Raw genomic sequence first — 143,430 nt, 5'->3', positions numbered from 1 at the left:
GCTTGCTGCAAGGAGGTAAATTGCTGGGAGCAGATTTTTTTTTCTCCTTGTGCTAATCAAGCTACGCTGAAAACGAAAATGAAAGTAAAGCATGCTGTTTGCTGCAATGAGGCAAAATTGCTGGGAGGCAGAGGCAGATTTCTTTTTCTCGTTTTCCTCACCAAAAAAGGTAGGTGCGTCTTATAGTCCGGAGCGTCTTATACTCCGAAAAATACGGTATATATTTATTCATCCATCCATTCAATTTCTATAGCGAGTGCTCAAGTCATCTAAGGGACTCTAACTCTAGTTAACCAAACCGCCTCAGTTCACCCAGCATGGCCAGCCCACAAATGTCTAACCGAGATTAGACTCGGCCATCTTAACGCATGGCTCAAATGGAGCTTTGGATGCAACAGAAAACTTTGTTTTAATTTGCAGGGCCCCCCCCTGGCCTGTTCGATTTCCTTTTCTAGCGGGGAAAAAAAAGGCTATTTCTCAAAGCTTTAAAGGGAGGGAGGGAGGTATTAGAGAAAACAGTTCTCTCCAATTTTATTATTTCTCCGGAGCTTTTCAACTATTAGCCCACTGTGAAAAATTGGACTCGGTGGACAGCCTTCCATTTGCAATAATGCAATTATTCAAGAAATGACTCATGATCCAAGCTTTTTTTCTCTCTTTCTGTGTGTATAAAAAGGACAGACTCGGATGGAGTAAGAAAGAAGTCTGTTTATTTTCCAACAGTTGGCCCTGATCCAACATGTCTTGCTTTCCATTGAATTTCATTTCATTCTCTTGGGAGAAAAAATTGTGGGGAAGGATAAGAACCTATCAGAATATAGAATAACAGAGTTCAAAGGGATCTTGGAGGTCTTCTAGTCCAGCCCCCTGCTGAAGCAGGAGATCCTATAATATACCCGACAATATACTCTTCTTGCAAACCTTCAGTTGTGGAGCATCCATAACTTCTGGACACAAGTCAATTGTTCTGTCAGGAAATTTCTCCTTAATTCTAGATTGAAACTCACCTTGATAAGTTTCCAACAGGGGTGAAATCCAGCAGGTTCTGACAGGTTCTGGAGAACCACTAGCAGAAATGTTGAGTAGTTTGGAGAACCAGTAGCGGAGATTTTGAGTAATTCGGAGAATGCCACCTTTGGCTGGCCTCAGAGTGGGGTGGGAATGGAGATTTTTCAATATTCTTCCCCCAGGAGTGGGGTGGGAATGGAGTTTTTACAGTATCCTTCCCAAGCCATGCCCACCAAGCCACGCCCACAGAACCGGTAGTAAAAAAATTTGGATTTCACCACTGGTTTCCATCCATTACTTCTTGTCCTGCCTTCAGGTGCTTTGGAGAATAGGTGGACCCCCTCTTCTTTGGGGCAGCTCCTCAAATACTGAAATACTGCTATCATGTCATCCCTAGTCCTTCTTTTCATTAAATTATCTACCCAGTTCCTGCAACTCTCCAATTCTCAGCGTAGTCCAAACTAAATTAAAGCAAATTCTTCAAAACACCATTCCTCAGTTTATCACCGACCTTGGTATAATTAGGCAAACTGCCAAAGGCTTCTCTTGGCAATAGTTCAGAAGCAGAAGACGCTGACCAGAGATAAGTGCAGCAAGACTATCAACGTTGTTTTCCGGCAAAGAGCCCGAGAGCCGTTGCTGGTCTTTTAAGCCTTCTGGGAGGGGCCAATCATCTCTTGGCTTTACTCCTGAGTCGTCCTCTTTGCTTTAGCTGCTCCTGCCTTCTGGCAGCTCTTCTTATACGTGCACTAGGAACAGGCTCCTCCTGTTCCTCTGCCTCTCTACTGTCAGCCTCTGGAGGCTCCGGAGTCCGCACCTCACTCCCTGGCCCTGGCCCCATCTCTGCCTCTGCCTCTGACACAGAGCCCACATCCAGGCCTTCCCCAGCCTCCAGGACTGGCCCATGCTCTTCCTCAGCCTCATCGCTGTCCGACTCCGCTGCCAGCTCCTCAGGCTGCTGGCAGAATACAACGCAGTCATCCAGGTCACGGTTGTCCCAAAGGTGCTTTTTAAAAGAGGCAACTGGACTTTCTCGGTGTTTTTCCTTGAAGACGTTTCGCTTCTCATCCAAGAAGCTTCTTCAGTTCAGTCAGAAGGTTCTTGGATGAGAAGCGAAACGTCTTCAAGGAAAAAAACCACGAAAGTCCAGTGGGGGGGGGGGACAGGGGAACCTGCAAAAAGCACCTTGGAGACTATCATCTTTCTCATCTCCAGAAAAAAAGTAGCGGAGTTTTATTTACATGCAGCAAACTGAACATTTTCCCATAGCTCTGTCCTTTCTAAACCTATTCGGTTTGCCCAGTCTCGATGCTGAGAAAATGCACCTGTTGTATTCTTGCAGCTGCTGATAGCCTATATACCGTTTCACTTTGTCGAGGGCAAAACAAGCTATGTATACAAGTTCCAATTATTAATTGGGCATGTACCACGTTGGCCTTCATGTGAGGAAGGGAGGACATTTTATGTGTTACTGATATCCAAAAATAGTCCCATGATTTGCAAGGACTGGGTTGCATTCAACTGACAGCTGCCAGATTGTATGAATGCTGTAAGTTTTTGTGTGTGGCGGGGGGAAACAGTACAGTAAGAAATCTGAACCACAGACAAAACAGCCGAATTTAACCGTAGACATAAAGAACTTCTTTTCCTCGTTTTCCCCTCATCCAGCATTTTTCAACAAGAAACATCTTATTCTGGAATATTCAATGCAAGGCCTGTCTGCCGAGTTCCTGCTTCCTCCAGTGATGGTTATTTGATAGTGTTTTTATAGTTTGTATCGTGGCACAGGAAATGAAAAGCCAGAGGTCATGGCCAATGTTGGCTTCTTGGGTCTGCTTTGTCCACAGATGTTGGTCCCACTCCAGCTTTTTCCTGCTCGTGTTAAATAGAAATGGCAGCTTGGCACATTGACTTGACTCCAGGTGTGGGTTCTACTTACCTTTACTACCGGTTTGCAACGGGACCGCATGCGCAGATCGCCGATGATGACATCCGGGGCGATGCGCAGGGCCTCTCGCCAGTTTTACTACCTGTGTCAGCGTTTCAACGCTGGCATGGAGAGCAGAGGAGAGCGAGAGATAAACTCTGGAACTTTTGCCTGTTAAATCCCTTTGAAGTTGGGTTGTCGTGGAAATGAGGGGAGCGGGCACATTCCTGGGGAATGACGTGAAAAGAAGTCTGAAGAATGACTTGGAAGATAGCCAATGAAAAGCAGAGATTTGGGGATCGGAAAGGGAGGGATTGGGGGGGCAAAAGGTCAGTCTTGTCCGCACGGAGTCATGATCCGGAGGCTGTGCTCAATTAAAGAAAGATTTCCTTAAAGATTGGCAGTTTGGAAATTCATTTAATTTTGAGATAGCATCGCAGTCTGATAACCGGTTCTTTCAAACTGGTCCGAAACAGGGGCAACCCACCACTGCCCGACTCCCTGAATGGCAAATCAGAAATTGTATTCAGAAATCCGCCTATATCGATGGAGGAATACCATGTTTCTCTGAAAATAAGACTGGGTCTTATCTTAATTTTTGGCTCCAAAACACGCATTAGGGCTTATTTTCTGGTTAGATCTTATTATGGGGGAAATACAATACTAAATGCATCCATCTGGCTGACAATCTTAACTGGGGCTTATTTTGGGGGTAGGGCTTATATTACAAGCATCCTGAAAAAAATCACGCTAGGGCTTATTTTCCGGTTGGGTCCTATTTTCATGGAAACAGGGTAGTATCAAAATCACGTAAAGCGTTAGTGCCGCTTTATACCGCATTGGTCAGACCACACTTGGAATATTGCATTCAATTCTGATCTCCATGATACCAAAAATATGTCGGAACTCTAGAAAGGGTGCAGAGAAGAGCAACAAAGATGATAAGAGGACTGGCGGCTAAAATGTACAATGAACAGTTGCAGGGACTGGATATGTGTAGTCTAACAAAGAGAAGGACTAAGGGTGACATGATAGCAGTCTTCCATACTGGAGGAGCTGCCACAAAGAAGAGGAGGTCAACGTGTTCTCCAAAGCACCTGAAGGCACAAGAAGAAGTAAGAGGTAGAAACTTATCAAGGAGAGACCCAGAGAGATCCTAGAACTAAGAAGAAATTTCCTGACAGTGAGAACAATTAACCAGAGGAATGACTTGCCTCCAGAAATTCTCGGTGCTCCATCACTGGAGGTTTTTAAGAAGATCGTACAGCCATTTGTCTAGAATAATATTCAGTCACCTGTTTAAGTAGGGAGTTGGACTAGAAGACCTCTAAGGTCCCTTCTAACTCTGGATTCTGTCTATGCTGAGAAAAAGCACCTGCAGGAAAATCCCAGTTTATAAATCCAGGCGGTGTAAGAAGCAGGTTTCTGGGTGCTTCGTGGCTCCAAGAGTCTTGGAGGAACCATGCAGAAAGAGAGCGAAGCGAGTCGCAAGCAGCAGCAGGCAATTCTTTCAGGAGAAATTAAAATTTGGCCGACCGCGCAGAGAAAGCGGTGCCAGACAACATTCCTTCTGCTTTCGCTGGTGGGGCGATCTCCCAGACTGCTGGCACTCACTGGCATGTGACGTAGCGGTGGTTGCTGGTTTGGAAAGATTTAGGAGTTCTGCCCGCATGACAATAGTACGGATTTGCTTAGACACAGAACCAAGAAGCCACAATTGGCTGGGTCCACACATCCCACTAAACCTTTGCAAACCACAAGGGCTGAAAACACACACACACACACACATACACACACAGAGAGAGAGAGAGCAGCTGCCAGAATCGCCCCAAAATCATTAGGGTTTGACACACTATATCTCAACCTCAGCCATCTTAAGACCCCCTCCCAGGGGTGAAATCTAAAATTTGTTACTACCGATTCTGTGGGCGTGGCTTGGTGGGAGGGAGGAGTAATGTGGCTGGGTGGGCGTGGCCAACTTTTTTTTTTAACTTTTAAAAGCATTTTTTTCTACAACCTCTTCGGGGCTGCAGAAAAAAATGCTTTTAAAAGCCTCTGACGATCAGGCAACTCAGCTGGGATCGTCAGAAGCTTTTAAAGGCATTTTTTTTCCCCTACAACCTCTTCGGCTGAAGAGGTTGCAGAAAAAAACGCTTTTAAAAGTAAAAAAAAACAGCCTCTGATGACCGTGTGGCTCAGCTAGGCATGGGAGCGGGGGGTGCAGGGATTTTTGCTACCGGTTCTCCAAACCACCCGCCACCATCGCTACCGGATCGGGCGATCCAGTCCGAACTGGGAGCATTTTACCCCTGGTTTGATCTTCCAGTCCCCTAATCATCTTCTCTGCACTCTTTCTAGAATCTCAATCTCTTTTTTTTTTCATATATATATATTGTGGTGACCAAAACTGGAAACAATACTCCACGCGCGGTCTTGCTAAGGCTTCATATAAAGCGGTACTAATTCTTCATGTGATCTCGATTCTATCCTTCTCTTAATGCAAATGCAAATCAATAAATGGGAGAAGCGAGTAGGCCACCCTGATTTAGAGCTCTCACAGCCCAATGTTGCCCCACAAGTGTTTCTACGAAACGATCCATTGACGTCTGGCTGTGCACGTGTTTGCGGTTTTAAACACTGTATCCCTGGCAAGGCTGCAACTCACCTGACCAGCATGAGAAATGATCCATATAATAATAATAATAATAATTATTATTATTATTATTTGCATTGCAACTCTACCCGCTCGTCCGTGGGCCTTCCGGTATGGCAGGCTGAAGGTTTCCAGCACATGGCAGTCTAGGGCAACAGACCTTTTTTGCCATCTAAATAGCAGCTGGGGAAGGACGTTTGCCCATCTGCAGAAAACTGCTTTTAACACCTAATCAGCAAAGAGCTACCAGAACTGGGTAGCTGACAACTCCTGTGGAGCTGGAAGCTGCCAGGTCACAGAAGCTGTTCAGGTAAATGGGATGTTTTTAAGGAGGTGACTCTATCAGTGGAAGTTTTCAAGAAGAGACTGGATATCCACTTGTCCAGGATGGAATTAAAGTAAAGGTAAAGGTTCCCCTTTAAAATAAAATAAAATAAAATAAAACCTATTTCAAAAGCTTCTGCAATTCTACAAGAATTGATGGTGTTTACAAGTCCTATTTGCAAAGCCTGCTTAAGTTAATCTTAACCAGCTCATTAGTAGTTAAAGGTAAAGGTAAAGATTCCCCTCGCGCATATGTGCTGGTCATTCCCGACTCTAGGGGGCGGTGCTCATCTCCGTTTCAAAGCGAAGAGCCAGCGCTGTCCGAAGACGTCTCCGTGGTCCTGTGGCCGGCATGACTCAACGCCAAAGGTGCACAGAACACTGTTCCCTTCCCACCAAAGGGGGTCCCTATTTTTCTACTTGCATTTTTTACCTGCTTTCGAACTGCTAGGTTGGCAGAAGCTGAGACAAGTCATGGGAGCTCACCCCGTTACGCGGCACTAGGGATTCGAACCGCTGAACTGCCGACCTTTCGATCGACAAGCTCAGCGTCTTAGCCACTGAGCCACTGCATCCCAGGGTGGAATAGGGTCTCCTATTTGAGCAGGGGGTTGGACTAGAAGACCTCGTGGGTCCCTTCCAACTCCTATTATTCTATGTTCTCAATTGGGAATTCTCCCTTGCACTTGAGAGAGGCTTAAAAACCCAGCAAAAAAAACAAAAAAAACAAAAACAAAAAAAAACCTTGAAACCTTTCTGCTTTTCAGCTCATCCTGTCCTGCATCCATCCATCCAGGGAAGGAATCCGTCAAGCACATTTCTGCATTCTGTTTAGTCAGGTTAGTAACACGTTTCTCCTTTTCCCCTTTGCTGGAAGAACGGGGTTGATGCAATTTAGGTTTACGGTGACTCATCCTGACCTCATTTCGACTCCCCCCAGGGTTTCGGAGTACCAGCCTCCTTCCCAACCTGCTTCCTGCGAACGCTTCCCTCGCTGGGTGTCTCATTCCATCTGTTCCACACGCTTCTGCACACACTGGCACTCGCCAGAGATCGCCCCTGCCCGCCCCCCCCCCATCTTGATCAAAAAAGGCTTTGGGCTGCTGGTTGTGCAAATGAGCGTGCAAGCAAGCTGCCAGGGACCCCAACTGAGAGCGAATGTCACCCCAAGCATGACCTGGTTTGAGTTCGGGGCTTAAGGGGCATCGCCTAAGATCATAGGGTCTTTGTTGCATCCAGTTTTGTTCCCTGCAATATTAAAAAAAGATGTTGAGACTCCAGGAAGAGTGCAGAGAAGAGCAAGAAAGACGATTGGGGGGGTGGGGCGGAGGATAAAACCTACGAAGAACTGGGTTGCAGGAATTGGATGGGTCTAGTTTAATGAGAATAAGGGCTAGGGGTGACAGGATAGCAGTCTTCCAATATATGAGGCGTTTAGGATGTAGAGGGGAGGCTATTAAGAAAATCTCAGGCCTGTAAACTAGATTAGAGTTGTGGTGGCACAGTGGTTAGAATGCGGAATTGCAGGCTGACTGCCCACAGCCTGGAGTTTGATCCTGACTGACTCAAGGTTGACTCAGTCATTCATCCTCATTCGGTAAAATGGGGACCCAGATTGTTGCGGGCAAGAGGCTGTCTCTGTAAACCGTTTAGAGTGGGCTGTAAAAGCACTGTGAAGCGGTATATAAGTCTAAGTGCCATTGCTACTGCTTTGCTCTTCCTTTTCCCCTTCCTTCCTTCCTTCCTTCCTTCCTTCCTTCTTTTCCTCCCTCCTCCCATCCATCCATCCATCCATGGTTAGAATGCAGGCTAACTCTGCCCACAGCCTGGAGTTCAATCTTGACCGGCTCAAGGTCGACTCAGCCTTCCATCCTTCCGAGGTCGGTAAAATGAGGACCCAGATTGTTGGGGGCAAGAGGGTGTCTCTGTAAACCGTTTAGAGAGAGCTGTAAAAGCATATATAAGCGTATATAAGTCTAAGTGCTATTGCTATTAAGAAGTCAAAAATTGCCTGATTGAGAGGTTAATGATAAACCATTTCTATGCTGCTATCAAGAAAACATGATCTGTCCATCAGGATTTAAAGGTAAAGGTAAAGGTTCCCCTTGCACCTATGTGCTAGTCGTTCCCGACTCTAGGGGGCGGTGCTCATCTCCGTTTCAAAGCCAAAGAGCCAGCACTGTCCGAAGACGTCTCTGTGGTCATGTGGCCGGCATGACTCAACGCCAAAGGCGCACGGAAACGCTATTCCCTTCCCACCAAAGGGGGTCCCTATTTTTCTACTTGCATTTTTTACGTGCTTTCGAACTGCTAGGTTGGCAGAAGCTGGGACAAGTCACGGGAGCTCACCCCATTGCCTGGTGCTAGGGATTCGAACCGGTGAACTTTCTGATCGACAAGCTCAGCGTCTTAGCCACTGAGCCACCGTGTCAGAATTTAGGCTTTCCTATAAAGAAGACCTCCCTTCGGCTTGTGTCTAGGTGTGTGATGGGCACACCCGGCAAGTCCGTTTACTTCATCTCAATGAGTGATGACGCAAATCCCGGGCGACTGATTCGATTGGATAAACCATGGCTTGGCTAACCCTGATTTCCCCTGTGGGTGCAAACATAGCCACCCCTGATCTTAATTTAAGGCTGACACGCAGCATTGGGTCTTTTGTGTTTCAAAAATCAGCAAGGAATTGAACTCTTGCTCTTTTGGCAGTCGCGGTTGGCAACAACTTGGGGAACAGCAGCCCAAAGAGAGGTTTTTTGGGGGGGCTATGTATGACCCACAGAGGCTCAGATAACCCACCCTTCTAGTTTAGCAAGATACGCCCACCCGTACTTTTTCTGACAGTACCACAGGGAAGGGGTTGCAAGCCACGTATGGCAGCTTGCAAAATGTTTTGAGCTTAACCAGACTTGCATAGATGGGCCAACCGAGAGCTGGGCCAAGCCTCCTCCGTTGTGTCCGCTCGCAACGGACAGCTACAATAACGCACAATTCGAGATCCCTAGATTAAAATGGACTCACTGGAGAAGAGCCTAATGCTGGGAAAGATGGAGGGCAAAAGAAGAAGGCAGAGAACGAGGTGTCTGGATGGAGTCACTTAAGCAGTCGGCCTGAGCTTCAATGGATTCCAGAGGATGGTAGAGGACAGGAAGGCCTGGAGGAATGTTGTCCATGGGGTCGTGATGGGTCGGACCTGACTTCGCAACTAACGACAAAAACGAAGATTAAAATGGACCGGCGACGGGACTCTCTTCAGAAGCCAGACCGAAAGAGAAGTCTCCATTTCACACGCCAAGGAAAGTGTTGGCGAGCGAACTATACAGCTCTCTGCAAAGCCCAGTCAAGGTGGAACAGACAGATATTTCCCAAACCTGCAAGCCGTGTTTTTTTTTTGTTTGTTTGTTTTATGTTTTTGCTTTCATGGGGTTAGAACAGAGTAATAGATCACAGGCGCCACTGCAGAGAGAGAGAGAGAGAGAGGGAGGGAGAGAGAGAGAGGGAGGGAGAGAGAGAAAGAGAGAGAGAGAGAGAGAGGGAGGGAGAGAGAGAGAGAGAGGGAGAGAGAGAGAGAGAGAGAGAGAGGGAGGGAGAGAGAGGAAAAAACAAAACAAGTTGAGCGTGTTCTTCTATTCGCAGATAATTTTTTTGGGTCAACCAGGAAGAACAAGAGAGTTCTTTAAAGTATGCGATGATGATATATGATTATTTTCAGGGGAAGAGTCAACAGTTGCAAATTTAAATGCAGTATCAGTTCGGCTGGTTTTCCAGGTTGCGAAAACTTGCAACCATATCTTGTGCATGCTTCATGCTTCTAAAGAAAGTGTGCAGGTTGCCCTCCATTGACAACCATTCATTTAGCGACCGTTTGAAGTTGCGATGGCACTGGGGAAAAAAGAGACTTAAAACCATGAGTTCCCAGCACTCATCCATGTCATGATCGCAACAATTTAGGGCTGCAAGACAATAGCCGTAACTTGAGGACTCTCTTTAATGCTCAGGGCAGGCAATTTTCACATCAGGGCACTGAGGCTGAGGAGTGGGTAGGTGGCAGCTGATGGCCAAAGGTCCCCGCCTTGTGGCCGAGGACAGGAGAACGGAGGGTCTCCTGCTCCTTAGTAAGACCACACCTAGAGTCCTGCATCCAGTTTTGGTCACCACACTGTAAAAAAGATGTTGAGATTCTAGAAAGAGTGCAGAGAAGAGCAACCAGGATGATTAGGGGACTGGAGGCTGAAACATTCGATGAACAGTTGCAGGAACTGGGCATGGTTAGTCTAGGGAAGAGAAGGACCAGGGGAGCAATGAGAGCAGTCTTCCAATATTTGAGGGGCTGCCACAGAGAGGAGGGAGCCAAGTTATTCTCCAAAGCACCTGAAGGCCAGACAAATGGAAACTGAACAAGGAGAGATTGAACCTGGAAATAGGGAGAAATTTTCTGACAGTGAGAACAATCAACCAGTTAGGCAGAAGTTCCCTTCGGAAGTTGTGGGAGCTTCATCACTTGGGACTTTCAAGAAGAGACTGGACTGCCATCTGTCAGAAATGGTGTAGGGTCTCCTGCTTGGGCGGCGGGGGGGTGGACTAGATGACCTCCAAGGTCCCTTCCAACTCTGTTAATCTGTTAAAGAAAGCCCGCAAACACGGGTGCATTGTTGAAAGATCCGCGAGGAGCGATCTTGACCCGTAGTGGAGGAAGCTGGCAATAAAAAGCTGGTGTCTATAAAAAGAAACATGTGGTCAGGAAATGGTTCTATATTCTGAGTCAAAGCAGAGTGTGTGGAGTCAGAAATTCCAACGCAGGCGGGGTCAGAAGGGGTTCCAAGATGACTGAAGCAGATGGCGAACAGAGCTGGCTTCCCTCTTCCCATCACCACCCTCCTAAGTGTGTGTGTGTGTGTGTGTGCGCGCGCGCGCACACACACACACACACACACACACACACACACACACACACACACACACACAGATTCTCCTTCTCTCTGGGACGGTGACCAAGACTGACACCCTATTCTTAGCAAAGAGCTTAGATTGAAGCTGGGTATTCCCATACCCATCTTCCTCGCGAGGTCGGTGGCTGTGGCTCCAGACTTGAGGAATTGCAGTGGAAGGGAAGAGGTCATTCATTCTGGAGTGGCCTTCTCAAAATTATGAACAAAATTTTAATTTTAACTCTAACTATAATTTTAATTTTAACTCTAACTTTAACTTTAATATTAACTCTAACTTTAACTTTAATATTTAACTTTAATTTTAACTCTAACTTTAACTTTTAATTTTAACTCTAACTTTAACTCTTAACTCTAACTTTATTTTTTAATTATTGTATTATATTTCTATTTTATTACTTTGCTGACTATTCATTTATATATTAGACTGTATGCTGCCCATCTCAACTCTAGGCAATTCTGGGTGGCTATCGAACATTAAAAAACAGTAGACATTAAAACAATACAATGACAGCTTGCCTCCAGAAGTTGTGGTCACTCCATCGCTGGAGGTTTTTAAAAAGAGATTAGATACCCACACTTTATTGGTTTTTTTTTACACAAATAAAATATAGTAACAATTCTGTTTGACATCGGATTCGCAGTGTTTATGCATATATACATGAAAAAATATCTGGTGTCATTTATACTATACAGTTCTAATTAATTTCTAATTAATTTCTGTACCTTTTACTCCTTCTTTAATTCTAATTGATTTCTACACCTTTTACTCCTTCTTTGATTCTATCATTTATCCATTCGTACCATCTTCCCCACACAGTATCATAATCTGAATTTTCATCATCATTTATCTCATGTGTTAATTTACTTATCTCTGCACACTCTAGTATTTTGCTGATTATAAGGTCGTCTGGTGGTAGGTCTTTCTTTTTCCAGTATTGAGCGTACGCCAGTCTGGCAGCTGTAGTTATGTGTATTAGGAGGTGGACCTTTTCCTTTCCATACCCTTTCTTTACCATTCCCAGGAGAAATATTTCTGGATTCAAATCGATTTCTTCTTTAATTATGTCTTTCAACCATCTCCGAATTTTGCTCCAGTACCTTTTTGCTTCGGGGCATGTCCACCACATATGAAAGAAGGTACCCTGACCATGGCCACATTTCCAACAATTTGGGTGCACATTGGGGAACATCTTTGCTGAAATGGTATTGGGTCTCCTGCTCGACTAGAAGACCTCCAAGGTCCAAGATAATGGTGGTAATAATCACAACAACAACAATCATCATCATCATTGAATACAGACAGATTGTCACTTGGAACACAATACACCAGATATCACAGTTGTCGAAAATCGAAACGTACAATTTATTAACATCGCGGTACCAGGAGATGCCAGAGTGGAAGAAAAAGAACTGAAAAAAATCATGAAATATCGTGACCTGGTCATCGAAACTACATGGCTATGGATGAAACATGTAACAGTGATACCCATTGTCATTGCGGCACTTGGTAGCATGTCTAAGAATTTTATAAGATATATCAACAAATTGCAGCTTCCTGCAATAACACCAGCGGAACTGCAAAAAACTGCGCTACTTGGAACATCGTACATCTTAAGAAGGTGCTTGGTTGATACCTAGGACGCTGGCAGCAACCCGTATCAACCATTAGCACCAGTTAATAGTATTTGTGATGCATTTTTAAATGTTCAGTTGACTGAGTTTCATGTTTAATGAATAAAAGAGATAATCATCATCATCATCATCATTGGCATTGACAAATTCACCATCAGTCAATTGCAAAAGGCAGCTCTCCTTGAAACAGTTTACATCCTGCAAGGGACATTCAATCCAGTGGAAATCCGTCTCTCTCTGACGTCTCCGAATTTCACTCTACTTGGCAAACATGCACCTTTATTTCAGTTTTCTTGATTAGCAAACTCGACAATTAGCTAAAACGGGGCAAGGAGGTTAATGAGTGAAAAACCATGGAATTGGCAGGTGACCTTCTGTTTGATTAACGTGTGAATATTATCAGTATTAATATCTCGGGCAGAATCAAGGCTGGGAAATCTCAACACCCAGGAATCTGCTATCTGAATTTAAGTTGACTTTAATGCACTTCAGCCTGGATGCAGACTGCCTGTACAGGGAATCCTCGTTTTACAACCATTCATGTAGTATAGTTACAACAGCACTGAAAAAAGTGACTTATGACCGTTTTCACACTTACAACCATTGCAGCATCCCTCTGGTCATGAGATCAGAATTCAGACCCTTGGCCACTGGCTCATATTTATGATGGTCGCAGTGTCCCGGAGGGTGTCACCTGCTCCCCTTTTGTGTCCTCCTGATGAGCAAAATCAGCGGGGAAACTCATATTCACTTAACAACCATGTTGCTAATTTTAAAAATGCAATGATTCGCTTCACCACTGTGGCAGGAAAAGTCGTAAAACGGGGGCAAAACTCAGTTAAAAGCCGCCTTGCTTAGCAAGAGAGATGTTGGGCTCAATTGTGGTCATAAGTCAAGGACTATCTGTATTCCCCATAAAAGCTGGACTGCAGTACAGCTGAGTTCAGGAATTAGAATAGAATAGAATAGAATAGAATAGAATAGAATAGAATAGAATAGAATAGAATAGAATAGAATGAAGGAAGAAAGGAAGAATAGAATAGAAGAATAGAATAGAATAGAATAGAATAGAATAGAATAGAATAGAATAGAATAGAATAGAATAGAATAGAATAGAATAAGAATTTAGAATAGAATAGAATAGAATAGAATAGAATAGAATAGAATAGAATAGAATAGAATAGAATAGAATAGAATAGAATAACAGAGTTGGAAGGGAACTTGGAGGTCTTCTAGTCCAACCCCCTGCTGATGCAGGAAACCCTACACCATTTCAGACAAATGGTTATCCAACCTCTTCTTAAAATCTTCCAGTGTTGGAGCATTCTCAACTTCTGGAGGCAAGTTGTTCCATTGATTAATTGTTCTTACCGTCAGGAAATTTCTCCTTAGTTCTAGGTTGCTTCTCTCCTTGATTAGTTTCTACCCATTGCTTCTTGTCCTGCCGTCAGGTGCTTTGGAGAAGAGCTTGACTCCTTCTTCTTTGGGGCAGCCCCTCAGATATTGGAATTTATGATTCTACAGGTTGCAGGAATCCTCAATTCCTTCTTGATCTTCAGCTTCCCAGCCCAGCCTTCAGTCGTCTGAGAGGAAGGCCCACCTTCACAAGGAGAAGCTTCATTGGGAAGATTCTTCCATTCTTCCACTCTTGGCTGTCAAATTTGCTCTCCACCAACAAATTGCTTGATGTTTTAGGGGATTAACCTGTAGATTAACATTTGCACCCCAAACCTCTGTCGCGTATCCCTGGCAACCTTCCCCGAATCCCCAGATGGCTTTGCGGAAGTCATAATTTAATTTCCTAGTTAGGAGCAGCAAATCTCTTGATAACTAGCAACGTCTCATCATGCCCTGCAAAGAAAGTGGAAGTATTAACTCCATCTGGTTTTTCCCCCAGCTCAAGGTGAACTTTTGACCTCCTAGTATGCTCTGATTCCTGGATCCACCAGGACTAAACCTTGGCACTTTTTCTACTTATTGGATACTGCTCAAACTTCACCCTGTTGGAGTATAGATTGGATGGAAGGGAAATATTTTTTTTTTTAAATTGTAATCAGGGGCGGGATTCAGGTGGTTCAGACCGGTTCGGGAAAACCAGATGCTAATTTTACATCTGGTTCGCCAAACCGGTAGTTGCAAGGACTGGCTGGCGCTGCCCACCCTTCTCCTCCCCACCTGTTGTGGCTTTGTTGCCTGAGCCTGGGCTATCGACAGATGCAGACTCTGAGAGTGAGGGGAAGGAGTTGCAAGGCCTCCCTCTCCAGGACCCTCCTCTCTGGCAGTGCCTCCGGAGGACACCAAAGGCCAAACGATAGGCTCAGAGCCAAGCACGTCCCCGCAGCCACAGGTGGACAGCGACGAAGGAGATAAGTGCTGGCTGGACCCTCGGCAGAGGCGCAGGGAGAAGCGTGTGCAGCAGAGGGGAAGGCGTGCCAGAGATTAGCTGAATCACTGGACCACACCCCACAGGGTATAAATGTGGGTGTGGTGGCCGGTTCAGTTTGTGATGAGCAAAAACTGGAAATACTCCATGATCTCTGCGTTACTGGACTTTGCCTGCTTTATCAGACTGCATTTGGACTAATCCTTGTATTATTGACACTCTCCCTGCTTTATCGGAATGCTGCAGTCTAATCTTTGTTTTGTGTGAGTAAAGTCTGAATTGGCAGCTAGCCACTGGGTTGCTGCCAGCTTTATCATCAAAGAGTTTTGTCGTGTGGCTTATTAACTCCGGCCATCTGTGTGTGTGTGTGTGTGTGGTACGGGGACAGAACATCACCCAGAAGTCTCCACATGGCCCATTTTGGATGCCAGGTAAGTGCAGGGCCCGTGCAGATGCTCTGGGAGGGCGAAAAATAGGCTACCCGGAAGTTCTGGAAGTCGGGAAATGGGCCCGTTTCTGGCCTCCGGAGGGCCTCCGGAGCCTGGGAGAGGCCATTTTCACCCTCCGGAAGGCTTGAGGAAAGCCTCCAGAGCTTGGGGAGGTTGAAAATTTCCCCCCACCATGGTTCAGGAGGCGGAATGGTTCAGGAGGTCGCTAAAATTTTTGATTGTAACGTGCGTTCCAACTGGAAGAGTCTTTCCATCCTGCTTTCAAAAAGATTGGCTTCTTTCTTGAAGGACTACAAACCAGCATGGGCATGCGAATGGAGCCCACATGTGACATCATCTGTCAGACCTGCTCCAAAAACCATCATTTAAGAAAGCAGACTCTTGACTCCATTGGACTGAACGGAAAGGAACTTTTTACTAAAGGTGTTGGTTGCAGGGAGGTGAGGTGGAATTTAAAGTTCTGATTTTTGCCTTCATAATCATTGTCCTCATAATAATAATTTTATAATTTCTCTATATAATTTATTATATAATAAAAGTATATAATATTATTGTCAAGTTTCGAGGTCGTCTCGAATAAATTGCATTTCAAACAAAGTCTTTGAAGAAAAAACTCCCATTTATTAAGCACGACATTCTAAATCCTGGCTCATCGTAGCCAACACTGACTTCCAGACCCAAAACCCTCCCTTTCTGTTCCCCACTCCCCTGCACTCATTGGCCATCTTCCAAGTCATTCTACCCCTAATCTACTCCAGCTCAAAGGAATTCCCCCCTCCCATCTCATCTCCTAGGGGATATTATCTCCAGAGAAAATAAGTAGGTGAAAAGTCAAACGTCCCTTTCCAGACGCCTTTGCTTCTCCTTCTTATGTCAGCACTAGGGTAAATGCAGGTTGAAGTGCTGACATCTATATAATATAAGTATATAATATTATATAATGTATATATTATAATTTGTCATTAATAATAATAATTGTCCTCATAATCATTGGTTATGGGTCACAGGAGTTCATCCACCCTTCTCCACATGTCTGATGGGATTTCTCTGGTTCTCAAACAGGCAAGGTCTGGCACCTGCTGGCATCTTACCGCTTTTGACTTGGAAATGTAACCAAGGAACGTGGCATTCACCCTCTATCATGGAGAGGGCCAGAGAACATGTTCCACTACTAGAACATAGACTAATAGGGTTGGAAGGGATGTTTGAAGACTTGTCCAACCCCATGGCAGGAGATCCTACACCATTTTGGACTTTCTTTGCTCTTGACGGAATGGATACACGTGATGATAGAAAGAATAATGAGAATAGAACGGAATAATAGAGATGGAAGGGACTCCAGAGGTCCTCCAGTCCAAGATTACCAGTGACCAATTACCAATGTCTAACTACTAATAAAGGGATGCGGTGGCTCAGTGGCTAAGATGCTGAGCTTGTCGATCGAAAGTTCGGCAGTTCAGCGGTTCGAATCCCTAGTGCCGCCTAATGGGGTGAGCTCCCGTGACTTGTCCCAGCTTCTGCCAACCTAGCAGTTCGAAAGCACGTAGAAAAATCGGGACCACCTTTGGTGGGCAGGTAACAGCGTTCTGTGCGCCTTTGGCGTTGAGTCATGCCGGCCACATGACCACGGAGACATCTTCGGACAGCACTGGCTCTTTGGCTTTGAAACGGAGATAAGCACCGCCCCTTAGAGTCAGGAACGACTAGCACATATGTGTGAGGGGAACCTTTAGCTTTACCTTTAACTACTAATGAGCTGGTTAAGATTAACTTAAGCAGGCTTTGCAAATAGGACTTGTAAACACCATCAGGATGGTCTTGTAGAATTGCAGAAGCTGTTGAAATAGGTTTTATTTTTATTTTGTTTCTTCTTACGGGTTAGTGCTAGAACTGGTCGCTGATAAGACGAAGGGGGTCCTCCTGGACAGGAAAACTGGATTTATCTTTATGCTTGCAGTCCTGTCTTGTAGCAATAATATTGATAACGTGTTGGGTGTAGGCCACCTGGTCAGTAATTAAAGCCAAAGCTGAGAACGAAATAAAAACTCTCTGATGGGCAGGCTGAAATCATGCCAAATAATTAAAGGTGATCCAGAACGTTGGGAGGGGGGGGCAATCATCCCCATCTAAATTTGCAGGAATGGGGGTATTCAGAATCCCTTTGGAGAACAAACGTAAGATCAGAAAGGATCCTGCTGCATTCTAATTTCTCAAAGCTGTACACCGGTGGAATCAAACTGGACTCTTGGCAGCCAAGAACGGTGGCGTACAATAACGTAGCCTTACTACTTTCGCTTAGTGACCGCTACGTTTGCTTTACGACCTCACTTTCCAACCACTGCAAAAAAAAAAAGTTGTAAGATAGGGTCAGTCCCGTCATGACCTGCTTTATGACCAGTGTGACCACAGGATTCCATTAGGGTCATAAATTGAGGGTTTACCTGCAGATGCGTGAATTGTAGCCGTGAGCCACCCGGAGTTGTTAAAGATGGGCCGGCCATATCAATCTAACAAGCAAATCAAGAGTTTTCTGAATCGGTGTCAAGAAAGGCCATAAAATGCGGCAAAACTCACTTTAACAAATGCTTTACTTGGCAACATAAATTTGGGGCTCAATTGTGCCCAGATTGTGGTCATAACTCGAGGACTAGCTGGATGAGGCTCGGGGAGGGCGAAAAACAGGCCTCCAGAGGGCCTCCGGAGTCTGGGGAGGCCGTTTTCGCCCTCCCGGGGGCTCAAGGAAAGCCTCTGGAGCCTGGGGAGGGCAAAAACGCTCCCCTCCCCGCTGTGGTGCAGGAGGCTGACTAGGCCACGCCCACCATGGCCACGCCCACCCAGCAACCAGGCAGAGAACCCCTTGCTAAATATTTTGAAGCCCACCCCTGGAAAACCTGAACCCAAAACGCGCCCTGTAATTCTCATCCTGACACCTCCAAATATTTCCTCGGCCGGACAAAATGAGATCCACGCATTAAATCAACCGCAGCGCTAGCTGATTAATCTACCGATTACATTACAGCCTGGGTCCCTTATTTATTTGAATTCTGTACTGCCCTATTAATTCCGGGATTATCTTGGCAGCCCGCAGCATCACTCCATAAAACTGGGAAGTCAGGAGACTAAAAGCAATCGTAAAAACCAGGTAATAACTAAAGAGCAATTGCAGCTGCTTCACACCCAAATTGTCTTGTCTCCCCGATGTTCCTTTACCATGCTTTTCGCTTCCGTTCCTTGCCAATTTCCCAGATACAGCCATTTTTAGGTAACGAAGAAATTGCTGAGGAAACAGTTCCATGAAAACAAGAGATTGAGAGAGAGGAGAAGCGAAACATAAATGAAAAGGAGGAGGAGACAGGCGAATAAACTTGAATATTCCATCTTCGGTGTTCATGCTGTTCTGAGATAAACACACTTTAGCAGGCAAAGTCCCATCCCAAAATCTGGAGTAAATCTAGAACTTCATCATATCTATCTATCTATCCATCCATCTATCCATTTATCCATCTATCCATCTATCCATCCATCTATCATCTATTGATCATCTATTTCGCCTATCCATCAGCTATAATGTATATCTCACTGCTATCTATCTATCTATCTATCTATCTATCTATCTATCTATCCATCCATCCATCCATCCATCCATCCATCCATCCATCATCTATCATCTATCTTGCCTATCCATCAGCTATAATATATCTCTGCTATCTATCTATCTATCTATCTATCTATCTATCTATCTATCTATCCATCCATCCATCCATCTATCATCTATCATCTATCTGGCCTATCCATCAGCTATCATATATCTCTCTCATCTATCTATCTATCCATCCATCCATCTATCATCTATCTCGCCTATCCATCAGCTATAATATGTATCTCTCTGCTATCTATCTATCTATCTATCTATCTATCTATCTATCTATCTATCTATCCTTCCATCTATCATCTATTATCTATCTTACCTATCAGCTTTAATATCTCTCTCTCTTTTATCTTTATTATCTATCTATCTATCATCAATCATATCTCTAGCTATCCACCTCTCCCATTTGCCCATCCATCTGTCCATCCGTCCGTTCTATCTATCTTTCTATCTATCTATCTATCTATCTATCTATCTATCTATCTATCTATCTATCTTTCTATCTGAATAGTACTACACTCTAACCACGGTGGCGCAGTGGTTAGAGTGCAGTACAGTTGCCTGCAATTTGGCAGTTCAAATCTCACCAGGCTCAAGGTTGACTCAGCCTGCCGTCCTTCCGAGGTGGGTAAAATGAGGACCCAAACAGTTGGGGGCAATAGGCTGTCTCTGTAAACTGCTTAAAGAGGGATGTAAAGCACTGTAAAGCAGTATATAAGTCTAAGTGCTATCACTATTGCTATCTGCCTGCTTGTCTGCCTGCCTATCTCTCTCTCTCTCTCTCTCTCTCTCTCTCTCTCTCTATCTATCTATCTATCTATCTATCTGTGGCCGACTACTTTTTTGAAGTAATCCAGGGGAGAAAAGTGTACTACAAAGCCAGTCAATTTGTCCTCAGAATCTCTCCAACTGGATGGTTTTCAAACTCCGTGCTCTTTGCATGTCTGGGTATTGGGAAAGGGGCTTTTGGGGGCCAAATGTGAGCCTTCAATCTTGCAAATGTCAAAGCATCTCTTTTTCCCCTTAAAAAAAAAAAAAACGCCTCCTGAAAAACCTCTCCAGAAATAACCTCTGATTTTATCCCCATTCAGAGTGTGGCCCTTTTCAATTCATTTTGTAAAAAATTTATTATGGCCTTTAAGCTGCCAAATAGCAACTGAAGGAAAAAGGAGAAGAACGAACCAAAACAGAGAAACAAATATAAGCATATATGACAATCCATCTTAAATCTAACAATGGATTTCCCTGGCAAGGAATCAATGCTTAGAAAACAAAACTTTTCAATCTGGCAGGTTGCATTAAAAAAAAATATACCCCTCTCAGCAAGCAGAACCAGGGGTGATCCATTCATCCCTCCATCCCTCCATCCCTCCATCCATCCATCCATCCATCCATCCGATTTAGCAATCCCATTCATCCATCCATCCCTCTCTCTCTCTCTCTCTCTCTCTCCCTCTCTCCCTCCCTCCCTCCCTCCCTCCCTCCCTCCCTCCCTCTCTCTCTCTCTCTCTCTCTCTCTCTCTCTCTCTCTCTCTCCCCCTCATGGCTCTCTCCATTCAATCATCCCTCCCTCCCTTTCTCCAGGATGGTAGCTGGAGAGAGGGAGGGAGGGATGGTTGAATGGGGAGCGTCATGAGGGATAGATAGATAGATAGATAGATAGATAGATAGATAGATAGATAGGAATAGATAGACATAGAGAGAGAGAGATGATTGATAGATAATAGATAGGTAACAGACAGAGAGATACAGTAGGTAATAGAGAGATAGCGATGATTGATAATAGATAGGTGATAGATAAAGATAATAAAGAGGTGATAGAGAGAAACAGAATAGATAATAGAGAGATAGAGATGATTGGTAGATAATACGTGATTATAGAGAGATAAATAGATAGATATAGATAGATGATACATAGATGATAGAAGAGAGAGGGAAAAATAGGTAGATATAGAGATTGATAGGTAGATAGATGACAGAGAGAGAAAGAGAGCTAGTGGGCACAAGAGAGAAATGATAGACAGACAGACAGATAGATATATATAGAGAAAATAAATAGGAAAAAGAGACTTCAGAAAGGCAAAGAGGGAATTGCTGGTAGAGCTCCTGTCTACTAGCAAGAGTAACACCTAAGCAGCGTAAAAGGAGCCTGGTGGTGCAGTGGACTAAACTACTGTTACAGTAGTATTTAGCTGCCAGCTGCCTGCAATTACTGAGAGTTCGAATCTCACCAGGCTCAAGGTTGACTCAGCCTTCCATCCTTTCAAAGGTAGGTGAAATGAGGACCCGGTTTGTGGGGGCAATAAGCTGACTTTGTATAAAATATACAAAAGTATGAAGGCTATTGCTTAAAAGCATTGTAAGCCGCCCTAAGTCTCTGGAGCAGGGCTGCATATAAATCAATCAATCAATCAATCAATTAAATAAATAAATAAAAATAAATAAATAAATAAATAAATAAATAAATAAATAAATAAATAAATAAAAAACAAGCAAGCAAGCAATTAAAGGAGCACAGATTTTACTCCCAGGAGCAAGAACAAAATCTACAAAGGAAATCCAATTGTAGGCAGAGAGTGAGACACCCCCCCACCCCCCAGGCAAAATCAGAGCATGGAGAGAAAGAAAAATATATATATATGCGGGCTCCTGTCCTGCCCGAACGCAAATCTATCGGCATTCGATCCGCCCCAGGCCAGACCCAGAGACTGTCCTTCCACTGTTTTTTTCCCTCCTCCCTCCAAGACATTTTGCTCCCTGCTTGCGAAACAAAAATTAATTATTAAAAAGCCCAACATGTCTCAGCCGCTATGAGAGAAGCCGCTCAGCCACAAAAGGTAGCCTCTAAATAATTCAGTGCCGCTATATTTAGAAGAAAGGAAGAGGCCCTAAAATCTAAATTAAACTCTGGTAAATAACGGTGGGGATATTTCCCCCCCTTCCTCGAAGGGGTGAGAGAGAAGAGGGGCTACAAGGGGGATCCATGGAATTGCAAAGAGTACATGAGTCTTTCTTTTTTTCCAAGTAACTTTTTTTCCCCAAGTAACACAGGTAATCCTCAATTTACGACCGGTTACTTAGTGACTGGTTAAAGTTACAATGGACCACTCCAAGGTTACTTAAAGGCAAAGGTAAAGATTCCCCTCGCACATATGTGCTAGTCATTCCCGACTCTAGGGAGCGGTGCTCATCTCTGTTTCAAAGCTGAAGAGCCAGCACTGTCCGAAGATGTCTCCGTGGTCATGTGGCCGGCATGACTCAACGCCAAAGGCGCATGGAACACTGTTGCCTTCCCACCAAAGATGGTCCCTATTTTTTCTACTTGCATTTTTTTTTTAACGTGCTTTCGAACTACTAGGTTGGCAGAAGCTGGGACAAGTCACGGGAGCTCACCCCGTTATATGGCGCTAGGGATTCGAACCGCTAAACTGCCGACCTTTCGAACGACAAGCTCAGCGTCTTAGCCACTGAGCCACCGCGTCCCATAAGGTTACTTATGACCCAGATTTGATATCCAACAGCTGCATCCCCATCAATCATGTGATCACATTTTGGGCATTTGGCAAAGAGCACTCATTTATTGCCGTTTGTAGTGTCCCACAATCGCACGAATGCAATTTATGATGGTTTTTTTTTTTTTTTTGCTGGAAGCCAACATTTATGTCTGGTTTCCAGCAACAAATGTTCATTGCGGGCAATGGATTTGCTTAACGACCGTCACAAAAGATTATAACATCAATCACAGTCACAGGATGATCCACTTAATCATCGACATGGCTTAAAGCATGCTGGCAGGGGAATTCTGGGAGTTGAAGTCATCCCAAAGCATGCTGGCAGGGGAATTCTGGGAGTTGAAGTCATCCCAAAGCATGCTGGCAGGGGAATTCTGGGAGTTGAAGTCATCCCAAAGCATGCTGGCAGGGGAATTCTGGGAGTTGAAGTCCGCTCATCCCAAAGCATGCTGGCAGAGGAATTCTGGGAGTTGAAGTCCGCTCATCCCAAAGCATGCTGGCAGAGGAATTCTGGGAGTTGAAGTCCACTCATCCCAAAGCATGCTGGCTGGGGAATTCTGGGAGTTGAAGTTCATTCATCCCAAAGCATGGTGGCAGGGGAATTCTGGGAGTTGAAGTCCACTCATCCCAAAGCATGGTGGCAGGGGAATTCTGGGAGTTGAAGTCCACTCATCCCAAAGCATGCTGGCAGGGGAATTCTGGGAGTTGAAGTCCGCTCATCCCAAAGCATGCTGGCAGAGGAATTCTGGGAGTTGAAGTCCACTCATCCCAAAGCATGCTGGCTGGGGAATTCTGGGAGTTGAAGTTCATTCATCCCAAAGCATGGTGGCAGGGGAATTCTGGGAGTTGAAGTCCACTCATCCCAAAGCATGGTGGCAGGGGAATTCTGGGAGTTGAAGTCCACTCATCCCAAAGCATGCTGGCAGGGGAATTCTGGGAGTTGAAGTCCACTCATCCCAAAGCATGCTGGCAGGGGAATTCTGGGAGTTGAAGTCCACTCATCCCAAAGCATGCTGGCTGGGGAATTCTGGTAGGTTGACAGCCATATGTCAACTACCAGACGGAGAAATGCTATTCCAGAACCACAAAAAAGTTTCTATCTTAAAACGTTTTAAGACTATCCTTTCTCCCTTCAAAAGCTCGGAAAGGAAGTTTCTTGGTGAACTTTAGGATCTTGCAAGGCGTGCATTTTCCACCTTTGTTTGATTTTTCCGTCCCTGCTTCTGGCTACAGGTCTGTTTGCCTGAAGCACCTGTGAATTTAGCGAAGACGATTTATCGCAGCGGAGAGTGCTAGGCGCTGCACAGAATAAAACAACAGTTTCCCTCCTGCATTCGGATTCCTGAACTGAGGGTTTCGGGTGGTGTTTTTTTTTTTGGTTTTTGGTTTTTTTCAAAAGAGCACAGCACAAGGGGAATTACAAGATAATTTGATTCCTGAAAAATAAATTAGAAACATTTGGGAAATAGGGTGTGTAAGTTATTACAGCCTTGGGGCAGCCGGAAATTATGAGAATAATCATGCAAGCGCAGTGGGTTTTTTTTTGTTTTTTTTTCATTATTTACCTTGGCACTCAACAAGCTGCCTAGAGTTACCAAAGCAGCTTTGCTATCCCAGCTCCGAATGGAGGAAAAGAGAGACATTCACAGTCATTCACACAGGCTGGAACAGTTTTGAGTGCAACAGACACTGTTTTGGTTACGCTGCGAGATTGCACAATTTTCCCCCTGCTAGCCTTCAGATCGGTTCCGGAGAGACAAACCAAACATCAGCAGATCTGCGTATGGATCGGATTCTATAAACACGGAGGAGGAACTTTCGTCCCGCTGATTTCCAGAAGTGAGGTTGGTTGGCTTGGCATCTTTGAACAGGAGAACGCCCAACGCTTAACGCATTGTAAGCCGCCCTAAGTCTCTGGAGAAGGGCAGCATATAAATCAAATTTAAAAAAAAGAAGAAGAAGAAGTGAAATTTTCAGGAAAAAGATTTAGAGCCATATCATAATATACAGTAGAAAATGAAATAAGGGCAGGGAATTTTGTCATGTTTTTATCTCTCTTCATCTCCCTCTCCCTCTCTTTCTCATCTATCTATCTATCTATCTATCTATCTATCTATCTATCTATCATCTCCTTTATTTATTATTTTTATTAATTTTGTCATATTTTATCTCTCCCTCCCTTTCTCTCTCAATAATTTATCTCTCTGTTATCTATTCTCTCTCTCATCTATCTATCTATCTATCTATCTATCTATCTATCTATCTATCCATCCATCCATCCATCCACCCATCCATCCATCCATCCATCCATCCATCCATCCATCCATCCCCTGATAATAAGCCCAATCGGGCTTTTGAGCACATGAAATAAGACTCCCTGAAAATAAGCCTTCCCGGAAAATATTTAAACACATGCACAGCCGGTCCCCACCATTTCCTCTGGTTTCCTCCATGCGCCCCAAAATAATAAGACCTCCCTGAAAATAAGATCAAGTGCTTATTTTGGGGTTCAAAAAAAATATAAGACGGGTCTTATTTTCTGGGAAACACGATAGATGATAGATAGATAGATAGATAGATAGATAGATAGATAGATAGATAGATACTAGATAGATAGATAGGTAGGCAGGTAGGTACAGAGGATAGATAGATAGATAGATAGATGATAGATAGATAGATAGATAGATAGATAGATAGATAGATAGATAGATAGATAGATACTAGATAGATAGGTAGGCAGGTAGGTACGGAGGATAGATAGATAGATAGATAGATGATAGATAGATAGATAGATAGATAGATAGATGATAGATAGATAGATAGATAGATAGATAGATAGATAATTAGATACATACCAGGTAGGTAGGTAGGTAGGTAGGTAGAAGAAAGAGAAAGAAAGAAAGATTTTCAGCAGTCTTGTGCAGTAGATAAAGTCCCCATAGTCTGCCATATTATTTTTCATCTGATTGATGATTGATTGATTGATTGATTGATTGATGGTGCTGCCCATCTCCTCCAGGAGTGACAAACATCTTGGCTTGTAAAATGCGAGGGGAGAGACTGGCAGGGGCTGGAGAAATCTTTTTGCTGTCTGCTCACACGTCCATCACTCTTCTGATCCTGTGCCGAAAGAAATCGCTTCCACAGCCCAGGGAAATTATGGAAACGTGCAGATATTTCCTTAGTTGGCATTCTGGTCTTGTTAGCCTCTGAAAAGGGCCATTGACACGAGATGTCCTCTCCCTGGAGATTTGCCAAGCTCCTTCTTTGTCTGATATTCCATTACAAGCAGCTACCTAATACCAATTAAGGGCACTTATAAAGTGATTAACAAATAGATCTGAAATCCTTGAAGCCAGGAAAGTTAAAAGATCTGCAGAGAGAGAGGGGGGGAGGGAGGGAGGGAGGGAAGGAAGGAGAGAGGAAGAAGAAAGAGAGGGAGGGAGAGAGGGGGGAAGGAAGGGAGGGAGGGAGAGTGGGGGAGGAAGGGAAGGAGAGGAAGAAGAAAGAGAGAGGGAGGGAGGGAAAGAGAGGAAGAAGAAAGAGTGAGAGAGAGGGGGGAGAGGGGGGAGAGGGAGGGAGTGAGAGAAGGAGAGAGGAAGAAAGGGAGGGAGAGAGGGAAGGAGAGAGAAAGAAGAAAGCAAGAGAGGGGGGAGGGAGGGAGAGAAGGAGAGAGGAAGAAGAAAGATAGAGAGAAAGGAAGGAAAGAAGGAAGGAAGGAAAAAAGGAAAAACAATATAGGGTGTCTTGATTAAGTTTATTTATGTTATTATTTATTTATTTATTTTTATTAAAAGTTAACCTTTTATTATCACTTAAGGCTTGCCGTTTCAGCATTGGGACAAGGTTAAGGCCATTCTGCCTCTTGTGTGGGTGTGTGGGTGAGGAGATACACCCACACACTTCCCAGTCTACATTAGAGACCCGGGATTTCATTGTTGTCTCTTGTTCAAGTTTGACCCCCATGTAACCATGTTTCTGGTAATAGCCGACATACCAACTGATGGACTGGGCTCTGTATCTCTCTCCACATTCACAAAGCGTGTTGTTATCCTCTCAGCCTCCTCTTGAGCATTGTGGTCTTTACATTTAGGCCTGCCAATCCTCCTCCAAGTAATATAAGGGAGGTCAGATCTTTCAGCCATATCCTCTTCAGTGGTGTGATTCAACATTTTTTTACTACCGGTTCTGTGGGTGTGGCTTGGTGGGCGTGGCAGGGGAAAGATCCTGTAAAATCTCCATTCCCTCCCCACTCCAGGTGAAGGATATTGCAAAATCCCCATTTCCTCCCGATCAGCTGGGACTCGGGAGGCAGAGAATAAATGGGGGTGGGGCCAGTCAGAATTTTTACTACCGGTTCTCCGAACTACTCAAAATTTCCACTACCGGTTCTCCAGAACTGGTCAGAACCTGCTGAATGCCACCTCTGATCCTCCTCCTTGAATGTTGTCCCTTGCTTGATGGTCTCCTTCCTCCATTTTTTAATTCCATTTTATTCTTGTGGGATGGTGGCTCGGTGGCTAAGATGCTTCTTGTCCTGCCTTCAGGTGCTTTGGAGAAGAGCTTGACTCCCTCTTCTTTGTGGTAGCCCCTGAGATATTGGAAGACTGCTATGATGTCTCCCCTAGTCCTCCTTTTCATCATACCCAGTTCCAACAACCGTTCTTCTTTATATGTTTTAGCCTCCAGTCCCCTAATCCTCTTTGTTGCTCTTCTCTGCACTCTTTCTAGAGTCTCAACATCTTTTTTACATCGTGGCGACCAAAACTGAATGCAATTTTCCAAGTGTGGCCTTACCAAGGCCTTATAAAGTGGTATTAACCCTTCACGTGGTCTTGATGCTATCCCTCTGTTGATGCAGCCTAGAACTGTGTTGGCTTTTTTGGCAACTGCTGCACACTTGCTGGCTCATATATAAATCTAAGTGCTATCGCTATAATTATTCCATCTTCCATCTTCTCCCTATTGGTGACCTGGAGGTAAGGAGATCATCCTTCTGAACATCGTTGGCTTGTTAAATCATCATCCCTTCCTTGCTTTCTCGCTAAAGATGAACAGTTGGGGAAAACGGCGGTCAGATACACAAATGGTCCATCCAGCCGTGACTTTTGAAACTGAATGGTGCTTTTGAGAGATTAGAAGGACACCCAGGGTGTTACTCCCATGTTTAAGAGATAATTGCCAGCCACGACCTAAGGCCACTATAAATACACATTGAAAGCTCCCACTGTTTAACAGGTTTGGGGTATACATTTCCAGCCCTTATATAACACAGGACGTTTGTCAACACCGCCAGGTTCATGAAGATTTTGTTCCACACCAGTTGCGAGATGTTTCTATAGTAACTGATGCATTTCCAAATGGGAAGAGACGGAAGCTTTTAAAGACAAATAAGAGAGTCGGGCGAGAAGTCAAAGGATGGGGAGAAGCTTCAGCTGCACTTCTTCAGGAATCCTCCAGTGCACAGATCTGAAGGCCAAAGGAGATCGCAGCGCACGGTGGAAAACAGCCTGGCCCAATCCAGGGTCTATAAAAGTTGGCCAATTTCCATCTTCACAATTCTCCTGGAATTATAAAACTGGGATATTGTATCCAGTTTTGGTCGCCACGATATATAAAAAGGAAGTTTAGACTCTAGAAAGAGTAGAGAGAAGAGTAACAATGATGATTAGGGGACTGGAGGCTAAAACATATGGAGAACGGTTGCAGGAATTGGGTAAGGTAAAGGGTAAAGGTTCCCCTCGCACATATGTGCTGGTCGTTCCCGACTCTAGGGGGCGGTGCTCATCTCTGTTTCAAAGCCGAAGAGCCAGCGCTGTCCGAAAACGTCTCCGTGGTCCTGTGGCTGGCATGACTCAACGCCAAAGGCGCACGGAACGCTGTTCCCTTCCCACCAAAGGTGGTCCCTATTTTTTCTACTTCCATTTTTTACCTGCTTTCGAACTGCTAGGTTGGCAGAAGCTGGGACAAGTCACGGGAGCTCACCCCATTACGCGGCGCTAGGGACTCGAACCACTGATCTGCCGACCTTTTGATCGACAAGCTGAGCGTCTTAGCCACTGAGCCACCACGTCCCTTATAGGAACTGGGTATATCTAGTTAAATGAAAAGAAGGATTGGGGATGACATGATAGCAGTCTTCCAATATTTGAGGGTCTGTCACAAAGAACAGAGGGGCAACCTATTCTCCAAAGCATCTGAAGGCAGGACAGGTAGCAATGAATGGAAGGTTATTAAAGAGAGAACAGTTGCAGGAATTTTTGATGAAAAGAAGGACCAGGGGAGACATGATAGCAGTCTTCCAATATCTCAGGGGCTGCCACAAAGAAGAGGGAGTCAAGCTATTCTCCAAAGCACCTGAAGGCAGGATAAGAAGCAATGGGTGGAAACTCATCAAGGAGAGAAGCAACTTAGAACTAAGGAGAAACTTCCTGACAGTGAGAACAATTAACCAGTGAAACAACTTGCCACCAGAAGTTGTGGGTACTTCATCACTGGAGGCTTTTAAGAAGAGACTGGACAGACCTTTGTCCAGACTAGGTTTGCCAACCTGGTCAACCAGTTGCATAAACCAAAATCAAAGCAAACCAGAGATGTGACAGCTCAGCTAAGCCGCCTATGGTTTGGAACGGGACAAGTGACGCTTTAAACCGTCATTATATTGTTACGATCTTTCCTCCCAACCAAGGGAAGAGAATAGGCAGGTTTAGCAGAAAGAAGAATTAACAGCCTCTTTTACACTTGCATATAACTTCTTTTGGTCTTGGCAGGTTTGCTATAACTTATCCAATGCCGCAACACGCGGAATAAATAAAATAAATGTGAAGAAATAAAAGTCACACTTCTTATTTTTTTTTTTTACACGGGCTCTAACTTAGACCAATGTTGGCAGCAAGATATATACTGTGTATTGGAGGGGCTCCCTCTGCTGGTTGTCACGCCATAAAACAATAAGACATCCGTTTATTTCAAGAGGGGCTGCAATATTTTCACTGATTAATTAATGACTTCTTTGAGGATTAATTACTTGGCAACTGACTCATATATATGACCGTTGCAGTGTCCCGGAGTCACATGATCCCCTTTTGCGACCTTCTGACAAGCAAAGTCAACAGGGAAGCCAGATTCGCTTAACGACCGGGTAACTAACTTATCAACTGCAGTGATTCACTTAACAACTGTGGCAAGAAAGGTCGTAAAATGGAGCAAAACTCACTTAACAAGTGTCTCAGTTAGCAACAGAAATTTTGGGCTCAATTGTGGTCATGCGTTGACGACTGCCTGTATTTCACGTCAGTTTTTCCATCTGTAAAATGGGAATAGTCCAGTTCTTTCTCATAGTTGCACTGAAACCATCAATTGCATTAAATAAGTTCCAGGTTTAAGTGGAGTCGCTTTCCTGTGAGATACAAATATGATAAATAAACAAATGAACAATAGAATAGAATAGAATAGAATAGAATAGAATAGAATAGAATAGAATAGAATAGAATAGAATTAGAAATAGAATAGAAATAGAAATAGAATAGGAATAGAAATAGAAATAGAAATAGAAATAGAAATAGAATTAGAATAGAATAGAATAGAATAGAATAGAATAGAATAGAATAGAACAGAACAGAACAGAACAGAACAGAACAGAACAGAACAGAACAGAATAGAAATAGAATAGAAATAGAAATAGAAATAGAAATAGAATAGAATTAGAATTGGAATTGGAATAGGAATAGGAATAGGAATAGGAATAGGAATAGGAATAGAAATAGAATAGAATAGAATAGAATAGAATAGAACAGAACAGAACAGAACAGAACAGAACAGAACAGAACAGAACAGAACAGAACAGAATAGAATAGAATAGAATAGAATAGAATAGAATAGAATAGAATAATATTCTTTATTGGCCAAGTGTGATTGGACACACAAGGAATTTGTCTTTGGTGCATAAGCTCTCAGTGTACATAAAAAGACACATTCATCAAGAATCATAAGGTACAATACTTAATGATAGTCATAGGGTACAAATAAGCAATCAAATCATGCTAGGAAACAATCAATATAAATCGTAAGGATACAGCAACAAGTTACAGTCATGCAGTCGTAAGTGGGAGGAGATGGGTGATAGGAACAATGAGAAGATTAATAGTAATAGTAATGCAGCCTTAGTGAATAGTTTGACAGTGTTGTGGGAATTAGTTGTTTAACAGAGTGATGGCATTCAGGAAAAAAATGTCCTTTTGTCTAGTAATTCTGGTGTGCAGTGCTCTATAGCGTCGTTTTGAGAGTAGGAGTTGAAACAGTTTATGTCCAGGATGCGAGGGGTCTGTAAATATTTTCACAGCCCTCTTTTTCACTCGTGCAGTGTACAGGTCCTCAATGGAAGGCAGGTTGGTAGCCATTGTTTTTTTCTGCAGTTCTAATCAGCATTCCATTCCTTTGCAAAGTTTCTTTTAAGACCTCCGTGTTTGGACGCATCTCCAAAACGCATTCCTTCCTTAAAATCAATGCCTTTGTATTTTGCACTCTTCAAAATGTTCATAGGCATCAGCCCTGGACTTGGATGGCCTGAAGAACTGAACAAAGATAGCTTCCCTGTCTCACCACAGTTTAATTCTCCAAGTCATCATGTAAACAGAGTAAAAAGCAGCTCAGGGAGAAGATAATCACCCCAGGGACCACTCCAGCTGCAAAAAAAATCTATCGCTCCCTCTAACAATACCATCCCTTCACAAAGCTCGAATCAAAATCCTTTTTTATCTGAAAACAAACGAGAGCAAAATACGTTCTACCTTTTCGGAAAAAAATTGCCACATCAGTTGACTCTGCTTTATTACTGTTTACTCAGAAATTCTTCCATTCCAATGCGAGAAGGGTTTTTTTTTTTTTTTTTTGCTCCCAACAGTGTCTGCGTGTGTGTAAAATTGCATCTTGTTCTTCTTTTTTTTATTTTTATTTTTTTTTTCTCCCTGCTTTTTAATCCTCTGTCGCTCATACCTCTTCGAACAAATCGTCTGCCGGAGCTGCAGCAAAACATTTTGAGACAAAAATGCACACATCACAATCACCGACGGTGGATGAATCATGTCGTTTCCTGGACAGTCCATTAGTCTGGCCCCATCCGAATTTCTACAGCCTTCAATTTAAACAAAGCCAAAAAAATAAAATAAAATAAAGAATCTAGGGGCAGGTCTTTCTATGCAGAAATGTGCACAGAAGAGCAACAGAGACGATTAAGGGACTGGAGGCTAAAACATATAAAGAATGATTGCTGAATGAAAAGAAGGACCAGGAGTGACATGGTAGCAGTCTTCCAATATCTCAGGGGCTGCCCCAAAGAAGAGGGAGTCAAGCTATTCTCCAAAGCACCTGAAGGCAGGACAAGAAGCAACGGATGGAAACTCATCAAGGAGAGAAGCAACTAGAACTAAGGGAGAAATTTCCTGACAGTGAGAACAATGAATCAGGAGAACTTCAGAAGTTGTGAATGCTCCAACACTGGAAGTTTTTAAGAAGAGATTGGACAACCATTTGTCTGAAGTGGTGTAGGGTTTCCTGCCTAAGCAGGGGGTTGGACTAGAAGACCTCCAAGGTCCCTTCCAACTCTCCTGTTATTCTGTTATAGATGTAATTTTCTCTATACAGTCTTCTTCCCCTTTTTTGAGTGCCTCTCTATGTTTATCCCATTTTAAAACTCCTCAACAAGAATTGGTGTTTTTTCTCAAGAGTCTGTCAAATGGAAGGTTTGGGGTTTTTTTCATTCCCCCCAAAAACCTTTGAAACGATATTGTTTCAAATCAACAGGATCTGTGTTTTTTTTTAAATTGACTTCTAAAGAAAGGAAGCACTCAATGTACAACCACAATTGAGCCCAAATTATCAGTTGCTAAGTGAGACAGTTAGGTGAGTTTTGCCCCCTTGTACGACTTTTCTTGCCACAGGTGTCAAGTGAATCACTGCAGCTGTGAACTTAGTAAGTGAATTTCCCTTTCCCGTTGCCTTTGCTTGTCGGAAGGTTGCAAAGGAGACCCCAGGTCACTGCAACCGTCATAAATACAAGTCAGTGGCCAAGCCTCTGAATTTTTGATCACGCGACCATGGGGATGGTGCTGCCGTGGGTCGTAAGCGTGAAAAAGGACACTTTTTTTTCAGTGCCATTGAACAGAATGTTGCAAGTCGAGGACTACCTGTATAGGATTCGGATTGGGAAGGTGCAAAGGTCTCCTGCTTTCTTGCAGAGGTTTCAGGTTAAGAAATAAATCAGTTAAGGGAGATTTTCTGCTTTCATTTCCCTGCAGCTCAAGAGACTTCTGAATAGCTGAACAGCCACTGAATATCACAGCAGGAAAAGCAGGTTCCTTTCCAAGGCCAGCGAGGAAAATCTATCACTTTGAGCTATTAGTAACTAGGTGTAATCTACAGATTTAGGTTTTAGTAGAGCAGCTGGGCTGTTGTGTTTGAAGGGCAGTTTGCTGGATTTGTCCCTTTGGCTCCTACTAAGCCTCCTGCCTTACAGGGACAGGTTGCTGTTTGCCCAGACAGGTTGCTCATGCCTTTGTGTACCACCACCAATTCACCCACCCACCCCCTTCCGAATTCCTTGTATCTGTGTCTTCTGCATGACAATTAGGCACTGATTTGATTCCTCTCCTAACGGCACGAACCCCATTAAAACCCAATTCAGCTGATTATCAACAGCTTTTCTTAAATGAAACCACGGGCTCCCTGGGGGAGTCAGCCAGAGCCAGAAAATGACAAGAGAGAGAGAAAGGGAGGGAGGAAAGGGAGAGAGAGAGAGAAGAAAGTGAGGGGAAGAGAGAAGAAAGAGAAGAGAGAAAGAGAGGAGAAAGAGAAGAGAGGAGAAAACGAAGGAAGAGAGGAGAAAGAGAAAGAGAGAAAGAGAGAAGAAAGTGAGAGAGTGAGAGAAGAAAGAGGAGAGAAGAAAGAGAGAGAGAAGAAAGTGATGGAAAGAGAGAAGAAAAAGGAGAGAAAGAGAGAAGAAAGAGACACAGAAGAAAGAGAAAGAAGAAAGTGAGGGAGAGAGAGAAGAAAGAGAGAGAAGAAATAGGAGAGAAAGAGAGAGAGAAAGAGAAAGAAGAAAGAGAGAAGAAAGAGAGAAAGAAGAAAGTGAGGGGGAGAGAGAAGAAAGAGAGAGAAAGAGAGGAGACATAGAGAGAGAAGAAAGAGAGAAAGAGAGAAGAAAGTGAGAGAGTGAGAGAAGAAAGAGAGAGAGAAGAAAGAGGAGAGAGAAGAAAGAGAGAGAGAGAAGAAAGTGAGGGAGAGAGAGAAGAAAAAGGAGAGAAAGAGAGAAAGAGAAGAAAGACAGAAGAAAGAGAAAGAAGAAAGTGAGGGAGAGAGAGAAGAAAGAGAGAAAGAAGAAAGTGAGGGGGAGAGAGAAGAAAGAGAGAGAAGAAAGAGAGAAAAGAAAGAGGAGAGAAGAAAGAGAGAGAAGAAAGAGGAGAGAAAGAGAGAGAGAAAAAAGAGAGGCGAGAAGAACGTCTGCAAGAAAACCAGTCAAGCTCAGAGAGCACCAAGGACCCCACAGTCTTCCTCCTCCACTCCACAACCCCCCACTCCCTTCTAGCACTGATGATGTTACCTACTTGGGTCACGAAACATCTGCAAGAAAAGAATCAAGTTCAGAGAGCACCAAGGACCTGAGCTACAAATATTCTCCTTTTACTGAATTTCTCTATTTTGTAGTTCTTTTACCGAGTCATTTGAGCCATATGAGTTTGAGTCCCACCTTAGGCATGAAAGCCAGCTGGGTGAATTTGGACCAGTCCTTCTTTTCTCAACCCAACCCACCTCAAAAGGGTTGTTGTTGTGGGGAGAAATGGGAAGATTTGTTGGACCTGTTTGACAGCTTTGGGGGTCTTGGATTTGTAGGGAAAGGGCGCCCTCTCCTGGCCAAAGATTGGAAATATTTCCACTGTCCAATACCCAGTGTATTTTCAGCAGCTTTTAATAGAATAAACGAGTTGGAAGGGACCTTGAAGCGCTCACCCTAAAACCTAACTGGATGTTCCCGCCAATGGGATTTTCCCATGTATTTTACCAAGAAATGTACTTTTCCAGGAAATGTCTGAATTCATAGAGGCCTAACCAGAAGTGAGTTTCAGCAGGTTCTGACCAGTTCTGGAGAACCGGTAGCAGAAATTTTGAGTCGTTCGGAGAACCGGTAGTAAAAATTCTGACTGACCCCACCACCATCTATTCTCTGCCTCCCGAGTCCCAGCTGATCGGGAGGAAATGGGGATTTTGCAGTAAGCTTCCCCTGGAGTGGGGAGAGAATGGAGATTTTGCAGTATCCTTCCCCTGGAGTGGGGTGGGAATGGAGATTTTGCAGTACCCTTCCCCTGGAGTGGGGAGAGAATGGAGATTTTGCAGTATCCTTCCCCTGGAGTGGGGTGGGAATGGAGATTTTGCAGTACCCTTCCCCTGGAGTGGGGTGGGAATGGAGATTTTGCAGTATCCTTCCCCTGCCACACCCACCAAGCCACACCCACAGAACCGGTAGTAAAAAAAATTTGAATCCTACCACTGGGCCTAATCCTAAATGGATTTTCCCACCAATGGGATTGTTCACGGGTGAAATCCAGCAGGTTCTGACAGGTTCTGGAGAACCGGGAGCGGAAATTTTGAGTAGTTCGGAGAACCGGCAGATACCACCTCTGGCTGGCCCCAAAGTGGGTGGGAATGGAGACTGTGCAATATCCTTCCCCCAGGAGTGGGGAGGGGATGGGGATTTTGCAGTATCCTTCCTCTGGAGTGGGGTGGAAATGGAGATTTTGAAGTATCCTTCCCCTGGAGTGGGGTGGGAATGGAGATTTTGCAATATCCTTCCCCCAGGAGTGGGAAGGGAATAGGGATTTTGCAGTATCCTTCCTATTCTCTGCCTCCCAAGTCCCAGCTGATCGGGAGAAAATGGGGATTTTGCAGTATCCTTCCTCTGGAGTGGGGTGGAAATGGAGATTTTGCAGTACCTTTCCTCTGCCACGCCCACCAAGCCACACCCACAGAACCGGTAATAAAAAATATTGGATTTCACCACTGGGATTTTTCCATGTGTTTTACCAAGAAATGCAGATAAGCCAGACTCGAAAAGGCAGTGCCCATCTAAACATACCCATGTGCTCCAAATTCGTTGGCGACGTCCATTTTTCTGTCCGAATTCATGGGGGCCTAACCCTAACCCTAAGTGGATTTTATTTATTTTATTTATTTATTAGTTTGATTTATATGCCGTCCTTCTACAGAGACTCAGGGCGGCTTACAATGCGTTAAGCAATAGCCTTCATTCTTTTGTATATTTATACAAAGTCAGCTTATTGCCCCCACAAACTGGGTCCTCAATTTACCTACCTTAGAAAGGATGGAAGGCTGAGTCAACCTTGAGCCTGGCGACATTCGCACTTGCAGTAATTGCAGACAGCTGGCAGCTAAGTACTACTTTAACAGCAGTAGTTTAGTCCACTGCGCCACCAAGGCTCTTTTCCCGCCAATGGGATTTTTCCACGTATGTGTTTTAACTGTCATGAAACATCTGCAAGAAAATCGCCAAGCTCAGAGGGCCCCCAAGGATCCCACGTTCCTCCCTCTTCCTCCTCCTCCACTCCGCAAACCTCACTGTCTTCTACCACGGAGGATGTTACCTAGTTTGGTAATGAAACGTTTGCAAAAAAAAAAAAAAAAAAAAATGGCCAAGGTCAGAGAGCACCAAGGATCCCACAAAAATAGAATATCCCCGAGTCATGTGATTAGTTCGATTTATATATGCCGCCCTTCTCCGGAGACTCAGGGCGGCTTACAATGCATTAAGCAATAGCCTTCATACTTTTGTATATACCTGCTTTAGTATGGCTTTTTGCCTACTTAGTAGGGCTTTTTGCCCAAAAGTATGATCTTTTGGCAAGCAAAGTCAATGGGGACTTCGCCAGATTCCGTTAACAACCATGTTAAAATTTTGATATTGATTTTAATTGAAATGTTTTAAATTATGGGCCAAACCTTATTTAATTATTTTAAACCTATTTTAACGTTTGTGTACAATGTTTTATTTTGGCTGTTCACCGCCCTGAGTCCGAAAGGAGAAGGGCGGTATAGAAATTTGAAAAATAAATAAATAAAATAAATGTTGCATGTCCCGGGTTAGCTGGTTTGAAAAATAAAAGTTTATTTCTGTACAGGACGGCGGCGAAATGTAAAAATTGTTGCTACCAGTTCTGTCGGCGTGGCTTGGTAGGCATGGCGGTCATGTGACTGGGTGTGGCCAACTCTTTTTTTTTTTTTTTTTTTTGTTGTTACTTTAAAACATTTTTTTTTAAACTACCAGTTTGGGCAAATAGGTAGTTTAAAAAAATGCTTTAAAAAAGTAAAAAAAAGAGGTCTGACGATCACAGCTGTGCCGCGCGATCGTCGGAACCTTTTTTTAAAAAAACTTTTTTAAAGCATTTTTTTTACTACCTATTTGCCAGAACCGGTAGTAAAAAAAATGCTTTAAAAAAGAAAAAAAAAAGATTCTGACAATTGCGCGGCACAGCTGATTGACAAGGTTCCGAGGATCTTACCTTTTAAAAGTATTTTTTACTACCGGTTCGCCAAAACCAGAGCGAATCGGTAGCATTTCACCCCAGTACGGGACCATTAATCTTTTGAGAAGGTGTTGTACAATATGTTTTCAGTTTTTAAAAAAGACCAAACATTATCTAGACTTCATCCCAACCAAAAGGCTTGCCTTTCAGAAGTATGGCTTCTAATCATATGTAAATGTATGCAAATTTGCTAGAGGATTATGTGCATTTGATTAATTAAGGTTTATTTAATCGGATGACAGCTCTTCTTACATGTAGAAACATTGGCTCCTCTTTCTCCTTACAAGCGAAATCATGAGTGATCTTTTTAAATTTACCTGGAGCCAAATTCGGAAGGTTTCTTGCAGGTTTGATTTGAAGCTGGCGGGATCGCCTGCCCCGAGGGAAAAAATGATGTTGAAAATTACAAACAAAACCTTTGCCGTTTCTCTTCATTTCTGCATACAGAGACAAGCACACTCGGAAAGGAAATACGTTTTAACACAAAACAGACTAATAGGGTGGAAAAGAACGTTAGAGATCTTCTAGTCCAGGGGTCAGCAACCTGCGGCTCTGGAGCCGCATGTGGCTCTTTCACCCCTCTGCTGCGGCTCCCTGTCACTCAAAATATGTGTCACAATCGCCAATGTGCGACACCTGTTGGCACGTGATTTATTGAGCTTTTCAACCCCCGGTAGGCCAACCATGGATAAATCCAAGAAAAGAAAAGTTTCAGAAGAAAACAGAACGTTTAATTCGACTACATATGCTAGTTTTGTGGCCGCTCAAGAAATAGTCAGGCACGGGAAGGGTTTTGTGGCTCCCGGTGTTTTCTTTTCTGTGGGAAACGGGTCCAAATGGCTCTTTGAGTGTTTAAGGTTGCAGACCCCTGTTCTAGTCCAACCCCTTGCTCAAGCAGGAGACCCTATACCCACGATGGTGAACCTATGGCACATGTGGCACACAGACCCTCTCTGTGGGCACAAGCACCGTCGCCACCTGGTCTTCCGGGCACCGGAAAATGGCCTGAAAACGGCCAAAAAAAACACCTAAAGAACAGGCCATTTTCCAGGCTGTTTTCAAGCCGGTTTTTGGGCTGTTTTCAGGCTGTTTTTGGACCATTTTCAGGCCACTTTTTGGGCTGTTTTGAGGCCATTTTTCAGGCCGTTTTGTGAGCCGAAAAAACAGCCTGAAAAATGGCCCAAAAACAGGCATGCGTGCACCAGCCAGCTGGTCTTCGGGTTTCCAGCGCTCCGACACGTGTACATGCACACACGCACGCACATACATGTGCGTTCCGGTTTGAGCACTCGGTGTCGAAAAAGCTCGCCGTCACTGCCCTATACCATTTTGGACAAACGGCTATCCAATCTCTTCTTGAAAACCTCCAGTGACGGAGCCCCCTACAACAGTGATGGCTAACCTTTTTGCCGTTGTGTGCCAAAAGCAGGGGGGAGCGCGGCGAGGTCACTCATGTGTATGCCCCTGCCCCTTGCATGCGCATGTGCCCCCCCCACACTTTTAGCACATGATGGCACAGTGGGCCTGGTTGGCCTGTTTTTCACCCTCCCCAGGCTCCAGAAGCTTTCTAGGAATCTGGGGAGGGTGAAAACGGCCTTCTCCACCCTCCTGGAGGCCCTCCGGAGGCCAGAAACAGCCCATTTCCCAACTTCTGGTAGGACCGAAAGGCCCAAAAATCAGCTGGCCGGTGCACACAATCACGCTGAAGCTGAGCTACGGCAATGCTCGCGTGCCCACTGATACGGCTCCATGTGCCATCTGTGCCACCTGTGCTATAGGTTCACCATTTATTTATTTATTTATTTATTTATTTATTTATTTATTTTATTTATTATTAAATTTATATCCCGCCCTTCTCCCCGAAGGGACTCAGGGTGGTGAACAGCCGAGAATTAAAATAACATACAATATAAAAGTTAAAAGAATTAAAAATAAATTAAATTAAACGGCCGCCCCAATTTAAAACCCCTAGCAATACAATTTAAAAAACCCCTAAAACCTATTCAGGCCAGGCCGGCTTGCTGAAATAAAAACATCTTCAGGGCCTTACGGAAAGTGCGGAGATCCGGAATCAGCCGTATTCCGGGAGGTAGCTCATTCCAGAGGGCGGGTGCTCCCACAGAGAAGGCCCTCCCCCTGGGGGCCGCCAGCCGACATTGCTTGACCGACGGCACCCTGAGGAGGCCCTCTCTGTGCGAGCGTATTGGCCGGTGGGAGGTTATCGGTAGCAGCAGGCGGTCTCGCAAATACCCTGGCCCTAAGCCATGGAGCGCTTTAAAGGTGAGAACCAATACCTTGAAGCGCACCCGGAAGACCACTGGGAGCCAGTGCAGCTCGCGCAGGAGAGGTGTTATATGGGAGCACCATGTCGCTTCCGTGATCACCCGCGCGGCCGCATTCTGCACCAGCTGGAGCCTCCGGGTGCTCCTCAAGGGGAGGAGCATCACGGCCCTACAATATAACTGGCATATCAAATGTGCCCCTGGCTAGAGGAAAAACACACATAAATCCTACGAAGAAGTAAGAATATATATTTTCTTACTTCTTCGTAGGATTTATGTGTGTTTTTCCTCTAGCCAGGTTTTTCCTACGTAACCAAGCCCTAGGCTGCAGAAAAACCTTGGTTACGTAGGAAAAACCTGGCTAGAGGAAAAACACACACACACACATACACACACACACACACACACACATATGTATGTATGTATGTATAAAAAGAATCCTGCAGGATGGGCTAGGAGAACCTCCAAAAGAACCAATGTTGTCAAAGGAGATTAAAATAATTCATCTCCTAAAACCTGATACTCCACTGTTGTTTTCTGGGCTTCGTTTCCTGGCCCTTTGACCCACCCAGGGGAAAACGTAGCTTGGCAGGCACTTCATCAAACGGAGATGTAGATTTTTCTCTGTCAGCCCCGCTGGAAGACGTCCCTCTGGGTGACAAATTGTCTTCCAGAATCCCTTGGGTTGCCCTCTCCTCCTCCCACCAGAGATCAGCAGGATTTGCTCGGGGAAAGAGATATAAAATTAAGGACGTATTTCATAACCCAGCGACGGATGCCAAATATCTGTCCATCTTTTTTTTTTTTTTAATTTGATTTATATGCCGCCCTTCTCCGGAGACTCAGGGCGGCTTACAATGCGTTAAGCAATAGCCTTCATCCTTTTGTATATTTATACAAAGTCAGCTTATTGTCCCCACAAACTGGGTCCTCATTTCACCTACCTTAGAAAGGATGGAAGGCTGAGTCAACCTTGAGCCTTGGAGAGATTCGAACCAGCAGAAATTGCAGGCAGCTGTGTTAATAACAGGGTGCGTAAACCACTGTACTATCAAGGCTTGGCCCTTCCTCAGCGGGCAATGTCCTTCAGAAGCGTCGGATGACACGTTAGTTATGGAAAGCGTCATCTAAGATTTCTGGAGGGCAACGTGTTGAGACGGTAGTGGGGGAGGGGCTTGCTGTCTTGAGTAATTTGTTTGAAGTTCTGGGAAGAGAGAGCTAAAAAAAAAAAGAATGCAACTTTCTCATTCTTTAGGCTTTGAGATTGGTTCTAGAACTTTGTTGACGGGCTACAGGTGGGCTTTTGAGGAAACGGTGACACCTTGTTTGAGGTCTCCCGTGCAGAAAAAAAGGCCCAGATCAGTGGTGAAATCCACATTTTTTTTACTACCGGTTCTGTGGGCGTGGTGTGGCTTGGTGGGCATGGCAGAGGAAGGATACTGCAAAATCTCCATTTATTAGTATTTATTTATTTAATTCAACTTATATACAGCCCTTCTCCCCAGGGGGACTCAGGGCGGTGGACAGCCAAACTTAAAACACATACAGTACAAAAGTTAAGAAAAAACTAAAATAAATTAAATCATCGGCATTTCCAATTTAAAATCCCAGATCTGCATTCCCTCCCCACTCCAGGGGAAGGATACTGCAAAATCCCCATTCCCACCCCACTCTGGGGCCAGCCAGAGATGGTATTTGCTGGTTCTCCGAACTGCTCAAAATTTCTGCTACCGGTTCTCCAGAACCTGTCAGAACCTGCTGGATTTCACCCCTGGCCCAGATCCTTCCTTTAACTAACAGGATGGCATTTCCACTATCTTTTAAGTGCATAGGTTCAGTTAGTGTATGTCCTCTCTTAGCTGGTAGAAGCTAACCTGCTTGAACGGCTGGCGTTTCACCTATCTTACTCGTAATCCACCTGTGTTATCTGTAGCAGTGGGGTCCTTTTCCTACTATCACGGAAGGATGGGGGCAGAATTTCTCAACCGTAGACTGTGTGTGGACTTCAGCTCCCACAATTCCACAACCAGCAGGGGAATTCTGGGAGTGGAAGTCCACATGTCTTAAAACTCGCCCAGGTTGAAAAACACTTGATAAGCAGAAATTATCTGGAAGAGACCTTGGATGTCTTCTGGTCCAACGCCCCCTTGCTCAATCAGGAGACCCTATACAATTTGAGACAAGTGACTGTCCACTCTCTTCTTAAAAAACCTCCACCCACAACTTCTGGAGGCCAGCTGTTCCACTGGTTAATGGTCCTCACTGTTAGGAAGTTTCTCCTTAATTCCAGGTTGCTTCTCTCCTTGGTTAGTTTCCATCCATCGTTTCTTGTCTTGCCCTGTCCAGTGCTTTGGAAAATAAATCGACCCCCTCCTCTTTGTGGCAGCCCCTCAAATACTGGAAGACTGCTATCATGCCACCCCTAATCCTCTTTTCTCTAAAGTAGCCATACCCAGTTCCTGCAACCGTTCTTCATATGTTTAAGTCTCCAGGCCTTTAATCATCCTATTAACTTCATAGAATCAATTAATCCTATTCATTATAATAGCAAAGATAAGGCCTGTTGCTCGCTTTTAATCTGCATCGTTGGATCAAAAGCTATCCTGCCAAACCAGTCACCACCACCCTGTGCTCACAACAGAGTCACAAAGTGGAACACACTCATTTGTTTCAGATCCACTGCTAGGACCTCTGTTGTTTATTATTATTGTTTTATTGGTTCGATTTATATGCAGCCCTTCTCCGGAGACTCAGGGTGGTTTACAATGTGTTAAGCAATAGCCTTCATACTTTTGTATATACCTGCTTAGTAGGGCTTTCGGCCCCCCCAAGCGGTGTTCTTTTTTATACAAAGTCAGCTTATTGCCCCCACAATCCGGGTCCTCATTTTATCCACCTCAGAAGGATGGAAGGCTGAGTCAACCTTGAGCCTGGTGAGATTCGAACTTGCAGTAATTGCAGGCAGCTGGTGCTACTTAACTTGCACTTTAGTCTGCTGCGCCACCAAGGCTCTAATTGACTTTTAAGCCACCTTTTCTCAAAAAGAGAAACTCTTTTGAAGGTGGTTTCGAGTTCTCTAGGATGAAATGAAATCACACCCAGCTCAAGATCACACCTCCGCATTGCCTGAACCTTATTATCTGCCAGTAGGATGGGCTTGCAGAAAAGCAGCTGAGACCTTAATGGGCAAATAAAATACAGCATTGAAGGTTTAACTGGCCATTAGAAACATAAATCAAATGTGAAGGCCTTTGGGGTGAGTTTGTCGATGGCCTTCATCTTGGGTGAAGATGGATGGTGCAACTTTGGGTCCAGAAAGATCCAAGTGGTGTGGTCCGCCAGCAGCCTGTGGAGCTGGCAGTGGAGGCTGGGGAGGAGAATGGACCAATCCTGGAGTTAGGGGAAGGCCCAGACGAGGGCTCTGCGTCAGAGGCAGAGATGGGGCCAGGGCCATCTGGGAACGATCCACGGACTCCGGAGCCTCCAGAGGCAGACAGAAGAGAGGCAGAGGAACAGGAGGAGCCTGTTCCTAGTGCACGCATGCGAAGAGCTGCCAGAAGGCAAGAGCAGCTAAAGCAAAGAGGACAACTTGGGAGTAAGGCCAGGAGATGATTGGCCCCTCCCAGAAGGCTTAAAAGAGCAGCAACAGCTCCTGGGATCTTTGTAGGAAAGCAACGTTGCTACATTTGTTTCTTGTCGGCATCTCTTGCTTCTGAACTTTTGCCAAGGAAAGCCTTTGGCAGGGTGCCAAAGTAAACAAAGGTTGGTGATAAGGCCGAAGGATTGTTTACAAAGAATTTGTTTTGGACTTCAATTTGGACTAAGCTGAGAATGAAGTAATTCTCAGCTATTCTAATAAAATATATTTGTTTAGGACTGATTGTAATAACTACTTGGGCCTAGGTCACAACACCAAGTTTGGAGACCTTGTTGTAAAACATCAAGTTGTGTTCATGTATCTCCACTAGGGGGCAGCAGAAAGTCAGGAATCATTCAAATTTGTGGGATAAAGACAGAAGGAAGCTATGGGGGGAAATGTTAGTTATGATGCTCGCCTTGCTACAAACTGAAAATTCACGAGAAAAACGCTGGGAGAATTAGATGTATACCTGTCAGGGCAATACTTTTATTAGGCCAATGCAAAAATTCACAAAACAATGTTCAGAATAGTTAACAAGGGGCAGGGAAATGACAGGGAAATCTTGGAGTGTCCATTTACTTCTAAATACACGAGAAGGAGTTACATTCAAACTAAATTCTGCTAGATGCCATGAGTTCAGTTCAGCCTTCACGTCCAGATAAGTCCTTTGACGTTTATGCCCGTACAGGTAGTCCTCGCTTAACAACCGGTTGCCTAGCAACTGTTTTAAGTTACGACAGGCTCTCTGAAAGGTACTTGGAATCCAATTTTTTTCAAGTTCTGAAGACCCCACCCCACCCCTTGCAATCATGGGATCATATTTTTGGGTGCTTGGCAATTGGCTCATATTTACAGTCATTTGTGGCTGTCACACGGCTGCAATTTTCAAAAGCTTTTTGTGCGTTTTCCGGCGTTTACTTTCCAGTTTCCCAGAAACACCCATTGGATAAAATGGATCTGCTTAACAACCACTGCAAAAATCGGGAGCGGTCAGATGGCAAACTGCTTAACGACTGCAATGACTTACAGGATAACTCTAGCTTCAAATACAGTCATAAAGTTGAAGACTACCTTATCCTACAATTTACAACCTAGAAACATGATAGAAACCACATTTTCCCTTAATCTTAATAATTCCGTCTATTGTTTCGTTTAAGAGGTGTTCTTTGGTCCATCAGGTTCGATACAGCGCCTTCTTTTTTTAGTGATCAAGCAGACAGAGAAGCGCAAAGCTAACAGTTTACACCCCTCTTTCCACTTCAAACTAAAATGCTATGATGATTAATAACCTAGTCTTCTCTTTCCACAAATCTATCTCATCTTTTTAAAAGCTCTTTCCCCTAGAGACCCATTGCCCGTAACTAGACGGTTCGATTTCTCCGATATTCCAAGCGATGTCGAAAGTCAGAAAAATAGGAAGACAAAAAAGCAGGTCTCCCTGTCTTGAAATTCAGCTTGCTGATAATTAAGTTTTGGTGATTCTCAGACGTCAAAAGAATTCTTGCAATCTTCTCCCATCTGCCTTCCGCAGCCTCTGCGGTCACCCCGTTGCCATTTTATGGCCATAACCTATTGAGAATGACGAGAACTGTGACCCAACGGAGAGGACATCCACTTGGGAAAATCAGAACTGATTACAACATGCATAAAAGGTAAAGGTTCCCCTCGCACATATGTGCTAGTCGTTCCCGACTCTAGGGGGTGGTTCTCATCTCCGTTTCAAAGCCGAAGAGCCAGCGCTGTCCGAAGACGTCTCTGTGGTCATGTGGCCAGCATGACTCAATGCCAAAGGTGCACGGAACGCTGTTTCCTTCCCACCAAAGGTGGTCCCTATTTTTCTACTTGCATTTTTTATGTTGCTAGGTTGGCAGAAGCTGGGACAAGTCACGGGAGCTCACCCCGTTACGCGGCGCTAGGGATTCGAACCGCTGAACTGCCAACCTTTCGATCGACAAGCTCATCACTCAGTTACTAAAAACGGATGCTTCTTTCAGGGAATTGACAACCAATCTTAGAAACGGGAGGCCAGAGATCAGGGCAACCAGTTCAAATTTTTAAACTTCTATCTAAGGAGAGAATACGCCTCCTTCTTTTCTCTGATGAATCCAGAACTCTGTTCTGGGATATTCTAAATCAAGAACCATCCTCAATTCCCCTTCTATCCTTTTTCCCAGACTGAAACCTTGCAAAGATTGTGGAGATGAAAGAACCCAGAAGTTGGTCATAGAGGATGGTGCACCTCAACACATCTGGAAAGACCAAGCTCCAGAAGGTTCAGCTAAGCCAGGGATCTCCAACCTTGGCAACTTTACGACTTGCGGACTTCAATTCACAAAATTCCCCAGCCAACCATGTTAGTGCTGTGTTTACCTTAGATGGGAGTTAATAGAAGTATAGTGCAGGATTCACAAAAACCTGTCTATCTAATACAAGTATCTTCTCATTCATCATTGTCTTTTAACGACCGTGTAATCCCTTGCGGGGTGGAATCTGGGCAACTGAATGGAGCTAGCAGAGTGTTTGAATGGCCGGATACCCTTCCTGTCGCCAATGCGGAGTTTTGTTCGGCAGATATATTCTCAGTCTGTCCAGAGAGAGAAAAATACCTGCCTCTACCTAGGATCGAACTCACAGCCTCCTTGAATGTGAGGCGAGAGCTCCACCTCTAGGCCGCCGCACCGCTCATCAAGTATCTTCTCATCGCTTGAATAAATTTTTCAGCTGTTCCCATCAAGAACGCCTGTCTGTGTTCTTGGCTATTCCGATGGCTTTCTCCATCTACCAGGGGTCCCACGTGACTGAGATTGAGGAGGAACTTTAAAGTCTTAGGTCCGAATTTCACCTGAGCCCATGATGCGAACCTTTGAATCCAGCTATTTGTCGATTTCCACCCGTTTTGCTCCACATCACAGCTGCAGAGACAGGGCAGCAGGCTAAACAATTCAGAAGGTGAAGTTGGGGATTGCCGAAGGGACTCAACCAGCCGGTTACCAAATTCTCACTCTCTGCCAATGCTTCAAGTCTCATTTTAAGTCCTGGTCAGTTTCTCCAGCACTTTCACACCGACAGAAGATCTGGGGGGAATTCCCCATAGCAGTATTTGGCAATGGGGTTGCGGTAGGTGTTTTCATGTTGCACGCTCTGGGGAAGGAGAGAAAAAGACAAGAGAAGAAAGGTTTGCGCCAGTCAAGAGGAACCGGATCGCTAGGAAACGCCACGGAGAAGGCGAAGCTCCCTTGTTCGGTCTCTGTAGATGGAAAGCCTGGGCTTCAGGCCATTCGGTGTGGGACACGGTTCAAAAAAGGTGCAATGACAGAGAACAAGGAAGGTGACGGTGAAAGAAGCATGCAAGAACTATTACTCAGGCAAAAGGGGAATGGGGCATTTTTAAGTTCTGGGAAACATCCCTCCAGAGTCCTCCCCCCCTGTCCTGCCAAAAGCGATGAAGCTTCTTGGATGAGAAGCAAAACATTTTCTTCTTGTTTCTCAAGGAAAAAAAAAAACAGTCCAGTTGGTCTGGGAAACAGGAGGAGGAGGAGGAGATGGTAGAGGAGACAAAGGAGGAAGAGGAAGAGGAAGAAGAGGAGGAAGAGGAAGAAGGAGAAGAAGGAGGAGGAGGAAGAGGGGTGGAGGAGAAGGAGAAGGGGGAGAAAGAAGAAGAAGAGAAAGGAGGAGGAGGAGGAGGAGGAGAAGGAGGAGGAGGAGGAGGAGGAGGAGGAGAAGAAGAAGAAGAAGAAGGAGAAGGAGAAGGAGAAGGAGAAGGAGAAGGAGAAGGAGAAGGAGAAGGAGAAGGAGAAGGAGGAGGTAGAGAAGAAGAAGAAGAAGAAGAAGAAGAAGAAGAAGAAGAAGAAGAAGAAGAAGAAGAAGAAGAAGAAGAAGAAGAAGAGGAGGAGGAGGAGGAGGAGGAGGAGGAGGAGGAGGAGGAGGAGGAGGAGGAGGAGAAAAAGAAGAGGAGGAGGAGGAGAAAAAGAAGGGGAGGAGGAGGAGGAGGGGAAGAGGAGGAAAAAGAAGAAGAAGAGAAAGGAGGAGACGAAGAAGAAGAAGGGGAGAAGGAGATTTCAATAAGCTGCAACCGGCAAGAATACATATTACCATAAGGCTATGATAATGTGGAATCGCACGGCATTTACATTTGATTTCTAATTTCTGATTGTCCTCACATGAGCAAAACAGGCTCAGTCAAAGGACCAGATGTGGTCCGATGGCCCTAAAATGCCCAGATCTGCTCTGTACCATTCAGGACAAAGGGCTGTCCGATCTCTTCTTGAAAAGCCTCCAGTGATGGAGCCCCCGCACAATTTCCCTTCCCTTATTACCTGGGAGGAGGTCCTGCACTTGGCCAGGCAGAGCTCGAAGTGATCTTCCACAGCCATGAAGAGATTCCGAAAGGCCACCGCCGCTCGGTTTAGAAAATGCTCAAGGAGCTGTTGCTATAAAGGCAAGAAGACGGGGAAAAAAAAATAATAATAATCAGGAAGCTCACGAAAACCAGAAGTGCCCAATGGAGAAGGGTTTCATTTAGCTCCTCTCCCTACGACACTGATGGCTAACCTTTTTGCCATCGCGTGCCAAAAGCGGGGGTAGTGGGGGGGATTGTGCCGCGCGCGTGCCCACACCCCATAATTCAATGCGCCCCGTCCCCCCACGCATGCACCCGTGACCCCCCCCGCTCTCCCCCTGCTTTTGGCACGCGATGGCATGGTGGGCCCGGTAGGCCCATTTTTTTTGCCCTCCCCAGGCTCCAGAGCCTTTCTAGGAGCCTGGAGAAGGCGAAAACAGCCTTCCCCATCCCCCGGAGGCCCTCCGGAGGCCCGGAAACAGCCCGTTTCCCGACTTCTAGTGGGCCCAGAAGGCCCGAAAATCAGCTGGCCAGCACGCACATGCGTGCTGGACTGAGGTAGGGCAATGTTCGCTTGCCCACAGATATGGCTCCATGTGCCACCTGTGGCACCCGTGCCATAGGTTCGCCATCACGGCCCTACGACATGAATCAGCCAATCGTCTCCCAGGAATTACAGTGGTACCCCGATACTCGCCGTTAATTGTTTCTGGGAAGCGGGACGACTGCAACTACTAAAAACAAGGACCAAGCAATTCATGTGACTTAACCAATGACCTTTTGTTATGGCCAGAAAGGGTTGCGAATCACCAGGCAGCCAGTATTGACAAGTTCTAGGGCAGTGGTGGCGAACCTTTTGGTTGTTGTGTGCCATAATGCAATGCGTGCGCAACACACACACACACCCCAGGCTCCCTGCACATGCATACATGGTTCTCTCTGTGCCCCGTTTTGGGCCTAGTAGGCCTCCCTGCAGCCTACTGGGAGCAATAACGGACTATGGAGGGGGAGATGCTGCACTGCACCCCCGTGCCCCATTTTGGGTCTAGTAGGCTTCCCTGCACTTATAACCCCTAATGCAATGCGCATGCAACCTCTCTGCATGTGCCCCGCCACCCACGAATGGACAACAGACCCCAAAATCAGCTGGCCGGCAGGAGGCATGCACGCATGCCCGGTGGAGCTGAGCTGGGGCGATGGCTCACATACCCACAGAGGGCTCTAGGGCCTTGATGGCGAACCTATGGCACATGTGCTGGAAGTGGCACACAGAGTCATCTCTCCAGGCACGCCAGCCATCGGCCATTGCTGTTCCGGATTTCAGCAAGCACATGCGCACTGCCCAGCTGGTCTTCGCACGTGTGGGAGCTCTGGAAACTAGAAGAGCAGCTCCCTGGCACACATGCGCACGCTGGGAAGCTGAGCTTCTGGTTTCTGGTGCTCCCGCACATGTGCGTCGAGGAGCTGCTCTTCTGGTTTCCGGCGTTCCCCCCGCACACACACGCTCCCATTTCGGCACTCAATGCCAAAAAGGTTCGCCATCACTGTTCTAGGGTTTGGTTCTTCTAGTGTTGAGTACCAAACAAATGACGAGTAGTGGGACAAAATTTTCATGTCAAAATGCGACGAGTTTTAAAGCAGTCGTGTACCAAGGTAGGGCTGTATTGGTAGGATTTATGTCCTGCTTTCAAAGTTCTGATGTCCTGGCTTCCTCCATGGTCATGTGACTGAATTTTGGGCACCTGGTAAGCACACCACATTCATTCATTCATTCATTCATTCATTCATTCATTCATTCATTCATTCATTTATTTATTTACCGCCCTACTCCCAGGGGACTCAGGGCGGAGAGCAGCCAAAATAAAAATACAAATAACATACGAAAGTTAAAAGCTATTAAAAATAGATTAAATAATTTGGGCTCAAAAACAAATTTAAAAACATCCAATTTATGTAAAACATTTAAAACCCAATTTAAATGGGAGAGTTAGGCCAGACCAGCCTGTTGGAATAAAAACATTTTTAGGGCGCGGCGGAAAGTGCGTAAATCTTGGATCCTCCGTATCTCCAGGGGGAGCTCATTCCAGATGGCAAGTGCCCCCACAGAGAAGGCTCTCCCCCTGGGGGCCACCAGTCAACATTGCTTGGCCGACGGCACCCTGAGGAGCCCCTCTCTATGGGAGCGAACTGGTTGGTGAGAGGCTACTGGTGGCACCCTGAATCCTGAAGGTTCCATGACCTCAATTTATGACGTTCTCGCCAATTGCAACTTTTTCCTTCCTCTCCCAAGGTCCTTCGCACATCCCCTTACACCCGTTTACCTTGTTGGGCTGTAAGCAGCAGGACACACAGGCCTCATAGACACTGCAACATCCGCTGGGCAGGCAGCTGTCGCAGCTGTACAACTTGACACCGGGCGCCTCCACGTTGCAGCACCCGTTCACCAGCACGTCCTTCCTTTCGCAGATGTAGCCTGTCGCAAAAGACCCTCCAGGTGAGGCTGAGCAGAAGGAGAACGGAAGGCTCCGCGCCACAGCACAGAAGCCAAAATATCGGGCTGAAAACTGATTCCACCCAACCTTGGAAGCCGCTTTCAGAGATTCCAAAGGAATCGGTTATTTGAGTTTTTGGGAAAGATTCAGAGCAGTGGTGGAATCCAAATTGATTTACTACTGGTTCTGTGGGCATGGCTTGGTGGGCGTGGCAGGGGAAGGATACTGAAAAATCTCCATTCCCACCCCACTCCAGGTAAAGGATATTGCAAAAATCCCCATTACCTCCCCACTCCTGGGGGAAGGATATTGCAAAATCTCCATTCCCACCCCATTCCAGGCGAAGGATATTGCAAAATCTCCATTCCCACCCCACTCTGGGGCCAGCCAGAGGTGACATTTGCTGTTCTCCGAACTACTCAAAATTTCCGCTACCAGTTCGTCAGAACCTGCTGGATTTCACCCCTGGTTCAGAGGCACGGTCATTTTTATTGGCCGTCGTGCATTTTCAATTTGGGGGATTATCAATTAATTATTAATTTTAAAAAAAAAAAAAACAAGGGAAAAAAGAAACGGGGAAGGAAGAAAGAAGGGCCAACATTATCCCGGGATACATGTATTCGCCTTCATTCGTGAGAATCTTACCCAACTCATCCGTGATCAACAATTTTCCTTGGACAGAATTCCGACATTGATTGTTTGGCTGGCTGCTATTCCCCAAGCTGAAATGGACTTTCCAGGCGATGGGGCGATTTTCGTCTTGAGCTTGGGGGAAATTCCGATCCCGCAGCACTCTCTCTTCCTAAAGGCAAAAAGGAGACATGTGAAACCCGAAAAGGAGATGTTTGGATTTTGTTTTGTGGAGTAGAATGAAAGAGTCCGTTGTCTTTGTGTACCGGTAGTCCTCGAGTTACGACCACAACGGAGCCCCAAATTGATGTCGCTAAAGTGAAACGTTTTGTTAAGCGAGTTTTGCCCAATTTTACGACTTTTCTCACCACCTTTAAGGGCATCACTGCATTTATTTATTTATTTATTTATTTATTTATTTATTTATTTATTCATTCAATTTATATACCGCCCTTCTCCTAGTGGACTCAGGGCGGTGCACAGCCAAAACTAAAATACATAACAATACAAAATTTAAAATTAATTAAAAGAAATTATATACTTTGGCCCGAATTAAAACAGTGCGAATTAAAACCCATTAACAAATTAAAACTAAACAATTAATAACCATTAAAAACTAAAAAAGGGGGGCGGGGTTCACGCCAGCCCTGCTTGCTGGAAAAGAAGAGTTTTCAGGGCACGGTGAAAGACCCGACGATCCGATATCCTTCTTATCTCCGGGGGCAAATCGTTCCAGAGGGCGGGGGCTGCCACAGAAAAGGCCCTCCCCATGGGGGTCGCCAGCCGACATTGCCTGGCCGACGGCACCCTGAGGAGTCCCTCTCTGTGGGAGCATACTGGTCGGTGGGAGGCTATCGGCGGCAGAAGGCGGTCCCGCAAATACCCAGGTCCTATGCCATGGAGCGCTTTAAAGGTGGTTTGTTAAGTTACCCTGTTTTCCCGAAAATAAGACCCTGTCTTATATTTTTTTGAACCCTGAAATAAGCGCTTGGCCTTATTTTCGGGGAGGTCTTATTATTTTGGGGCACGTGGAGCAAGACAGGGGTCCTCTTGCCGTCTTACCTGATTTCCAGCTCTGTCTCCCTAACCCTAACCAGAGGAAATGGCGGGGACCGCCTGTGCATGCATTTAAATATTTTCAGGGAGCAGGGGTGGGTTCTACTTACCTTTCCTACCGGTTTGCAACGGGGCCGCATGTGTGCATGCGTGCATCCTGATGACATCGGGGACAGTGGGCGGAGCCTCCCACCAGTTTTAGTACCGGTTCTATAGAACCGGTCCAAAACGGGGGCAACCCACCACTGTCGGGGAGGGCTTATTTTCAGAGGAGGGCTTATTTTCGGGGGAGGGCTTATTTTCAGAGGGCTTATTTTTGGGGGAGGGCTTATTTTCAGAGGAGGGCTTATTTTCGGGGGAGGGCTTATTTTCAGAGGAGGGTTTATTTTCGGGGGAGAGCTTATTTTCGGGGAAACACGGTAGTAACATGGCTGTTAAGTGAATCTGGATTCCCCATTGACTTTGCGAGTCAGAAGGCTACAAAAAGGGATCACGTGACCACGGGGACTTTGCAACCGTCATAAATATGAACCAAATTTGCCGACCATTGGAATTTTGACCACGGGACCAATGGGATGCTGCAACCATCGTAAGCCTGAAAAAAACAGTCGTCGGTCACTTTTTTCCAGTGCCCTTGTAACTTTGGACGGTCACTAAACGAACTGTTGTAAACCGAGGACTACTTGCATTGTTCTAAAATGCCCTGCCAATGCCGGATTTTTTTTTTTTTGGAGTGACACCTTTGAATTCAACTTGAAATAAATTCAGAAAGTAGCTTGTTAGTTTCTGGATGAAATATTGGCAATCGATCATCCCTTTTTCAAAGTTAAATTGATCTGGACCAGGACATTCTTAAAGGGGTGTGCGTGTGTGTGTGTATGTCTGTGTGTGTGTGTATATATTCACAGTGTAGGTAGGTCTTTGGTTGTTCGGGTTTTCTCCCGCGTAAAATTGGAGGTTTCTTGGCAACGTTTCGACGAAGTCTCATTCGTCATCTTCAGGCTGGTGTCTTCGGCTTCGTGCTTCTAGGAGCAATGGAGCCCATTGCTTCTAGGAGCCCATTGCTTCTAGGAGCAATAGAGCACATTGCTCCTAGAAGCACGAAGCCGAAGACACCAGCCTGAAGATGATGAATGAGACTTCGTCGAAACGTTGCCAAGAAACCTCCAATATCTACCTCCAAAGCACCTGAAGGCAGGACATGAAGCAATCGGTGGAAGCTGATTAAAAAAAAGATCCAACTTGGAACGAAGGAGAAATTTCCCGACAATAAGGACAATTAATCAGTGGAACAGCTTTCCTCCAGAAATTGTGAGATTTTCATCACTGGAGATTTTCAAGAAGAGATTGTTTGAAAGGGTAGAGAGGGTCTTCCTGCTTGATTAGGGGGTGGAGTAGACGACCTCCAAGGTCCCTTCCGGCTCTAGTATTCACCCAGTTTTCAAGACTAAGATGGAACTCAGTGGTGAAATCCAATTTTTGTTTTTTTAACTATAGTTCTGTGGGCGTGGCTTGGTGGGCGTGGCAGGGGAAGGATACTGCAAAATCTCCATTCCCACCCCACTCCTGGGGGAAGGATACTGCAAAATCCCCATTCCCATCCCACTCTGGGGCCAGCCAGAGGTGGTATCTGCCGATTCTCCGAACTGCTCAAAATTTCCGCTACCGGTTCTCTGAACTGCTCAAAATTTCTGCTACCGGTTCTGCAGAACCTGTCAGAACCTGCTGGATGGATTTTACCCTTGATGGAACTGGAACTCACAACCTCTTGATGACTTGTCTCGAGGCCTAAGGCGGAACTAGAACTCACCATCACCTAGAGACTGGACCAAAGCCACCCAGCCTGCTTAAGCCGAACTAGAACTCACAGTCTCCCAGTTTCTAGCCTGGGGCCTTAAGCCCCTTAGGCCAGACTTGCTCTCGGGATCAAACAGGATCCGTTAAGGACCCCCATTCCAGGACCTTTCAACCAGGGGTGAAATATAAAATGCGTTACTACTGGTTCTGTGGGCGTGGCTTGGTGGTGGGGGGGGTATGTGACTGTGTGGGCGTGGCCAACTTTAAAAAAAAACTTTTCAAAGCATTTTTTCTAACGCTTTGAAAATCCTCTGCTGATCAGGCAACTCTGCTGGGATTGTCAGAGACTTTTCAAAGCATTTTTTTAAACCACCTCTTCGGCCAAGAGGTTGCAGAAAAAAAATGCTTTGAAAAGCCTCTGAGGATCCCAGCTGAGCCGCATGATCATCAGAGGCTTTTTTTTTTTTTAACTTTTAAAAGCATTTTTTGGTCGGAAGAGGTTGTAGAAAAAATGCTTTTAAAAGTAAAAAAAAAAAAAAGCCTCTGATGATCATGCAGCTCAGCTGGGATCCTCAGAGGCTTTTCAAAGCATTTTTTTGCATGGAGGGTGGGCGCAGGGATGTTTGCTATCCGTTCTCTGAACCACACGCTACCATCGCTACCGGATCGGGCGATCCGGTCCGAACCGGGAGCATTTTTTTTTTTTTTAAATTTGATTTATATGCCGCCCTTCTCCGGAGACTCAGGCCGGCTTACAATGCGCTCAGCAATAGCCTTCATCCTTTTTGTATATTTATACCAAGTCAGCTTACTGCCCCCACAACTGGGTCCTCAATTTACCTACCTTAGAAAGGATGGAAGGCTGAGTCAACCTTGAGCCTTGGTGAGATTCGCACCTGCAGTAATTGCAGGCAGCTGGTCTTAATAACCAGCTTAATAACAGGGTGCCTTAAACCCTTGTACTACCAAGGCTCTTAACTGACTAACAAGTTTCTTTAGTCGGCTCCACAGAATTTCAATTGGGTTAAGGTCTGGGCTATTCCCAGGCCATTCCAGCTGTGGAATAGGATGATCTTGAAACTCCCCAAAAAAGTGGTGTTATTAGCCATCAAACCTCAAAAATACAGAGATTTTAACCAGCTTAATAACAGGGTGCCTTAGACCACTGTACTACCAAGGCCCCTGCTTTCAGCCTCCAAAAGCCCTCTCCGCCTATCTCCTTCTGCCAGTCTGCCCACCGGCCTCCCTCGCAGGGCTGTTGAGAAGAAGAAGAAAAGAGCCCCCCACCCCACCCCACCCCACCCCCCATGGGACTTCCAAGGCAGGCAAGCGCTACTGACCTGCTTGAAGGTGCTGTTAAGGAAGTAGATGAGGGACAGCCCGAAGACGATGCCCAGCACCCATCGCTTCCGCAACAACCTTCGCCAAAACAGCGCTACCAGCTGCACCATCGGGAAAGAGGCTCCGAGCCAGCAAACGCGCGTCTCCCGGGCGCCGGGGCTAGAAAGCGGTGGATCGGCTCCTTCCTTGGCCTCGGGGGCTGAGAGGGGGGAAAAGGCGTCCCCCACCCCATTCCCAGGGCAGTCAGCCCCTGGGAGCCCCCTACCCCACCCCGGTTGGAGAGACCCTTAAGGAAGGGGGGGGGCTGAAGACAAGAGAAAAGGGGTCAAAGGCGGTGGGAGTTGCAAGCAAGAAGACCCCCCCCACTAATGCCCAGGAAAGCAGCAGCCACCCCCTCCTCCGTCTCTCTCCGAAGCCCCCAGCCCAAGAAAGTGGGGGGGGGACAAGGAGAGAGAAAGAAACGCCGCTGGAAACGGGAGCGCAGGAAGAAGGGGAAGAGGAGCTGATCCGGTTTAAGGAGAGGCCGATCCGAATTAAGCAGGGCGAGAGGCCCGATTAAGAAGGAAGAAGGAGGGAGAGGGGTGGGGGGGGAAAAAAGAGAGAGGGGGAGAGGAGGGGAAGCAACCCTGCGGTCCCCCCCACCCCACCCCGCGCGCCCCTCCTTTCCTCGCTTTCCTTGCTTTCGCCCTGCGCAAAAATGCCAGATAAAACAGCGATGGGTAGCTCCGGGTCTCCGCAAGCAAATGCCCGGGGAAGGGCGGAGTCGGAAGTCACATGCACGGCTGGCGAAAAGTGGGGGGAGGGGAAAAAAAAGAGAAAAGCTGGGGGAGGGTCAGACCGGCCGGCTCCCGGGGAAACCAGGTAAAAATGGCTAACCCCCCTCCCGCTATACGACTGGCGGCGCGGAGTGGGGGGGAAGCCCTGTCTCTTTTGTTTCGCTCTCTTGCGATTCTCTTGGGTGGGTGGGTGGGAAAAAGGGGGGATCAAAAAAGGAAAATCCGGAGGAAGATCGCCGATTTTGGGGGTGGGGGATGCTGGAAGCGAAGCGGCGATCTTGGCCTGCCCCCTTCCATCCCCCGTCCCCCTCCTCAATGGAGCCTCACCTTGGAATTGCCTGCCTTTCCATGTCACTGAAATTCTAGGCTAGACCAAAAGAGAAGTGCCCTCCTACCCCCACCTTTTCCCTCCCCCCCCCCGCACCCCGCATATTCCCTGGCATTCTTACATCTACCCCCCACCCCCACACCTCTGTCTGATGTCGAGGGGTTCCTGACCTGGAGTGAGCTGAAGCTTTGCCAGAATGCAACCCTGGGGACAAATTTTTTGGGCCAGTCACCAGGAGACTGGGAGTTCTAATCCCACCTTAGCCATGAAAGCTGCCTGGATGACTTTAGGTCAATCACTAGGGGATGGTGAGTTCTAGTCCCACCTTAGCCATGGAAAGCTGCCTGGATGACTTTGGGCCAGTCACCAGGAGATGGTGAGTTCTAGTCCCACCTTAGCCATGGAAAGCTGCCTGGATGCCTTTAGGTCAGTCACCAGGGGATGGTGAGTTCTAGTCCCACCTTAGCCATGGAAAGCTGCCTGGATGCCTTTAGGTCAGTCACCAGGAGATGGTGAGTTCTAATCCCACCTTAGCCATGGAAAGCTGCCTGGATGCCTTTAGGTCAGTCACCAGGAGATGGTGAGTTCTAGTTCCACTTTAGCCATAAAAGCCAAGTGGGTGCCTTTGGGCCAGTCACCAGGAGATGGTGAGTTCTAGTCCCACCTTAGCCATGGAAAGCTGCCTGGATGCCTTTAGGTCAGTCACCAGGGGATGGTGAGTTCGAGTCCCACCTTAGCCATGAAAGCTGCCTGGATGCCTTTAGGTCAGTCACCAGGGGATGGTGAGTTCTAGTCCCACCTTAGCCATGGAAAGCTGCCTGGATGCCTTTAGGTCAGTCACCAGGTGATGGTGAGTTCTAGTTCCACTTTAGCCATAAAAGCCAAGTGGGTGCCTTTGGGCCAGTCACCAGGAGATGGTGAGTTCTAGTCCCACCTTAGCCATGGAAAGCTGCCTGGATGCCTTTAGGTCAGTCACCAGGGGATGGTGAGTTCGAGTCCCACCTTAGCCATGGAAAGCTGCCTGGATGACTTTGGGCCAGTCACCAGGAGATGGTGAGTTCTAGTCCCACCTTAGCCATGGAAAGCTGCCTGGATGACTTTAGGTCAATCACCAGGTGATGGTGAGTTCTAGTCCCACTTTAGCCATGAAAGCTGCCTGGATGACTTTGGGTCAGTCACCAGGGGATGGTGAGTTCTAGTCCCACGTCAGTCATGAAAGCCAGCTGGGTGACTTTGGGCCAGCCCCTCTCTCTCCCCACAACTCTCATCACAGAATTATTGATGTGGGGGGAAATAGGAAGAAGAGGGAATATTATCAATGCCTGCCACCCTGACTTATGAAATTATAAAGGCAGGATAAAAATCTTAATGTCTGCCAAATTTATTTATTTATTGATTAGTTCGATTTATATATTCCGTCCTTTTCCGGAGACTCAGGGTGGCTTACAATGCGTTAAGCAATAGCCTTCATACTTTTGTATATACCTGCTTAGTAGGGCTTTCGGGGCCCCCCTTAAGCGGTGTTCTTTTTTATACAAAGTCAGCTTATTGCCCCCACAATCCGGGTCCTCATTTTACCTACCTCGAAAGGATGGAAGGCTGAGTCAACCTTGAGCCTGGTGAGATTTGAACTCGCAGTAATTGCAGGCAGCTGGCAGCTACTTTAACAGCAGCAGTTTAGTCCACTGTGCCACCAGGCTCTTGTCATGTAGTGGAAACATTCGTAGTTTGGGAAGTTTGATTTTTATCTCTTGAGTTACGTTGCGGCCCTTTGACTGCTCTTCGTTGCAGGTGGGACTCCCTGTGCTATGTCTTTGGGGGCCCAGCCCCATCCTTGGAAGCCCATCGTCCTCTCTTACCCCAGGCGTCCTTGACCTCCCACGTTGATGTGGAGCGTGTTGTGTTTCAAAGTGCTAAGAAAGATGCAGCGACGGCACAGCAGCATCACGGACAGCCTTCCGCCTGAAAGGTAAGGACGCCATCGTTCGTACAGGTGAGCGATGCCCCAAGGCACACCTGTTGCAGCAGGCAAACCAGGCCTTACACCAGCTCATCCAATACCAAACCTGCTGGCTGGGGGAATTCTGGGAGTTGAAGTCCACAAAGCCTTCAAATGGCCAAGTTTGGAAACTATATCACACGTTAATGCGCCACGGTGTCGCAGTGGTTAGAGTGCGGTACTGCACGCTACTTCTGCTGCCTGCCGGCTGCCTGCAATTTAGCAGTTCAAATTTCACCAGGCTCAAGGTTGACTCAGCCTTCCGTCCTTCCGAGGTGGGTAAAATGAGGATCCAGATTGTTGGGGAGCAAGAGGCTGACTCTGTAAACCGCTTAGAGAGGGCTGGAAAGCACTGTGAAGCGGTATATAAGTCTAAGTGCTATCTATCTATCTATCTATCTATCTATCTATCTATCTATCTAACTATCTGTCTATCTGAGTCCTACATTCTAACCATGATGGCACAGTGGTTAGAGTGCAGTACTGCAGGTTACTTCTGCTGCCTGCAATTTGGCAGTTCAAATCTCACCAGGCTCAAGGTTGACTCAGCCTTCCGTCCTTCTGAGGTGGGTAAAATGAGGACCCAGATTGTTGGGGGGCAAGAGGCTGACTCTGTAAACCGCTTGGAGGTTTATAAGCGGTATATACTGTAAGTAAAGCAGTATATGTCTAAGGACTATTGCTATTAATGTTACAATGATACACCAAGGACTGTCATTTAAAGTAATAAGAAGCACAGATTGTTTTAATAGCAGAATAACAGAATTGGAAGGGACCCTGGAGGTCTTCTAGCCCAACCCTCTGCTCAAGTAGGAGACCTTATACCAGAGGTGGGTTTCAGCAGGTTCTGACCAGTTCTGGAGAACCGGTAGCGGAAATTTTGAGTAGTTTTGGAGAACCGGTAGTAAAAATTCTGGCTGGCCCCACCCCCATCTATTCTCTGCCTCCCGAGTCCCAGCTGATCGGGAGGAAATGGGGATTTTGCAGTAACCTTCCCCTGCCACGCCCACCAAGCCACGCCCACCAAGCCATACTATGCCCACCAAGCCACGCCCACAGAACTGGTAGTAAAAAAATTTGAAACCCACCACTGCCTTATACCATTTCAGACTAATTTGCAAGACACTCCCCTGAATACCAACTCATTTGACAAGACGGTTGCTGAAAAGTACCTCTATCAAGTCGAACAATGAGGACCCGGATTGTGGGGGCAATAAGCTGACTTTGTATAAAAAAAAGAACACCGCTTGGGGGGGGGGCGAAAGCCCTACTAAGCAGGTATATACAAAAGTATGAAGGCTATTGCTTAACGCATTGTAAGCCGCCCTGAGTCTCCGGAGAAGGGTGGCATATAAATCAAACCAATAAATAAATAAATAAATAAATAAATAAATAAATAAATAAATAAATAAATAAATAAATAAATAAATAAATAAACATACATAGAATAATAGGGTTGGAAGGGACCTTGGAGGTCATCTAGTCCAACCCCCTGCTCACACAGGAGGCCCTACACCATTTCAAAAAGAGCCTTGGTAGTACAGTGGTCTAAGGCGCCCTGTTATTAAGCTGGTTATTAAGACCAGCTGCCTGCAATTACTGCAGGTTCGAATCTCGCCAAGGCTCAAGGTTGACTCAGCCTTCCATCCTTTCTAAGGTAGGTGAAATGAGGACCCAGTTTGTGGGGGCAATAAGCTGACTTTGTATAAAATATACAAAAGGATGAAGGCTATTGCTTAACGCATTGTAAGCCGCCCTGAGTCTCCGGAGAAGGGCGGCATATAAATCAAATTAAAAAAAAAAAAAAATTCAGACTGGTAGTCCAATCTCTTTCTTAAAAACCTCCTTAAAAACTGAAGGCAAGTTGCTGCAATGTTTAATTGTCCTCCCCGTTAAGAGGTTTCTCCTCAATTCCAGGTTGCTTCTCTCCTTGATTAGTTTCCATCCATTGTTTCCTGTCTTGCCTTCCGGTGCTTTGGAGAAAAGGTTATTATTTTAATAACTATTCACTTGTCTATTAGCACCACTTTCAGGAATCCTACTGACTGTTGGCCTCCACCAGTTTCTCCAACCGCTCTGAGCATATTTCTGGACAGGTTCATGGAGACCACCCTACTTGTGGATTAAACCGGGGTGAAATCTATTTACTTTCCTTACCAGTTCGCAAAACCTGCGCATGCTCAGAAGATAAAAAGGCATTACTTCCTGGTTAAAACCAGGAAGTGATGACACCCGGGCGGCGATCGCTACCGGATCGCCGAACCACAGACAAAAATCACTACCGGATCAGGTGATCCGATCTGATCCGGGAGCATTTCACCCCTGGATTAAACCCAGTGGGACTCTTAAATGCACCATCCTGTTCATTTGGGACCTGAACAGCCACCTCTATGAAACCTTGTGACTTTCCTTATTCGGGTCAGAAGCTCCTTCAAACTCTAGAGTTGGAAGGGACCTTGTGAGTCATCTAGTCCAACCCCCCGCCAAAGCAGGAGACCCTGCATCATTTCTGACAAATGGCAGTCCAGTCTCTTCTTGAAAGCCTCCAGTGATGAAGCTCCCACAACTTCCGAAGGCAACTTCTGTTCCATTGGTTGATTGTTCTCACTGTCAGGAAATCTCTCCTTATTTCCAGGTTGAATCTCTCCTTGATCAGTTTCCATCCATTATTGCTTATCTGCTCTTTGGGTGCTTTGGAGAATAGCTTGACCCCCTCCTCTCTGTGGCAGCCCCTCAAATATTGGAAGATGCTATCCTGTCTCCCCTGGTCCTTCTTTTCACTAGACTAGCCATGCCCAGTTCCTGCAACCGTTCATCGTATGTTTTAGTCTCCAGGCCTTTGATCATCTTAGATAGATTCAGAATAACAGAGTTGGGAGGGACCTTGTAGGTCATCTAGTCCAACCCCCTGCCCAAGCAGGAGACCCTACACCATTTCTGACAGATGTCAGTCCAGTCTCTTCTTGAAAGCTTCCACTGATGAAGCTCCCCCAGCTTCTAACGTTCAACACCAAGCAGGCAAAATAAGTATAAAAGAGGCTGTAGAAACATAGGATTATTTTTTTTTTAATTTGATTTATATGCTGCCCTTCTCCGGAGACTCAGGGCAGCTTACAATGCATTAAGCAATAGCCTTCATACTTTTGTATATTTATACTAAGTCAGCTTATTGCCCCCACAAACTGGGTCCTCATTTTACCCACCTTAGAAAGGATGGAAGGCTGAGTCAATCTTGAGCCTGGTGAGAATTGAACTTGCAGTAATTGCAGGCAGCTGGATGTTAAATGCTGCCTTAGGAGGCATTAGCCTCCTACGCCACTCAGGCTCAGGCTCACTTATTTGTAAAAAAAAAAAAGGACGTGAAATAAATAGGATTAAAACTAGTTGACCTTCGTCCAGTATCGGGCCATTTCGACAGGATTTTTCTCTTACCTTGTTGCTAAAAACCCTTGTTGTGTATAGATGTCAGCCTGGCCTTGGAGACTAGCTATAAAAATCTCGGTTTAGAAACCGCAGGATAGAAAGTGGTGCCCAGGGAGGGTTTTGCATACTTGTGATATCTAGAGAGGAGGGCTTGGAACCACGGAGAGCTTTGTGGAGAAGGTAAGAGTGGGGCGAATTCCCTTAATGCAAGCAGCAGCTCTAAACTTAGAAATCTCCAAAGGGTTGAACAATCCAGGGAGATTTTGCAATGTTACAGAACGTTGCCAAAGTATTTTTTTTTTCAACCCCTTTCCCTGTGGGGTGTTCCTTTTCTGTCCACTGAATCTGTCTTTCGCGTTAGAGGACGGGCCGGTAGAGATAGTGCTCGACTTACAACGATTCGATTTGTGACCGTTCCAAGTTACGTCCCTCTTCTTTGTCACAGCCCCTGAGATATTGCAAAGATTGCTTGTCAGGTTTCCCCTAGATGATGGCGAACCTATGGCACGCGTGCCATATCGGTGGGCACACGAGCGTTGCCCTAGCTCAGCTCCGGCAAGCCTGCGGAGAGCGAAAAACAGGCCTTCCGGTCCCACTGGAAGTCGGGAAATGGCCTGTTTCCAGCCTCCAGAGGGCCTCGGGTGGGGGGTGGAGGCTGTTTTCGCCCTCCCCAGGCTCCAAGGAAGCCTCTGGAGCCTGAGAAGGGTGAAAAACGGGCCTTCCGGTCCCACTGGAAGTCGGGAAACGGGCTGTTTCCAGCCTCCAGAGGGCCTCCGGGGGGGGTGGAGGCTGTTTTCGCCCTCCCCAGGCTCCAAGGAAGCCTCTAGTGCCTGAGGAGGGCGAAAAACGGGCCTTCTGGTCCCACCGGAAGTCAGGAAAGGGGCCGTTTCCAGCCTCCAGAGGGCCTGCGGGGGGGTGGAGGCCGTTTTCGCCCTCCCCAGGCTCCAAGGAAGCCTCTGGAGCCTGAGGAGGGCGAAAAAACGGGCCTTCTGGTCCCACCGGAAGTCAGGAAAGGGGCCGTTTCCAGCCTCCAGAGGGCCTCCGGGGGGGGGGTGGAGGCTGTTTTCGCCCTCCCCAGGCTCCAAGGAAGCCTCTGGAGCCAGAGGAGGGCGAAAAAACGGGCCTTCCGGTCCCACTGGAAGCCGGGGAAACGGCCCATTTCCAGCCTCCGGAGGGCCTCCGGGGGGGGTGGTGGAGGCCGTTTTCGCCCTCCCCAGGCTCCAAGGAAGCCTCTGGAGCCTGGGGAGGGCGAAAAAACAGGTCTACCGGGCCCACCGTGCCATCATGTGCCAAAAGTGGGGGAGGGGAGCGCGAAGAGGTTGCGCACACATTGGGGGCGGGGCGGTGCAGGCCGCATTGAATTATGGGTGTGGGCACGCGTGTGTGCAACTCCCCGCTTGACCTCCACTTTTGGCACGTGACGGCAAAAAGGTTAGCCATCCCTGCTCTATTCCTTCTTTTTACTAGACTAGATGAAAAAAAGCTAGGAAACTGCAAAGGAAGACAAACAAACCTCTCACCAATGATACATTCTGTCTTTTTTCAGGAGAAAGTGAAGAGATACCCTGTTTCCGTATCTGGTTTTTGTTTTTGTTTTTTTGCAAAATTGTTTCCTCTTTTAATTTGGTTCGGGAGCTTTTTGGATCTGAATAAAGCATGTAGATCTGGCTTGATCCCATCCTCTTAGTTTTTAATCGAATTTCGGTTTTAATTGGGTTGTTTTAAATCCAATATTATTTAATTGTTTTTTAAAATGTTTTTAAATTTTATATGCTATGTTTTATCCTGGCTGTACACCGCCCTGAGTCTCGCAGGAGAAGGGCGATATAGAAATATAATAAAATATTGGAAAAAAATACGGCAATGGATTTTGGAAATTACACAGATTAATTTGGAATTAAGACCTGAGATTTTCCTATTGGGGGCAAAACCTTTGAATGTTAAATCAGATATATGGTTCTTGTTGATTCACATTATCACTGCAGCAAGATTAGCGTATGCGCAGGAGTGGGAAAATCAATACTTACCGATAGATTTGAAAATAATATATAAAATTAATGAGTGTGCGGAATCAGATAGACTAACTAGATTGATCAATGGTAAAAAAGATTCAGAATTTTATAACAGTTGGAAAGTATGGTACGATTGGGTCCAGAAAAGGTGGGATAGAATAGACATGTGATGATGTATATATATGATGGCAAATATGTATGTATAAAGGAATGATTTTATACTTATGGACAATGTAATCATATTATACCATGGTGGCAGGATTGTATATTTTATTTGTGTATTAGTGTATAGAATATATTAATAAAAATTATATATAAAAAAATAGAAATATAATAAAATAAAATAAAAAATAAATAAAATAAAATAGATTCCCCTCCTCCCAAATTTGGCAAACCTGTAAGACTTCAAATCCCAGAATTCCCAAGCCAGACTCTGTGCTTCGTAAAATCGTACTTTACGGCTTTTAAGAACCGTTTGTGTGTGTTTCTCGCTCCTTCTAAGCTGCGATGAAAACACCATCAGTGGACTATTTATTTATTATTTTCTTTTTTGGTTGTAACTCTTGGCCAATCTCAACGCTTTCCGTGCCAAACCCTGGGAATTAAAGCAACATACAATCCAAATGGTAACAATTCAAATTGAAGCAGAAGGCAAAATGATCAGAGCCGTGCAGGTAGTCCTTGACTTACAACGGTTCATTTAGTGACCATTCGAAGCTTAGTGACGGCACGGAGGAAAGTGACTTGCAACCATTTTTTCATACTTACGACCGTTGCAGCCATCCCCGCGGTCACGTGATTTGCATTTGGACACCTTTCAACTGTCTCACATTTATGACGGTTGCAATGTCCCGGGTGTGTGTGTGTGTCACAACGGGGAAGACAGATTCACTTCACGACCGGGTTACTGACTTATGAACGGCAGTGATTCACTTAACAACGGAGGCAAGAAAGGTGGTAAAATGGGGCCAAACCTCACTTAACAATTGTCTCATTTATTAACAGAAATTCATTTGGCACTGCCCAAATCTGAGGGAAGACAGATTTCACTTTAACAAGCATGTTATTAATTGATTCACTTAAAAAAAAATGTGGCAAGAAAAGAGAGGCAAGACCCGCTTAACCAATGTCTCACTTAGCGACATAAATTTCGGGCTCGGTTATGGTCGTAAGTCGAGGACGAGCTGTACTCTTTTCTCCAACCCCCCCTCCTCCCTCTTGTCTTCCAGAAACCGGAACCAAGCCATCACCTCGGAGACCAGCGTAGACGAAGGGGGCGTTTTCGAAAGCCTGAAGACGGAAGCCCCCTCCCCTCAACAGCTCTTCTCGGGGCTGGGGGGAATCCCATCAGGCAGTATCTCGGCCACCCCTTTCCAATCCAGTTTGCTCCTTGGGTCCTCAGCCGGAGGAGGCGAGGTCTTTATCCAGATGCCTGCTGCTCGGGAGGAGGGGCCAAGCCGGACGGAGGCGGGGCTCTATCACTATCGGCAACCGCATCATTACCATCACAGCCACCAGAGAGGCTCCTCCCTGCTCCATATGAGTGGCGCTGACCGCCATGGGCATCCTGAAGAGACCCCCGATGAGCCGCCTGGCACCCCGGCCCCGGCCCTTCCTGAGATGAAGGCGGTCATCTCCTGGTTGCAGGATGGCCTGCCCTTCATCGTGATCCTGCTGGCAAAAGTCTGTTTCCAGCACAAACTGGGTAAGGGGCTTCGTGGAAGAAGAGAGAGAAAGAGACGGTTCTTCCCAGACATTGCATGCATTTGTGCATTTCCTTTTTTTTTAAATCAAACCATTCTGATCCATCTCCCCAAAGACAACAAACCTGGGATGGCAAACATATGGCACGCGTGCCACAGGTGCCAAATGAAGCCATCTCTGTGGGCATGCGAGCCGTTGCCCTAAATTACCTCTACCATGCATGTGTGTGTGTGTCAGCCAGCTGATTTTCAGCTGGTCCCGCCCACGCCGCCCCTTCCAGGAGTCTCCACATGGCCCATTTTGAATGCCAGGTACATACAAGGCTTGAGTTGAGGCTCTGGGAGAACAAAAAACAGGTCTCCTGGAAGTCTGGAAACGAGCCATTTCCGGCCTCCGGAAGGCTGGGGGAGGCCGCTTTTGGCCTCCCCAGGCTTCAGGAAAGCCTCCAGAGCCTGGGGAGGGCGAAAAACAGGCCTACCAGAATTCCGGAAACCTAGAAAAATAGGGACCACCTTTGGTGGGAAGTGTTGTGGCCCCGCCCTCTGAGCCTATCTCATCGGAGGAAGAAGGCTCCGAACATGAGGGAGAGGAGTCAGCCAGGCCTCCCTCTCCAGGCCCCTCCCCTCTGGCACTGTCTCAGGTGCCGGCCGAGGGAGAGGAGGTTAGCCAGGAGCCAGGTGTCTCGGATGAGAGCGAGGAAGGAGAGCCGTCGTTCCTGGATGCACACCAACGAAGGCGTGATAAATGGTTGCAGCAGTTAAGGAGGCGTGCTAGGGATTAGAACTGAGTCACTGGACCACACCCCAGAGACTATATAAGAGAGGGTGGTGGCTGGTAAAACTCAGTGACGAACAAAAACTAACTCTGGCTAGTCACTTGAACAACGTCTGAAGCTGCCAAAGGGATATTGTTTTGCTGGACTATTTGCAATGCGTATGTAATTTTATGTTATCTGTTGCAGTAAAAGCTCTTGGCAGACGGTGCTTATATTGTTGCCAAGTTTGAGATAACGACCTGTGTGCGTGCCAAGTACTTTCTTAACCCTCGGCTGGCTGTGTTTGTGTGTGTGTGTAGACGGGGACAGATCAGGAAGGTAACAATGCTCCGTGCGCCTTTGGCGTTGAGTCATGCTGGCCACATGACCACGGAGACGTCTTCGGACAGCGCTGGCTCTTCAGCTTTGAAACGGAGATGAGCACCGCCCCCTAGAGTCAGGAACGACTAGCACATATGTGGGAAGGGAAACTTTACCTTTACCTTTAAAGTCCCTTCCAATTCTCTAATTCTTTTATTCGGTTATTAGGTTCTCTTGCTTCTTTGAACCCGGATGAAGAGGGCGAGGCGAAATTCCTTCCTGGTGCATAGGAACCAAAGAATCCCACCTAGAAGCAGAGAATGAAACAACTATTAATTATCAGATGTCAGATTGAGTGCTCTCTCTCTCTCTTTCCCTTACAGGTATTGCCCTCTGCGTGGGCATGGCCAGCACATTTGCATATGCAAATTCAGCCCTTCGAGAACAGATCTCTTTAAAGGTGAGCACGGGACATGATTCAGGAAACAAGGGGCCGAAATGGGCCTCTCTCAGGGCACATAAAATTATTCCACCTGTAATAGAAGGTGGTGGGAAAGACCTTGGGAGACAGAGTGAAGAGATGCTGCCTGGGGGACAGTAAGATAAGAGACCGCGTAGCCCACAGCTGCATAGAGGGCAGGGCGAGAAGCTCAGGAGAGACCCTCCCTAGTTTCTTGAAGATGTAAAGGAGATGGAAGAAGATTGTACTTGCAAGATTAACACATATGCCACACACGCACAAGCACATAAGAGAGATGTTGTCTAGGGAACAGTCTTAACTGACTGAGTTAACATAGCTGAGCATAACTGAGCATAACATAGCATAACTGAGACTACATAGCCCATAGCTGCATAATAGGCAGAGGAAAAACTCTCAGAAGGGACCCTCCCTAGTTTCTTGGGATGTAAAGGAGAGGGTTGTAATGCTATTTGGGAAAAATCTTGGGAGCCAGGGAGATGAGATGCTGCCTAGGAAATGATTAGATAATGGACAGCATAGCCCTCAGCTTCTTAATGGATGAAGAAAGAGACTCATGAAGGGACCCTCCCTAGTTCCTCAGGCTGTAAAGGAGGCGGCTATAATGGTATGTGGGAAAGGCTTTGGGAGATTGGGCGAAGAGATGATGCCAGGGGAACAGTCAGATAAGGGATTGTTTAGCCTGCAGCTGGACAATGGACAGGGCAAGAGGTTCAGAAGGAATCCTCCCTAGTATCTTGGGCTGTAAAGGAGAGGGCTTTGACAGTATGTGGGAAAAACCTTGGGGAGATGAGATGCTGCCAAGGGAATGATTAGATAAAGGACAGCATAGCCCTCAGCTGCATTGTCACATGTTGTGGTCTTTCTGTCCTTCTAGGAAAAGAGGTCCATCTTCATGGTTTTCTGGATCTTGGTCTTCCTTGCAGGGAACACTCTGTACTTGCTCTACACCTTCAACTCCCAACAGCTGTATAACAGGTGAGTCAACAGCTTCCTCCTCTTCTGAGAAAAAGGAATTTCTCTCTTCATCTAATGGCAAGAGATTAGTTTATTTGTCCTGGCCTGGCCTATCCTATCCCACCCTATCCTATAAATTATCCTATACCAGGGGTCAGCAACCTGTGGCTCTGGAGCCGCATGTGGCTCTTTCATCCCTCTGCTGCGGCTCCCTGTCGCAGGTCGGCTCCACAATTGATAGGACTTTTGGTTAGGACAGGTAGAGGAAAAAGGACAGCATGCTAGGAGGAGACTCTATGGTGGGGGAACTGCACTTCTGGTCAGCAGAGGAAAAAGGATGCTACGCTAGGAGGAGACTCTATGGTGGGGGAACTGGTCTTCTGGTCAGCTCCAGAATTGAATAGGGGGCTTCCGGTTAGGACCTTTGTGGCTCTTTGAGTGTTTAAGGTTGCTGACCCCTGTCCTATCCCATCCCATCCCATCCATTATCCTAGCCTAGCCTATTAATCATCCCATCCCATCCTATTAATTTCCCCATCCTGTCCTATCCTATCCTATCCTATCCTATCCTATCCTATCCTATCCTATCCTATCCTATCCTATCCTATCTTATGCATTACCCTATCCCCGTGATGGCGAACCCATGGCACGCATGCCCGAAATGGCACACGGAGCCATGTCGCCTGGCACGCACGACGTCGCCCGGTCCTCTTACGGGTTTCTGGCGCACATGCGCCCGCGACAATCAGCTGGCCTTTTTGCATGCGGCAGCAATGCCTGAAACTGGAAGAGCTGGGCTTCCATTTTCCTGCATGCACGCCGGCCAGCTGATCGTCACATGCGCATGCGCGCCAGAAGCCTGGAAGAGTAGCTGGCTGAAACCGGAAGTTCAGTAGCTGAAACCGGAAGTTCAGTAGCTGAAACCGGAAATTCAGTAGCTGAAACCGGAAGTTTCGGCACTCAGAGCCGAAAAGGTTCACCATCACTACCCTATCCTATCCATTATCCTATCCTATCCATTATCTTATCCTATTAATGATCACATCCTATTCTATTAATTATCCTGTTCTGTCCTTTATCCTATCCTATCCGCCATGAGAATACTTAATCCCAAACTATATCTATGGGGGCTGATTTTTAATCCCATCGCCTTATAAAGAGCTTCCACCGAAAAGCGAAAAGTAAAATTAAAGAGACGAAGCTCCCATTGAAATCCGAACTGCTACAAAGAAATAAAATCGTTTTGTGCCCCTTTCGCTCCTTTGCCCTCCCTTTGTCTTCATCTTTTCGTTACCTCGTTCATTTGATCGTGTTTTGAGTTTTCCTTCTTTTACTGTCTTTTTTTCTTTTTTTTTTTAAACCAGCCCCACTCATTTTCGCTTGTTTCGTTTTGTTTTTTAGGATTTAATTTTACCTGTAGTGCTGTGCCATATTGTGAGTACTTTGATTTTGGTTCTTCCTTCTCTCTTCTCTCTCTCTTTTTTTAATCACATCTCGTGATCAATAGCAATAGCACTTAAGACTTATAAACCACTTCACAGGGTTTTACAGCCCCCTCTAAGCAGTTTACAGAGTCAGCCTCTTGTCCCCAACAATCTGGGTCCTCATTTTACCCACCTTGGAAGGACAGAAGGCTGAGTCAACCTTGAGCTGGTCAGGATCAAACTGCTGGCAATCAGCAGAGTTAGCCTGCAATGCTGCATTTTAAGCACTGTGTACGATGGATGGAGGGTGGATGGATGGATGGATGGAAGGAAGGAAGGAAGGAAGGAAGGAAGGAAGGAAGGAAGGAAGGAAGGAAAGGACTAACAATAGCATTTAGACTTATATACCACTTCACAGTGCTTTTACAGCCCTCTCTAAGCTGCTTACAGAGTCACCCTCTTGCCCCCAACAATCTGGGTCCTCATTTTACCCACCTCGGAAGGATGGAAGACTGAGTCAACCTTGAGCCGGTCAGGATCGAACTGCTGGCAATCAGCAGAGTTAGCCTGCAATGCTACATTTTAACCATTGTGTATGATGGATGGATGGATGGATGGATGGATGGATGGATGGATGGAAGGAAGGAAGGAAGGATGGATGGATGGATGGATGAAGGAAGAACGAACAATAGCACTTAGACTTATATACTGCTTCACAGTGATTTTACAGCCCTCTCTAAGCAGTTTAGAGAGTCAGCCTATTGCCCCCAACAATTTGGGTCCTCATTTTACCCACCTTGGAAGGACAGAAGGCTGAGTCAACCTTGAGCCGGTGAGATTTGAACTGCTGAACTGCAGCTAGCAGTCAGCTGAAGTAGCCTGCAGTACTGCCCTCTAACCACTGCGCTACCTCGGCTCTTTTTTTGTGCTGTAACTAAATTTGAAACATAGATCAAAGGAGGTGTAGAATTCTTTGTCTGCAGAAGAACAAGAGTTCAGTCGCTGCCCTCGAAAACGACACAAATGGACTTTGTGTTTCTGGAGAATTAAAAAATGCTTTGTGTTTCAATGCTCCTGTTCCATCTATGGTTATGTTAACTTAATTTTAGATTTTGTCCCTCATTTGCTTTTATTCCCCTTTCCTTATAAAATTGCCTCTGCTGGAAAGTTTTATTGCATAATATTCAGGCAGGGATTCTTTCTATTGCAACATTTGAAAATATTAATTTGATTTAGGAATGCAGACACGTTTATCTTTGTTTTATTGGTTTAACTTAAGCGGCTTGTAGTTTCCGTTTGCTTTTGCGACTCTGAGAGTGGCGTGTAATAATTAAAAACTAGGAAAGGAGACCTGGATTTTAAAGAGCCGAGGTGCCGCAGTGGTTAGAGTGCTGTACTGCAGCTACTTCAGCTGACTGCTAGTTCAGCAGATCAGCAGATCAAATCTCACCGGCTCAAGGTTGACTCAGCCTTCCATCCTTCCGAGGTGGGTAAAATGAGGACCCAGATTGTTGGGGGGCAATATGCTATTTAGTATACTGTCGATTGTTGTAAGCCGCCCAGAGTCCTCGGAGAGTGGGCGGCATAGAAATATGATTAATAAATAATAAATAAATAATAAAAAGAGATTAGATACTATACAAAATCAAAATAAACAATGAAAAGCAACAGGGATCTTTTCCTTGGCTTGGCAGAGTTGACCTCTTACTGGTTTAGTACTTCAGACCACAACCTTCATCATCCCCCACTATTGGCAATGCTGTCTGGTGCCCACAGATACTTAAAATATCTAGATGGACATCAGGTTAACTACTACATTAGAGGTTTAGAAGAATTGTAAAGGACTGGAAGCTGTTAAGCTCAATTGTGGTCATTACGTAAGTCAACTGAGCTACCTACAGTAGTGGCCAAAATTGTGGAAATCTTTTGGGAAAAGTTGTATTTTCTAAAACTAGCTAATAACCACCTTTTTTTTTTTTTTTTGGAGTAGTACCATAAAATTATATATCAATGGAAAGATCATTGAATCAAGAATGTAATGCAATAACTTTCTGGAAGGATTTGCTATTAGAATAGCAGTTACAGTATAAAGAAGAAAAGTGAAACACGTAGAAAAAATGAGATATACAAAAATTATCACCGTAGAAAAAATGAGATATACAAAAATTATCACCGTGTCAGTTAGTACTTAGTTGGGTAGCCTTTAGCACGAAGGACGGCCTTACAACGTCTTCCCATGGAGTGAACCAAGTCTTTGAGTTCTGCAGCTGTTATCATGTGAAACCAAGATTAAATGATGGCTTCTATTAACTGGGTTTTATTGTTGGGTTGCTTCTGACTAACCAGTTTCTTTAGTGGGCTCCATAGATTTTCCATTGAGTTAAGATCTGGGCTATTCCCAGGCCATTCCAGCAGTGGAATAGGAGTATCTTGAAACTCCCCCAAAAAGTGGTGTTATTAGCCATCAAACCTCAAAAAATACACTTTTCCCAAATGGTTTCCACAATTTTGGCCACTACTGTATGCTCTATCATTCATCCTAAATTAGTTCTTGGGTATTCTCTGAGCTTGGATGTTTTTCTGTTTTGTTTTTTTGCAGGCATTTCATTACCCAAACTACCATGTTTCCCCGAAAATAAGACCCTGTCTTATATTTTTTTTGAAACCTGAAATAAGTGCTTGGCCTTATTGCCATGTGCTCAAAAGCCTGATTGGGCTTATTATTGGGGGATGTCTTATTTTGGGGAAAACAGGGTATCTATCTATCTATCTATCTATCTATCTATCTATCTATCTATCTATCTATCTACTGTGTTTCCCCGAAAATAAGACCCTGTCTTATATTGTTTTTGAAACCTGAAATAAGCGCTTGGCCTTATTGCCATGCGCTCAAAAGCCCGATTGGGCTTATTATCAGGGGATGTCTTATTTGGGGGGAAACAGGGTATCTATCTATCTATCTATCTATCTATCTATCTATCTATCTATCTATCTACCGTGTTTTCCCGAAAATAAGACCCTGTCTTATATTGTTTTTGAAACCTGAAATAAGCGCTTGGCCTTATTGCCATGCGCTCATAAACTAGATTGGGCTAATTATCAGGGGATGTCTTATTTGGGGGGAAACAGGGTATCTATCTATCTATCTATCTATCTATCTATCTATCTATCTATCTACTGTGTTTCCCCGAAAATAAGACCCTGTCTTATATTGTTTTTGAAACCTGAAATAAGCGCTTGGCCTTATTGCCATGCGCTCAAAAGCCCGATTGGGCTTATTATCAGGGGATGTCTTATTTGGGGGGAAACAGGGTATCTATCTATCTATCTATCTATCTATCTATCTATCTATCTATCTACCGTGTTTTCCCGAAAATAAGACCCTGTCTTATATTGTTTTTGAAACCTGAAATAAGCGCTTGGCCTTATTGCCATGCGCTCATAAACTAGATTGGGCTAATTATCAGGGGATGTCTTATTTGGGGGGAAACAGGGTATCTATCTATCTATCTATCTATCTATCTATCTATCTATCTATCTACCGTGTTTCCCCGAAAATAAGACCCTGTCTTATATTGTTTTTGAAACCTGAAATAAGCGCTTGGCCTTATTGCCATGCGCTCAAAAGCCCGATTGGGCTCATTATCAGGGGATGTCTTATTTTGGGGGAAACAGGGTATCTATCTATCTATCTATCTATCTATCTATCTAATCTATCTTGTTTCCCCCAAAATAAGACCCTGTCTTATATTTTTTTGAAAACTGAAATAAGTGCTTGGCCTTATTGCCATGTGCTCAAAAGCCCGATTGGCCTTATTATCAGGGGATGTCTTATTTTGGGGGAAACAGGGTAGGTAACATCATCAGTTCTGACTGACACTTCTCGGAAGGGAGTAGGCTTTGTAGAGAGGAGGAGGGACGGTGGGATCCTTGGTGCTCGTTGAGCTTGGTGGTTTTCTTGCAAGACGTTTCATGACCCAACTAGGGAACATCATCAGTGCTAGAAGGGAGAGGGGTTTGTGAGGAAGAGGACAATGACTTGGGTTTGTCTGGTTTTTTTTCCAGGCATTTCATTACCCAAACTAGGTAACATCATCAATGCTAGCACATCGTCACTAGCACTGATGACTTTACCTAGCTGAGTAATGAAAGATCTGCAAGAAAACCCACCGAGCTCAAAAAAGCACCCAAGGACCCTTCATTTCAACCCTGAGCTACAAATATTCTCCTTTTATCGGCCACCCTAAATTCCTGATGAATTTGTCTTTGATAAATTGTGCTTTTAAGATTTTCATTGGTTCAGCTGCAAAGGAGGCTCTCCGGACCTGCTTTGGATTTTCTGCTAACCCCAGGAGGACCCTCATACGTGAACGTCGATCCTACGTGATGTCATCTCAGTCGCTTTTTCCAGTAAAAATGGAATCTGGGGAAGGCAGATTGACTGAAAAAAATTGTGTTCCTGACTTAGCAACTGCAGTGTTTTCACTTAACAATCGCGGAAAAGAAAGGTTGTAAAATTGGGGGGGCAAAACTCCGCTAAACAATCTGTCTCGCATAGCCACAGAGATTTTGGCCTCTCAATTGTGGTCGTAAATCGAGGATGACCTGCAGACAAAATAGAACAAGGAGCCTTTGATGCAATGACGCAATTCTCCCAGGCGGACGCTCTTGCACTTGAGTGAAGTCCCTCTCCTGTCAATCTGCTCTTTTCCAGCCTCATCTTCCTGAAGCCCAATCTGGAGAAGCTGGATTTCTTCGACCTGATGTGGATGGTGGGGATCACAGATTTCGTCCTGAAGTATCTCACCATTGCTTTGAAGTGCCTGGTGCTGGTGCTGCCCAAAATCATCCTTGCGGTTAAATCAAAGGTAGCATCTCTGCGATCTTTCTCTACCAGGGTGGGGCGTGCTTATGTAACATGTCTTAAAATGGGGAGGGGGCTTTCTACGCTTCCAGAACGGTCCAGAAAGACAAAAACATAATTCACTTTAGATTAACAGAGTTGGAAGGGACCTTGTAGGTCATCTAGTCCACCACCCCCGCCCAAGCAGGAGACCCTACTCCATTTCTGACAAATTGCAGTCCAGTCTCTTCTTGAAAGCTTCCAGGGATGAAGCTCCCACAACTTCTGAAGGCAACTTCTATTCCATGGGTTGATTGCTCTCACTGTCAGAAAATGTCTCCTTATTTCCAGCTTGAATCTCTCCTTGTTCAGTTTCCATCCATTGTTCCTTGTCTGGCTTTCGGGTGCCTTGGAAAATAGCTTGACCCTCTCCTCCTCTCTGAGGCAGCCCCTCAAATATTGGAAGACTGCTATCCTGTCTTTCCTGGTCCTTCTCTTCACCAGACTAGCCATGCCCAGTTCCTGCAACTGTTCTTCACGTTTTAGTCTCCAGATCTTTGATCATTTTAGATAGATTCAGATTAACAGAGTTGGAAGGGATCTCTTCTTGAATGCTTTCAATGACGAAGCTCCCACAACTTCTGAATAACAGAATAATAACAGATTAACAGAGTTGGAAGGGATCTTTTAGATCATCTAGTCCAACCCCCCACCCAAGCAGGAGACCCTACACCCTTTCTGGCAGATGGCAGTCCAGTCTCTTCTTGAAAGCTTCCAGTGATGAAGCTCCCACAACTTCTGAAGGCAACTTCTGTCCCATGGGTTGATTTTTCTCACTGTCAGAAAGTTTCTCCTTATTTCTAGGTTGAATCTCTCCTTGTTCGGTTTCAATCCATTATTCCTTGTCTGGCCTTCATGTGCTTTGGAAAATAGCTTGACCCCCTCCTCTCTGTGGCAGCCCCTCAAATATTAGAAGACTGCTATCATGTCTCCCCTGGTCCTTCTCTTTTTCTATTGTGTCAAACTCGATTTCATTGAGGGCCGCATCAGGGTTCTGTTTGATCTGGGGTGGGGCTGTGGGGGCCATGGTGGGCGTGGCCAGCACAACATTGCTTATGTTGGTGGCACTGTAGTGGCCTGAGCACCCTGCCAGTAAAAATGGGTGCCCGAACTCCGTTTTTGGCTGCGACGGCTTCCTGCAACCCTTTGCCAGCAAAATGGAGCTTGAGAGGGCCTCCTGCAGTCCTCCCAAGCTCCATTTTCGCTGGCCTGGTCCTTTGCTGTTTCCAGGATGGCCCCACAGCTCAGATCTAAGCACCCCCGTGGGCCAGAGTTTGACACCCCTGCCCTAACCAAACCAGCCATTCTCAGCCATTGAACAATTTGTCGTTCTTGCTTGCTAGTTATTGTTTGGCAACACAACCACAATGGGACTTTTTCCATGGACTTAAGGACCCAGTAGAAAAAAATTAAATGAGAGAGAGAGGGGGGGGGCCCTGTGAGTCCAGATCCCTCAATTCTCCTGCCAAGACCACCCAAGCACTCCCTTTCTCTTGCTTCTTTTCATTTTTCTGCTTTCCATCTTCGCTGGTGAACTTTGGTGATGAAGATAAATGGAGCCTCAATTAAATCTCGGCTTGATTATTCTGCCATGGCTGAAATTTCTATGATGGGGTTGAAAGGAAATGCTAAGTAGGTATGGCTGGAATGATTCCTTTCTGTTCTCCAGGGTGCTCGGAAAGGGCTATTAATTTCTCTCTGGCAGCGATCCAAGGATATTTCTCCCCTTTGATGATGATGATGATGATGATGATGGTTTTGTCTGAGGAGATTAATGGGCTGGGGCACCAGATAATCCGGTGAGGAGAGAGAGGGAAAAAAGGGAACCACCCGATAAGCCATCATCGGCCCAAGACAAATTGCAACGCTGGAAGGGGTTCACAGCCCTTGCTTTGCTTGTCTACGAAGCCATCCCAGGTTCTCATTAATCCTTGTCTAAGAGAAGAAAGAGGTTGCATCTGTATTTCCAACCACATCAGGGGGCTGGCGAGATTGCATCTGTCGAGGGCCCTCTTAATAGCTCACAGCACAGATGCTTGTTCGGAATGGCGTCTTCTGAGTTTGGGCCTCTGATCGCTTTGCGGTTGCAGTCGTTTGGCCTTGTTTCATATTGTGTGTGAGTCTCTCTCTCTCCCTCTCTCTCTCTCTCTCTTTCTCTCTCTTTCTCTCTCTCTCTCTCTCTCTCTCGGTGTCTTTGTAAATCCCTTCAGTGGGTTTCGTCTGCGGATGGAGCTTAGCTTCTGGGCAGCACAAAGAAGTTGTAGAAGTTGTCCAAACAAATTTGAAGCTCGGCATAATTCTGCTGGTGCCTCCGTTGATCCCTCAGAGCAGTTTGATCCCGTTGATCAGAGAATTGTGGCATAGAGGCATTCTTTGAGGTTGTTGGCAGCTGGAATTGGGGGATCTTCTGCCACCCAATATGGATGTTCAGCCATAAGAATATGACGTATACCGTGTTTCCCTGAAAATAAGTCTGGGTCTTATATTAATTTTTGGCTCCAAAAGACGCATTAGGGCTTATTTTCTGGTTAGGTCTTATTTTGGGGAAAATATGGTACTAAATGCATCCATCTGGCTGACAGTCTTAACTGGGGCTTATTTTGGGGGGTAGGGCTTATATTACGAGCATCCTAAAAAGTCATGCTAGGACTTATTTTCCGGTTGGGTCTTATTTTGGGGGAAATACGGTACTAAATGCATCTATCTGGCTGATAATCCTAACTGGGGCTTATTTTGGGGTTAAGGCTTATATTACGAGCATCCTGAAAAATCATGCTAGGACCTATTTTCCAGTTGAGTCTTATTTTCAGGGAAACAGGGTATTTATCTGTATTCCGCCTTTATTATTTTTACAAATAAGGTGGTGAACATACCAAACACCTCTTCCTCCTCCCATTTTCTCCACAAGGAGGTGGATTTGGCTGAGAGAGTAGTTGGTTCAAGGCCATGAAGCTGGCTTTCATACCTAAAGCGGGACTAGAACTCACAGTCTCCTTGTGATTGGCCCAAAGACATCTAGCTAGTTTTCAAAGCTAAGGCGGGACTAGAACTCACTGTCTCCTAGTGATTGGCCCAAAGACATCTAGCTAGTTTTCAAAGCTAAGGCGGGACTAGAACTCACTGTCTCCTAGTGATTGGCCCAAAGACATCTAGCTAGTTTTCAAAGCTAAGGCGGGACTAGAACTCACTGTCTCCTAGTGATTGGCCCAAAGACATCTAGCTAGTTTTCAAAGCTAAGGCGGGACTAGAACTCACTGTCTCCTAGTGATTGGCCCAAAGATATCTAGCTAGTTTTCAAAGCTAAGGCGGGACTAGAACTCACTGTCTCCTAGTGATTGGCCCAAAGACATCTAGCTAGTTTTCAAAGCTAAGGCGGGACTAGAACTTACTGTCTCCTAGTGATTGGCCCAAAGACATCTAGCTAGTTTTCAAAGCTAAGGCGGGACTAGAACTCACTGTCTCCTAGTGATTGGCCCAAAGACATCTAGCTAGTTTTCAAAGCTAAGGCGGGACTAGAACTCACTGTCTCCTAGTGATTGGCCCAAAGACATCTAGCTAGTTTTCAAAGCTAAGGCGGGACTAGAACTCCCTATCTCCTGGTGATTGGCCCAAAGTCACTTAGCTGGCTTTCCTGAGAGTCCCGTATTATATTTAGCAAGACTTCCAATATTAAAATAAATAAAAGTGGGGACAACGGACATCCCTGTCTTGTTCCTTTTTCAATTTTAAACTCTGTCGTCAGACTTCCATTAATAATAATCTGTGCTTTTTGCTCTTGATAAATTGCTGAGATCGCCTGTATAAATTGGTCCCCAAAGCCCATCTTTTTTAAAGTCTTTAGTAGAAAATTCCAATCCACTCTATCAAAGGCCTTCTCTGCATCCAAAAAAACCAGCACTGCAGGAATCTGTTTATTCTTATCAAGATATTCCAATAAGTCTATTACTTGCCTTACATTGTCCTTCATGTATCTGCCCTCAATAAATCCCGCTTGGTCCTCATGAATCACTTTTTGGATTACTGGCATCAACCTGTTGGCTAATACCTTCGCATAAATTTTATAGTCTGTGTTCAAAAGAGATATTGGTCTGTAATTCTCTGGTTTTTTAGGACCAACTTGTTCTTTTGGTATCAAAGATATATAAGCAGTTGTCCAAGATGGGGGTATTTTACCCCCTTGTTGAATATTGCAAAATAAATCTCTAAGTTGTCCCACCATTTCAGCTTGTAAAGTTTTGTAATACACTGCAGTCAAACCATCCGTGCCAGGAGCTTTGACTGTTTTTAACTGTTTAATTGCTGCTGTTATCTCCTCCTCTGTTATAGGATAATTCATTCTTTCCTTTTGTTGATCAGTAATTTTTGTAACTCTCTTATCATTTAAATATTTTTCTATAAGTCCATTCTGCACCTCTTCTTTGGCATATAGTTTAGTATAATAGTCCACAAAAGCTTCTTTAATTAATTTTTGTTGAAAAATTTCTTTCCCTCCAATATCAATACTATCAATAGTCCGTGTACTTTGTTTTTTCCTCAATGTATAAGCCAACCATCTGCCCGGTTTGTTAGCGTTGCAAAATGTATTATGCTTCGCGTATTGTAGGCTTGTTGCAACTTGTTCCGCCATAAGCATTTGAAATTGGTCTTTCAAAAGTTTTATAGCACTTCGTATTCTTTCATCTGTTGGGTTTTTAATAAGTAACTGTTCTTTATTCTTTATTTCCATTTCCAACTCAGATCTTTTCTTTTGTCGGAACAGTCTATGTTTAGAATTCATGTAGATAAGTACCCCTCTCATATAAGCTTTACTTGCGTCCCAAACAATTTCAATTGGGGTACCTTTATTCAAATTTATTTCAAAAAATTCTTTCAAATGCTTTTTAAGTTCTATTGTATTTTTTTCATATCTAAACAAGTTCTCATTTAATCTCCAAGAACGTCTCTCAACCTTATCCATCTCAATTTCTATCCATACAGGGCTATGGTCAGTCAAAGTTCTTGGAAAAATCTTTGTTCTTTTTGTTTTAACAAGTAGATCATTTGACAACAGGATAAAATCAATCCTAGAAAAGGATCTGTGTCTATCAGAAAAGAAAGTGTAATCCAATTCATTTGAATTATGTATTCTCCAAACATCTTTTAGTTCCATATCTTCTTTCATATCAAAAAAAGTCTGTGGTAGTCTAATTCTAGACTTTGCCAAGCTCTTTTTATCTAGTTTAGAATCAATTACTCCATTCCAGTCTCCCATAATTAAAATAGATCTATAGTCCCATTGCAATATTTTAGTATGTAACATCTTATAAAAATAGTCCTGTTGTTGGTTGGGAGCATAAATTCCAATCAAAAGAATTTGGCCATTTGCTGTGAGCAATTCAATTGCTACAAACCTACCATCTTGATCTGCTTCTATAACTTTCGCTGTTAATTTTTTATTTACATAAATAACCACACCATTCTTTTTCTGCGAAGTTGAAGATATATAATGTGCTCCTAATTTTGAGTTTATCAAATATTTTTGATCTTGAGTTGTAATATGCGTTTCTTGTAAACATATTATATCATTATTAAATTGTTTCAAATATGTAAATAATTTCTTCCTTTTCTGTGCTGAATTCAACCCATTGACATTCCAAGATAGACACTTAAAGGTCATCAGCCTCTTTCTGGAGCGCAGAGCAAAATATTTGAAGTTCATCCGAAAGCTTCGATCTCGCTCCTCCCATAGCGCCACTCTCTTGTACGGTACTCTTAACTGCCTTCTTGTCTTGTCTTTCCTGTTGTTGTTGTTGCTTTTGTTTAAGTAGCTTGGATTGAGCTCTAGTTATACGTTGATCTTTAACTTCAGTCAACTGAATCAAATCCAAAATTGGAGAAGAATCCAACAAGGGCTCACTCAGAAAACCTCCTTCTGCACCTTGCACTATTTCTAATTCCTGCTTAGACTGTTCTTTCAATTGCCTCTCTTCACTCTCCTTAATCTCCAAAACTGTAGATGTACGTGGAGATGGTGTTCTTTCCTTAAGAATAGTACTGTAAAAGTGTTGTGCCTTCTCCACGGTATTCAACCGATATCCTTCTCCCTTATATCTAAAAATTATCCCAGCTGGTGCGTCCCACCGGAAGGGTATCTGTAAATTTTTCAATTCCTTAACAAGAAAACCAAATTCTTTTCTGGCTTTCAGCATTTTAGGAGGTAATTCTTTAAAAATTTCAAGTCGTGAACCCCCCACTTGTACAGAAGTGTGAAAAGATTTTTGCAGGATATCATTTCTAATTTCTCTATCAGTAAAGTATATGACCACATCTCTGGGCAGTTGTCTTTGTCTGGCCACCCAAGAGTTCACTCTGTAAATTTTATCTATTTTATAAAATACCAAATCAGGATTAGCTTGTAAAATCTTAGCCAAGGCTTCAGAGCAAACTTGTCTCAAATCCTGTCTCTCCTCCTCTCGAATTCCCCGAAGCCGTATGGCGAATTCCATCGCCCGGAATTGTATCATAACAATCTCATCTTCGATTCTCTGCATTTTATTGTCAACTTCATCAATTTTATAATCATTGTCTTTCATCTTAACATTAACTTCTGATTTAAATTCTTCAACTTTAAAATCAACTGTCCCAATAAATTCTGCCAGGCCAGACGCCACTTCTGATATTTTTTTGGTCACCTTATTTTGATTCTGTTTCACCATGTCTTTAACTTCATTAATTTCCTGCATAAATTCCTGATGTGATTTTTGAAGTTTATCATCTATCTCCTGTTGAGATTTTTGAAATTTATCATCCAAAGTTTTAGAAATAAATTCTCACAGTCTCCTAGTGATTGGCCCAAAGACATCTAGCTAGTTTTCATAGCTAAGGCGGGACTAGAACTCCCTATCTCCTGGTGATTGGCCCAAAGTCACTTAGCTGGCTTTCCTGCCTAAGGCAGGACTAGAACTCACCGTCTCCCAGTTCCTAGGCTAGCCCCTAAACCACTGCACCAAATTCGCACCAAAGTCTTCAAGCTTTGACGTCTTCTCGACTGAGGAAGGTGCGAGAACCCCATAACTCTCCACGAGAAATGTGTCAAAGCATTTTTTTTCCTTCTGCTTTTAAAAAATAAATGGAACGCGCCTGTTTTGGAAAGCAAACACAGAAGTCATTGTCAGCGGGGCAATAGCTGGAAGTTGCTGCTGCATGTTTCGTGAATATTTAGCAAAGCGATTCAGGAACCGGGCGAGTGAGAATTCCAGGCATCTGGCAGTTCCTAAATCCCCACTACTAAGAGTATGCCTCTCCTCTCCTCTCCCCCCCCACCCCAAACCCCCTCCCTCCTCCTTGCTTCACACCCCTCAAGCTGTCACTTCTTAGCCGAGCAAATGAAATTCTGTCATTTGCCTCGCGGAGAACAATAGATCCCTCCGGCAGCCACATGGCTCGGGCTGTTTTAATTTACTTTAATTCATTTTCAATGGGAGCAAAATAGGAAACGGTGCCTTGTTTGTTTTTAACGGGGGCGGGGGGCATTCGGCTTCGGAGAGGGGGGGGTCACCGTCTTCCTCCCGAGGAACAGAAGCAACGCACCTGTTTTTGGGCCGCCACATCCGTCATAAAGTTTTCTGGAGGCTCTTCAGCATCCTGGTTTAAAATGAAGGGAAGGCTCGTCGCCGTAGTCTGCATTTCTTCGAGGCCCCAAAGATGAATCGCTGAAGTAACTCAGCCGTCGTGACTTTGGGGGAGGGGGGAAATCGATAGATCGGGTGGTCTCTGTGGGATCTCTTCAAAATGAGCAGCTCTGTTTTTTTGCAATGGGCTAAAGATTTGATCTAACTTTGGGAGAAGTTTGCAAGTCACACAAAGCCAATCTGGTCGGTTAGTCAAAGGTTCCTTGAGCCGGTCGGGATTGAACTGCCGAACCGTGACTTTGAGCCAATCACCAGGAGACTGTGAGTTCTAGTCCTGCCTTAGGCATGAAAGCCAGCTGGGTGACTTTGAGCCAATCACCAGGAGATTGTGAGTTCTAGTCCGGCCTTAGGCATGAAAGCAAGCTGGGTGACTTTGAGCCAATCACCAGGAGATTTTGAGTTCTAGTCCTGCCTTAGGCATGAAAGCGAGCTGGGTGACTTTGAGCCAATCACCAGGAGACAGGGAGTTCTAGTCCTGCATTAACAATGAAAACCAGCCTAGGAACTGGGAGATGGTGAGTTCTAGTCCTGCCTTAGGTATGAAAGCTGGGAAACGTCTGCAGGAAAAACTACCAAATAAAGAGAGCACCAAGGATACACCCCCCCCAGTCCTCCTTTCCCCCTCTCCTACCCCTCCAAGTCCTCCTCCTCCTCCTCTCCACAAACCCCACTTCTTTCTAGCACTGATGGTGTTACCTAGTTGGGTAATGAAACGTCTGCCGCAAAACCGCCAAGCTCAAGAGAGCACCAAGGACCCACGAGTATTTGTAGATGAGAAAGGGTCACTGCTCCCCAGGGAGGCAGTTTCCAAAGTGGGCAAAAGGTATTGCAGAAACCCCTTCACCGAGAAAAGCCCTTCGTCGGTTGCTTTGAGAAATAGAGTCGAGAGGAATTCAAAAGGAATTCTCAAGATGCCTGGAATTAAAGCGGAAAAACGGAAGCCTTTTTTCTTTTTCTTTTTCTTTTTCTTTTTTTTTTAATTGGCCAAGGAAGGAAACGTCTGAGAATCTATAAACAACATCCGTCGGCACCCTTGCGTTGCGATGGGACCGGTGGCACTCTGCCATCCTTGGCCTGACCCCATATGGAGGGTCTGTTTGCCCTCCGGGTTTACCCTGCTTTGTTCGTAACCAATCTTAACAGTAACAAGGGTCGGGAGGGACCTTGGAGGTCATCTAGCCCAACCCCCTGCTCAACGCAGGAGACCTGTACTAGGGATTCGAACTGCCGACCTTTCTGATCAACAAGCTCAGTGTCTTAGCCACTGAGCCACCTAGTCAGGCTCAAGAGAGATTTTGTAACCTGTCATTGGAAAAATAACACCCCCCCTCCCTCCAATCTGCAAAACCCTGACTAGCTGGGGGGTATCTTTCAGTTCCCAGGGAAGACGGCGGAGGGCAGCGGGGAGAGAGAAAATAAAAACCTCACCCCGTCCGCCTTTAACTTCGAGGTTGCTCCAAACACCCCTTCCCCTCACCTCCCCACCCCGTGTTAATCTGTTAAGTGGCCGGCCCCTGGGACCCCTCCCGGTTGCCACTGCAGATATGTGGCGCGATGTCCCCCGAGGTCTGGCGAGGCGGCTCGGCTTTGGAGCAGGCATGCTGGCGTGACTTCACTCCGCGTCCCTCAGGATATGAGATCATGAGAATGCCGAAGTTCTCTCCGGGCTTCGGTGCGTTCAGCGGGCAAGAACAGCCTCCGAGTGATCTCATCTGGGCGGGGAGGTGGGGGGAGAAAACAGGAGAAACTGGCAGGGACCCTTGCTGCTCTTCTCCTGGCCCCTAAGGGGGTCTCTCTCTCTCTTTCTCTCTCTCTCTTTTTCTCTCTCCCTCTCTCTCTCCCCCTCTCTTCCTCTCTCTTCCTCTCTCTTTCTCTCCCCTCTCTCTTTCTCTCTCTCTCTCCCTCTCTTTCTCTCTCTCCCTCTCTCTTTCTCTCTCTCTCCCTGTCTCTCTCTCTTTCTCTGTCTCCCCTCTTTCTCTCTCTCTCCTCCCTCTCTCTTTTTCTCCCTCTTCCTCTCTCTTCCTCTCCCTCCCTCCCTCCCTCTCTCTTTCTCCCTCTCTCCATCCTCTCTCTCTCTCCCTCCCTCTCTCTTTCTCTCTCTCCTCCCTCTCTCTTTTTCTCTCTCTCTCCTCCCTCTCTCTTTTTCTCCCTCTTCCTCTCTCTCTTCCCCCTCTCTCTTTCCCTCTCAATCTCCCCCTCTCCCTCCCTCTTTCTCTCTCCCTCCCTCTCTTTCTCTTTCTCTCTCTCCTCCCTCTCTCTTTCCTCTCTCTCTTCCCTCTCTCTCTCCCTCCCTCGCTCTTTCTGTCTCTCTCCTCCCTCTCTCTTTTTCTCCTTCCTCTCTCTCTCCCTCCCTCTCTCCCCCTCTCTCTTTCCCTCTCAATCTCCCCCTCTCCCTCCCTCTTTCTCTCTCTCTCCCTCCCTCTCTCTCTCCTCTGTCTCTCTTTCTCCCTCTCTCTTTTTCTCCCTCTTCCTCTCTCTCTTCCTCTCTCCCTCCCTCTCTCTCCCCCTCTCTCTTTCCCTCTCAATCTCCCACTCTCCCTCTCCCTCTCTCTTTCTCCCTCTCTCTCTCCCCTCTCTCTTTCTCTCTCCCTCCCTCTCTCTTTCTCTCTCTCTCCTCCCTCTCTCTTTCTCCCTCTCTCTCTCCCCTCTCTCTTTCTCTCTCCCTCCCTCTCTCTTTCTCTCTCTCCTCCCTCTCTCTTTTTCTCCCTCTTCCTCTCTCTTTCTCTCTCTCTCCTCCCTCTCTCTTTTTCTCCCTCTTCCTCTCTCTCTCCCTCCCTCTCTCCCCCTCTCTCTTTCCCTCTCAATCTCCCCCCTCTCCCTCCCTCTTTCTCTCTCCCTCCCTCTCTCTCTCTCCTCCCTCTCTCTTTCTCCCTCTCTCTCTTCCCTCTCTCTCTCCTCCCTCTCTCTTTTTCTCCCTCTTCCTCTCTCTCTTCCTCTCTCCCTCCCTCTCTCTCCCCCCTCTCTCTTTCCCTCTCAATCTCCCACTCTCCCTCTCCCTCCCTCTTTCTCTCTCCCTCCCTCTTTCTCTCTCCCTCTCTCTCTTTCTCTCTCCCTCTCTTTCTCTCTCATTTTCCAGCTTCAAACATTCTTTCTCCAGGCTCCTGACATTTGTCAAACTGGGGCTGCAGCTGCAAGGGTTGATGATGGCCGAGGGGAATATCGAGATGATCAGACACCCTCGTTTTTTTAAGGAGAAGAGGTGGGGGGGGGGTCAACTTATTCTCCAACGTATCTAAGGGCAAGAAGTAATGGGTGGTAGTTTATCCAAGAAAGATCCAACCTAGAATTTAGGAGAAATTTTCCTGACAGTGAGAAAAGCGAATCCGTGAAACAGCTCGGCTCCAGAAGTTGTGAGCGCTCCATCACTGGAGATTTTCAACGTAAAGAGATTGGACAGCCTCTTGCCTGGAATCTGGGATAGGATCTCCTGCTCAAGCAGAGGGTTGGACTAGAAGACCTCCAAGACCCCTTCTAAGCCATTCTGTAATCTGTAAAGCCTTAAAACACAAATAGTATATCCGGCTGTTGTTAAGCATCAGGCTTTCTTGCCACAGTCATTAAATAAATCCCTGCAGTAACATGGTTGTTAAATGAATCTGGCTCCCCCCCCCTCCCCGTTGACTTTGCTCATCAGAAGGTCGCAAAAGTGAATCACATGACACATACACACTGCCCGGGATACTGCGACCGTCATAAATGCAAGTCAGCGGCCAAGCGTCTGAATTTCGATGAGGATGCTTACAACGGTCATCAGTTTATTTATTTATTTATTTTTAAATTTGTATACCGCCCTTCTCCCTGAGGACTCAGGGCGGTGAACAGCCAAGTAAAAGCATAAACTACACACATTAAAATACAGTTAAAAAGATATATATAAATTTGGCCTCATGATTAAAAACAATAACAAACAATTAAAAACATTTAAAAAAGTGTTAGGCCAGCCCGGCTTGCTGGAAAAAGAAGGTTTTAAGGGAACGGCGGAAGGCACTGAGTTGTCAGTCCCCCCCCCTTTTTTTCCCAGTGCCGTTGTAACTTTGAACGGTCACTAAACGGAACAGTCGTAAGTCGAGCGCTGCAGCTTGTATCATGACATTGCTTCTGCTGGGTAGCCAGGAAAGAGGGCTGGGGAGGCAGAGTTTCTCCAAGCGGGACAAAGGAAAGGGCAGCAATTCCCCAGAAAGGAAGATATGACGACTTTATTTTCAACCTGCCCTTCCTTTCCCAAAGGGGCAACCGAGCAGAAGGTAAACACCGATCAAAATTGCTTTGCAGCTCTCCGGAGAGCTGAGCTGAGTTCATCCAAGCAGCCTCTGTGTTGGAACAGTTACGGCGTCCTGACTTTCCCCTCGTGGCATCTTGAGTTTTGGGGGAGTCCCTTTTGAGCCCTGTGTGCGGGGGAAACAAAACGAGGAGACGCTTCCCTTAAAAAAAACATCTCAACCTGCTTCTGGATGGAAGCTCTTTCAGGCATTCTTGTTGTGTTATTAAACTCATTAAAGTTACTTATTAAAGATAAGATAAGCTATAACTGTCTGGTTTGGTTCGGCAACCCAACAAGAGAGACACAGACTTCAGAGGAGAATTAGAACTGCAGAAAAAACAATTGCTACCAACCTGCCTTCCATGGAGGACCTGTATATACTGCACGAGTCAAAAAGAGGGCTGTGAAAATATTTATAGACCCCTCGCATCCTGGACATAAACTGTTTCAACTCCTACCCTCAAAATGACTCTATAGAGCACTGCACACCAGAACAACTAGACACAAGGACAGTTTTTTCCCCGAACGCCATCACTCCGCTAAACAAATAATTCCCTCAACACTGTCAAATTAAATACTAAGACTGTATTACTATTCTTCTCATCCTTACTAGTACCTATCTCTTCCCACTTATGGCTATATAGTTTTTAAACCATGTCTTCTATTTGGATGAATAGTTTTGTTGTTTTTTGCAAGCTCTTCGAAACTTGATAATGTTGGAGGAAGGTGACTTATCAATGAAGAATTGGATGATGCGTCTACTGGTTGATCATTGTGGAATTAAGTGAGGCTCCTGAGATATTTAAGGGCTCCTCAGAATAAGACCCACTATGTTCATTGGGGAGATGCAGTGGCTCAGTGGCTAAGACGCTCAGCTTGTCGATGGAAAGGTCGGCAGTTCAGCGGTTCGAATCCCTAGTGCTGCGTAACGGCGTGAGCTCCCGTTACTTGTCCCAGCTTCTGCCAACCTAACAGTTTGAAAGCACGTAAAAACATGCAAGTAGAAAAATAGGGACCACCTTTGGTGGGAAGGGAACAGCGTTCCATGCGTCTTTGGTGTTGAGTCATGCCGGCCACATGACCACGGAGACGTCTTCGGACAGCGCTGGCTCTTCGGCTTTGAAACGGAGATGAGCACTACCCCCTAGAGTCGGGAATGAGTAACACGTGTGAGGGGAACCTTTAACTTATGTTCATTGGGATGTATTCTCTTGGAAAAAGGAGCAGAATTGTATTTGATATCTTGTCTCCAACTCTTGTTTTTTCCTTCTCTCTCTTGTAGGGGAAGTTCTACCTGGTCATTGAAGAAATAAGCCAATTGTTCCGTTCCCTGGTCCCCATCCAGCTGTGGTATAAGTACATCATGGGGGATGATCCATCCAGCAGCTATTTCCTTGGGGGAAGCCTTCTCATCATGTACAGCCTCTGCAAAGTAAGTGGTGACTCTGAATGTCTATGGGAAATTCTCAGTCATCCAGGTGTTGTTTGTCCCAAAGGTGCTTTTTCAAAAGGCAACTGGACTTTTCCAGTTTTTTCCTTGAAGACATTTCACTTCTCATCTAAGAAGCTTCTTCAGTTCTATACTAACCCTAACCTCCTTCAGTCAGAAATGAAGAAGCGACTTGGATGCGAAACGAAACATCTTAAAGGAAAAACAAAGTTCCAGAATCCTCTCCGCAGATTACCCCTGTGATTATGGAGGGCCGGGGGGGGGGGAGGGGGGAAAGCTAACCACCAGATTGCAAGAACACAACCGAGCGATCAGACGAGGAAACCCAAACTCATTGGTAGCCTCCCATTGGCATGAAACAAGGACATACATTCAATTTTGCAGCTGTTAAGATTGTTGGACGAGCAGGCTCAAAAACAGCCAGGGAAGTGATTGAAGCTTGGGAAACTGGGTCCCTCATCAGTCAACAAGAATGTCAGTTTACCACTAGTGGAGTGGAGTGGAGTGGAGTGGAGTGGAGTGGAGTGGAGAGGAGAGGAGAGGAGAGGAGAGGAGAGGAGAGGAGAGGAGAGGAGAGGAGAATTCTTTATTGGCCAAGTGTGATTGGACACACAAGGAATTTGTCTTTGGTGCATATGCTCTCAGTGTACATAAAGAAAAAATACAACACTTAGTGATAGTCATAGGATACTAATACCATGTTTCCCTGAAAATAAGACCCTGTCTTATATTTTTTTGAACCCTGAAATAAGCGGGGAGTTCTTATTTTTGGGGAGGTCTTATTATTTTGGGGCCCATGGAGCAAGATGGGGCTCCTCTTGCCGTCTTACCTGATTTCCAGCTCTGCGTTTAAATATTTTCAGGGAGGGCTTATTTTCGGGGAAACAGGGTAAGCAATCAAAATATTACTAGGAAACAATAAAAACAATATAAGTTGTAAAGATACAAGCAACGTGGATATAGCCATAAGTGGAAAGAGATAGGTACTAGTAAGGATGAGAAGAAGAATAGTAATGCAGTCTTAATATTTAATTTGGCAGTGTGGTGGGAATTATTTGTTTAGCAGAGTGATGGCGTTCGGGGAAAAAACTGTCCTTGTGTCTAGTTGTTCTGGTGTGCAGCGCTCTATAGTGTCGTTTTGAGGGTAGGAGTTGGAACAGTTTATGTCCAGGATGCGAGGGGTCTGTAGATATTTTCTCAGCCCTCTTTTTCACTCGTGCAGTATACAGGCCCTCCATGGAAGGCAGGTTGTTAGCCACTGTTTTTTCTGCAGTTCTAATGATCCTCTGAAGTCTCTGTCTCTCTTGTTGGGTTGCAGAGCCAAACCAGACAGTTATAGAGGTGCAAATGACAGACTGAAGTACTTAGAAGGTGAGGGCTGGGCAACACAAGCAAAGGTATTAATGACTTAATAGCCAGCCATCAACACCCCGCCACCACCACCATCTAAAATGCCACATACAATATATTTCGGTGTCACCCTTACAATCTACCCCAATCAGTCCCACGTATGCAGATCTCAACTGAACCATTTTGTTTAAGTACAGTGCTGTGTTAAATGTTATTTGTGCTTCCAGAATCTAGATCCTTAGTTCTGCTGATTCTTGTAGACATCTGGTAAAGCTAGAAGAGTGAATCTATTTGATTTTCTACTTGATTGTTTTCTACTTGATTTTTTTTTTTTTTACTCAGTTCTTTGATTTATATACCGCCTGCTCCAACCAATGACCCAGTGTGTATTCTGCTGACATCCAGCTCAGTTTTTCTCCTCTGCCCTTTTCGGTCCTTCACACCCATCCGTCATTCAGATGGAAATCCTTTCCGGCCACCCAGCTTCTATATTCTTCTCGTTATTAATGGCTGAATTGTAATGACAGAGTGTGGAGATCGCGAACATTTATATTTCAGCTGCTGACGATTCAGCTGTCAACTGTCCCGATATGCAGCAAAAGAAATCCCTGGGACGTTGGTTTTTTTTTTCCCCCAAGAATATAGCTTTGCTCATCATTCCACGTAGGTGCGGAAGAAGCAAAGACTGCTCTGAGGTTTTTGCGCGAAAAGCAGCCTAGGTAAAAGTTGAGACTCTAGAAAGAGTGCAGAGAAGAGCAACAAAAGATGATGAGGGGACTGGAGGCTAAAACATATGAAGAACAGTTGCTGGAGCTGGGCATGGCTAGTCTAGTGAAGAGAAGGACTAGGGATGACGTGATAGCAGTGTTTTGATATCTCATGGGCTGCCACAAAGAAGAGGGAATCAAGCTATTAACGGAATGGAAAACGGATGGAAACTAATCAAGGAGAGAAGCAACTTAGAACTAAGGAGAAAATTTCCTGACAGAGCAATTAATCAGTGGAACAGCTTGCCTCCCGAAGTTGAAAACACTGGAAGTTTTTAAGAAAAGATTAGATAACCATTTGTCTGAAGGGGGTGTAGTGCTTCCTGCCTAAGCAGAGGGTTGGACTAGAAGACCTCCAAGATCCCTTCTGACTCTGTTATTCTATTCTATTCTATTCTGTTCTGTTCTGTTCTGTTCTGTTCTGTTCTGTTCTGTTCTGTTCTATTCTATTCATTTTTCTACTCTACTCTACTCTAGTCCTTATTTCTATTCTATTCTATTCTATTCTATTCTATTCTATTCTATTCTATTCTATTCTATTCTATTCTATTCTATTCTATTCTATTCTATTCTATTCTATTCTACTCTACTCTAACCCTACCCCTACCCTACCCTACCCTACCCTACCCCTACCCTACCCTACCTACCCTACCCTATTCTACCTTACCCACCCCTACTCCTACCCTACCCTACCCTATACTCTACTCTATTCTGTCCCCCTTTTCTGTCCCCCCTGTCACCCACTGTCCATTGTCCACCAATCTCCAGTACCAGAGTTCAAAGGCCTCCATTCTTTGGGCGCTCAGCCTTCCTTACGGTCCAGCTTTCACAGCCATTACATTGCAAATAATTATTATAAACTGACCCAAATTCAAACTCCGTTGAAGTTCAACGAATCAGTGTTTCTAGTTCTCGAATGCTGCAATTCTATTTATCTGTACTTGGAAGCCATTTAAATATTCGCTTTACTCAGACCCACCTAAAGAAGCCAGCGGAATTGAGTCGAATGTGGTTTGCATCAAGATGACTTGGAAGTGCAACCTTCACTTAGCAATGGTGTGATAACAACCCTGGCCATCCTATTAAGTGATCCATTCTTTGTGCCAAGCTGTTTTGGAAAAGGAAGCACTGTTTTTCCCCCCCCCCCCCCCCTTCATTTTTAGCGAAAATCATTTGTTGGCAGTCACTCCACAATCAACATTTAGGCTGTTGTGGTACCAACGTTAGGCACGAAACAGAGAAACATTGGTAGTAATAATAATATGTCATTGTGTATAACTTCTGTTGAGTCCACCCTGAATCACCCACAAAGAGATTCGTGGTGCCTGAAAGACTGCCAAAATTTATTCCCGGGAAGAAATTGACATGAGTATGCTCGCCGCGATCAGCTGGCTGGTGGGTTGGGATCTGCGAAAGCTTGTACAGTCATAAATGTATTAAGTCTTTTAAGATGCCACGTAGTTCTTGGCTGTTTCGTTAGTCGTCTATGAATCCTTAATCCGCATAATTGCCTTATACTGGAAATGCAAAAAAAAAAAAAGAACGAGAAGAGCTAGGGGCATTTTCAGCAATTCCAGCTCTTGCTCCTTGGTGGATCGGATTCAAGGTTTTTTTTTGTTGTTTTTTTTTTGAGTCAGGCACTGTAGGAGAAGGAGGGACAGAACCTGGAGGTGGAATCAAGAGAGGGATTAACCTAGAATCCCTATGTAGCCACAAGTGAACTCAGTCTAACTTCTCTTGAATTCCATTGACCCTTAACTACCATACTTTTCAGAGTATAAGACGCATTTCCCTCCCCAAAAGAGGATGTTGTACATTATGATTCTTGATGAACGTATCTTTTCTTTTATGTACACTGAGAGCATATTCACCAAAGACAAATTCCTTGTGTGTCCAATCACACTTGGCCAATAAAAAAATCTCCTCTCCTCTCCTCTCCCCTTCTGTTCCCTTTCCTTCTATTCCATTCTGGAAGCCTAGGTCAGAACAATGGGTATGTTTCGCCATGCTGTTTATTCTCCTCCTATTGCAACCTCCCGTTCACCGAGTTTCTTCTCCCTCTTCCATTCTAGTCTTTTGACATCTGTGGCCGTGTGGGGAAGCGTGACCCGGGCAGTCAGAGTCCTCTGTGCTCCTCAGGTGAGTAAGCAGCTGCTTCGCCTTTCTAAACTTGAGGTAATTCTGCCTCTTTGGCAACTGTACAGAAAGTTGTTGTTGTAGTATTAATGGAGAGGTTGGCTTGGAAAACTCACCCCCCTCCTCATTTCTTTGGGGAGTTTTGAGATAATGCACTCACCTCAGACGGTAAGGAAGAGCTGAAGGTGGAATTCGCTGCCAGCCGTTCCAAATTGTTTTGGAAGACTTGAAAGAGGGGACGGATTACCTTCAAGGGCATCAGCTCCCAATGGCTGCTAATATTATGGCTTTTTTTTTTGCTCCTTCCTGAAATGAAGGGAAACCTCTTCAAAATTCATTTTTTGGGAAGGAGAGAAGCAAGAGAGTGCTTCTGCCTTCCAATCTCTCTTCTTCTTCTCCTGTCTACTGCTCTCTGTCTCCCTCTAAAAATGTTGTTCCCTTTCTGCTTGCTGGCCCACATTCTTAGCCGGCGCATCCAGATTTCAGACTTATCGCAAACTCTTATTTTGTTTGCATGTGAGAGTGAACAAAACATATTTCAGGGGGAAGCAACCGTCCCTTGGTTTCGACTGGAAAGAGAGCAGAGAAGAGCAACCAAGAGGATTAGGGGGGCTGGAGGCTAAAGCATATGAAAAGCATGGTTGCAGGAACTGGGTATGTCTAGTTTAATGAAAAGAAGGACTAGGGGAGACATGATAGCAGCCTTCCAAAATTTGAAGGGCTGCCCCAAAGAAGAGGCAGTCAAGCTATTCTCCAAAGCACCAGAAGGCAAGACAAGAAAAAAAATGGATAGAAACTAATCAAGGAGAGAACCAACCTGGGATTTCCTGACAGTCAGAACAATTGGACAGTGGAACTTCAGAAATTGTGGGTGCTCCAATACTGGAAGTTTTTAAGAGGCTGGATAACCATTTGTCTGAAGTGGTGTAGGGTTTCCTGCCTAAGCAGGGGGTTGGACTAGAAGACCTCCCAAGGTCCCTTCTGACTCTGTTCTTTTCTCTAGTCTATATTTCAGTGTTCCCTTCCTCTATTTCCTCTATTTCTTGTGTAAAATTTGAGGTTTGGTGGGAAACGAGTCTCCAAAATTTAACTGCTATGCTCATAGTGGGTGTTGGGGATCCAGTACGGGGGATCCATTCCTGCCATTCCTGTTCTACAAAGATCACGTAGCCCGTGCCTTTGCTTCTCTCCATCAGGCAGATTCCCCTGTCAAGGCACCTATGTTGGTGTCCATCTCCACGCCTTCCTCTTTGCAACTTCTCCTCTTAACTCTGAACTTTTCCCTTCCATAGAGCTACGGGGTCCGTGCGAGCAACCAGCAGTGCAGCGAGGCGGGCGACATCTGTGCCATCTGCCAGGCTGAATTTAGAGAAGCAGTGATGCTCTTATGCCAGGTAACTAAAGGGGTTGGTGGCTTCTGGAGAAGCCCAAGACAAGCGAGACGAATGAAACTCCGATCGCTGTAGATATTGCCATTGCCTATTGCCGCGCGGGGCCTCTGCTGTTTGCTGCAAGGAGGCAAATTACTGGGAGGCAGAGGCAGATTTTTTTTTTTTCTTGTGCTAATTAGGCTGTGCTGAAAATGAAACTAAAGCAGGCTGTTTGCTGCAAGGAGGCAAATTGCTGGGAGGCAGAGGCAGATTTTTTTTTTCTTGTTTTCCTCCCCCAAAAAAGGTAGGTGCATCTTATAGTCCGGAGCATTTTAATATGTTATTTATGGAGAAGGAGGATAGAGCAGATTAATTGGGGAAGGGGGGACATGACCAGAAGGATAAATAAGATGGGCTTCCACAGAAGAGGTCTTCTTCAGATCCAGCTCAGCTGACAATTTCATGGAAAGTCCATGCAGGTTCTGTTTGGTAATAACCAGGAAGCCACTGACCAGCTTACTGGTTTAAGCCTGTAATCCTGGGATTCTCTGGTGATGTCTCATCCTAGGACCACTTCAAAGTCCAAAGTCGGTCTACCTGTACCCAAACACTGGATTTTGGACGTGGTATGAGAATCCAGAGAAATTTACGGATTTGTGGAACAAGAATCCCTCTTAGCACAAGCTCAACCAGAAGATTCATTGTCGGGGTCCCCTCCCCTCTCCTCTCAACCTGGACATCTTGAGTTTACTAGGGAGGAATTATTTTTCCCGCAAGTTTTTTATTTTTTTATTTTTTACAAACATATATCAATGTGTGAACAATGTGGCCACCTGAGTGTCATACATTCTAATACAAATAAAACTAGTAAAATTAATCATAGTTATTACATTCAATCAACATATATTTTCTAATAATGACACACAATTATATTAAGTTGCAATGTGTCATTATTCAATTCTTCCATGATTTCTCTTGTTATTGCTTTATTTTATTATATAAAGGTATATACATTAATATTCCCCCTTCTCTTATTTCTATCACTTATTCTGACTTGTAATCATGTCACCCTTTACTAAAAAACATTTTCTTTCTAGCCTACCTAACTTCTAGTCATGTCACCTACCTAAAAAGAAAAAGAGAGAGAGAGAAAAGGAAAAGCAAATCAGAACAACAACAAAAAAAGAGGAATTGTCTATCCATCGTCTCTTGCCCGCTTCAATACTTTAATTGCTATGCTTTTTTTGACTTGCCTCCCAAATTCCTCTCTTGAATCTTTATCTCTATCTGTAACTGCTTCTTGGCTATTCAATCTAGGTATTTCTCCCACCTCTACCCTCTTCCACTGCCTAGTTTCCAAAAATTTCTGCCCAGGCCCCCTATCTCCCTTTCAAACGTATCTTCCAACTCTTTTAATATATTTTCCCCCTGGTTTAATTCATCAATCACTGTTATTTTCATTGTTGTCTCCTCTTTGACTTCTTCTTCCTTCATTTACTTTACTTTACTTTTACTTTTATTTGATTTGTATACCACCCTACACCTGAAGGACTCAGGGCGGTGAACAGCCAACAATAAAATACATACATACAAAATTTAAAAAGCAGAAATAAAATTGGATTAAATAGTTTGGCCCAGACAGATTAAAACCCCAATCAATTTAAAACAAATTTAAACTTTGAATATTAAAAGTATTAAGAATATTAAAAATTGTTTAAAAAGAGGGAGAAAGTTAGGCCAGGCCCACCTGGTGGAATAAAAAGGTCTTTAGAGTTGTGGCAGAAGGTACGCAGATCCGGAATCCTCCGTATCTCCGGGGGGAGCTCGTTCCAGAAAGTAGGTGCCCCCACAGAGAAGGCTCTCCCCCTGGGGACCGCCAGTAGACATTGTTTGGCCGACGGCACTCGGAGGAGCCCCTCTCTATGGGAGTGTACTGGTCGGTGGGAGGCCATTGGTGGTAGTTGACTCCTCTATGGAGGAATTATTGAGTTTGTGGTCTGTACTTCTATAACTCTCTGGTTTGGTACAGCAACCAAGTAGGAGAGGTACGGACTTCAATGGATAGTTGGGACTGCAGAAAAAACAATTGCAACCAGCCTGCGTTCTATAGAAGATCTGCATACTGCAAGGATCAGAAAGAGGTCAGAAAATATCTACAGACCCCTCACATCCTGGACATAAATTGTTTCAATTCCTCCCCTTGGGACACCGGTATAGGGCATTGCATGCCAAAACATCTAGACACAGGGAGAGTTTTTTTTCCCTTGTGCCATCATTCTGCTAAACATCTAAGTCCCACAGCGCTGTCTTAAGGATATTTACCCGTATAGTAGGGCTGTTTTACTATTATACTTCTCATCTTTCCTATTACCTTCTCTTATTGGTATCTTATGATTATAGTACTTCGTTGTTTGTAATTACACTGAGAGCTTCTGTACTGGAGACAAATTCCTTGTGTGTCCACTGTCCAATCACACTTGGCCAATAAAGAATTCTATTCTATTCTATTCTATTCTATTCTATTCTATTCTATTCTATTCTATTCTATTCTATTCTATTCTATTTTCCAATATTTATTCTATTCTATTCTATTCTGTTCTGTTCTGTTCTTTTCTGTTCTGTTCTGTTCTCATTTTCTATATTCCATTCCATTTTATTCTACTCATTTTCTATATTCTATCCCATCCCATCCCATCCCATCCCATCCCAGTCTATTCTATTCTATTCTATTCTATTCTATTCTATTCTATTCTATTCTATTCCTATTCCTATTCCTATTCCTATTCTATTCTATTCTATTTTCTATTCTATTCTATTCTATTCTATTCTATTCTATTCTATTCTATTCTCCAATATTTATTTTGTTCTATTCTATTCTATTCTATTCTATTCTATTCTATTCTATTCTATTCTATTCTATTCTCCAATATTTATTCTATTCTATTCTATTCTATTCTATTCTATTCTATTCTATTCTATTCTATTCTATTCTATTCTATTCTATTCTATTCTCATTTTCTATATTCCATTCCATTTTATTCTACTCATTTTCTATATTCTATCCCATCCCATCCCATCCCATCCCATCCCATCCCAGTCTATTCTATTCTATTCTATTCTATTCTATTTATTCTATTCTATTCTATTCTATTCTATTCTATTCTATTCTATTCCTATCCATGTGTTCCTTTTATCTCTGCAGCACGTTTTCTGCGAAGAATGCCTCTGCCTCTGGTTTGACCGGGAGAAGATGTGTCCACTCTGCCGCTCCGTAGCCGTGGAAACCCTGCGCTGTTGGAAGGACGGTACCACATCTGCTCATTTCCAGGTGTATTGACTTGCAAGGATGTCCCAAAATGCCAAGAAGACATCTTAGTGAGGAAGTGAGGGTAAGATGGAGCCTTCTTCAGAATATCTCTGTGGAGTCGCAGTAACTCTCCCCCTTTCTTGCATAAGGCAAGTTGCAAAATTCCTCATCTTCTTTCTGGAGCATCAGTAATTGGTGGAAACTTGAATGTTGACTTCCTTTCTTTCCTTCCTTACTTGTCGGACTACTTTACTCTGAAACAATTGGGTACTTAATTGAGATCCTGAGCACATCCATTCTATCACCAGGAGCCCTGATGGCGCAGTGGTTAAAGTGCAGTATTGCAGCCTAACTCTGCCCACAGTTTGGAGTTTGATCCTTGACAGGCTCAAAGTTCACTTAGCTTTCCATCCTTCCAAGGTCGGTAAAATGAGGACCCAGGGGGCAATATGTTGACATTGTTGTAAAGCACTATGGGATAGTATGTAAGTCTAAATTCTATTGCTGTTGCTATCTCTTATATACCGTATTTTTCGGAGTATAAGATGCACTTTTTTCTCCCCTAAAAGAGGGTGAAAATTTGGGTGCGTCTTATACACCAAATGTAGCCAAAAACGTGAGGCACGGAGGTGGTGATGGTCTATGACAATCCCTGCAGCCTGGAACAGCTGATTGGGGGGTATTCTGGGAGGCCGATCTACCCACCAATCAGCTGCTCATGCTGAATCAGTCTGCCACAATGTGCTGAAGCTGACCTGGCTGTTTGCTATTTGCTGCAAGGACTGTCAGAGTTTGCGGCAGCAAGCAAAACACAAGCAGAGGAGAGGAGTTTCAGTTTCAGAGATCAGCACAGCATGCAGCTTTAGAACAATCGACCTAAGCCATGCCCAGGCTCCTTGCTGTCTCCTTCCTTGTTGCTCACACAGCAAATACTGTTTCAGTTTCCAAACAGTCTCACACACTTGATAGGATGAATACTGATGGATGCTGGTAGGCAGAGCCAGAATTATTATTTTTTTTCTTATTTTTCCTCCCTCAAAACTAAGGTGCGTCTTATACTCCGGAGCATCTTTTACTCCGAAAAATACGGTAGCTTTCGAGAGATACAGGGATGGGGTAGGGAGAATCACAAAGGTAATTAACGGAGGGAACTCATAATGACAAGGTGTGGAATTGGACCAGTTTCAACCTCTACCAATGGCTACTAATTGTGATGGCTAAACAGACGCTCTATATTTAGAGGTATTTAATCATTGGGTACAGCTATAGGAGAGGACCATTGCCTTCAAGGGCCTGAGCTTGTCCACATCTGATCAACCTCTCTTGGAAATAAAGAATGGACGTCCATGAATTCCATCTCTGACCCAGCAGGATCTTTTGGGTGTTGTGAGAGAAATTTTGATTTCCTTTTATCCAAATGAGACGCTTTTCAAACAATGGCCATAAGGGACAGGGGTGAAATCTAAAATTTGTTACTACCGGTTCTATGGGCGTGGCTTGGGGGGGTTTAATGTGACTGGGTGGGCATGGCCGACTTTTTTTTTTTTTTTACTGTTAAAAGCATTTTTTCTACAACGTCTTTGGCTGAAGAGGTTGCAGAAAAAAAAATGCTTTTAGAAGCCTCTGACGATCAGGCAACTCATCTGGGATTGCCAGAGGCTTTTAAAGGCATTTTTTCCCCCCTACAACCTCTTTGGCCGAAGAGGTTGTAGAAAAAATGCTTTTAAAAGCCTCTGATGATCCCAGCTGAGCCGCGCAATCATCAGAGGCTTTTTTTTTCTTTTAAAAGCATTTTTTCTACAACGTCTTCGGCTGAAGAGGTTGCAGAAAAAAAATGCTTTTAGAAGCCTCTGATGACCAGGCAACTCATCTGGGATCGCCAGAGGCTTTTAAAGGCATTTTTTTTTCCCTACAACCTCTTCGGCCGAAGAGGTTGTAGAAAAAATGCTTTTAAAAGCCTCTGATGATCCCAGCTGAGCCGCGCAATCATCAGAGGCTTTTTTTTTTTTTACTTTTAAAAGCATTTTTTCAGCTGAAGAGGTTGTAGAAAAAATGCTTTTAAAAGTAAAAAAAACAGCCTTTGATGATCGTGCGGCTCAGCTGGGCATGCGGGGGGGGGGGGCAGAGATTTTTGCTACCGGTTCTCCGAACCACCCGCTGCCATCGTTACCGGATTGGGCGATCCGGTCCGAACCGGGAGCATTTCACCCCTGATAAGGGATTGATGTCATCTCCTTTGTTCATACGTGGCAGTCTGAGAATACAGCATCTGCTTCGGTTCCCCTGGATTTTGTTTTTCAAAGGTGGGCGGAATATTTATTCCGTTGCCTTTTCGCATCAAACGACTAATAAAACTTCATTTGCCCAGATGTATTGAAAACAAGTCAACTGTGCACGACCCAATTCATAGTTCGGAGAAAGCTAAGAAGAAGAAATAATTTGCACGGTTTGTGGTTGGACGTGCTCTCCTGGATTTGTAATTTCCTGTGTCTCAGATGGTTTCAAGAAAGCTAAACTCTAATGCCACTTTGAAAAAAAAAAAACAAAAAAAAAACCCAAAGCTGAGGAAAAGATTGATGTAAAGAATTGCAAAATATAGAGTTTTAGTTTTGCTGCATACATGCTAGGATGTCCCAAAATATGAAACGTTTGAACTCAAAGACAAGATTTGTCTGGTTTTATGTGAGGTCCTTAGTGCCCTCTTCGAGTTTGGTGCTTTTCTTGCAGGCGTTACATTACCCAACTAGGTAACATCATCAGTGCTAGAAGAGAGTGGGGTTTGCAGTGTGCAGGAGAAGGAGGAAAAGGGTGACTACAGGGTCCTTGGACCTCTCTGAGTTTGGTGGTTTTCCTGCAGATGTTGCATTACCCAACTAAGTAACGTCATCAGTGCTAGAAGGGAGTGTGGTTTGCTCTAATTGTCTGGTTTTAGTTTGGCATGCAATGGAAACATCTAGTTGTGATGTGTATTGGATATTGGAACAGTGCTATCATGCAGTGGTGAGATCCAAATATTTTTACTACTGGTTCTGTGGGCATGGCTCGGTGGGCGTAGTGTGGCTTGGTGGGCGTGGCTTGGTGGGTGTGGCATGGGAAGGATACTGCAAAATCCCCATTCCCTCCCCACTCCTGGGGGAAGGATATTGCAAAATCTCCATTCCCACCCCACTCTGGGGCCAGCCAGAGGGGGTATTTGCTGGTTCTCCGAACTACTGAAATTTCCGCTACAGGTTCTCCAGAACCTGCTGGATTTCACCTCTGCTATCATGTCACCCCTTAGCCTAGTCCTTCTTTTCATTAAACTAGACTTATCCAGTTCATCAATGACATGATTATCACCCCGTTCATCACATGATTATGGGGATTAATGCAACGGTTGTAAGTGCGAAGACTGCTCGCAAGTCCATTTTTTCAGCGCTGTTGTACCTTCAAGACGGTCACTAAATGAATGGTTGTAAATTGAGGGCTAGTTGTATTTCTGCTGCCACGATGATGATGTTGATAACAATGACCACCAAAGTTGTTATGATTCACCCAGTTTAGCTTGCAAGATTGATATCAAGAGCTGGTTTAGTCTGTGTGTAAATGAATGAATTTTTAGGGACACAGTGGCTCAGTGGCTAAAGATGCTGAGCTTGTAAATCGAAAGGTCGGCAGTTCAGCGGTTCGAATCCCTAGTGCCGCGTAACAGGGTGAGCTCCCGTGACTTGTCCCAGCTTCTGCCAACCTAGCAGTTTGAAAGCAGGTAAAAAATGCAAGTAGAAAAATAGGGACCACCTTTGGTGGGAAGGGAACAGCGTTCCGGGCGCCTTTGGCATTGAGTCATGCCGGCCACATGACCACGGAGACGTCTTCGGACAGCGCTGGCTCTTCGGCTTTGAAACGGAGATGAGCACCACCCCCTAGAGTCGGGAACGACTAGCACAGATGTGCGAGGGGAACCTTTACCTTTACTAATGAATGAATTTAGTATGGACTGACCTCTATTTTTTTTTTTTTAATTTGATTTATATGCCGCCCTTCTCCGGAGACTCAGGGCGGCTTACAAGGCGTTAAGCAATAGCCTTCATACTTTTGTATATTTATACAAAGTCAGCTTATTGCCCCCACAACTGAGTCCTCAATTTACCTACCTTAGAAAGGATGGAAGGCTGAGTCAACCTTGAGCCTTGGCGAGATTCGAACCTGCAGTAATTGCAGGCATCTGGTCTTAATAACCAGCTTAATAACAGGGTGCCTTAGACCACTGTACTACCAAGGCTCACAGAAATACAGGCACAGGGCTTCCAATTCCCTACCACAAAGGTTTCATTTGTACAAATTCCATCTTTGTACACAAAACATTGTTTGCCACTGCTGCCATGCGAGAAACTAAATATTCTGAAGAATGAATGACACAGAATCAAAGATCAACAACTGGAATACTTCTTATTCCTTTTTTTTTTAATAAAGTCAATATAAATATGTACAAAGTCTCCAGCATAGGAAATTTCTTTTACAAAAGGGTGAGAAAGAGCCCTTTCGAAGCGCAGGTGAAATTTCAAAAAAACCGGATCCGTCTCATCTGCAATATATACCTCAAAGAGGTTTTGAAGGGGATTCTAAACTTGGTTTAGTGTTTCACATCTTGGAAAGATCTTATAGCTGCTTTTTTAAATCTCAGGTTGGGGTGTTTTTTTTTTTTTTTTTTGGCAGCCGTTATCAATTCTGCCATTTCTTATCTCCAGTGTAGAAACCATTTCTAGGTTAAAGGAATTTTGGAAAAAAATTCACCCAAAGCTTCTTGCAGCCGAAAATTAACTCCCAATTCCCTGCATATTTAGATCTCACTTGTTCGGCATGTATTCCAGCTAACTTTTAACTTAGAGAGAAAGCCATCCTCATGTTACGGCATTGAAAATAGAATTGGAATGAATATTAATGTGGAATGGCCTTATTTCGCATTAAGGAAATACCGATAGAAGAGAATATTTGTAGCTCAGGGTTGAGCTGTGGGGTCCTTGGTGCTCTCTGAGCTTGGTTGTTTTCTTGTAGACGTTTTATTACCCAACTAGGTAATATCATCAATGGTAGAAGGAAGTGGGGTTTGTGGAGAGTAGGAGGAGGGCAGACTATGCGGTCTTTGAAACTCTCTGAGCTTGGTGGTTTTCTTGAAGACGTTTCATTACCCAAACCAGGTAACATCATTATATAGAGAGAATTTGTTTTCATTTTTATCTACCGGTGAGTAGATAAATTAGTGAGTTTATATAGGATTGCCAACGTCCGATGACAGATATGGCACAAGAAGAAGAATATATATGTATGTATGTATGTATGTATGGGTGTATGTATGTATCCAGGGTGGATAAAAATCAATGATTTTTTTAAAAAAAATCAAAAAAATCAGATTTTTTTTATTTAAATCGGATATTTTTTTTATTTAAATCGGATTTTTTTGATTTTTATCAAATTTATTTTAATAAAAAACTTTTGGGGTAAAAATCTATCGTAAGATAGTTTTCTATTTAAGGTACATAAATAATTTAGTTGATTCAGCATGAAATGGAGCTTAGTTATGTAGCATGAGGTTGTATATTCTGCAACACTGGGACTATCGGTGAGTCAAAGGAGTAGCAGAGATGACAGTTGCTCTTTAAAAATTATGATTTAAATCGAGTTGATTTTTACTAGTGATTTAAATCATGATTTAAATTGTGATTTAAATCAACTCGATTTAAATCAAATCTACCCTGATATATACATATATATATATATATATTAATTCATAGGTTCAAATGTATAATACTTTTTTAAGTCAGGGTTTTTTCCTATGTAGATTAAGTTGTTTACTTGGCCATAGTGGGGTGATATTTTGAGATATATATATATATGTTTTCTCAGGTTTTCGCGGGTGTTTGTATGTAGGTCTTTGGTTATTCGGGTCTTCTCCCACGTAAAATTGAAGGTTTCTTGGCGACGTTTCGACGAAGTCTCATTCGTCATCTTCAGGCTGGTGTTCTCAGCTTCGTGCTCCTGGAAGCACGAAGCCGAGAACACCAGCCTGAAGATGACGAATGAGACTTCGTCGAAACGTCGCCAAGAAACCTTCAATTTTACGTGGGAGAAGACCCGAATAACCAAAGACCTACATATATATATATATATATATATATATATATATATATATATATATATATATATATATATATATATAATGTTTTTCTTTTAGCCAGGTTTTTCCTACGTAACCAAGATTTTTCTACAGTAGAAAAATCTTGGTTACGTAGGAAAAACCTGGCTAAAAGAAAAACACATAAAACCTACAAAAAAGTAAGAAAATATATATGTTTCCATAGATTTTCACGGGTAGAGGTTTGCAGGTTTTGGTGTATTCGGGTCTTTTCCTGTGTAAGATTGAGAGTATCTTAGCGACGTTTCGACGAGGTCCCACTCGTCATCTTCAGGCTGGTGTCTTCAGCTTCGTGCTTGTGCGAGGAAAGCTGAAAGCACGAAGCCGAAGACACCAGCCTGAAGTTGACGAGTGGGACCTGGTCGAAACATCGCCAAGATACTCTCAATCTTACACGGGAAAAGACCCGAATACACCAAAACAAGTAGGGAGTAGGGTTTGCTTTCATTTTTATCTACTGGTGAGTAGATAAACTTATATATATAGATAAAAGTTTATCTATTCACTGGTAGATACAAATGAAAGCAAACCCTACTCCCTACTTGTACTGATGATGTTATCTAGTTGGGTAATGAAACGTCTGCAAAAAAAAACCCAACCAAGCTCAGAGGGCACCAACGACCCCACGTTAATGAAATAGCCTGGTAGAAACACACCTCTCGATTACCTGGTGAAACCATTTTATCTATGGTGGAAATGGGATTTTAGAACCTCAAGCATTTTTTCAAAACTTGTCTTCTGCTCCACCCACCAAAACCTGTCCCGTAAAACCGGTCAGAGGCCGGTTGGAGGGTTTTTAATCAGAGATTCCAAAAACGGAAGAGAGGATTTGAGGAAGCCCAGGTGGGGGGCAGAGAGTCAAACAGGTGAGGGCATTGCCCGTGCTGTAAATTTAGTTTGATGAAGTTCAAACAAATCGAATGAACGAACAGGGAAGGCCGAGTTAGAATTGCCAGACAAATTGTGTGCCTATCTAAGCTGGTTAACTGGCTCTTAGTTAGGGGATGGAAGGACTGCCTGGCGAGGTGGCTCAGTGGCTAAGACGCTTTGCTTGTCGATCAGAAAAGTCGGCAGTTCGAATCCATAGTATAGATCTCTTGAGTGAGCAGAGGGTTGGACTAAATGACCTCCAAGACCCCTTCCAATTCTGTCAGTGTTATACATTGCAAGGTGTGGATGATGTTTCCAGATAAATTAATTTCAGATGGGCGTTTCCATGCATTTGGTTTTCGTATTTAAGAGTGCAATTCTGTACTCTTTGGAATCATCGAAGGGATGTTTTTACTGTGTGAGGAAGAAAGAAACGGGAATCTTGGCCCTCGATATATATATATATTTGAGGTTGTGTGAAAGGCCTCTCCCTCTAAGGCTGGCAAAATTTATGACTTTTTAAAAATTTATGTCGTACCCTGCAACTTTCATGGACAAAAGGAATACCTCCTGATTTCTGGGTCTTTTTTTTTTTTTTTTTTAGAGAAGAGATCTTTAAAATGTAGGGCTGTAGTACCCTGGGGGAATGTTCCTCAGAGTTAAGGTGGATTTTAGAAGCTATCTTAGGAGTCCCATCTGCTGCAGAAGGTTTCTTAGGTACATTCAATGCAATAATAGATTCCCCCCCCTTCTTTTCTCTTTTGTTAAAACTAAAAAAAAAAAACCTTCGGATTTTAAGCGTCGCCAGCCTCCTTAACTGATGCAGAGGCTTGAGACAAATGAATCTGTAATATAAGTTTGGGTTTAAGGGTGGAAGCGTTGCAAGGAAGTGGATTTTGACTCAGCACGAGGGAACGAAAAATCCTCCCCGTGCCAGGAATTCAAATAGAAGAAAGCAATTTTTCTCATCGTTGGGGGGGGGGGGCGCCTTTCAGCTGAGGCTGACCGAAATTTATTGGTGAAACTGGAGTTGTATTTTGCACTGTAGGTCTCATTTGAAGAAGGGTAGGGGGGGTGGACTACATGATCTCTAGGCGTTCTTCGCATGCTAAAAAAGAGTTCTGTTCATCACGAATGAGGATCCAACTCACACAGCAATGGGGGCCGAGGCAGAGGTACATTCAACCCCTTAAGGGGGGTTCCCCTTTTCAGCTTTGCGTTAATGGAACGTGAAAGAAAGGACACCGTTATGTCTACAGTTACAAGTTCCAGCGTAATCTTCCCCATGCATCGAAACGGAGGAAAACCTCTCCACCCCCACCCCGCCCTTTGACTATCTACAGATTTGAAGCTGAAAAGGATGTTTTTGCAATTATCAGCAAATATTTGTTCCTCTAGTGTTGCAAAATCCAAGCAAAACAGGGAGAGGGAGGCACAATTGAAGACCAGCATGTTATATTATTCTTGGTAGCCAATTTCTATCTGGATAGCCCAGGTTTTCTAGAAATCAACATTATTGGCTCGGTCTCCCTGTTCATCTACAGTCAAGTTTGAATAGGAAGCCCTTTAGAGCACTAATATTGTTTTATTTTATTTTTTTAGTGCTAAAACCTATTCTGGTCTGATTTTGAAGACAGGTAAGGTACTCGACTTACAACCACAATTGAGCCCAGAATTTATGTCGGAGGACTTTGTGAGTTTTGCCCCGTTTTACGACTTTTTCTTGCCACTTTTGTTAAAGCGAATTGCTGCCTTTGTTAAATGGGTCACACGGTTCGGAAGCGAATCTGACTTCCCCCGTTGACTTTGCACGTCAGAAGGCGCGATCCCTGTCATAAAATAGGAAGCAGTGGCCAAAGCGGCTGAATTTGGATCACCTGACCATGGGGGGGTGGCTGCTGCAACGGTCGTAAGTGTGAAAACGGTCACAACCCACTTTTTTCCCCACGCCGTTGTAACTTTGAACGGTTCACTTAGAACTGCTGCAAGTCAAAGGACCACCTGTTACAGCTAGTCCTTGGCTTATGGCCACAACCTGAGCCCAAATTTTCCCGTCGCTAAGCAAGGCGGTTGTTAGGTGAGCTTTGCCGGCCTTCCTATGGCCTCAATTATTAAGCAAATCGCTGCAGTTGTTAAGTGAATCATGTGGTCGTTAAAGGAATCCGTCTTCCCTCCCCCGACTTTGCTTCTTGGAAGCCGTCTGGGAAGGTTTACAAATGGTGATCACACCACCCCTCGGACAAGTGCAACCGTCCTAAGTACATTTCATCAAGCTGGCCTGGCCTAAATCTTCTCCCTTTTAAAATTTAAATTTTAAACACTAATTTTAATTTGTTTAATTATGGGATATTTTTAAAATTTAGCCAAATTGTTTAATCTGTTTTAATCTATTTTAAATTTTGTATCTCTGTGTTTTATCTTTTGGCTGTTCACTGCCCTGAGTCCTTTGGGAGAAGGGCGGTATAGAAATTTAATAAAATAAAATAAAAATAATAAATAATGCCAGTTGCCAACTTGGGAATGCTGGAACGGTCCTAAAGTGTGGAAAACCGGTCATAAACCACTGTTGTCACGAAGCCAATGGTTGTAAGTCGAGCACTACCTCTTATTGGGAGATTAAGGTCTTCGCGGCCTCGTCCAATGCCTGCGTTTGTGCAAAGGCGACGTCTCCTAGGCAGGCAGGACTGAACTGCCCAGAGAAAACCCCCTCCCTACGTGCCCACCCACCCCCTTCAGTAGCTAAGATGCTAAGAAGGTGGTTAGGACAATGTAGAAAACCTGGTTTGGTTTGGTTTCAAAGAGCCAGAATAGCACCACGGAGACAGCCCTGCTCAGCTCTCCGAATCGAAATAGCGAAAGAGATCGCAAGGGTCCGGATTTGGCCCTTCGGACAAGAGAGAGACCTATATACATATACACCCCACCCCACCCCTATGTAGAGAGAGATATAATACACCCCCCGCCCCTAGGCTGCCTCTCTGCAAGGCTGCGAAAACCCTGACCCCGTGATTGGCAGGTGCCAGGCAGGAAGGGGTTGAGTGGCTCCCATGGAGACCAATCCCAGGAGGATCCCCACTCGATGACCGAGGTGGGCAAACCCCGCCGTGCAGCTGAAGCTACTGCAAGGAATGGCTCCCCCATCCCCCACCCCCAAACCCAGCGACTCCCGTGCCACTTGGGCTTCCGCTGTACACAAGATACAAGCACACCACACACGCGTGCGCAATGGTGGTTGTGGAGTGGCCTTCTGCTTCGGTCGCCTTCTCCGTCTTCTCCGTCTCCGTCTTCTTCTGTACAAAAGCGTGCTCACTCACACACACACGGATCTGGCTTGGCCACTGGGACACTCTCCCCGGCGTCGCTTTCCATGCGCCTTCTTCCCGATTTCTCGGCTGCTTAACATTCGCCTCGGTGGCTCTTCGAAGGCCTGCAGTCTACCGGAATGGGACCACTCCCAAGTGCCCAGATCTTCCTTCAGCCTGATTTTTAAAAAAGAGAGAAAAAGAGAGAAAGAGAAGGAAGGGAAGGGAAGGAAGAAGAAAAGAGAAGAAGAGGAGAGAAAGGGGAAGAGAAGAGAGAAGAGGAGGGGAGGGGAAGGGAAGAGAAGAGGAGAGGAGAGAGAAGAGGGGAGAGGAAGAGAAGAGAAGAGGAGGAGAGAAAGGGGAAGAGAAGAGAGAAGAGGAGGGGAGGGGAAGGGAAGAGAAGAGGAGAGAAGAGAGAAGAGGGGAGAGGAAGAGAAGAGAAGAGGAGGAGAGAAGAGGAGGGGAAGGGAAGGGAAGGGAAGAGGAGGAGAAAAGAAGAAGGGAAGGGAAGAAGAGAGAAGGGAAGAGGAGGAGGGGAAGGGAAGAGAAGAGAGAAGAGGAGGGGAAGAGAAGAAGAGGGGAAGAGAAGAGAGAAGAAGAGAAGAGAAGAGGAACAAGAAAGAAGAGGAGGAAAAGAGAAGAAGAGGGGAAGGGAAGAAAAGAGGAGAGGAGGAGGGGAAGGGAAGAGAAGAGAAGGAGAAGAGAAGAAGAGGGGAAAGGAAGGGAAGAAAAGGAGAGAAGAAGAGGGGAAGGGAAGAGAAGAAGAGAGACGAGGGGAAGGGAAGAGAAGAGAAGAAGGGAAGGGAAGAGAAGAAAAGGAGAGAAGAGAAGAGAAGAGAAGAGAAGGAGGGAAGAAAAGAGAGAAGAGGAGGGGAAGAGAAAAGAAGAGAAGAGAGAAAAGGAAAGGAAGGGAAGAGAAAAGAGATTACATTGAGTGGAGGTTGTGGCAGAATAACAGAATACCAGAGGTGGAGGGGACCTTGGAAGTCTTCTTAGCCCAGGGGTCCCCAATTTCAGGGCCACAGCCCACTATCGAGCCATGGTCTGTTTTGAACCGGGCTGCTAGCACGGGGGCACAGAGCGGTGGGCCCAGGCGCACAACTCAACTTGCATAAGCGGCGGGCTGGTTCCCCTCTCCCCGCCTCCCCCACTGGGCCGCCAAGCCGTAAAAGTTGGGGACCGCTATACTGCTCAAGCAGGAGACCCGATAGTATCATTGAGCCCAAACGCAACTCAAAGGAAGACCGAGAGCCCTAAGCAGTTGAGGATCTTGCAAAGCTTGGACGTTAGAACATAAAACATAGAATAAGGACCTTAGAGGAGATCCTATACCAGTGATGGCTAACCTTTTCTGGACCGAGTGCCCAAATACGCGTGCACGAACCCCCAAAATGCACATGCACCTTGCCGTGTATGCGTGCGTGTGCCCGGCACCTCCCCCCCGAGCCCCCCAACCCACCAAATGCACGGCAGAGTCCCAAAGACCAGTTGGCCGGCAGGAGGCACGCGCGTATACGCAGCGGAGCTGAACTGGGGCGACGGCTCGCGTGCCCACAGAGAGGGCGCTTCTTGCCACCTCTGGCACGCGTGCCATAGCTTCGCCATCACGGTCCTATGCCATTCCAGACAAAATGGCCATCCAATCTTTTCTTACAAAACCTCCAGCGATGGAGCATCCACAACTTCTGGAGGCAAGAAAACCACCAAACTCTAGAGTGCACCGTTCCACCGATCCGTGGTTTTCACCGTCGATAACGTTTCTCCTTAGTTCTAGGATGGTTCCCCTCCTTGATTAGTTTCCATCAGGGGTGAAATCCCGCAGGTTCTGACAGGTTCCGGAGAACCGATAGCGGAAATTTTGAGTAGTTCGGAGAACAAGCAAATACCACCTCTGGCTGGCCCCAGAGTAGGGTGGGAATGGGGATTTTGCAGTATCCTTCCCCTGGAGTGGGGTGGGAATGAAGATTTTGCAGTATCCTTCCCAGTGGTGAAATCCAAATTTGTTTACTACCAGTTCTGTGGGCGTGGCAGGGGAAGGATACTGCAAAATCTCCATTCCCACCCCACTCCAGGGGAAGGATACTGCAAAATCTCCATTCCCACCTCACTCCTGGGGAAGGATACTGTAAAATCCCCATTCCCTCCCCACTCCTGGGGAAGGATACTGTAAAATCCCCATTCCCTCCCCACTCCTGGGGGAGGGATACTGTAAAATCCCCATTCCCTCCCCGCTCTTAGGGGAAGGATATTGCAAAATCTCCATTCCCACCCCACTCTGGGGCCAGTCAGACGTGGTATTTGCCGGTTCTCCGAACTACTCAAAATTTCCGCTACCGGTTCTCTGAACCGCTCAAAATTTCCGCTACCGGTTCTCTGAACCGCTCAAAATTTCCGCTACCGGTTCTCTGAACCGCTCAAAATTTCCGCTACCCGCTTCTCTGAACCGCTCAAAATTTCCGCTACCGGTTCTCTGAACCGCTCAAAATTTCCGCTACCGCTTCTCTGAACCCCTCAAAATTTCCGCTACCGGTTCTCTGAACCGCTCAAAATTTCCGCTACCGGTTCTCTGAACCGCTCAAAATTTCCGCTACCGGTTCTCTGAACCGCTCAAAATTCCCGCTACCGGTTCTCTGAACCGCTCAAAATTTCCGCTACCGGTTCTCTGAACCGCTCAAAATTTCCGCTACCGGTTCTCTGAACCGCTCAAAATTCCCGCTACCGGTTCTCTGAACCGCTCAAAATTTCCGCTACCGGTTCTCCAGAACCTGTCAGAACCTGCTGGATTTCACCCCTGATCCTTCCCCTGGAGTGGGGTGGGAATGGGGATTTTGCAGTATCCTTCCCCTGCCACGCCCACCAAGACACGCCCACAGAACCGGTAGTAAATAAATTTGGATTTCACCACTGGTTTCCATCCATCAAACGGCCTCAACAACCCCCTCAATCCCCTTCCTTGGATTTCGGCGCTACCCGGCAGGGAGTTGGTTCCAGAAGCCTCCTAGGGCCAATTTTTGAATGCAGATAATTAACTCCGCTCCACATTTTGACAGACCAGCCCCCTCTGTTCGCCCAGCAGCTGATGGCAGGGGAAGAGCTTGGCAAGACCCATCGCCAGAGAGCAAGCCGGGATGGCTCTGGCAGAGAGAGGCAGGGTTTTAATTTAACACGCTGCGCCGCTCCTAGGCTGATGGAGCAAGATACGACGGGTGCGGTATGCCAGGTTGGCACCGGCTGCAGCCTAGCTGGGGCCCTTTGCAAGGTGATGTCAGATTGTGTAGTTAACAGCTGCAATCCGTGGAGTGTTTTTGCTCTCATTTGAAACCGGCGGCTCGAGATGCAAATCCAGAGACGGGGAAAATCACTTAGCTTTTCTAGGTGACCGAGCGAGAAATCTTTAAAAAAAAAGATCCAGCAGAGAGGGACAGCAGGCCTTCAAAAAAAAAAAAACAGTAAAAGAAGATGGCTCCCTAAGTGGCTCAGTGGCTAAGACGCTGAGCTTGCCGATCGGAAAGGTTGGCGGTTCGAATCCCTCGTATTTTATTTATTTTATTTTTATTTTATTTCGAATTTATATACCGCACCTTCTCCCGAGGGACTCAGGGCGGTGTACAGCCAGCTAAAAACATACAATACAAACATTAAAAACAATTAAAAGGATATATATTAATTTGGCCCCAATTTAAAATGACAAACCAGTTAAAAATGTTTTTAAAAAATGTTATCTTATGTTAATGTTATGTTATGTTATGTATAGGTCTCCTGCATGAGCAGGAGTAGACTAGATGACCTCCAAGGTCCCTTCCCACTCCATTACCGCTACTTCAAGACGACACAGACGTGTGCAGCTGTTCTGACGCTTTTGAAGACTTGCAAGTGTTTGTTTATTGTTGTGCGTTGCCCAGAGGGGGCAGCCATATAAATACGATTAATAAATAAATAAGGAAAAGGCATTTCAAAACCCCGCCACTTATTTGGAAATCTACAAATGGAACTTGGCAACTTTTTAAGATGGGTGGAGCTTCCAACCCCCAGAATTCCCCAGCCAGCATGAGGGATTCTGGGAGTTGAAGTCCGCAGCTCTTAAAACATGCTGGCTGGGAAATTCTGAGAGTTGAAAAATCCACAAGTCTTTAAAAGTTACCAAGTTTGGAGATTCCTGCTTTAGAGGAAACTTCAGTCTCCAAACTTGAGAAATTCTCATCCCAGTTTAAAATAGAAATTTCCGCATTGTGGACATAGCAGAGTAAAATTAGCTCTTCTCCAAAACATCTGAAGGCAGGACAAGAAGCAACGGGTGGAAACTAATTGAGGAGAGAAGCAACCTAGAACTAAGGAGAAATTTCCTGACAGGGAGAACAATGAATCAGTGGAACGACTTGCCACCAGAAGTTATGAATGCTCCAACACCAGTGGTGGGATTCAACCAGTTCGCAGCACTTCGGGAGAACCGGTTGTTAACTTTCTGAGCAGTTTGGCAAACTGGTTGTTGGAAGAAATCATTAGGGCAGAGAACCGGTTGTTAAATTACTTGAATCCCACCACTGTCCAACACTGGAAGTTTTTAAGAAGAGATTGGACAACGTGGAATGGAAAGGGACGGAAAGCATGGAAAGTGATGAAGTGATTTGGAGTTTCCTCAACCCAACTCATTTGTAGGGATGATGTTGTGGAGATAATCTGGAGACCCTTCAGATAAGATCCACTGAGCTCTTAGAAGGAAGGTAGAAGTTTGGTTTAGTGGTTAAAGCAGGAGATTGTGAGTCCTAGTACTGCCAAACGCACAAAAGCTGGCCGGGTGAGTCAACCACCAGGTGATGGTGAGTTCTAGTCCCACCTTAGCCATGAAAGCCAGCTGGGTGACTTTAGGTCAGTCATCAGGAGATGGGGAGTTCTAGTCCCACCTTAGCCATGAAAGCTGCCTGGATGACTTTGTGTCAATCCCCAGGAGACGGTGAGTTCTAGTTCAGCCTTAGGTAAGAAAGCTGACTGGGTGACGTTGGGCTAATCACCAGGAAACAGTGAGTTCTAGTCCCGTCGTAGGCACAAAAGCAAGCTGTGTGACTTTGGCCCAATCACCAGGAGAACGTGAGTTCTAGTCCTGCCTTCGGCATGAAAAGAGGAAAGTGTGTCGGATATGTTTGCCCCCTTGAGTTATTCGTAAAAATAATAAAAGGGCGGGATGCAAATAAATCTTAATTCGTTAACAAGTGATCCGAAAGGGAGAATCTCACTTCGGTGCATGGCCCATGCAAAAAGAGCCTTGCTAGTACAGTGGTCTAAAGCACCCTGTTATTAAGACCAGCTGCCTGCAGTTACTGCAGGTTCGAATCTCGCCAAGGCTCAAGGTTGACTCAGCCTTCCATCCTTTCTAAGGTAGGTAAATTGAGGACCCAGTTTGTGGGGGCAATAAGCTGACTTTGTATAAATATACAAAAGGATGAAGGCTATTGCTTAAGGAGCCTTGGTAGTACAGTGGTCTAAAGCACCCTGTTATTAAGACCAGCTGCCTGCAGTTACTGCAGGTTCGAATCTTGCCAAGGCTCAAGGTTGACTCAGCCTTCCATCCTTTCTAAGGTAGGTAAATTGAGGACCCAGTTGCGGGGGCAATAAGCTGACTTTGTATAAATATACAAAAGGATGAAGGCTATTGCTTAAGGAGCCTTGGTAGTACAGTGGTCTAAAGCACCCTGTTATTAAGAACAGCTGCCTGCAATTTCTGCAGGTTCGAATCTCCCCAGGCTCAAGGTTGACTCAGCCTTCCATCCTTTCTAAGATAGGTAAATTGAGGACCCAGTTGTGGGGGCAATAAGCTGACTTTGTATAAATATACAAAAAGGATGAAGGCTATTGCTTAACGCATTGTAAGCCGCCCTGAGTCTCCGGAGAAGGGCGGCATATAAATCAAATTAAAAAAAAAAAAATCCGAGGGTCCCTTCCCACCTGCTCAAATCGAGCATCCTTTCCTGGGCTTCCCCCCGCCCCCCCAGCCCCAGCTTGCTTTAAGGGAGTGCAGGTCACCTTTCCCCTTCCGAATGCAGACCCCTGACCCTTGCTGAAGCGCATAGAACAGGGACCCCACGCAGCCCAGCAACCCCCCTCCCCAAAACCTCCTTCCAACCTCCCTGCTTTTGAGTTGTGACCTAGAAAGCGATACGGGCAGGCGCTGTGGCGCTTCCAAAATTAAACAAGACGGGAGATGGATGGCAAGGAAGTGATGACGCCGGGGATGGAAGAAACAATATAAATCAAGACAGATGGTGAGGTGGGATGGGCAGGATTGGGGTTTTACGGCTCGTCTGGTTAATTATCTTGTCATCCAGTTAAATTTGCATCTGCACCGCAGCCTTGGAACTTCACCAAAGGAGGACTGGGTGGCTTTTATCTCCCCGGCGAAGGAAGCCAAAGGAAGTTCAGACTTTTTTCATCTGGCCGGCTCTCTGATTCGTTCGCTAAAATTAAAATATATATATATATATATATATAATAGTTTTCAAAGGTTACCTGGAAACCGACAAAACTAGGCTAGGAAATATTGCACCGTCAAGAGGCCTCCTAGAAGCGGAATCCAGCGAGTGAATGGCTGCGCTCGCCGCTAAGAAGAAATTCAACAGTGTTGAGAACGGATCTGACATTGGGCTCAGCTCAAGAGGAGGCCAGGGTGGGCCCTGTTCACGACAACGATGCAGCCTCAGGCTGCAACGCAAGTGCTACAATCCTGGAGGCAGGGGTGAAATCCAGCAGGTTCTGGAGAACCGGTAGCAGAAATTTTGAGTAGTTCGGAGAACCGGCAAATGCAACCTCTGGCTGGCCCCCGAGTGGGGAGGGAATGGGGATTTTGCAGTATCCTTCCCCCAGGAGTAGGGGTGGGAATGGAGATTTTGCAATATCCTTTCCCCCAGGAATGGGGAAGGAATGGGCATCGGGAGAGACGTTGTCTAACCACAGAAGGCAAGGAAGCCTTCGAACACGAAACAAATCCCAACAGGAACCGTGGAAGGGAAAAGCAGGATCTATCGAAAGGGAGAGCGGGCCCCAGTTCAAAGCCACAAAAGCTGCCTGGAGAACCGGAGTCCCATCAGTCTCAGCCTAACCTACTCTAAACGGTCCTTTCTGGCTATCAAATCGGAGGCAGAAGGACTGCATATGCCATCCTGAGCTTCAAGAAGAAATATGAATGTAGCCGATAATGATTTACGTGGCTGGGATTGCACAGAAGCTGTGGTTTGCAAAAACCTCCATCATTAAATAAAACTACTGAACAACACGCTGTAGGCAAGGTCTAGTAGACGAAATCCATTTTTTTGCTTTGGGTAATGCAGCTAGACCTCGTGTTACGACCGTATGTTTAGCGATTGTTCAAAGTTACGATGGCACTGAAAAAAAAGACTTACAACCAGTTTTTGTCCTTATGACTGTCACAGAAGCCTCACAAGTCAGGTGATTAAAAATTTCGGCAGTTGGCAAACTTCTGTTCTGTCCTGTCCTGTCCTGTCCTAATTCTAATTCTAATTCTAATTCTAATTCTAATTCTAATTCTAATTCTAATTCTAATTCTAATTCAATTAATTCTATTCTCTCTTCTGCTCTGGCCTCGTTTTCTTGCAGACATTTCATTACCCAATTAGGTAACATCATCAGTGCTAGAAGGAGTGGAGTTTGTGAAGAGGAGGAGGAAGACGACTGTGGGGTCCTTGGTGCTCTCTGTGCTTGGTGGTTTTCTTGCAGGCATTTCATTACCCAACTAAGTAACATTATCAGTGCTAGAAGGGAGTGAGGTTTGTGGAGTGGAGGAGGCGGAGGCTTGATGTTGCTAGGTATTCCCATGATGTGTTCGAAGTAGAGTAATTGGAGCATGGTCATTTATGCTTTAAGGTAACAACTTTGGTTTCGTTTCATCAGTGATCCATTGATTTGTTTTCTTGGTCGTCCATGATACTCTTAGAAGCAGCCATATCAGAGGGATCTAAACTGGGTTTCACTGCAATCTGGAGGGAACGAGGCCCATCAGTCACTTTCAAAGGATGGGCTGCCCTGCAGCTTTGGGATCAAATATATGGCCCCTGGATCAAATTCCCCCCTTTTTCTTCGCTGCTTCCTGCAATCACCTTGCTGGAATTGGGCAGAAAATACTCAAATCCCCGAGATGCGAGTTTGGTGTACTGGTTCTGTGGCTGAGGATGAACGGTGCTCCCATCGCCACCGTACCCGAGTCCATCCCACCTTGATGGAGAAGGCTCTGACTCTGAGAAAGGTGGAAGGGAAGAGAAGAAGAGGATGAGCAGTGGCCAGGTGGATGGGAGTCAGTTACAAGCGGATGGGGGCCACCCTCAGAAAGACCAAGGTGGGAGGATCAGGTGAGGGACGGTTCCTCACCGAGAAAATGTGCGTTTCCTAAGAGTCGAGCAAGTCTCCACGGCCCGTAATCCCTCAGTCTGATCTTTTTTTTTTTTTTTAATTTGATTTATATGCCGCCCTTCTCCGGAGACTCAGGGCGGCTTACAATGCGTTAAGCAATAGCCTTCATACTTTTGTATATTTATACGAAGTCAGCTTATTGCCCCCATAATCCAGGTCCTCATTTCACCTACCTTAGAAAGGATGGAAGGCTGAGTCAACCTTGAGCCTTGGCGAGATTTGAACCAGCAGAAATTGCAGGCAGCTGTGTTAATTACAGGGTGCATTAAACCACTGTGCTACCAAGGCTCCTTACTTGCTTACTCCCAACAGAGCTGCCCGCGTTAAGAATTGGGGAATTTTCTCCGTCTGGCCACTCCGCTTCTTTGAAATGGAAGATATGAGAAAGCAGAGTGGGAGATGGTTGGTGTGCGGCCAGCTCACATGCCTTCCCGAAAGCTTCTCTTAAAATGAATAGAAAATCCACACTCTTCTCCTACTTTGAAGATAATCCCAACTTAGGAAAAGAGGACACAGGCAGAGATCTTCACGTACGCAATGTGTATTTCTACAGCCAAGCTGAGAAATCGAAACGGACGGCTCTCCTGGCTCAGAAGGCTGCAGCGGTCGCTGACTTTCGATCCGATCGCTGAGATTGGAGGAGGGAATCTTTATTTTGGCTTTGGGGCTCTCCCCTGCTGGGGTCCCTTGCCCCATTCTCAACCCAGTCCAGCCCCAGGTTGGTGACCCATAAAGAGAAATGGGTGAGTCCTCGAGTCAGTTGTGGCTCCCGGTTGAAAAGAAGCTGGCTAGCAATTCTGTAGCTTCAAAGGGGAAGGAGATTCGGAGTACAGAAGAAGAAAGTTGGAAGGGACCTTGGAGGTCTTCTAGTCCAACCCCCTGCTTAGGCAGGAAGCCCTATACCAGAGATGGCGAACCTTTTTGGCACCGAGTGGCCAAACCGGAATGTGCGTACATGTATGTTTATGTATGTGCGTGTCAAAAACTCAAAGACAAGCTGGCCAGCATGCACATGCCTGTTTTTTGGCTGTTTTGGGGGCCATTTTCAGGTCTTTTGGGGGCTGTTTTCAGGGTATTTTTGGGGCATTTTCAGGGCATTTGGGGGGCATTTGGGGGCCTGAAAACAGCCCCCAAAACAGCCTAAAAATGGCCTGAAAACAGCTCGAAAACGGCCTGAAAACAGTCCAAAAACGGCCTAAAAACAGCCCAAAAAACAGCCTAAAAACAGCCCAAAAACGGCCTAAAAACAGCCCCAAAACGGCCTAAAACAGCCCCCAAAAAAACGGCCTGAAAATATCCCAAAAAACGGCCTGAAAACATCCCAAAAAAACGGCCTGCAAAACAGCCCCAAAACAGCCCAAAAACAGCCCAAAAAACGGCCTAAAAACAGCCCAAAAAACGGCCTGAAAACAGCCCCAAAACGGCCTAAAAACAGCCCAAAAAAACGGCCTGAAAACAGCCCAAAAATGGGCTAAAAACAGCCCAGAAAATGGCCTGAAAACATCCCAAAAAAACGGCCTGAAAACAGCCCCAAAACAGCCCAAAAACGGCCTAAAAACAGCCCAAAAAACGGCCTGAAAACAGCCCAAAAACAGCCTGAAAACAGCCCAAAAACAGCCTAAAAACAGCCCAAAAAACGGCCTAAAACAGCCCAAAAAAACGGCCTGAAAACAGCCCAAAAATGGGCTAAAAACAGCCCAGAAAACGGCCTGAAAACAGCCCAAAAACAGCCTTAAAACGGCCCAAAAAATGGCCTAAAACAGCCCAAAAAACGGCCTAAAAACAGCCCAAAAATGGCCTAAAACAGCCCAAAAAATGGCCGGAAAACAGCCCAAAAACAGCCTGAAAACAGCCCAAAAAACGGCCTAAAAACAGCCCAAAAAACGGCCTAAAAGCCCAAAAACAGCCTAAAAACAGCCCAAAAAAACGGACTGAAAACAGCCCCAAAAAACGGCCTAAAAACAACCCAAAACGGCCCAAAAAAGTCCAAAAAACAGCCTGAAAATGGCCAGGAAAACGGCCTGTTTTTGGGCCATTTTTCAGACAGTTTTCAGGCCGTTTTCTGGTGCTCCGGCACCCGCGAAGACCAGTTGGCTGGCATGCATGGGTGTGCCGAAACCGGAAGAGCAGCTGGTGACGGCGTGCATGCCCACAGAGAGGGCCCTGTGTGCCACTTCTGGCACGCGTGTCATAGGTTCGCCATTACGGCCCTATACCATTTCAGACAAGTCACAGTTCAATCTCTTGCTAAAAACCTCCAGGAATGAAACAGCCACAACTTCTGGAGGCAAACTGTTTCGCTGGTTAACTGTTCTAACTATCAGGAAACTTCTCCTTAGTTCTAGGTTGTTTCTCTCCTTGGTTAGTTTCCACCCGTTGCTTCTTGTCCTGCCCTCAGGGGCTTTGGAGAATAGCTTGACTCCCTCTTCTTTGGGGCAGCCCCTGAGATATTGGAAGACTGCTCTCATGTCTCCCCTGGTTCTTCTTTTGATTAAACAACATTCCCAAATTCCTGCACCGGTTTTTCATATGTTTCAGCCTCCAGTCCCCTAATCATCTTGGTTGCTCTTCTCTGCACTCTTTCTAGCATCTCCACATTGTTTTTATAATGGGTGATATTTTATAATGAGTGATGATAATGGTATAATATCTGTAATCAGGTTTTCCCGCTTTCCTGTCCAAGGCAGGTTTCTATCAGAAGAGTAAAATAAGTATTGACAGAATGCATAACTCTCAAAAAAGCTACAGTCTAAAAGAAAGTGTTGCCAGTGTTAAACTTTGTCTTAGAAGTCCTAGTCTAGATCTGGGCATATACTTTCATGAAAAGAAGGACTAGGGCAGACATGATAGCAATCTTCCGATATCTCAGGGGCTGCCCCAAAGAAGAGGGAGTCAAGCTATTCTCCAAAGCACCTGAGGGCAGGACAAGAAGCAATGGGTGGAAACTCATCAAGGAGAGAAGCAACTTAGAACTAAGGAGAAATTTCCTGACAGTGAGAACAATTAACCAGTGGAACGACTTGCCACCAGAAGTTGTGGATGCTCCAACACTGGAAGTTTTTAAGAAGAGATTGGATAACCATTTGTCTGAAGTGGTGTGGGGTTTCCTGCCTAAGCAGGGGGTTGGACTAGAAGACCTCCAAGGTCCCTTCCGACTCTGTTATTCTGCTATATGCCTTGTTTCCACCTCTTTCAGTCCTCGGATCGAGAAAAAGGGTGATGCCAAGGAAGTTCATACCAGCCACCAATTTTAATTTTAATTTAGGATGTGTTTCCCTCTCCGCCCCCCCCGCCCCCCCAGCTATTTACTCCTACAAAAGGCTGTTTCGTTTTGATTTGAGGAAAAATAAACCAGGACGTGGCAAAGCATCAGAACGATGCGTTTTTGGCTTGGTTTTGAAGCGGTTTGACTATAGTGACTTAAGCCACACATGGCGGCTAACAAATGGTGTTTTACTGGGATTGGGGGAGCATCCAGTTGCAATGGGGATGGGGAGGCCTTGGTGGGATTCTAACTTCAAGCAAACACTGGTTTGGAGGCCGCCCAAAATTCAGCCTGCAATGGATGGTAGCCGAATGGTTTCTATGAACCCTATTTTTTATTTTTATTTTTACACTCACAAAGTACCCACAAATCGTAAACTGCCACAAGAAATGGAGGTGCCACCATTTCTAAAACTTCCTTTGCAGCCGCTACTTGTGATTAAAAGTCATCAACTTTAGCATATTCTGCTAGGTTTTGAAGCCACCGGAAAAGCCTGCAGGCTGTTTTAGGAAATGCTTTATAGCTCCATACATAGAAACACAGAATCCTAAGGTCGGAAGGGACCTCGGAGGTCTTCTAGTCCAGCCCACTTGCTGAAGGCAGGAGCCTTACACACTCTTCCAGTCAAATGATTGTCCAAGAGCCTTGGTGGTACAATTGACTAAGTTTTTTTAATTTGATTTATATGCCGCCCTTCTCCGGAGACTCAGGGTGGTTTACAATGCGTTTAGCAGTAGCCTTCATACTTTTGTATATTTTTATACAAAGTCAGCTTATTGCCCCCACAAACTAGGTCCTCAATTTACTTACCTTAGAAAGGATGGAAGACTGAGTCAACCTTGAGCCTGGTGAGATTCGAACTTACAGTAATTGCAGACAGCTGGTGTTAATCACTATGCTTTTAGTCTGCTGAGCTAAACCAGGCTCCTAAGTGCTGTTAAAGTAGCACCAGCTGCCTGCAATTACTGCAAGTTCAAATCTCACCAGGCTCAAGGTTGATTCAGCCTTCCATCCTGCCGAGGTAGGTAAAATGAGGACCCGGATTGTGGGGGCAATAAGCTGACTTTGTATAAAATAGAACACCGCTTGGGGGGGGGGGGCGCGAAAGCCCTACTAAGCAGGTATATACAAAAGGTATGAAGGCTATTGCTTAACGCATTGTAAGCCGCCCTGAGTCTCCGGAGAAGGGCGGCACATAAATCGAACCAATAAATAAATAAATAAATTTATTTTTTGAAACCCTCCAGTGACCCACAAAAGGCAAGCCGCTCCGTCGATTAATTGCTCTCACTGTCAGAAAATATTCTCCTTCTAGGTTAAATCTCTCTTTAATGAGCTTCCACCCCGTCACTTCTTGTCCTGCCCTCTGGTGCTTTGCGAGAGATTTCTTTCTAGAAGGAACTTTTACAGTCAAAATCGGCGCTCTGACCTGGAGGCAAAAGCCCTGCTCCGTTTTTTTTTAGCCCACAGCAGAGAGAAACTTAAAGCTGGCTAGCAAAAGACACACCTGTCTAGGAAAACTCCGCGTCCAAAAACTGCCCGTCACCTCGGCTGCCTCCATGCCAATTGAGGTTTTTGCAGAATCCATGGCCGGCAGTGCCAGCCGAGGCAGCTGGAATCTGTCCCTGGCTCAGAACTGCACGCCAAAACCCCAACTCCTGACCTCAAACTCCCATCGTTTTCTCTCCTTTTTTTTTTCCCCCTCCTGATCTGTGGATCGATCTCTCGGAGTGGCCATTAGCCCCCTTCCGGATTAAAAGATGCCACTTTTTAGCCCCGAGCAGAGATGGGATGAGCGAATCTCACAGGTATGTCTCAATGCCCAGCTTGGAGTGCCATTTCTCCCTTCCACCTTGGCTGGCTAGGAAGAAACCGATGCCCGGGAGGCAAAGCTTTTAATCTACGCGATTTTCAAGAGCTGCAACATTTGGAGGGCTGGGAAATTAAAAGTGTCCTGCAGGTCCAATCAACTTGGTCAGTATTCCAGCTACTATTTTTTTTTTTCCCTGAACTGCAGGGGAAAAAAAAAAAAACCTGCCTCTGGGAAGCCCAGGATGGACCCACTGTCCGTTTCGATGGGAGCTGGAAAACTAACTGGAAACTAGCATGAGCACTGATGACATTACCTAGTTGGGTATTGAAATGTCTGTCAAGCTCAGAGAGCACCAAGGATGCCCTCATTTCAACCCCGAGCCACAAATATTCTCCCCGGAAGCTGTGAAAAGCTTTGCACCAACCAACCTCCCTAACAGACTAACGGTGGGAAGGGACCTCGGAGGTCTTCTAGTCCAACCCCGTGGTCCTTTGGGTTTGATCCACCTTGCTTTCCAAGCACCCCACACACAGCAAGAGCTATTCCCCGGACCTTGTGGCAAGGAGTTCCACCGGACAGGCACTGTTGTTTAGTTGAGTTCTATTCCTGGAGAGGGAATTCTCACTACATCGCCTGCAGGATGTTTCCCAAGTATTTCCCTGTGCATCCTTGAACTGTCAGCCTCCCGCTGGCCCTGGGTACTCCCCCATTTCACAGGTAAGGGGAGGGAGGCAGAGAAAGGTGAGCCCCGAAGGTGAAGTCTGGAGCTGCAAACTCCAGGTGCTCCGGATAGCCCAGAAACCCGGCCCAACCCAAGATTGCTTCCCTCGGAGAGCCAAGGCAAGAGGGCTGGGGAAGACGGGAGTTGTAGTCCTGCAGGACAGGATGGCGGGGGGGGGGGGATGGGGACCCAGAAACTTCAGTAACAGTAGAGATGGAAGGGACCCTGGAGGTCATCTAGTCCAGCCCCCTGCTCAGGCAGGAGACCTTGTACTAGGGATTCTGAACCGAGCTCAGTGTCTTAGCCACGGAGCTACCTCGTCACAAACACACATTCAGTAACAGTAACGGAGTTGGAAGGGAGCTTTGGAGGTCATCTAGTCCAGCCCCCTGGTCACGCAGGAGATCTGTACTAGGGATTTGAGCCGCCGACCTTTCTGCTCGACGAGCTCAGTGTCTTAGCCACGGAGCTACCTCGTCACACACACACATTCAGTAACAATAACAGAGTTGGAAGGGAGCTTTGGAGGTCATCTAGTCCAACCCCCTGCTCAGGCAGGAGACCTTGTACTAGGGATTCCAAACCGAGCTCAGTGTCTTAGCCATGGAGCCACCTCGTCTCACACACACACACACACACACACATTCAGTAACAGTAACGGAGTTGGAAGGGACCCTCGGAGGTCATCTAGTCCACCCTCCTGCTCAGGCAGGAGACCTTGTACTAGGGATTCAAACCTACAATCTTTCTGCTCGGCGAGCTCAGCGTCTTAGCCACGGAGCCACCTCGTCTCTCACACAAACACGTTCAATAACTGAGTTGGAAGGGATCCTCGGAGGTCATCTAGTCCCGCCCCCTGCTCAGGCAAGAGACCTTGTACTAGGGATTCCGAACCGAGCTGAGCGTCTTAGCCACGGAGCCACCTCGTCTCTCACACAAACACATTCAGTAACGGAGTTGGAAGGGACCCTCGGAGGTCATCTAGTCCTGCCCCCTGCTCAGGCAAGAGACCTTGTACTAGGGATTCAAACCTACGACCTTTCTGCTCGGCGAGCTCAGCGTCTTAGCCACGGAGCCACCTCGTCTCTCACACAAACACATTCAGTAACGGAGTTGGAAGGGACCCTCGGAGGTCATCTAGTCCAGCCCCCTGCTCAGGCAAGAGACCTTGTACTAGGGATTCAAACCTACGACCTTTCTGCTCGGCGAGCTCAGCGTCTTAGCCACGGAGCCACCTCGTCTCACACACACACACACATTCAGTAACGGAGTTGGAAGGGACCCTCGGAGGTCATCTAGTCCAGCCCCCTGCTCAGGCAGGAGACCCGTACTAGGGATTCAAACCTACGATCTTTCTGCTCGGCGAGCTCAGCGTCTTAGCCACGGAGCCACCTCGTCTCACACACACACACACATTCAGTAACGGAGTTGGAAGGGACCCTCGGAGGTCATCTAGTCCAGCCCCCTGCTCAGGCAGGAGACCCGTACTAGGGATTCAAACCTACAATCTTTCTGCTCGGCGAGCTCAGCGTCTTAGCCACGAAGCCATCTCGTCACACACACACACACACACATTCAGTAACGGAGTTGGAAGGGACCCTCGGAGGTCATCTAGTCCAACCCCCTGCTCAGGCAAGAGACCTTGTACTAGGGATTCCGAACCGAGCTCAGTGTCTTAGCCACGGAACCACCTCGTCTCTCTCTCTCTCACACACACACACACACACACACATTCAGTAACAGTAACGGAGTTGGAAGGGACCTTTGGAGGTCATCTAGTCCAGCCCCCTGCTCAGGCAGGAGACCTTGCACTAGGGATTCCGAACGAGGACCTTTCTGCTCGGTGTCTCCGCCACGGAGCCCCCCCTAATCACACACCCATACCCAGGCAGGCAGGCAGTCCGTCCCCTCCTCCGCGCCCGCCCGCCCGGCCGCTCACCTGCCGCGGAGGTCGCTGACTCGCTCGGCCGCCCGTCGAGGGGCCGTCGCTCCGGCCGCCCTACATGCGCCCCCTGCGGCTCAGCCAGGCCAGGGCGGCCAGCAACGCCAAGGAAGTGGCCAGGCCGGTGCCGGCGGAGGCGCGGCGGCTCCTGGCCGCCCTCCGCGCCGCCGTCCGCGCCTGCAGCTCATCGCCGATCGCCTGGAGGCGCGCCGCGGTGAGCTGCGCTCCGGAGACGCGCGCCCTGCCCGGGCTGCTGCCGCTGCCTCCGCCGCCGCCGCCTCCATCGCCTCCGCCGCCGCCGTGGCTGCTGCACAAACAGCCGGCCGGAGGGCGGCCGGGCAGGGCGCAAGGGCACATGGCCGGGCCCGCCGACGGCGCGACGCTGCTCCAGCCGCCGCCGACGCCGCTGCTCCCTCCGGCCAGCCCAGCGCCGATCGCCTCCTTCTCCTTCTCCTGCCGCGGCTGGCAGTCTGGCGCGGAGCGAGGCGCGCTCGGGCGTCACATGCTGGCTGAGATCATCCTCCGCCTCGACGGGGCGGCCGCAAGACGGCGGCGAGGGAGGCGGGCGGGCGGGCGGAGAGCCTTAACTCTTCCCTTCCCTCTTGCCCTTCCTTTCCCCCACCTCTCCAACCCGCTTCTCTCGCCCTCTTTCTCTTTTGGAGCTCTTTCTTTCCCTCCTTCCTTCCTTCCTTCCTTCTCTCACCTGCCTTTCTTTCCCCTTTTTCCCTTCTTCCTTTCCTTTCCTCTCCTTTCCTTTTCCTTCCCTCCTTCCTTCCTTCCTTTCCTTTCTTCTCTCACCTGCCTTCCTTCCCCCTTTTTCCCTTCTTCCTTTCCTTTCCTTTCCGTTTCCTTCCCTCCTTCCTTCTTTCCTTTCCTTTCCCAGTTTCCCTTCTTCCTTTGCTTTCCATTCTTCCCTTCCTTCCCTTACCTCTTGTTTCTTTTCTTTCCTTCTTCTGTTTCCTTTCCCTTCTTCCTTTCCTTTCCTCTCCTCTCCTCTCTTCCTTTCCTTTCCTTTCCCTGTTTCCCTTCTTCTTTTGCTTTCCTTTCCATTCTTCTCTTCCTTCCCTTCCCTCTCCTTTCTTCCTTTCCTTTCCTTCTTCTGTTTCCTTTCCTTTCCGTTCTTCCTTTCCTTTCCTCTTCTTTCCTTTCCCTGTTTCCCTTCTTCCTTTTCTTTCCATTCTTCCCTTCCTTCCCTTCCCTTACCTCTCCTTTCTTTTCTTTCTTTCTTCTGTTTCCTTTCCCTTCTTCCTTTCCTCTCCTCTCCTCTCTTCCTTTCCTTTCCTCTCCTTTCCTTCTTCTGTTTCCTTTCCTTTTCCATCCCTCCTTCCTTCCCTCACCTTCCTTTTCTTTCCTTTCCCTGTTTCCCTTCTTCCTTTTCTTTCCATTCTTCCCTTCCTTCCCTTACCTCTCCTTTCTTCCTTTCCTTTCCTCTCCTTTCCTTCTTCTCTGTTTCCTTTCCTTTCCCTTCTTCCTTTCCTCTCCTCTCCTTTCCTTCTTCTGTTTCCTTTCCTTTTCCATCCCTCCTTCCTTCTCTCACCTTCCTTCCTTTCCTTTCCCTGTTTCCCTTTGCTTTCCGTGTGAAAAGGGGCCGGATTCAGCTCCCAGGAAAAACAAGGGGGAAAAAACACTAAGAATCTTAGTGAGTCACTTCTGGTTAGAGGGGAAAAAATGCTGAGCTCGAGATTCGGAATATCTTCTTGGCTTGGGTTAAAGCACTGTCAATATTTGTAGCTTAGGGCTGAAATGAGAGTGATTTCTTGGATGCTCTCTGACCTTGATTGTTTTCCTGCAGACGTTTCATTACCAAACTAGGTAACATCATCAGTGCTAAAAAGGAGTGGAGTTTGCAGAAAGGAGGAGGAGAATTGTGGAGTCCTTGGTGCTCTCAGAGTTTGGTTGTTTTCTTGCAGATGTTTCATTACCCAACTAGGTAACAGTGTTAGAAGGGAGTGGGGTTTGCAGAGTGAAAGAAAATGGGAGGAGGAGGAGGAAGAGGATGAAAAGGACTCGGGGGGTCCTTAGTGCCCTCTGAGCTCGATAGTTTTCTTGCAGTTTTCTTCATTACCAAACTAGGTAACATCATCAGTGCTAGAAGGCAGCAGGATTCACTTTTTGTTTATATGTTCTCCAAGGAATCATCAACTCAAGACAAGTCAAACAGCCTAATCAAAGAACCACCAAGAACTCACCCACTGACACTGACAGAGCAAGCCACTAGTATAAACAGGGAGTAAACCCCACTGCCTTCTAGCACTGATTACCTAATTTGAATGATGAAACATCTGTAAGAAAACAACCAACCTCAGAGAGCACCAAGGACCCCTTAAAGCATTATCCTATGGTCCTTCCAGGCAGATAGTCATGTATGAAGCAGTTACCTCTGTGCACCTTTGAAGCAGGTTTTGCAAAGAGATGAGAAAACACGTTCCTCGGAAGGTATCTCCTAGTGCTTGCACGCTTACACACTCAGAAAAAAACCCACACTTGTGGAAAAGCACAGCCTAGCATTTCATGCAAGGTGTGAAGCCACGCTACATTTTAAAAATTTTGACATGGGAGTGTTAACTTTTAATTGCTGTGGAATTATAAAGTCCCCAATAGGCAATTCAGCCACAGGAGGAACTGAGTGCTTGACAAATTGCTGATTTTTTTTTTCTTTCTTAAAAGTTCACAGTTTTGAATATGTACAAGCAAAGAGAGACAGCAAATTGAGCGACAACAAGATCGAGGCATATTAGTTAAATGCGAAAATATATGGAAATGCGAGACAGCTTTATATTTGGACCGGAAGTAGCCGATTGACCGTTTTTTAAAAACTAACTACCTCTGCTTTAGAAGGGGCGTGGTGGCTTAGGGGCTAAGATGCTGAGCTTGTCGATCGAAAGGTCGGCAGTTCAGCGGTTCGAATCCTTTAGTGCCGCGTAACGGGGGGAGCTCCCATGACTTGTCCCAGCTTCTGCCAACCTAGCAGTTCGAAAGCACGTAAAAAAAATGCAAGTAGAAAAATAGGGACCACCTTTGGTGGGAAGGGAACAGCGTTCCGTGCGCCTTTGGCATTGAGTCATGCCGGCCAAATGACCACAGAGACGTCTTCGGACAGCACTGGCTCTTCGGCTTAGAAACGGAGATGAGCACCGCCCCCTAGAGTCGGAAATGACTGGCACGTATATTTGAGGGGAACCTTTCCTTTTTACCTCTGCTTTAGCTCCTTTTGACAAGAATAAAGCAAATATTCCAAAATAAAGGAAGGGAATTATGGGAGCTGAAAGTCCCACACATCTTAAAGTTGCCAAGTTTGAAAAAACACTGTACTAAGCCAATCCATAGACCTCGGAGTGTTGTGAAATTCAACCTTAAGCAATGTTGTGACCCAGGCCCAAGTAAATAGGAAAATCTTTAGTCAAACAGCTGAGAATGACTTCATTCCCAGCATTGTTCAACTAAATTTATTTTATTTTATTTTATTTTATTTTATTTTATTTTATTTTATTTTATTTTATTTTATTTTATTTTATTTTATTTTATTTTATTTTATTTTATTTTATTATTTTATTTTATTTTATTTTATTTCCAATTTATATACCGCCCTTCTCCCTGAGGACTCAGGGCCATGTACAGCCAGAATTAAGAACATGAAATACAAATATTAAAAAACAATTAAAATATATATAAATTTGGCCCAAAAATTAAAAATCACAAACCAATTTAAAACTTTTAAAAATTTCTTCTTAAGCCAGCCCGGCTTGCTGGAAAAATTAAAGCAAATTCCTCCCAACACAAATTCCTCAGTCCTATCGCACACCTTGGTCCAATTAGGCAAACTGCCAAAGGCCTTTCTTGACAAACTTTCAGAAGTCACAGATATAAAAATAAATACAAGACGTAGACGAAGAAGAAGACGAAGCTTCCAACGTTGTTTTCTGGCAAAGCCCAAACGCCGTTGCTGGTCTGTTTTAAGCCTTATGGGAGGGGCCAATCATCTCTTGGCCCTACTCCTGAGTTGTCCTCTTTGCTTGAGCTGCTCTTGCCTTCTGGCAGCTCTTCTCATGCGTGCATTAGGAACAGGCTCCTCCTGTTCCTCTGCCTCTCTACTGTCAGCCTCTGGAGGCTCTGGAGTCCGCACCTCACTCCCCAATGGCCCTGGCCCCATCTCTGCCTCCGACGCAGAGCCCTCATCTGGGCCTTCCCCAGCCTCCAGGACTGGCCCATGTTCTTCCCCAGCCTCATCACTGTCCGACGCCACTGCCAACTCCTCAGGCTGCTGGCGGACCACAACAAGCAAGCACAACCATGCAAGATGTGGCTCATGACTTGGACTACAGATTCCATAACTCCTAGCCATGGTGAAGTGGAGACAAGAAAGAACTAGTTTCCAAAATATACGGCAAGGATCCAGTCACTGAAGGCTGCTTTGTCCTACACTGTCCTCCTTTTAAGTTTCTGCCGCTGAATTGAGATCCATCCCCATTGCAGATCCTAGAGATGAATTGCCAATTGCTAAGTGCCCAGTAGGTGGCAGCCACGAGCTATGGCAAACTCAATGTCTGCACAACCTGGTGGTCCCCAAGAGTTTTGCAGGATTTTCATCTGTTAAGGACCGAAAAGATGACAAAGGACAGAATAAACAGAGTTAGAACGGACCTTGGAAGTCCTATAATCCAACCATATACCATTATACCATTTTAGACAAATGGTTGTCCAGACTCTTCTTAAAAAACTTCCAGTGTTGGAGCATTCACAACTTCTGGAGGCAAAATGTTCCATTGATTAATTGTTCTAACTGTCAGGAGATTTCTCCTTAGTTCTAGTTGCTTCTGTGGAAATTGGGATCGTAGAAACACCCAGGAGCATAGAAGAGTCCAAAGGCAGATGCATGAATAAATGTGATAAATGTATTTATTCATATAACAAAACATATTAACTATATACAAAGGCTGTCTTAATATTCATTAGGATAGGGGGCACACAGCGTGTGTGACTACCCTTATCAAAGATCACGTCTCATGGAGAACAAACGTAAAAGAGAGCATGGTGGAAAGGTTAGAGGGGGTTTTATACTCAAGTGTAAGCCCCTCCTCTCCACATAGGGGTGGGGGCACTTTCTGCCTCCACTAGTGTCTGTATGATACATGTGCCAATGGCTTGCAAATACTTGACAGCTTCTCTCCCTGATTAGTTCCATTAGTTTCCGAAGTGCCTTGGAAAGGTGTTTTGGAGAATAGCTTCACCCCCTTTTTCTTTGTGGCAGCCCCTCAAACATTGGATCACTGATCTCATGTCACCCCCTAGTCCTTCTCTTCTGAACATTTACAGAATACAGAATAAACAGAGTTGGAAGGGACCTTGGGAGGTCATCCAGTCCAACCCCCTGCTGGGGCAGGAGACCCCTATCCTATATCGTTTCCGACAGACGGCTGTCCAGTCTCTTTTTAAAAGCCTCCAGTGATGGAGCACCCACAACTTCTGAAGGAAAGCTGTTCTAACACCAAGCATCCCACTCCACACACACCCAAGTTTTGCAGATGGATGTCTTTATGGATTGCACCCCCCACTTTCCCCCAAGCAGGTTGGGAGAAACTTCACACTTTCACCGCCGTATGCCGAACTCTGTCACGCGACGTGCAGGGAACGGGCACGTGGCAAACAACTCCGGGATTGTGTGTGTGTGTGTGTGTTTGGGTGTCTGTCTGTCGGAAATGATATAGGATTAGGATTGCTCCAACAAGGGGGTTGGACTAGATGACCTCCAAGGTCCTCTTCCAAGCCTTGTTTATTCTGTATTCTGTCGGCTCTCTAGGTGTCTGGCTCAGTGGCTTTAAGACGCTGAGCTTGTCGATCAGCAAACGCCTTGGTGGGGTTGGACTAGATGACCTCCAAGGACCCTTTCAACTCCGTTACTGTTACTTCAAGGCAACACAGACGTTCTGTGCAGCTGTTCCGACGCTTTTGAAGACTTCGTTTATTGTTGCGTGTTGCCGGGGGATGGGGGGGGGGCAGCCATATAAATATGATTAGACAGGCTCAAGGTTGACTCAGCCTTCCATCCTTTCGAGGTAGGTAAAATCAGGACCCGGTTTGTGGGGGCAATAAGCTGACTTTGTATAAAAAAAAGAACACCGCTTAAGGTGGGGGGGCGAAAGCCCTACTAAGCAGGTATATACAAAAGTATGAAGGCTATTGCTTAATGCATTGTAAGCCGCCCTGAGTCTCCGGAGAAGGGCGGCATATAAATCGAACCAAGAAAGGAAGGAAGGAAGGAAGGAAGGAAGACAGGCAGACAGGAAGGAAGGAAGGAAGGAAGGAAGGAAGGAAGGAAGGAAGGAAGGAAGGAAGGAAGACAGACAGACAGAAAGAAAGGAAAGAAGGAAGGAAGGAAGGAAGGAAGGAAGGAAGGAAGACAGGCAGACAGGAAGGAAGGAAGGAAGGAAGGAAGGAAGGAAGACAGAAAGAAAGGAAGGAAGGAAGGAAGGAAGGAAGGAAGGAAGGAAGGAAGACAGAAAGGAAGGAAGGAAGGAAGGAAGGAAGACAGACAGAAAGAAAGACAGACAGACAGACAGAAAGACAAACAGACAGAAAGAAAGAAAGAAAGAAAGAAAGAAAGAAAGAAAGAAAGAAAGAAAGAAAGAAAGAAAGAAAGAAAGAAAGAAAGAAAGAAAGAAAGAAAGAAAGAAAGAAAGAAAGAAAGAAAGGCATTTTTCCAAAAACTCTTTCGTGTAAGTGTTATAATACGGGAGCGCAGCCCCCTTTGCCGGGCGGAACCTTCGTGCGCCGCTCGCATGTTTCCCACCCGGCTGCTTTTCCGGGACGGACCGTCGCGGCCGGAAGTAGCCGGAAGTCCGTCGGCGGCGCCTCCTCCGGGTCGCCATGGTGGAAGATGCCTCCTCGTCGTCGTCGTCGGCGCTAGATTCCTTCCGCCGCCGTTGGCAAGCCGAGCTGGCCCGGGATGGTCCGAAGCGCCGGTGGAAAAAAAGCCGCAAAAGGCCTCGAGAAGCGGGAGGCGAAGAGCCGCCTCAGCCGGTGCGAAGCTGGGGCGGCTACGGGGGTCTCCTGGAGGGGCTGCTGGAGGAAGAGACGCCGCTTCAGAGCCTCCTACGCGTCTCTCCCGGGACTGAGGGGGACCCCGACCCCGGCCCCGCTGCAGAGACCCCCGCAGGAGGAGGAGGGAAGGAGGACCTTCTGGGGCAGCTCATTCGAGACTTGGTAGGGGGAACTTTTTTGGGGGAGGGGGGGCTTCATAATAAATAAATAATAAATAAATAATATAATAAATAATATAATAAATAAATAATATAATAAATAAATAATATAATAAATAATATAATAAATAAATAATATAATAAATAAATAATATAATAAATAAATAATATAATAAATTCAGCAGGTTTTCCCTCCTCTCCCCCCCCCCCCGCCAGATTTCAGGGTCTGGAGCCCCCAAACACCCCCCCCCCCACACTACTTTCAAGAGAACCCGTCTTTCCCGGCCCTTCAGGGTGGGTTGGATTTACAGATAATAGCCCATTATTATCCCCTGCTGCCTCTGGTCCCGCTTTTTTGGGGGGGTGGGGGGTTACTTATTCCGATGGTTTATTCCGCTGCACCAAAGGGAGTCGGAGGTCAAGGCCTTTTTTTTTTTCTCCCCTCCCCTGTTTTTCCTCCTCATTTGCTTTCGTATTTTTTTTTATGTGTGTGTGTGTGTGTATCTCTCCATCCATCCATCATCTACCTACCTACCTATCATCTGTCTATATCTATCTATCTATCTATCTATCTATCTATCTATCTATCTATCTATCTATCTATCTATTTATCTGTCTATCTGTCTATCTGTCTATCCGTCTATATCTATCATCTATCTACCTACCTATCTATCATCTGTCTATCTATGTCTATCTATCTATCTATCGTCTATCTATCATCTATCTATCTATCTATTGTCTGTCTATCCATCTATATCTATCTATCTATCTGTCTGTCTATCTGTCTATCCATTTGTCTATCTGTCTGTCTATCGTCTATCTATTGTCTGTCTATCCATCTATATCTATCTATCGATCTATCATCTGTTTGTCTATATCTATCTGTCTGTCTGTCTGTCTATTGTCCGTCTATCCGTCTATCTATATCTATCCATCTATCTATCCGTTTGTCTGTCTGTCTATCATCTGTTTGTCTGTATCCATCTATCTATATCTATCTATTGTCTGTCTGTCTGTCTATCTATCCACCCATCTATATCTATCTATTTATCTATCTATTGTATGTATGTATATATCTAATGTGTATGTGTACATATATGTAATTGTATTTTATTATATTCATATATTTATTATATTTATATATTTATTATATTATATTCTAATGAAAAGGATTTAAAAAAACTATTATTCAATAACACTAAAGATCAATAAGGGCACCACAACAAAGCAACATGTAGAAACCCACCATGTAAATTCAATAGCCTGATAGATAAACATAAGTGCTGAAGGAGGAGGAAAGAGGAAAGAAGGAAAACAGCCGCCCACTCCCCCATTGGGGGAAAAAAACAAATCAAACCTGATCTTTTAAGGCAGGCAGATTCCACTTGGGGTAAGGGATGCTTTTCCGAAAGTCAGGAAGATTTGATATACTGTACCATATTTACTGCCTTTCATTGCTGCATATGATCGCCTAAATTTTTAGAGAGGAGGTTAAGATCATGTTCACCATCACCCCAAAATTAAAGCTCCTCCCACCCCCACCCCCCCATCCCTTCAGAAGATTAATTGGACTGAGAGGGTGAAGGGGTGGCCCAAAGTCACTGAATCAGTGGGGATGGTGAGATCCTATGGCTCTGCACCCCTTGGGGTTGTCGGAATAAGCCAATGGCGTGAAATAGAATAGAATTCTTTGTTGGCCAAGTGTGATTGGACACACAAGGAATTTGCCTTTGGTGCATACGCTCTCAGTGTACATAAAGAGAATAAAATACATTCATCAAGAATAAAAAGATACAACACTTAGTGATAGTCATAAGCAATCAAATCATACTAGGAAACAATCAATATAAATCGTAAGGATACAGCAACAAAGTTACAGTCATGCCATCATAAGTGGGAGGAGATGGGTGATATTTCCCATTGGCACTGTGTGTCCTTTTCTGCCTCTATTCCCAGTTACTCTTGGTCCTTCAATAGCTTGCAAGTGAATAGGTTGTGTGGTGTTGGAATTGGGGTAGGTCGGGGGAAAAAAGCCATCTGTTCGGTGTAGCTGAGGATGATATGAGCATGGACAATAAGAGACAGGATGAAGTTAATGGCATTGGCATATGACTCAAAGGTGCTTTTATCTTAGTTACATGTTTCCTTGTGTAGGTGCATTGGAAGCATGGTTTTTGTGTGATCTGAACCCAGATCTCCCCGGTCCTAATTCAACTACATATTACTTGCACCACACTGACTGATTGTGAACGATACTGTTGTGGAATTCTGTCATCGTACCATACTTAGTAAATCGTGGTGGGTGGTTTGACGTGTGTGAAAGTTTTTTAAGTTTGCTGTTGCGTATACACCACTGTTGTACAGCTAGCCTTCGACTTAATGGCCACAATTCAGCCCAAAAATTCTATGGCTGAGCAAGAGAGTTGAGTTTTGTTCCATGATGTGATCTTTTTCCCCCACAGTTCTTAAGTGAATCACTTGCACTTGTTAAGTTAGAAACATGGTAGTTAAGTGAAGCTGGCTTCCCCGTCATAAAAGGTGACATAGCACACTGCAACCTTCATAAATTTGAGCCAGTTGCCAAACATCCTAATTTTGACCACGTGTGACCATGGGAAAGCTGCAACAGTTGTAGGTGTGAAAAAATGTTGATAAGTCACTTTTTTCAGTGCCATTATAACTTGGAACAATCATTACATGAATGGTTGTTAAGTCAAAGGCATCACCATAGTGGGAGTTCTCGCTCACAAATTATTATTATTATTTTTTTGACAATGAGGTTGTTTTAAATTGAGGAAAACGTTTCTTTTGTTAAAGAAATCTAGTAAGGTGTGAACCTGAGCAGCACAATAGAGATAGTGAGGGGAAAAACAACCCCAGATTGGGAGGTAGCAAATTTTCAAGCAAGATCAGATAATTAGTAAGCAATCTGATCCACTCCTCACCTCCTTTTCTCTCCGAACAGTTTTAGTGGAAGGGAAAAATAGACAGCTTTATGCTCCACTTTTGGGAAGTGTGTGTGGGGGGGGAGAGAATATGTCAGAGGAATAACAGAATTTTGGCTTTTGCGGCTCTGTCATTTGCAATTTTACCCTTCCATGTTCTCAGAGCAATGGGAGCAGGGATGGTGGGAGGCAGAATTTATTTATTAAATTTATATGCTGCCCATCTCACGGTTCGAAGGGACTCTGGGCAGCCTACAGTGTAATAAAGCGTAAAGATGTAAAAACAATTAAATATAAAAACAGTAATGTAAATATAAAGTTGTTCTACGTTGACAGCATCAGTAGGGGCTAGAGTGCCATTCCATGCCCTTTCAGTTACTTTATTCAGGATTATTTATTTATTTATTTATTTGTCAAATATGTACAAGATAGCAGGTCTAGGTATAAACATAAAGGAAGTAGGTATCCGTGTTTAAATCTAAATATCTAAATCTAAATATCCAAATATCGATTTGAAATATGTATATAGTGCTCAAACTTATGCTTCCACAGTCAAGAATTGCTTGTTACGTTTTTTCCCCCCTAAAGTACGTACCTTAGCTAGCTCCGATAGATTTTTATTTATTTTTTAACACAATGCATGCAGTGTTTAAAAGGAGCGTGTTTCTCTCCATTCTGGTTAACTGCACTTTTCTTTCTTTCGCTCCTTCTAAAAAGCCACAGATTAAATTTCTGATGGCAGCGAATTAATCCATTTACCGAACTAGAGTTCCATTAGTGCGCTGATGTGTAAATGTGCGTCTCCAAGGAGCAGAGGCCAATGTTTATCTTTTGGATTTTGTCCATCACTTTAAAAAAAAAAATGGAGCTGTTTTAACCAGAGAAACCCCTCCCTTCCTTTTTTGCATTCTTTTTTTTTTTTTTGTATTTTGTGCTAATTGGTATTCGGATCTAACAATAGGCATACAATAAAGGTAATGACGCCACTCAGAAATCCTCTGAATTCAAGTAACTTATTTCATTGTAACTTATTCAAGTTATTGAATTCAAATAATTTATTCCATTTATGGGCTTATTTGTAGCAGCGCCCATGTCTTGGGACGGAGTTTAATTTTCTTGTTTACTGCTTGAATTCTTTTTTCCACCATAAGATTTAGGGACAACCAAGGACAAGATATACCACAATAAATTATAACGTGGCTTGTTTGCATTTGATTGAATGTGTTGGATAAATATTGATTGTAGTCTGGGAAACATGGATTAGATTTTACATCTCACCATCCACTCAGCAGACTGAGGTGTAGTTAGCCATCTTTGGCCACTCTAGAGAAATGATGTTACTTATTTATTTGGTTGTGATTTAATTATTCAGGCTTTTTTTTAAAAAAAAACAATTTTAATTAGTTTATAATATTGCATACAAAAAAAAATACAGAAGTAAATAGTAGGGAAGTTAGGGAAGGGAAAAGTGAAGGAAAGAAAAGGAGAAAAAGGGGGAAAAAAGCATTGACTTCTGACTCCATTGGTGCAGTACAATAAAATAGTAACTTCAAACGTCAACTTTTTAACAGATTAACAGAATAGGAAGGGACCTTGTAGGTCATCTAGTCCAACCCGCCTCCAGACTCTTCTTGAAAGCTTCCAGTGATGAAGCTCCCACCACTTCCGAATAACAGAATAATAACAGATTAACAGAGTTGGAAGGGATCTTGTAGATCATCTAGTCCAACCCCCCGCCCAAACAAGAGACCCCTACACCATTTCTGACAAATGGCAGTCCAGTCTCTTCTTGAAAGCCCCCAGTGATGAAGCTCCCACAACTTCCGAAGGCAACTTCTGTTCCATGGGTTGATGGTTCTCACTGTCAGAAAAGTCCTCCTTATTTCCAGGTTGAATCTCTCCTTGTTCAGTTTCCATCCATTATTCCTTGCCTGGCCTTCAGGTGCCTTGGAAAATAGGTTGACACCCTCCTCTCTGTGGCAGCCCCTCAAATATTGGAAGATGCTATCCTGTCTCCCCTGGTCCTTCTCTTCTCTAGACTAGCCAGGCCCAGTTCCTTTGACATAATAGTATAAACTAGCCATTTCTATCACAACCAGAGTGGATAAAAATCAATTATTTTTTTTTAAAAATCAAAAAAATCAGTATTTTTTTAATTTAAATCAGATTTTTTTCATTTAAATCAGATTTTTTTAATTTTTATCAAATTTATTTTAATAAAAAACTTTTGGGGTAAAAATCTATCGTAAGATAGTTTTCTATTTAAGATACATGAATAATTTAGTTTATTCAGCATGAAATGGAGCTTAGTTATGTAGCATCAGGCTGTATATTCTGCAACACTGGGACTATCGGTGAATCAAGAGTGGGTCAAAGGAGTAGCAGAGATGACAGTTGCTCTTTAAAAATTATGATTTAAATCGAGTTGATTTAAATCAAGCTTTAAATCATAATTTAAATTGTGATTTAAATCAACTCGATTTAAATCAAATCCACCCTGATCACAACAAATCTATCTAATCTGTAAAACCCAAAATCAACGTTTCATTTTTTCCCCCACCTCAAGCATAAAAGTCCAGAATCGGTTTCCAAGTAGAAATAAAGATATTCGTATTTTTTTTTTTTTGTTCTTTAATCAAACCAGTCAATTTTAGCCATCTCTGCTAACTGATTTATTTGATTCAGTTTTCTTGCTACCGGCCTCCAACCCAATGGGCAACTTATAGTACAGGTAGGCCTTTTAACCAACAACCATTCAAAGTTACAACAGCCCCGGAAAAAAAGTGGCTTGTGACCATTTTCCGCACAACTGTTGCAGTGTCCCCATGGCCAGGTGGTCAGAATTCGGATACTCTACAACTGGCATATGTGTTTATGATTGTTGTGGTGTTGTGGCCTGTGCAGCTAGTAGCTGATTCAGACAGTGAGGAGGCTGGTGTGGTGCTGCAGCACCAGCAGCCTGTGCAGCTGGCACTCGAGTCAGACAGTGAGGAGGCTGGAGAAGATGTGGTGCCAGAGGCGGGGATTCAGCCAGGGCCTTCAGAAGCTCCCATAAGTGAAGAGGAAGAAGAGGAGGAGCCTCTTCTCGATGCACGGGTGCGCAGAGCTGCCAAAAGGCAGGAGTGGTTCCTCAGGAGGAGGTCTCCTCGAGAGTAAGGCTACTCCCCTAGCCTATTTAAGGAGGAACGCCAACTGAAGCAATTTGCAGGAAACAACTTCGTTCATATTCCTTTGCGTCTTGATTCCAGAAACGTCTGATCGGCTCTTGCTCCTTCCTTGTCAGTTTTCCTGCAAATTGCTTCTGGGCATTCTGCCAACCACAATAAGATTAAGGTTATCTGAAATAACTGTGCTTCAGAATTGAGTTATTATTCTTTGGATTCTTGTCAGCTGTTAATGAAGTTAAATTAACAGCCCTTGTTCAGAAAAGACTGATTTAAACTGTACTTGTGTTCGAACAGCTACTAAGAAAAACTCATTAGTAGTTCTTAATTAGTAAACTAAGGTTTGTACGGACTTTGTGTGTGCTGCGTTCTTTGGGCTCCATAGCTGGGGCAGAACAGGTGTCCCATGGTAAACAGTAAACAGTAACAGAGTTGGAAGGGACCTTGGAGGTCATCTAGTCCAACCCCCTGCTCACGGAGGAGACCTGTACTAGGGATTCGAACTGCCGACCTTCCTGATCGACAAGCTCAGTGTCTTAGCCACTGAACCACCTAGTCAGGCTCAGAAGTCAATGAAGCCGATGGGGAAGCCCAATTCGCTTAACAACCATGTGACTTACTGAAGAACCTTAGGGATTCACTTACCCAGTTTTTATGGCCAGAAAGGTCATAAAACGGGGCAAAACTGACTTCACCGTCTTGCTTTGCGACGGAAATGTTGGGCTCAGTTGTAGTCGTAAGTCGAGGACTACCCGTACTTTGGTTTCCTTTTCTTGCTCCTGTCTTAAAAAACCAGGAAGGAAAAAAAAAACAAAAAATGCTTGCTTAGAAACCGTTAAACCTTCTTTGTGGGCCAAATCGTCATTAATGTTGAAGCTCTTGATACCAGAAGGTGTAGAAGTTTCCAATGGGGTCTTTAGAGAGGAGATTTGAGGTTAAATCTTCCCCTTCCAAGGTGAATCCCTTTTTGACAAGTCCTCCAGCCCTGAGGGATCCTAAATGCACTTTATTGATCCTCCCTCCTTTAATAAATATTTCAGCAACTTGTGGATGTCGGAAAAAATGGATTGAGATATATTCATGCAGCATATAAAAAAAAAAATCAGTTTGTTTTGTTAGGTTTTACCCAATTTTAATCTGTTAAAATTTCCTGATTTCCTTTTTTTTGGGGGGGAAACCCATTTCACGTTCCTCAGTTTCTGCTACTTATGAATAGCCGAGCAGAAAAGTTAAAATATGTTCATTTATTTTGTCATTCACCTTTGCAGATCAGGCCTTTTGCAACACCTGCCGACAGGTAATCCTCGACTTACGACCACAAATGAGTCCAAAATTTCTGCTGCTAAGCAAGACCCTTGTTAAGTGCGTTTTGCCCCATTTTATGACCTCGCCGCCGTCGTTAAATGAATCCCTGCAGTTGTTAGTAACACGGTTGTTAAGTGAATCTGGCTTCTCCATTGACTTTGTCAAATTCCTTGTGTGTCCAATCACACTTGGCCAATAAAAAATTCTGTTCTGTTCTGTTCTGTTCTGTTCTGTTCTGTTCTGTTCTGTTCTGTTCTGTTCTGTTCTGTTCCGTTCTAGTCTAGTCTATTCTATTCTATTCCTTCCTCCCATTTTCTCCCTTCCCTTCCCTCCTTGAACTTTCTCTCTTTCATTCTATTCTTGATTCCCCCTTTATACCTCTCTTTCTCTTTCTTTCTCAGGCTCTTCTTCCTTCCCCATTTTCATTTCATTTCAACTTTAAGACTTGTGGACTTCATGATTGCTTTGTACCTTATTTCCCGATTGCTTATTTGTACCCTATGACTATCACTAAGTGTTGTACCTTATGGTTCTTGATGAACGTATCTTTTCTTTTATGTACACTGAGAGCATAGGCACCAAAGACAAATTCCTTGTGTGTCCAATCACACTTGGGCAATAAAGAATTGTATTCTATTCTGTGTCACCCCTTAGATCAACTTTAAGACTTGTGGACTTCAGCTTTAAGACTTGTGGACCACAAGTCTTAAAGTTGCCAAGGTTGGAGACCCCTGCCCTAGATAACCCCAACTTAGCCATCACTTACTTCCCATTGTCAGGAGAGAAACGTTTGCAAGCCATAAAATAAAACCTCTTCTTTTCTTTTCCCTTTTACTTCTTTTCAGAACGAAATCAACGAAGTTCCCTTCTTTGACGTGCAGTTGCCTTACGAATTGGCGTTAAAAATATTTCAGTCCCTTGGCAGACTGGAGCTGGGCAGGTGTGCTCAGGTAAGCCTTACTCTTGTTTCCGGTGGCAAATTCAGCAGGGGGTAATGGAAGGGAGGGGAAAAAGCAGCGCAATTGAGCGATGACACTTCGAGGCCTTCGAGAGAGAAAAAGGGACAAACAAAACAAATTGTTTGTTTGGCCTTCAAATTAGCATTGGAGCTGTAACTTCATTTGACATTTTTTTAGCCCTGCACACACACCCCCTCTCTTTCGTAAGATAAACAGAAATTGGAGGTGAGGGGAAATTATCTCATACATATGCAGGAATTTTGCATTTTTATGTGACCGGTTCAGCCCTTTGTAGTTTATATTATGGAATGAAATAATTGGGAGAAGGTCATTTGTACCCCTTCAATCCCATTGCACCCTCCGTGCCAGCTTCTAGATCATTAAAGTATTCCTGGTAGAAGGACGTTCAACTTCAAACAAATCCAGCGGAGGGAAATCGAATCTTCTGTCAAACTCTCTTCATCGCTAAGATTTTCCTAACATTCAGCCAGAAATGCTTTTCCTGTCACTGTTATTCTGGTTTCTGGGATGGTGAGGGATTCCTCCCCACCTCACTCCAGTTTGTCTTAAAAATATAGGAGTTGCTGCGGATTTTATTCCGCTGGTCATTGCTGGCGATAGCGGGCAGTGGTCCACTCGGTTTTGTGGCCATTGAGCCAGCACGGTCCAAAGAAGTTTCTGCGGTCATGTGGCCGGCGCAACGTCACGGAGCGCTGTTATGTTCCCACCGAAGTGGTACCTATTTATCTACTCACACATTCATGCTTTCGAACTGCTAGGAAGGAGCTGGAGCAAGGACGGTTCAATACTAAATAAAATGGGCATTTTGGTGCCTTTGACTGGGAAATGATCCTTCTTTGGATGCAGTCTGCAACGGTGTTTGCATTTTTGATAATCACATCATGCTGTTGACTCGTTTTGGCTGCTAAGCGAGATGGTTGTTAAGTGAATTTTGTCCCATTTTACAATTTTTTTTCTTGCCGCAGTTGTTAAGCGAATCGTTGCATTTGTTAAAATTAGTAACGCCGTCGTTAAGTGAATCTGGCTTCCCAATCGACTTTGCTTGTCACAAAAAGGGATCACATGACACCCAGCCATCCCCACCGGGACACTGCAAACGTCATAAATGTGAGTCAGTTATCATGCATCTGAATGTAGATCTTACGACCATAGGAAATGCTGCAGTGGTAGTAAGTGTGAAAAATGGTCATAAATCATTTTTTTTCAGTAACTTTGAACAGTCATTAAGGAGCCTTGGTGGCGCAGCAGACTAAAGTGCTGTTTTTATAGCTTTGAGTTCTGTTTCATTAGATTGAGAAATATTTTCCCACTGTACTGGATCGTCTTTTACACAGGATAGCTGTGCCTCTATCAACCTTCTTAGTTTCCCAAAACTTTTTTCTTCTTCTTATCCGTGTGTTTCTTTGAAAATGGCTTTATCCTACACTACAAGGACAATGCCTGCAGAAGCGGTCCCTGGGTAATTTGGGAGATGGTGGAGGGCCAAGCAAAGATCTAGGGTTTTACAAGGCTTTTGAAGTGAGATGAGGTAAGCCAAAGTGATTGAGCAAAAAAAGCAAAGCCGTAAATACGAAGAGACCTTTTTCATTTTTCTCTCGGTGGCTTTTGATTTTTTTGAAAAGACGGCATCGTTCTTCGGCTAAATGCAATGCCCTGCTGTCTTTTCATTGCCTTTGTCCTGGATTTTTATTTATTTATTTTTTTTAAAAAAAAAGATCGCTTAGCAGCGTTCATAAAACTCTGCTAGTTAATGGGACTGGTTAGCTTAGGAGAGGAGTCCCCTGGAGAGAGAGTTTTCAAGCTTGGATGGTTGCCAAATTGGTAACTGACTGATAGCAGCAAAAAAAAAAAAAAACACCAACCAGAAAATAACTCCCTTCTTCAAAATCTGCAGAATTGAACTGAGATTGTCACACACAAGAGAAATGACACAACCCTGTGCTTCCTTCCTTGCCAGCATCGATCCCCTGTTTAAGCTACATCTTTGTTGTTGGGAACAGTAAAGAAAAGTTTCTGTTAGTTGTTGTGAGTTCACACCTTCGAAGGATGTGCCTTTCTTGACTGTAATTCAAAATCTCTGTGTTGAATCAAGGAGCAGGGAGCTTCTTAGTTTTAGAAGAGAGTTCGGTTTGTGATTACTTAATTGGGACTTTCTGTGTCTCCTAGCTACAGTGGCGGCCAAAATTGTGGAAACCTTTTGGGAAAAGTGTATTTTTGAGGTTTGATGGCTAATAACACCACTTTTTTTGGGAGTTTCAAGATAATCCTATTCCACTGCTGGAATGGCCTGGGAATAGCCCAGACCTTCACCCAATTGAAATTCTGTGGAGCCGACTAAAGAAACTTGTTAGTCAGAAGCCACCCAGCAATAAAACCCAGTTAATAGAAACAATCCTTCAATCTTAGTTTCACATTATAACAGCTGTAGAACTCAAAGACTTGGTTCACTCCATGGGAAGACGTTGTAAGGCCGTCATTCATCCTAACTAAGTATTAACTGACATGGTGATAATTTTTGTATATCTCGCTTTTTCTATGGTGATAATTTTTCTACATCTCATTTTTCTACGTGTTTCACTTTTCTTCTTTATACTGTGACTGCTATTCTAATAGCAAATCCTTCATAAAAATTGTTGTATTACATTCTTGATTAAATTATCTTTCCATTGAAATATAATTTTATGATACTTCGCCAAAAAAAAAGTGATGTTATTAGCTAGTTTTAGAAAATACAACTTTCCCTAAAAGGTTTCCACAATTTTGGCCACTACTGTATAGGAAGGGATTAGATAGATCACAATGGTTGTATAAAAATAGGAGAGGATGAGAATGATTTTGCAGCTAGAAATTGGAACTCATCAAAGAGATTTTTTCTCTTTTGGAAGATTTTTAAGAGTAAATAATTCATGAAGCCAGAAATTAGTCAGTTCTGAATGCACCTTCCTTGTTACTGTCCTGTCAGGGGGCTGTGGTAATTCTGTGGGGGAGGGGGTTTATATTAAATAAAATCCCCCTTTGGGTCAGAACCAGAGAACCCAAAATCTGCTGATGAATAAGCTAGGATTATGTACAAATAGTCCTCTACATATGGCCACATTTGGGATCAGAATTACCGTTGCTAAGGAAAGCGGTTGTTCAGTGAGTCGTGCTTGATTTTACGACCTTTCCTGCCAGGGTTGTTAAGCGAATCACTGTAGCTGTTAAGTAAAACGTATCAAGAGTTTGTTGCAGACATTAAATCCAGAAAAGTACACACAGATAACTGATGCAGCAGGATTCATTAACTTCTTTATATACATAAAATACATGAAGATAAATGTACAATACCAATATAGATCCTTCTTCAACATAGTAGCAGTTACAAGCAAAACACAAGGCAGGAGAGAACAGTTAGTTTCATTTCAGCAGAGCAGACTAGTTTCAGTTTCTCTGCACAGACTCGGTTGCTGCAGACTAAGATACTCCCTAGCTCCAGTCTGTCTCAGCTCCCAAACAGCCCTCATTGGCTGACTTAGTTGCTATGCCTATACATTGGCTGACCTTGTTAACATGTCTTTCCCAGACATGAATATGCTAACAAAACATGTGGATGTGAATCAAATCCAGTTGAGTTTGCTTGTCGGAAATGGGCTGGGAACATCGGAAATGGCGAACACGTGAATGAAACAAACAAAATCTTTAAAAAGTTACGATATTTATGTACTACAGATAGTCCTCAACTTACAACAGTTTGCTTAGTGACTGTTCGAAGTTATAACGGCACCGGAAAAAAAGTGGCTTATGAAAAAGTGGCTTATGACCTTTTTTTCACAGTTACGACTTTTGCAGCATCCCCGTATTCACGCGATCCAAATCCAGACGCTTGGCACACTGGTTCACACTTAATGACGGTCACAGTGTCCCAAGGTCACGTGATTCCCCCCTTCCCCCTTTTGCGACCTCCTGACGAGCAAAGTCAGTAGGGAAAGCCAGATTCACTTAACAACCAGTTTGCCAACTTATTAACGGTGTGGATTCACTTAACAACCGAGGCACCTAAAACGGGGCGAAGCTCACTTGACAAAGGCCTTGCTGGACAACAGAAATATTGTGGCTGAATTGTGGCTGTAAGTCGAGGACTTACCTGTACTTACCTAGCACACCCCAATTATATTAAAATAACCAACATATCTTTACAGTGCACACATGCACACACCCAAGGCACGTCACAACTTTTGAGTGCCCCCTCACCCAATTCCATTTGGAAAATGGAAAGTTGGAAAATTTAAGAAGAGATTGGACATCCATTTGTCTGAAGTGGTGTATTATTATTATTATTATTATTATTATTATTATTATTATTAATTTAGTTTGTATAGCGCCCTTCTCCCAGAAGGGACTCAGGGCGGTGAACAGCCAAAATTAAAAAACATACAAATGCAAAAGTTAAGATAATTAAAAGAATTAAATCATTGGCTACCCAATTTAAAACCCCAAATCCATAAAATTTAAAATCCCAATTAAAAACCATTTAGGCTAGGCCGGCTTGATGAAATAAAAACGTCTTCAGGGCTTTATGGAAGGTCCGGAGGTCCGGGATGTGTAGGGTTTCCTGCCTAAGCAGGGGGTTGGACTAGAAGACCTCCAAGGTCCCTTCCGACTCTGTTATTCTAATTCTAGCCAAGGGGAGGTGGGTGGGTGGGTGAGTGGGGGGCTCTCTCAGGCCTTTTGGCACTGAGCTTCTCACCTGTTGTCGCCTCCAGCAGCCGCTCCTGGGTTTGGGTTGCCGCCAAAGGCGTGCGACCGCCTGCGTTAAATGGAGCCACTCACGACAGCGTACAAAGTGCTTAAGACACTTTCCATTAGGGTTGTGTGTGTGTGTGTGTGGTGTTGTTGTTTTGCAGCTGCTCCTCACTTGACAAAGCCGCCATCGGCTCGGCTGTGCCAGTTTCTAGCCTCTTAATGGGCCATTTCAACTTGGAGGCGTCCTCAGAAATTTCAGCCTGATAAAGCCCGCAGGGCTTGAGAGTAACCTGATTAAAATCACAGCGGGGATAAAATAGCCGTGTTTTTATTCGTACCCTTCCCTTCCGTGACTCGGTCCTTTGAGGGGGGTTTCTTAAAAAGAGCTTCCCTTGCTTAAATTCGGGAAGTCCCCTTCCCAAAAGAAGAAGAAGAAGAAGCGACTTGAAAAGATTTCTCTTCTCCTGCTTTACCCCATCTTTACTTTCAAACGAGGCCGCCGTTGGAAAAATCCTTTTTTGTTTGCCACCGAGTTCACAAATCTCAGCCTCGTCAACGCAAATAACCTCCCCCGTGG

At 45.1% G+C, this 143,430-nt stretch overlaps 4 protein-coding genes across 4 annotated transcripts in view; 2 read left to right on the top strand and 2 right to left on the bottom strand.

The window, feature by feature from the left end:
- Window positions 1–43,458: 43,458 nt before the first annotated feature.
- Window positions 43,459–55,238, bottom strand: SPRING1 (SREBF pathway regulator in golgi 1). The gene is made up of 5 exons (XM_070950990.1): window positions 54,651–55,238; window positions 50,473–50,629; window positions 49,657–49,808; window positions 47,313–47,426; window positions 43,459–46,137 (listed from the first exon to the last, which is right to left on the bottom strand). Exons 1-5 carry the CDS (start codon window positions 54,759–54,761, stop codon window positions 46,054–46,056), a joined length of 618 nt encoding a protein of 205 aa, XP_070807091.1. The 5' UTR covers window positions 54,762–55,238; the 3' UTR covers window positions 43,459–46,053.
- Window positions 55,239–57,641: 2,403 nt separating this feature from the next.
- Window positions 57,642–96,071, top strand: RNFT2 (ring finger protein, transmembrane 2). Its single transcript, XM_070950971.1, is given in 10 exon segments — window positions 57,642–57,724; window positions 64,419–64,894; window positions 66,352–66,428; window positions 67,324–67,424; window positions 73,542–73,695; window positions 86,944–87,093; window positions 91,301–91,324; window positions 91,326–91,367; window positions 92,657–92,758; window positions 95,937–96,071. Coding segments are annotated over 10 exon segments (1,344 nt in total).
- Window positions 96,072–122,598: 26,527 nt separating this feature from the next.
- On the bottom strand, window positions 122,599–122,898 carry HRK (harakiri, BCL2 interacting protein). The gene has a single exon (XM_070951590.1). The coding sequence runs from the start codon at window positions 122,896–122,898 to the stop codon at window positions 122,599–122,601; it is 300 nt and encodes a 99-aa protein (XP_070807691.1).
- Window positions 122,899–129,405: 6,507 nt separating this feature from the next.
- The window catches only part of FBXW8 (F-box and WD repeat domain containing 8), a 61,616-nt gene continuing 47,591 nt past the window's right edge, over window positions 129,406–143,430 (top strand). Inside the window, 2 exon segments of the mRNA XM_070951090.1 lie at window positions 129,406–129,741; window positions 137,997–138,101. Coding sequence (XP_070807191.1) covers window positions 129,406–129,741; window positions 137,997–138,101 — 441 coding nt within the window.

This window comes from Pituophis catenifer, unplaced genomic scaffold (genome assembly GCF_029215685.1).
Source record: "Pituophis catenifer annectens isolate HBS135680 unplaced genomic scaffold, rPitCat1.0.hap2 SCAF_10, whole genome shotgun sequence".
NCBI lineage: Eukaryota > Metazoa > Chordata > Lepidosauria > Squamata > Colubridae > Pituophis > Pituophis catenifer.
The sequence above is the reverse complement of the archived record's forward strand: the minus strand, read 5'-3'. Positions and strand labels throughout refer to the sequence as shown.

Excerpts from the sequence above, each read along its gene's own strand:
- SPRING1 (XM_070950990.1), bottom strand. The coding sequence starts at position 54,761 with ATGGTGCAGCTGGTAGCGCTGTTTTGGCGAAGGTTGTTGCGGAAGCGA. Across the intron at positions 49,809-50,472 it reads GTTGATCACGGATGAGTTGG|GCTACATCTGCGAAAGGAAG; the intron begins GTAAGATTCTCA and ends CTTTTGCGACAG. Across the intron at positions 46,138-47,312 it reads AGTGCAGGACCTCCTCCCAG|AGCGTGCAACATGAAAACAC; the intron begins GTAATAAGGGAA and ends CTCCTTCCCCAG.
- HRK (XM_070951590.1), bottom strand. The coding sequence starts at position 122,898 with ATGTGCCCTTGCGCCCTGCCCGGCCGCCCTCCGGCCGGCTGTTTGTGC.